At 44.2% G+C, this 135,049-nt stretch overlaps 4 protein-coding genes across 8 annotated transcripts in view; 1 reads left to right on the forward strand and 3 right to left on the reverse strand.

The window, feature by feature from the left end:
* Nucleotides 1-12,030, reverse strand: part of nexmifb (neurite extension and migration factor b) — a 103,882-nt gene extending 91,852 nt beyond the window's left edge. For all 4 annotated transcript variants that reach the window (XM_052073104.1, XM_052073095.1, XM_052073120.1 and 1 more), the window contains exon 1: nucleotides 10,911-12,030. The gene's annotated coding sequence lies outside the window, so the exon portion shown is untranslated. The remainder of the gene's footprint in view (nucleotides 1-10,910) is intronic.
* Nucleotides 12,031-31,693: 19,663 nt separating this feature from the next.
* abcb7 (ATP-binding cassette, sub-family B (MDR/TAP), member 7) lies at nucleotides 31,694-59,708 on the reverse strand. Its single transcript, XM_052074168.1, has 16 exons — nucleotides 59,529-59,708; nucleotides 53,744-53,827; nucleotides 53,581-53,658; nucleotides 51,948-52,067; nucleotides 44,783-44,915; nucleotides 42,753-43,021; nucleotides 42,030-42,118; nucleotides 41,814-41,901; nucleotides 39,898-40,072; nucleotides 38,864-39,021; nucleotides 37,146-37,309; nucleotides 36,881-37,010; nucleotides 36,367-36,538; nucleotides 35,408-35,511; nucleotides 34,816-34,923; nucleotides 31,694-32,406 (listed from the first exon to the last, which is right to left on the reverse strand). Exons 1-16 carry the CDS (start codon nucleotides 59,676-59,678, stop codon nucleotides 32,188-32,190), a joined length of 2,241 nt encoding a protein of 746 aa, XP_051930128.1. The 5' UTR covers nucleotides 59,679-59,708; the 3' UTR covers nucleotides 31,694-32,187.
* A 29-nt stretch (nucleotides 59,709-59,737) lies between these two features.
* On the forward strand, nucleotides 59,738-70,043 carry uprt (uracil phosphoribosyltransferase (FUR1) homolog (S. cerevisiae)). Its single transcript, XM_052076252.1, has 8 exons — nucleotides 59,738-59,945; nucleotides 60,019-60,276; nucleotides 64,195-64,237; nucleotides 64,319-64,388; nucleotides 64,509-64,571; nucleotides 66,492-66,653; nucleotides 67,204-67,302; nucleotides 69,174-70,043. Exons 2-8 carry the CDS (start codon nucleotides 60,044-60,046, stop codon nucleotides 69,278-69,280), a joined length of 777 nt encoding a protein of 258 aa, XP_051932212.1. The 5' UTR covers nucleotides 59,738-59,945; nucleotides 60,019-60,043; the 3' UTR covers nucleotides 69,281-70,043.
* On the reverse strand, nucleotides 69,452-76,204 carry zdhhc15b (zinc finger DHHC-type palmitoyltransferase 15b). 2 transcript variants are annotated; one of them, XM_052075811.1, is made up of 11 exons: nucleotides 76,043-76,204; nucleotides 75,665-75,691; nucleotides 75,488-75,582; nucleotides 75,285-75,405; nucleotides 74,985-75,054; nucleotides 74,342-74,374; nucleotides 74,142-74,262; nucleotides 73,934-74,066; nucleotides 73,733-73,859; nucleotides 73,546-73,661; nucleotides 69,452-71,582 (listed from the first exon to the last, which is right to left on the reverse strand). In XM_052075811.1, the coding sequence occupies exons 1-11, from the start codon at nucleotides 76,158-76,160 to the stop codon at nucleotides 71,539-71,541; spliced, it is 1,005 nt and encodes a 334-aa protein (XP_051931771.1). In that variant the 5' UTR covers nucleotides 76,161-76,204; the 3' UTR covers nucleotides 69,452-71,538. The 2 variants fall into 2 exon arrangements, with proteins under 2 accessions (XP_051931771.1, XP_051931776.1); XM_052075816.1 differs by lacking the exon at nucleotides 76,043-76,204 and having other exon boundaries at nucleotides 75,488-75,523; nucleotides 75,665-75,949.
* Between the last annotated feature and the right edge of the window lie 58,845 nt (nucleotides 76,205-135,049).

A 135,049-nucleotide genomic window follows, 5' to 3' on the forward strand; every position in this document is an offset into this window, starting at 1 on the left:
ACTCCCTAATCCACACAACCAGGATCTACAGCAGCGACATCGGGATGTCATTCGGGCTTGAGAAATGTAGTCGGATGGTGACTAAGAGAGGAAAGGTAGTCCGCACTGAAGGGGTCTCACTCCCTGAAGGAACAATAGCAGACATTGAGGCCAGCTACAAGTACCTTGGTATACCACAAGCCAATGGCAACCTCGAACTGGCAACAAGGAAAGCGGCTACGGCCAAATACCTCCAGCGAGTGAGGCAAGTCCTAAGAAGCCAGCTCAATGGCAAGAATAAGACCCGGGCAATAAACAGCTATGCCCTGCCAGTGATCAGATACCCTGCAGGAATAATAAGGTGGCCAAAGGAAGAGATTCAGACCACAGACGTTATGACCCGAAAGCTCCTAACCACGCATGGAGGGTTCCATCCCAAATCCAGCACCCTGAGACTGTACGCAAGCCGAAAGGAAGGAGGCCGGGGACGAGTGAGTGTGAGAGCCACTGTCCAGGATGAAACATCCAAGCTCCATGAATACATCAAGGAGAAGGCTCCAACGGATGACGTACTCAGAGAATGTCTCAGACAATGGGGAACAGAAGATGAGGCGCTGGAAGAGGGACCATCATGGGAGGACAAGCCCCTACACGGGATGTACCACCGGACCATAACTGAAGTGGCATATCTCAAGAAGTCCTATCAGTGGCTAGAGAGGGCTGGCCTGAAGGACAGCACAGAGGCACTCATCCTGGCTGCTCAGGAGCAGGCCTTGAGCACCAGAGCCATCGAGGCCCAGATATACCACACCAGACAAGACCCAAGGTGTAGGTTGTGCAAAGAGGCACCTGAGACGATCCAACACATAACTGCAGGCTGTAAGATGCTGGCAGGGAAAGCCTACATGGAACGCCATAACCAGGTGGCTGGCATAGTCTACCGAAACATCTGTGCGGAGTATGGACTGGAAACCCCAAGGTCGAAATGGGAAACACCTCCGAAGGTGGTGGAGAATGACAGAGCGAAGATCCTGTGGGACTTCCAGATCCAGACTGACAAGATGGTAATGGCGAACCAACCAGATATCGTGATCATAGATAAAGGGCAGAGGAAAGCCGTTGTAGTGGATGTAGCGGTCCCAAGTGATGGAAACATCAGGAAGAAGGAACATGAGAAACTCGAGAAATACCAAGGGCTCAGAGAGGAGCTGGAGAGAGCCTGGAAGGTAAAGGTGACAGTCGTGCCTGTGGTGGTCGGAGCACTCGGGGCAGTGACCCCCAAACTAGATGAGTGGTTGCAACAGATCCCAGGAACAACATCGGACATCTCAGTCCAGAAATGTGCAGTGCTGGGAACAGCAAGGATACTGCGCAGAACCCTCAAGCTTCGTGGCCTCTGGTAGAGGACCCGAGCTGAATGAGGGACGGACACCACCCGAGGGGTGAGATGAGGATTTTATTTTATATATATATATATATATATATATATATATATATATATATATATATATATATATATATATATGTGAAGAGTGGTGGTCTACTGGAACCATTTCCACTGAAGTACGGACGTTGTTCATCCATCCGTTCATTTTCTGAACCACTTTATCCTCACAAAGGTCGCGAGCGTGCTGGAGCCGATCCCAGCTGTCTACGGACAGTATGCGGGGTGCAAGATGAACTGGTTGCCAGCCAATCGCAGGGCACACGGAGACGATCAACCATCCGCGCTCATACTCACACCCAGGGACAATAAATATAGTATTCATTTAACCGACCGTGCAGGTTTATGTAAGTACCCAAAGCAAACCCATGAAGGCACGGTGACAACATGCAAAAGGTAAATGGACTGTCACTTCTGATAGCGCTTCTATACCTTTGGAATTCAAAGCACTTCACATCTCGCATGCAAACTCAACACAGGAATGCCAGAGCCCGGAATCAAACCCACGATGTTTACACTGTGAGTCGGACATGCAAATCACTTTTTGGGACATTGTCTTAAACATAAATAGTCAAGTCAAGTCAAGTCAACAGTATTTATAGAGCACTTTCAAACAGCCATCGCTGCATACAAAGTGCTGTAAATGGAGCGATTTAACATATACAATAAACAGTAAGACGAATCAGTAATAAGTAATAAGTAATAAGGCAGTAGAAAGCACCAAGCAGTAAAATCAAGAGCAAATCTAAGTCATGCTGAGTCAAACAAAAACAGAATACAAGGATTTTTAAATCATGTTGAACATACACAACAAAGACAAGATATTTAATGACGAATTCTAAGTGAATGATTATTCGCTGTCATTATTATAAAAAATATGTCTCAAAATTATTTTTTAAAATGATATATATTAAAAATAATACAAATTATAAAATTATAATTTATAATTACAATTATAAAATAATCAAAATAAATGGGAATTTCTCCATTGTGAGACAAATAAAGCTTTTCTTATCTTAAAAACGAAGTTGATGAGTGTGAACATGAAAAAAAGTGTCTTTGTAGTGTATTCAATTAGAATTGAGATGAAACATGATTTGCAAATCATGTTATTCTGTTTTTGTTGACGTCTGTTTTACACAATGACCAAGGAATACCTTCCTTGGAATTGGGTTTGTATTATATTGGAGTACAAACTGTCGAGCAACAAATGTCACTGAAAGATAAAGTACTTTGGGTTGCACAAGATTAACATGTGTTGAACTGATACCATTGGTTTGTTTTTGAGAAAAAAATTACATTGATTTACTGCATTTTAATGTGGAACCGCTGCACGTCCATGTGTTCCAATTAAGTAAAATCAAAGGATCTTTTGTTTCAGTTGACACAAACAGTACAACAATAGTCACGGACATACATTCTTTATCCACTGTGAAGAATGACGAATAATACTGCAGCTCATTGAGGAGTTTTGATCTGTTGCTATATCCCACTGGTTCTTAACCTGGGTTCGATAGAACACTAGGGGTTCAGTGTATCGGTCTCAGGGGTTCGACAGAGCTTCTGCCATGGAGGTTAAGACACACCCGACTCAACATGTCAATTAGTTATGACATGCCCACTTGGCCATCACTGGCTCCAGATGATCACGACATCATTGCTGCGGGAACTTTAGTTCACTCAGTAGTCACCGTGTGACTGTCATGGTAGTACGTCATTTAATTAAAAAAAAACTAGACTTAGTGTGTTTTTTTAATGTCTTGAACTTGTAAAAAAAAAAAAAAAAAAATTTTTTTTCACTAATGAAGGGTTCGGCGAACGTGCATATGGTTGGTCGGTACCTCTAACAAGGTTAAGAACCACTGCTATATCCATTGTTGTTTTTGGTGGGGAGGCTGGAACACATGAATGGTATTTCCACTGACTGACAGAGCAAATTAAACTTGCATCTCAGGGCACCAATGTTGCTGCGAGTATATTGGGAATCAGAAAATGGATACTTATGCTCAATTCAACATAACTCACTGTGGCAATCCCAGACAAACACGCAGCTGTACATACTAGATGTCACTGTGCACACATCAGACTCTCATCCAGAATGCATGTGGAATGAGAAATCCTAATTATTATTTCCATTGTGTCACGCTCCTGTGACAAGGACCACTTGCTGGCAATGATTATAATTATTAGCCTTAGCAGAATAGTTGTCTTGCTGTCGTGTCATCAGCGGCAACATCCCACAGATCGGATCAAATCCATCTTGAAAATCCACGCTTGCCCTTCAGTTTTGGTTATTCCAGGACATTTCTCATTTAATTCAGATAATGTTTTGCCTCTGCCGTTGTATGGGAGATGCAAAGGGAAAGCACTATTGGCCAGACTGGCTGCATGTAACGGGCGGGCTCTTACAGGCTTTTTTTCCCCATGTTTTTCTTTGACAACAACTATGAAGAAAAAGCTTTTCACATCAATTATCCCAATTGTTTGTTTCGAGCATGAGTGGCGCTGCAGTCTTTCCTAAATGAAAACAGCAGCATGGCTAAACGAATTACAGCAAATCTTTGAATGCTGCATCGCAATAAATATTAATCAAGGTTCATCTGGCGTATGATCCGGTCTGCATTTTTGAATGCAGATTCACAACATTCTTTGGAGAAGCAAACAAGGCTGTCTGGAAATGCTGGTTATTACGTACAGCAGCTTTTTTTCTGAGGCATTGGTGCCTTGTTAAGTGGTGAACAGACAAAACAACATTTCGAAAAAAAAAATAAAATAAAAGAGAACGAGCAAAGGAGTTTCTCTCCCATTAGAATCACTACCGTCTATCGCACCAGTTTGTTTGTTCCTGACGCACGACCGCCCCCACCCCTCCCCAACCAGCCTTTATTTCTATTCCTCGTGTCTCTGTACTCTCTCGGTCCATCTTTTCCTCTCATCTTCCCACCATCCCGCCATTCCTGTGCAGCTCCTATTTATTCCTCTCTCCTGGTGCATGCACCTCTGATTTCCTCCTCATCAACCCCTCGCCCTCCTCCCCTTCTAGCCGCCAAATTAAAGATAAGGCTAATGAAGATGGCATATTATTCCGCTATCCCCGCAGTATACATGTCCGGCATATAACACCTCCGGCTTCAACAGGAGGAATTTTAAATAAACAAACAAACAAACAAATACATAAATAAATAAATAAAGAACAAGCTCAAATTAGACAAGGGGCGATGAATCTATTAGTATTATATGAGGGGAAAAAACAGGGCTGTTATTGCCACTGTGTGTGCCATTACAAAGAGAACAATACAAGGGAGCACACTGCGAAACCAATTAAAATCCAGCCCCGTCACATAGCTTCCTCCCTCCCGAGTCATGTTGCGAATATGATGCTTTCACACCATTCACGTTGGTGCACCTGTGTCCGCCGCATTAAAATCTTCGATCCTGCAGGATCCCTCTCAAATTTCCCAGGATCACATCTCACTGTCTGCTTCAAGAGTCGCAGGAGGGGTGTGGGGGGGTGGGGGGGGGGGCGTGCCCAGCATTGGGCGGTGGAGGGAGAGGGTTCACATAATCTTAATAAAATTAATCTGCAATATGAGGGTCTGACGTGGAAGCAGAAAATGAGGTATGAACGTCAAGTCTGCGTGCGCTTGGTCCCAGTGGCCACCAGCCCACATACTGAGCTCAAGTAGGCGATGCGGAAAGTGGTTTAGACTCCGCATTAATTGGACTTGTGTGCGTTGATGTCAGAAATCCGAATGCATTACTTGGACTAGCCGTGCTCAAGTAATTCATCAACAAAAACATGACACGCAACTTTTGTCACGCTCTTTTTCTGACATCAAAGGGCCTCTATGTTGAGGAGCAGGAGGGCCACCTCTGTGTATGCGTATTTTTCACACTCTAAACCTTCATCTCATTAACTCTGTTGATCTGTTTTCTTGTGTTATGTGGGTTTTCATTTGTGGATCATAACTTTCCTAATGGGATTAATAAAGTATTGTACACAAAACAAATAACTAAATAGAGTGGGGCTGGGTAATTTGTCCAAATGTGCGATTTATATTTTCGGGCTTGAAATCGAAGAACTATGATGAATATTCCGAACGCTGTTGTGAGTGTGCGTGTGTATGCACCGTTTTACTTGTTACATGTATGTTATTCTGCCTTCCCTTAGTATGCTTTAAGCATGCTAATATCACTCCAGTTGGAGTCGAATATAAAACTAAACACACAACAAAAATAAATAAACCCGGCGCCAATGCTCGCAGTCAATGGGAAATCCTATTCATGGGTTCTTAGAAAATACACTGCAAGAGAGTATAAGTCCGTGATCCTTTACATGACCATTGAATGAATAGTTAATGTAACTATCAACAATACTGCTTTGGGGTAGCATCTAATACAATTGAGAATTTAAAATGCACTGGTGTTGGAGCAACTTTGCACGTTTCACTACATTTCAGTGCACACAAAAAAAACTGTTAATTATTATGATGTATTATTTTTTTATTAACAGGTTAAAAAATATCTTCCATCCATCCATTTTTTAATCTGCTTATCCTCACAAGGCTCGCAGGCATGCTGGAACCTATACCAGCTGTCTTTGAGCAGTAGGCAGTGGGCATGTGAAATATCAACAGTTGCCATCGGTTCGCTTTTTAATAAACAACCCGACAACAAATAGGACACATTCAAACCACAGTTGCTCACGCTCACACAGCCAGTCATCCGTCCATAAGAAGAGTGCAGTTGCTTAAATTTAACTTGTAGATAGCCTCGGAGTCACGGGTGAGTCACGGGTGTCCCGGAGCCGAACCCAGCTGTCTTCGGGCAGGAGGTGGGGTACACCCTGAACTGGTTGCCAGCCAATCTCAGGGCACACACAGACATACAACAACCATTCACACTCACAATCACACCATGGGACAATTTAGGGTGTTAACCTTTTGGAATGTGGGAGGAAACTGGAGTACCCTGAGAAAACCCACGCAGGCGCGGGTAGAACAACAAACTCCACACAGAGTGGCTGGGGCCGAAATCGAACGCGTGACCTCGGTACTTTTAAACTCACGTGGTAGCCAGTCGACCACCGTGCCGCCAATCACAGCAACATAAATGGATAAATTGGACACACCCTGTCATTGTGAGCACTTGTCTTAGAAACGCACATCTAAGTTTACGACCACACTGAAAACGAAAATCAAAACATCACAAAATGCTCAGAGAAGTTGATCCTGTCAAACAGATGGCCGAAAATATGCCTTTTGAACCTAACGGAGATGAGTCAGTCAGCCAAACCAATCAGTTTGCAATGTTTAGAATGTGTAATGCCTCTCACACATCTCACTTGTTAACATCTGTAATCGTTTCACAAGTGCGAGATAGGGACATGCAACAGGCCGTAACGTTTGGTGTGTCCGCCTCGTCTCTCAAATTTGAAAAAAAAAAAGAAGCCACAGAAAGAAGCAAAACAAGCACTCATAGGTAATCCACTGATGTTTTCTGCAACTGTTATCTGAACAACCTCAGGGAAATTGCATTTCATACATTTTCGTAGAGATATAAATTGAAAAAAAATTCTGATTGGGCGTTTCAGACCTACAGTGTAAATCCAACCTTTGTCAGAATACAAAAAAAAAAAAAAAAGCATGATATACTGTGTGGTGATAAGCATGCCTGCCTCACAATTTTGCCTTTGGGTTGTGAATCTCATCTTTGTAATGCTCTCTTTGGATGAATGATGGAATGCCCAGCGAGACCTAGCGTCAAATCAAATGTGAAATCCAGGGGCCGGGGGGTTTTCGCGCTGAACGTACCTCAATACTGTATAAATAAAAATATATAATGAAGCTGTTCTTTTTTTTAATTGTGGGCTTTATGATTTGAAAATGGAATTCTACTACTTTGAGTCATCAAAAGAATTTGCTGATTTTTTAAAGACCCATTTTGCAACGTTGCCCCCTTTTAGATCGCTTTTGTTTCATTTAACTGTCCCACTTATCTCCACACATATTTTCCAAGTTGAAAAGTGCATGCGCAGGGATGTATGTTTTGGTGCCCGCCATTAGAGTGAATGTATTTCCACAACTGGAGGGGCGGGGATAGAGATGACTGCAAAAAAAAAAAAAAAAAAAAAAAAAAGAGCTCAACAGCGCCTCGGTCCCCCGAGGACACGCTGCAGCTCTCACTGTGCTTGCGGCTATGAAAAGCAATCAGGGCTCGGCCCGCTCTCCTGTTCTTACCTCCGCCTTTAATTACAGAAAACGCAGAGAAAGACGAGAGCTGCTGGGCCGCAGCGCGACGTGTCACAACCCAAACGCAGCGGGACTGTGCATACATCGTTCCTGACCGAAACCGCCCCGATGGGATCAAGGCGCTTCTAGAGCAGAGATATCAGAACAGGAAATAAATGATTCTAGACATAAAGCTCAGCGGGACGCCTTAGAGGCAAGACAAAAGATGATTTGTCGTTTATACCATGTCCTACTCTGTAACACCTTGCAAGACCTTATTCCTGGATTTGGATTTATGGTGATAAGGATGTGTGAGGTGCAAAATATCAATAAGAGGCATGATCCCTCACTTGAGAAGAATGCCTGGCAGCGTTGATGGGGTTTAGTTGCTTCTCTATGGACTGACTAGTGCTAGCGGAAGCTCGTGCAGGCGCCCGAGGCTGGAAGGCAGGAGGAGCCACCGAGCCCCCATCAGCCCGGGGAAGATAGGAGAGATACTATGTACACAAGCTGCTGCTTTTATGGCTACAACATAACGCTTGAGCGGCATTTTAAAACACATTCCGGGCAAAGCTGCTGGCAGAAAGATGGGGCTGAATTGTGTCACTGGGCTAAAACTTCATACACATCAATTTAAAGTGAAACAAAAAAAAGAATCTAAGTAACAGGTCACAACCAGAGCAAAGTAAAAGACACGAATCCAAATTCTTCTGGGGGTGCTGTCACACAAGCCCATTTTTGATCCATTTTAATGAAAAACTACTTGGTGCAGTCTCTTTGCTCAGGTGTCAGCGCCATAATCCACACGTGACGAAGAAAAAAAATTGTCCCCGAAGCGCCATAATAATGGCTGGAACTACAGCAAGTGTGTAAACAGATGACACTACTGCTTTTACACTGCGTCGTACTGACTTGGACTTGGCTCAGTTCTACTCGGTTAAATTGCAGGCAACTGAGTGCGAGAAATAGCACAGGATAGCCCCGGGTTGAACAAGGGAAAAGCATCGATAGCAATTAAGAGCCATGGTGAGCCAACGAGTGACTGTTCAGTGGAGGGAAATGTCATCAGGTGGCACAAGGTCTGATGAAACCAAAGTTGAACTTTTTTGTTGTAATTCTAAAAGATATGGTTGACGCAAAAACAACATTCCTCTGGAAGCAAAGAACACCGTGCCAACAGTGCAAAACTGCGTTTATTAGAAATTCCGAAATGCGTGCGGGGGTTCATCAGAGGCACTGAAAATGGTGGCCATTGTGTGCTAACTCTCATTTTAAATGTGTTTAATTGTGACCACAGTTACATCCCTGCGTGCAAATGTCTGCAACATCATGATTTCTGTTGATTATTATTTTCTTCCGAGGGACACGTGGCCGACTGTTTAACACGCCCCCCACGCAGGTCCGCGGTTTAATTCTAGCCTTCCCGTGTGGAGTTTGCATGATTTCCCTATGCCTGCGTGGGTTTTCTCCGGGTGCTCCGGTTTCCTAACACATTCCAAAAATATGCTGGGTAGGAGAATCGGGCACTCTATCTTGTCCTCTGGTGTGATTGTGAGTGTTGATGGTTGTTTGTCTGTGTGTGCCCTCAAGTTATCATGAATATGTAACATTACTACGGCATGTGCTAATTTACATAAGAAATGTGGTTGCATTGCCCCAGCTTTTAAGGGCATGTCTTCTTAACACTTTGGTCCCCACCTGAGGTCATTATGCACACTAAAGCACAGTTTTTGTGGCTAGATTGCTGTGAATTTTGAACAGCAAGTTGTTTGACTTATATCTTGAAAGCTAGGGTTCCATATAAGGGACAAACGTGTAAACTCTTATTTCTTGTGAAATGCAGGAAACCAATTTTCGTAACAGCAAATCTTAAAACACTGAGCTGAATTGGCCATGTTAAAACGTTATCCAAGTTTGTTGCCTTGAAATGTTTTGTTCATCTAATATTTGTTAACCCAATGCGGTGGGTATAAATAACCCAGCATTGGCTCGCACCCTTTGGGAACCTGTGCCGGGTCCTAAGTTGGGTTACCTTTGACCCAACAATTTTAACAGGATTTTTACTGCCACTGTTTCACCTGCGACTATACCAAACCTACTTCCTGTTTACATTGGTTTTGACCAATAAGAAAAGACAACATGTGGATTGTTGTGACGGATTTCGGTTCAGCTAGTTTCCACATCGAGGATCGTCCGACAAGGCCAGGCAAAGCAGCCCCCGCAACAATCCCACGCCTGCAAGCACACGACACATAGCCCGGGGCCCAACAGCACACACGGTGCCGTCACACATGATAATGACACCCACATCAATGTGTCAACTCAATTTAACCCTCTTATAGGCTCTCTTTGACTCAATCAATCCACGGCCTTCCATCTGGTTTTCACTGCTGTCTTCACGTTTCGAGGAGGAGGACCCCAAAAGGCACTGATAAACATTTTACCACCAGCGCCTAACTGGAGCTGCACTCCAGCAGCTTCAACTGGACGTAACACTTGAGGCAGAAATGTGTTCCCAGTACCTGTCCAGAATGTGGCGCATTCACATCACAACCACAACATCAACACTTTCGGTCTCTTTAAAAACCCCAAACGTCTCGGAAAGCATCGCCACGTTGCTCTTTGCGGCACGGCCGACCGGGCACGGGACGCCCGGTAAACATGCGTCCGGAGCCGACAGTGAAGGCATTCACACGGCGCACGGGCACTTAAAAGAAGAACATACACAATGAGGATTTATGTTTGGTATCCTTTAGCGAGAGGGTGGGGCCTCTCTTCGGGAAGGTGTGTTAACCCACATTGGGGGTTCAATATCTCATTCATGAATCATTCATTACTGGGGACTATTTGTGTCTTGCTCATTTAGAGAGTATATTGGATGGGGGGTGGGGGCGGGGGTGAGGGGGGAATTGACTGGGTGCAAAATTAAAATGACGGCTACCCAAATCGACAGGACTGGGATTCCAAAAAAGGTGATATGAGTAATATGAGTGGGTATTTTTCTATATGTTGTTTGCAGGAAAGAGGTCACGGATTGATACATGTGAGCAGGCTATACGACAGCTGTCCCAAGAAGGCTGCTACTACACCGCATGCTGCCTTGGAATAAAATAAAATGTCTGATGGGGTGGCGGGGGTGGGGGGTGAAGGCATGGATGGCCTTTCAATCGGTGGGTAAATCAAGCACCCCAATTCAAAAACACATCACGCCCACGTTAATAGCGACGGTGATGATAAAATAACGTTTGACTGCCTACCTCCGGAGCGTCTGCGCCCCCAAAAACTGCGTCTTTCCCCACGCGTCGCAATCGGATCCTCCGCAAGAGCTTCGGGCGGAATGTGAGAAGGTGCGTCTTCTTTCCTCACAAATGCAAACACGTCCCCCCTGCATGTCCCCCACCCAGCAGCCCCGGTCAGCCAGCCTGCTTTGCTTGGTCCACCAGCAGCAGCAGCAGCAGCAGCAGCAGCCCGGGCCTCCGCTTAGCAGGTGGACGCGCCTCTCAGTGATGGAGACGCGGCGACTCTCCGCTGTCGCGCCGCTCCATGTTACGCCGAGATTCGTATTCCAGGAAGAGGCGCTCACAAGGCGGCTCGGCGCGTCCCAGCTCCAGCCCGCCTCTTTTTCACCAAGCGTTTAGGAGATGCTTGATGTTGCCATTGTCACGGTTCTTTCCCCCCCTCTCCCTTCTTTTCTTTCTTTTTTTTTTTTTTTTTTTGCAGCTGGACCTCTCCCCCTCCTTGCAGTCTGCTCACCCCTCCTCTTCCTCTGCGAGCCTTCTGGATCCGACCTATGAGCGCGCACGGGCGGCCGACGCGGGACCACGCACCGCCCGACGGAGGCGAGGAGCAAATCAGGTGTAGTCCACTCCGGGAAGAACTGTATCATAACAGGGCGACTGCAAGCGCATGAATAGTCATGAATAATGAATAGGCTGCTAGTGTGTGCTGCCACGGCTGCACGTCGCGATGGGCCCGCTCGTGACACTTCTATAGCCTCTCTGTAGCTCTCTGGGAAAAGCTGTTCCTTATTTGAGCTTCCACATAACCCGTCCATTCAAATGAGATCCGAAACGAGAGATGAATGAAAAATCACTTCAAAGGGGGAAGCCAGCTCAAATATTTGCTCTACGATAGTATGTTCTCTGCGGCCACACTTGTCAAACCACTCTATTCTGGTTTAATACAGAATTGCATTTGTGGAGTATGAATTCAGCAGCAAAATCCACCAGTTTCTATCCATCTCAGTTGTCAACTTGCTGTCGAAGGAAAATGACATCACAATGCCAAAGGGCTCAACTTGCTTATGTCACATGACCAAACTCAGAAATACGACTGAGCCGTGATTGGTCATTACCAGAGCCCTTAGACCCTATGATGTCATGTTCAATCGATAGCAAGGGGCAGACCTCACAGTGCAGAGATTGTGGGTTCGATTCCAGCTCCGGCCTTACTGTGTGGAGTGTGCATGTTTTTCTCCTGGTACTCCGGTTTCCTCCCACATTCCAAAAACATGCATGGCAGACTGATTGAACATGCTAAATTGTCCCTAGGTGTGAGTGTGAGTGCGCATGGTTGTTCGTCTCTATGTACCCTGCGATTGGCTGGCAACCGGTTCAGGGTGTCCCCCGCCTACTGCCTGAAGACAGCTGGGATAGACTCCAGCAACCCCCACGACCCTTGTGAGGATGAAGTAGTTTAGACAATGGATGGATGGATAGCAAGTAGCAAAATGGCCATCCTGGAGACGGCTAAAAGCGGGTGGTGTTTGCTGCTCAATTCCTATTCCACAAATGCAATAGTAATCAGAATGACGTGTTTAAGGCTGATGGTGGTGCATAGAACATATTATTGTGAATATTTTTTTTTTACTTGACCTCCACCACAAGTTCTTCAATAGTAATTTTTGACATTCTATGTTTTACAGCGTTTTAACAAGCTAAAACACTGTAAAAACCATACAGTACTAAATTGAAATGTAACATTTTAACAACAAAAATACAGTCACCTTTTGCTTGAAAAATAGTTTGATCCACCTCACCTCTCCCACCTCTGTTTTGGAGCGGAGCAAGCTGTCTGCGTTACCTTCCCATCTAGAAGAGTGAAAGTACATTGCTATAACTGGAATATCTAACACATTTCTGAACTTTTACTCAATACCAACACATTCTTATCATTATAGGCCAGTGGTTCTGAACCTTTTTAGAGGTACCGAACCCAACAAGTTAATATGCACATTCATGAGTAAAAAATAAATATATACTGTCAATACAGTATATATTATATATATAAATTAAAAATTCCTCGTCTCACCCCCCCTCGGGTGGTGTCCGTCCCTCATTCAGCTCGTGTCCTCTACCAGAGGCCAGGAAGCTTGAGGGTTCTGCGCAGTATCATTGCTGTTCCCAGCACTGCACATTTCTGGACTGAGATGTCCGATGTTGTTCCTGGGATCTGTTGCAACCACTCATCTAGTTTGGGGGTCACTGCCCCGAGTGCTCCGACCATCACAGGCACGACTGTCACCTTTACCTTCCAGGCTCTCTCCAGCTCCTCTCTGAGCCCTTGGTATTTCTCGAGTTTCTCGTGTTCCTTCTTTCTGATGTTTCCATCACTTGGGACCGCGACATCCACTACAACGGCTTTCCTCTGCTCTTTATCTATGATCACGATATCTGGTTGGTTCGCCATTACCATCTTGTTATTCTGGATCTGGAAGTCCCACAGTATCTTCATTCTCCACCACCTTGGGAGGTGTTTCCCATTTCGACCTTGGGGGGCTTGTCCTCCCATGATGGTCCCTCTTCCAGCGACTCATCTTCTGTTCCCCATTGTCTGAGACATTCTCTGAGTACGTCATCCGTTGGAGCCTTCTCCTTGATGTATTCATGGAGCTTGGATGTTTCATTCTGGACAACGGCTCTCACACTCATTAGTCCCCGGCATCCTTCCTTTCGGCTTGCGTACAGTCTCAGGGTGCTGGATTTGGGATGGAACCCTCCATGCATGGTTAGGAGCTTTCGGGTCTTAACGTCCGTGGTCTGAATCTCTTCCTTTGGCCACCTTATTATTCCTGCAGGGTATCTGATCACTGGCAGGGCATAGCTGTTTATTGCCCGGGTCTTATTCTTGCCATTGAGCTGGCTTCTTAGGACTTGCCTCACTCGCTGGAGGTATTTGGCCGTAGCCACTTTCCTTGTTGCCAGTTCGAGGTTGCCATTGGCTTGTGGTATACCGAGGTACTTGTAGCTGTCCTCAATGTCTGCTATTGTTCCTTCAGGGAGTGAGACCCCTTCAGTGCGGACTACCTTTCCTCGCTTAGTCACATCCGACTGCATTTCTCAAGCCCGAATGACATCCTGATGTCGCTGCTGTAGATCCTGGTTGTGTGGATCAGGGAGTCTATGTCCCTTTCGCTCTTAGCATACAGCTTTATGTCATCCATGTAGAGGAGGTGACTGATCGTAGCTCCATTTCTGAGGCGGTATCCATAGCCTGTCTTGGTGATTACTTGGCTTAGGGGGTTCAGTCCTATGCAGAACAGCAGTGGGGATAGTGCATCACCTTGGTATATGCCACATTTGATGGACACTTGGGTAAGTGGCTACCTCGCTCAGCATTTCATTCATTGGGGCTGGTCTCCCAATCTCATCATCTGCATTCATTGGGGCTTGCCTCCCAATCTCTGGTCTGACCTCCGCCTCTTATCTGGCAGCCTGGGGCCCTTCACCATGGAACCTGTGTTGTACCTCATCAATCTCAAGTTGTGACAGCAGTTGCCGTTTGTGGATATTGGAACACTGAGTTACTAGTTGTTTTGTGGTCAATCGTGACTGTGGGTTTCGAACCACCGTATCCCATATGCCAAACCGATGCCTTACCAACTGAGCTATCCAGCCGCTATAAATATATATATATATAATTTCTTTGACAAATTCTAGATTCCAAAAAAATGCATTTATTAAAAACAGTAAAAAGTAAATAAAATTTTAAGAGATAAGTATACTTTTTTTGTACGGCGTACTATCACAATAGTCACCCACTGATCGATGCACAGCTCCCAAATAATAGCCAAAGAAATGAAGTGATTTTTTTTTCTGCTACCCCCTGATGATCTGGTTTGCAGCGGGATTTAAACCGAGATCCAAACACTTGTCCTTAAAGATGAGCAAAACTGACCACCCTATTTATTCATTCATTCATTCATTCATTCATCTTCCGAGCCGCTTGATCCTCACTAGGGTCGCGGGGGTGCTGGAGCCTATCCCAGTTGTCTTCGGGCAGTAGGCGGGGGACACCCTGAATCGGTTGCCAGCCAATCGCAGGGCACACAGAAACGAACAACCATTCGCAATCACACTCACACCTAGGGATAATTTAGAGTGTTCAACCAGCCTGCCAGGCATGTTTTTGGAATGTGGGAGGAAACCGGAGCACCCGGAGAAAACCCACGCAGGCCCGGGGAGAACATGCAAACTCCACATAGGGAGGCCGGAGCTGGAATCGAACCCGGCACCTCAGCACTGTGAAGCCGACGTGCCAACCACTGGACTACCGGGCCGCCACCCTATTAGAAAATAGTTTGATGTTGTTGAGAATGATGTTATTGCAAAATTGCCAATGCAGATCTCTAACTGGCTTGCTTCTGCCTACTGTGTCATGTCGTGGATGGATTGATGGATGGATGGATCGCTATAACTATATACTGTAGATAGCTAGCTCAATAGCTCGCTAGCCAGACAGACAGACAGACAGACAGACAGACAGACAGACAGACAGACAGACAGACAGACAGATAGATAGATAGATAGATAGATAGATAGATAGATAGATAGATAGATAGATAGATAGATAGATAGATACCAAATTATTGCAACTAATATCAAGTTTTCAGACCTGTAACTAACTGCCTGAAACTGTAATGGCCTGCAATGATACACTTGGATATTTTCAGCTCTTTGACAAACATTTAATCAAATATAAGTGCACGCCATGATGCTTCTCTTAATTGAATTTGTCTTCTCTCTTTGCATGCATGCTGGCAAATACAAATTTATTTTTCTCCGACACAAACACGCCTTTCAAATTACTTTAGAAATAGAAAAGGCAATATTGCTTGCTTCACACTTTTTAACTGCAAGGAGGGGAAAAAAACATACTTGCCACAGTACAGTAAATCCATAGTAACCACAATCCCAAAATACAATTTGTTGCAGTCTTCATCACAGAAGTATCAGACAAGTGTCGAACTTAATTTAAAGGTTGCCACTCTAATTTGCATGTATAATAATACAGAAATCCCTCAATTACCTTTTCACACTGAGATTTAAGTGACGTTGTGTAATTGTAAATATATACTGATGTGCCTCATTAATGTCAAGGTTTTAATAATGAAACATCCATGACAACAAAAGTTTTATTCTATTTTCTTTAAAGTAAGCATATGCTCTGATATGAATGATAATAAATAATCCTTGCCGCATGTTGTTAAAACAGACAATCAAATGTTTTCCCAAGCATTTGTATCTTGCTGAAAATATGAAGCGCAGTTAAAGAGTCAATGCAAACTTGACATTGGCATCAGTTTATCAACTATTATAAATGTGCACCGCGTCAGCTGGACAAAAATCCAGATTCCTGGAGTGAAAATAATGATACATTGTCTGTATTTCTGAGCAACAACATCACTAACAAGCTGTCCTATTGCAACGCCCACACAGCTGTCTCACAACTCACCTTAAAAGCCCCAAATTCTTTTTACACCAATGCCAGGTTTCACACGTTGTTCCACCTTAATTGTTCCATACAACATTGCAGTACTGCCAAATGACACTAATATCACTTTTGGTTTTTTATCCAGAAATGATCAAAAAAGTAGTTAGCTCATTGCCACCATTGTACAGAGCTTGGCTCAGGTTCAGTCTACGTCACCGATGGGAATATATGGCCCGCGGGCCGGATCCGGCCCATTGGTCTTTTTAATCCGTCCCAACGAAGGTTGGTACAGTACACAATTAAAGTTTGATGTAAATGATTGCATTCTTTTCATTTGGACTTGTAATGACAGGCATTTCAACGCCAGGTGGCACAGTTATTTGAAGTTGCAGAGCACAGGGAGGGAGGGGGAGACGATATGGAAGGCCGCAGTAGCGCTAACTCAAGTAACTCCCGCTCAATACGACTGAATAGGTGTCTCTGCGCCGCTATTTTCTATCATTGGGTCCAAAACGGCGACATGCAAGTGACTCTTTATTACAGTGAATTGCACACATTTTTACGTCCTGTCGATCATGACATCAGACCAAAGGGGAACAGTAATGCCGCGGAAGAGAAAGTCAAGTGTATCTGATTAACAAAGCGGGTTACAAAGCGCAAAACATTCAGGAGACGCTTGGAGTCAAGTCAAGTCAAGTCAAGAGTATTTATAGAGCACTTTCAAACAGCCATCGCTGCATAGCCATCGCTGCAAATCTACAAGAATTTGAAAAATGAGGAAGCGATTCTTGCTCAGTCCTATTTTGGCCGTTTCCATGCTCAGAGTGAATTGCTTGCGGCTTGACGGACAGTCGAGTAAATAAACGTTTCCTGGAATGGTTTGACTGTTCTCGTGCTAAAAACTTTCTGCAAACTGGACCGCTAATAAGAGATCAACCGAGTTCCATAGCGCTATGGGCATCGAAGACTTCGAAGCGTCCCGTGGCTGGGTTCAAAAGTTCGTTGCACGACATCAGCTGAGCAACGCTGTCTTGTGTGGTGATCATGGGGAGGTCAAGTTCGAAACAGTGAGTGAGTGAAAAGAAAGCCACCTCGTCTCATTTTGTAGCAAATCGTCCTAACTTTGTTATATTTTGTCATATACCCGAACTGTCTGCTGCAGTTTTTGGGCAGTATATTGTTGCACTTTGTTGCTTGTGTTGTCACACATGTATGTTGCTAACATGCTTGGATGTTCATACAGGACATACAGTATACCACAGTTGTTTCACTGTTTTCATTAAAAAAAAGTATGGTAATACTTTAATGCTTTTGTTTTGTTGATGTTTGGTATGGACCATCAACATACACATTTTTTAATATGTACCGTATCTTGTGCTGACCACCTGTCAAATTTAGAAATCAATGTGGCCCCCCGAGCCAAAAAGTTTGCCCACCCCTGGTCTACGTCATGGTGGTTAGTTTTATGCAATGGGGACTTTGTATTCGGGTCAGGAGAAGTCCCCATTTTCTTTTTCAGTTAGCTATGCTGCATGTAAGGCAGAACAGTGATCCAGTTGCTAAATTAGTGGTCTTAAACAAACATCTCACAATCCTTGCAGTGTGGTTGTAGAGTAATTTCTCTGAGTGTATCTGTCCACTGGTACACCTACTTTGTCAACCGGCATCATTAACAGACAAGTTGCGGTGGTTACCTGATGGCATTTTTATCTCATTGGCCCATGTGCTGTTATAAAGTCTGCCTGGCAACAATTGGCCATGCGTTTGTTTGTATGTGAGGAGGAAAATTAATTGGGGTCATTTTGTTGCTGTCCCTGTGCCTTTACCGCAGGAAACCACACCTACGCGCAATATGTGAAAACCTGCATGATCGAGATGCCACGTAAGAATCTGTTTTTGAATAGTTTTACCCCTCCGACCCAATTTAGACACACTCAAACATCTTTAAGAATTAGCTCTCACTTTCCCATGTTGCATCAGGCATTCAAGTTAATTTGTCACTCCCAGTTGGTTTACTAGGACAAAAGAGAATTGAATATTGTATATATAAACACTATCATCTTCAACAAAACGATTTAATTTAGTTTTATGAAATCTGCCTATCTTAGCGGTAATGCTAATATACAAAGTATAATGGGAAACAAGTAAACGGAAATGTGTTGTCAGCTTGTACTTTTGATGGCATCCAGCCTACCGAAGAGGATAAATGAGTGGAGAGGCATAAAAACAAAATGATAACATGTGAGGACCCTCCATTGCATGCAGGAGCGCTCACTGAATACGAGCTGAAATTCTTGCGGCGAGATGTTGACAATACATTACAATACAATACAATACAATACATGCTGATTTATATAGCGCTTTCACAACAGCGGCAGCTGTAACAAAGCGCTTTACAAAACAGTTAACATAAAGTTTAAAATAATAAACACAACACATAACATAAAACACGGACAGCCGTGCAGTCCTAACCACTTTTCCGTCACACGCTTTGTTGTTTGAAGCAGTTTGAGATGAAAGAGGAGAGAATCAAAGTGTCCTTTAACCAGTGGATCAGAGACGTCATACTCAAAATGTGCACACGTCCGCTACAAGCTAAGTTTCAAAGTCAACAAGAAGCTGTAGCATCCATTGACGAAAAAAGAGATTGGTTCACTTGTCCTGTCCCATGGAAATCCATTTCAATTCCAAGCGGCGACTCACGGTTCCAAATACGCATCGGCGCTCTTCGCCAACGCTCCTCTCTCCTCATCCTCAACTTCAGCGGCCATCCATCCAGCCGCACCAACGCCAACTGTACAACAGCGCTGACATAGCCACTGAACAAATCGGGGTTGTGAAAAATGCTGCCCATTACTGGCGCAAAAAACACAAGCGCCCCAGGTCTGTCCAGCACCAACAGTCAATGGCGCCGACATTCCTCCCAATCAAAATCTGTGCTGGTACAGGCGTGCTGCCGAGAAGGCGCAACCACCAAGCACAGATACTGCTCCTTTGACGAATGTCGTGGCCAAAAAGCGCTGAAAACAGTCCAGATCAGGTCCACACAATGAAACAACAAACAACATGTGACAAAACAAAAGACAAAAACAGCAAAAAAGAACAAAAAAGCAAGGCTCTTGAAGAGCACTTGCAAAAAGTTATTTCCGATTAAAGCATGCTTGGGCCTAAATTGAATTTGACACACAGTTGTAACGGTAATGATGTCATCCAGGCATAAACCCTGGAGCTGCTCTCTAGACTGTGAATAATGGCGCAACTCCCGTGGGAAATAACACAGCAACCACTTGTAATGTGCCGATTTTAGTGGGACTCAACAGCCAGCCGAGCGACACGCGACGTGAAAGGTGGGGCAAAGGACTCAGCTACAGTATTTTACTTTTCATGTCCCTCACCGACTCTTTGTTTATTTATTTATTTTTGGTATTTTTATGCAATCCACACAGTTTGCAAACAACCTTTCATAATGATGAACATACACACACAGCTCTGGACAATTTAGCCTTCACTGAACTTAATATGCATCTTTTAGTACGTGTGGTCGGCGACACTCGCCTATTTAAGGCTGCGTTGATGACTCACTCATCAAGTTGTTTGATAGTCATGGCGAGACACTCTCACTAGAGTACAACACTTAACCAGTTCTGCCATATCACATTTGCCATACTGTGGCTGTTTTCCCAGCCTGCTGCCTCTGACCACAATTTCTGCCTTCACATATTGGTTTGCTGGTCGCCGTGAGCTGTAGGGAATTCTCCTTCAAAGACAACTGAGCATGAGTTCCCCGTCCTGCTTGCTGTGAATTGTGGATAAGGACAACGAAGAAGTGTGAGCATCCCTGAGAGGCTATGTGTAAATTACAGATTATTACATGACTTTGGCCCAAGACAAATTCCCAATTTTCAAAGTCTCACCAACTCGACAGTGAAGTAATCTGCTCTGCATGCCGGCTTTGTAGTGACCTGCCACGGTTGATATTAATTGAAGTCATTGTTAATATCATCCCAACTATTGCGGTGGTTTGGTGTGCTGCACTTGGGTCCAACACTACACTTGTATCATTTACTTCTGTATAAGGTCTGGGATTGGCTGAAGACCAGTTCAACGTGTATCCTGCTTCTTGACCAACGTTTTAGGCTACAGTTCATCCGTGACCTGAGGAAGATAAGTGGTATAAAAAGGGATGCATGTTTTTTTTGTTGTTGTTGGTTACAGTATAGGGGTGTTTACTCGGCACACATTTGCTCCGCTGCTACACCAATGTATTTTGTTGCATTGTTGTATTTTACACCGGAGCAAATTTTGTGAAACGGTCACACGTACAAAGCCGCTGAGCGTGTTAGCATCGGCGCAGCATCGGTGCAGCTCCACTTGCGGTCACACAGCAGTTTCTGCAGTGGAGCAAAACGACAGAAAACAAAGAGCTGTCGTGTTGGTTCTTTTTAAAACCTATACACAACTCAAGCAACTGCTGTCCAGGCACGTCCTTCTTCTTCTCGGTCTCCATGCATTCTGCTCGAGAGTGACCGCCCCCGAAAAGGTAAATCAACGATGACTTCACTGACACTCAGAAAAGCAAACATGTAATGCGCCAAAATAAATCATATGGGGGTGCGGGGGGTTGTGAACACACAACAAAGGAACAAACTACACAAACAACTCCGAGATAGTCCAGTCTCCTACAAAAGGAAATATGACCTTTGGGGACTATCCCCCCCGTTCTAGTTGAGATGGTATAACCCAAGAGGTGCTTGCTACTGTTACCAGCCATGTCTTGTGTTGTTATTAAACAAACACATGACGGAAGTCCAACAGAGCACAAAAGAAACGCATTCTCGCCGTATGTAATCAACTCTTCTCATGCGTAGCGAGGCTTCCATCGCAAACGAGCATTTGCTCCGGACAAATTTGCTCAGGTGTAAGCTGTTTTCCGGGGCTACCCCGGAGCAAATTTGCATGTGTGACCGCTCCACTGGCGCCGGCGTAGCACCGGAGCAAATGTTACCGTGTGAACACCCCTTATATGTCATGGTTCTGTTTTTCGGTCTGGCCAGCAGTTGGCATGAGCGGTCTTCGGAGTGCACACCTGCTGCCAATCTGTAATTACGAGACCCTGTATTTAAGGTCTCCTCTACTGTGCACCTGTGTTGGAATATTGTTTATTGCATTACTGTTTCCCTGCTCATAGACGAGTTTGCGTCGTGATTTGCTTTTTGAACTCTCGTTACCAATGGTTTTTTAAGTATGGATTTAGTCTTGTGACTTGTCTTTCGCTTGCGTGTATTTGATACATTGTTTTTTGTTTTTTGTCTTCGCGGTCCTTATTTTCCTCCCTTGCCTTTTGTGCAAGCGCTTTTTGTTATTTGTTTTAGTGCCCTCTGGTCCTCGTATTGACCAGCACTTGCTGTTTAACTTTTTGCCGACGCAATTTTTGTATTAAAACATATTTTTGCTACGGAGACCTTGTTTACGTCTACAGTTTGGGATCCAAACTTAATTCGGCTTGTCCGAAACGTAACAGAATACTCCGACCAATATGGATCCAGAAGACGTGAATAAGATCATGGCCGCATAGAACCAGCCAGGGGCAACTAGTGGGCCAGCAGAGACAAGAGCTCGCGGAGCTCCGAGAGGCAGTCACCATACTGGCTCAGTGACTTGATGTCTTGAGTTCCCGGATGGAACAATCAAGCAACCGAGCAACGCCATCCTCGGGAGCAACTCAGGCTATTCCTGCACCATTACCCCCACTTTTGGCACGGGAACCTCTTGAACCAGCCAGGGGCAACTAGTGGGCCAGCAGAGACAAGAGCTCGCGGAGCTCCGGGAGGCAGTCACCATACTGGCTCAGCGACTTGATGTCTTGAGTTCCCGGATGGAACAATCAAGCAACCGAGCAACGCCATCCTCGGGAGCAACTCAGGCTATTCCCGCACCATTACCCCCACTTTTGGCACGGGAACCTAATTTTACTCATCCCGCACGATATGGTGGCGAACCAGGGCTCTGTAGCCAATTTCTGAAGCAATGCTCACTCATATTTGACCAGCAGCCTTTAGCCTATGAGAATTATTCTACCAAGGTGGCATTCGTTATGAGCCTATTGACTGAAAGTTAGCAATGCTAAACCCGTGCTTCGGTCTTCCTTCCCGGATTTTGTCGCTGAGTTTCGTCATGTGTTCCACCATCCTGTTATGGGAAGAGAGACCGAAGGACGGCTATTGGCTATTCGACAAGGGAAACAATCCGTTGCCGAATACTCAATTTCTTTTAGGACCTTGGCCGCCCAGAGTGGTTACGGTGACCGCGCTCTTTGTGGATTGTTTTGGCCCAGATTAAATATTTCCTTGAAGGATGAACTGGCAACCCGTGATGACAGCACCGCTTTAGAGGACCTTATTAGCCTGGCCCTCGTTTTGGACAATCGTTTGTGGGAACGCGAGCGGGAACGTGCAGATGTACGGGAGGACACCCGTTCCTAGCCCCGTCGTGCGGGTGGTCGGCCGACTTCCCGTGAGTCCTGGCGACCATCCAGACCAGAGCCGCCCTCCGGTACCCGGACCACCAATACCGATGAGGAGGCCATGCAGCTGGGAGGCGGACGTGTGGGACTGGAGGAGAGATGGCGCCGGATTCGGGAACAGGCCTGCTTCTACTGCGGCCAACAAGGACATCGAGTGGCCGACTGTCCCGTGACCATGACCCTCCTTGCGACGCGCTCCGACAAATGTGAGTTTACATCCAGCACCGTCTCACTGGAACCGAGCAGGGAGAAGTCCATTTGGGGACTTCAGAAGAGACTGGAACTAGACGGTACTGTTTACGATCCTTCACGGGCTCTTCCTTTTCGGGGCGGATGATTGCTTTTTTTGACCCTATGTTGGCAAACGAACTGGGTTGTCAGGTGGAGGAGTTAAAGGACATTAAAAGGGTTTACGATTTGGATGTACGACTCTTGGCGGGGGTGAAAAGGATCACCTGCCCACTAAAGTTAAGGGTTTCAATCAACCACATTGAATACAGGAGGTTTTACCTAATGAGATCCCGTTCCGTACCGTTAGTTTTGGGGTTGCCGTGGTTAAAGACCCATAATCCCGTCATCTCCTGGGAACATCCCCCTATCGAGAATTGGAGTCCGTTTTGTTATGCTCACTGTTTGCAGTCGGCAGCCAACAACCAAAGGCCAGCACGTAACAACCACCGGAAGCGATATATTTGGATAATGTCCCGAATGCATACCATGATCTGTGTCAAGTGTTTAGCAAGGACCGCGATCAGTCCTTGCCGCCGAACCGACCGTATGATTGTGCTATCGAATTAATGAACAACGCCCCTCTTCCAAGTTCGCGTCTTTATCAAGTTTCTCACGCGGAACGAGAAGCGTTAAGAGAGTATATTGACAGTTCACTCGCAGCCGGCCTTATCAGGCCCTCTCGATCCCCTTTGGGGGCGTTTTTTTTTTTTTTATAGAAAAGAAAGACAAGTCGTTGCACCCTTGTGTCGACTATCGGGGTTTGAATGAGATAACCATCAAGAATAAATATCCCCACCCATTTTTGGACCCGGTGTTCGCCCCTCTCCAATCTGCCACTATTTTCTCCAAATTAGATCTGCGTAGTGCTTACCATCTGGTCCGTGTTCGGGAGGGGGATGAATGGAAGACGGCATTCAAGACCCCTTTGGGATATTTTGAATACTTGGTATGCCATTCGGGTTAACCAACGCGCCGGCCGTATTCCAGAGTCTCATTAATGATGTGTTGAGAGATTTTTTGAATGTATATTGTTTTGTCTATTTGGATGACATTTTGATCTTTTCACGTACTCTTCATGAGCACCAACACCACGTCCGACTTGTGCTACAACGACTGTTGGAAAACCGGCTATTCGTCAAGGCTGAGAAATGCGAGTTTCATGTCAAGTCCATTTCATTCCTGGGTTTTGTGATTGAGAAGGGGCAGCTGAGAGCTGACTCTACCAAGGTTAAAGCGGTGGTGGAGTGGCCTACGCCTACCACTAGGAAACAGTTGCAAAGTTTATTGGGTTTTGCCAATTTGTACCGCCGGTTTATCCAGATTATAGCCAGAGAGTCCTACCTCTGATCCGGTTGACCTCAGTCAAGGTTCCATTTAGATGGGACACCGACAATGCATTTTTGGGACTGAAGAAGTCCTTCACTAACCCACTGGTTTTGCAACATCCTAACCCATCTTTTCCTTTTGTTGCAGAGGTGGACGCTTCGGATTCAGGCGTGTGGGTGGTACTGTCGCAGAGATCCCCAGTTGACCAGAGACTCTACCCTTGCGCCTTTTTCTCATGTCGTCTCAGTCCAGCCGAAGCCAACTATGACATGGGGAATCGGGAACTGCTAGCTGTCGTTATGGCTCTGCAGGAATGGCAACACTGGCTCGAAGGGACTGAGGAGCCGTTTACTGTGTACACCGACCACAAGAATCACGCAGACATTCGATCGGCCAAAAGACTCAACTCACGTCTTCCGTCTTCATGGGATCCCAGTGGACATTGTGTCTTACCGGGGCCCTCAGTTCGTCTCCCGAGTGTGGAAACGGTTCTGTCGGGATTGGGGGGGCCACTGCGAGCTTTTCTTCTGGATACCACCTGCAGACCAACGGACAAACTAAACGTGCTAATCAGGACTTGGAAGCAGCGCTGCGCTGCATGTGTCTCCATCGCCCCTCATCTTGGTCGACTCACCTGCCGTGGGTGGAATACGCCCACAACACCCTCGTCTCGTCTGCCACCGGTCGGTCTCCGTTTATGTCGGCCTATGGTTATCAGCCTCCTCTGTTTCCTTCCCAGGAGGGTCAGGTGGAGCTCCCGTCCATACAGCTCCACCTGAAATGGACTCATCGTGTGTGGAGAGAGACCAGGGCTGCGCTGTCGCGCACGGCCGCGATGAACCGGCAGATTGTGGACCGTCGCCCTGCGCCTAGCTATCAGGTGGGGCAGAAGGTGTGGCTGTCACCGAAGGATCTGCGACTGGTTGGGACATCACGTAAGTTGGGGCCTCGCTTCTCAGGACCATTCGAGGTGGAGTCCATCAACAGCCCCATCTCCGTCAGGCTCCAGCTACCACCCTCCATGAAGGTTCACCCCGTCTTCCACATTTCTCTGCTCAAGCCTGTGACCGCCAGCCCCCTGGCTCCTCCACCCACATCGCCTCCTCCTCCGCGGATTGTTGACGGCGACCCGGTGTACACGGTGTGGGAAATCTTGGACTCTCGGCGCAGGGGGAAGGGGTTCCAGTACATGGTCGACTGGGAGGGCTACGGCCCAGAGGATCGGCAGTGGGTCCCCCGCTCCTGGATCTTGGACCCGTACCTTCTCCGCGCTTTCCATGCTGCGCACCCATCGAAGCCGGGTGGTCCGCCAGGAGGCGCCCGTTGAGGCGGGTGAGTGGGGGGGGGGGGGGGGGCGGGGGGGAGGGTTACTGTCATGGTTCTGTTTTTCGGTCTGGCCGGCAGGTGGCATGAGCGGTCTTCGGGGTGCACACCTGCTGCCAATCTGTAATGGTGAGACCCTGTATTTATGGGCTCTTCTGCTGTGCACCTGTGTCGGAGTATTGTTTATTGCATTGCTGTTTCCCTGCTCATAGACTAGTTTGCTATAGACCCTGTCGTGTTTCGCTTTTTGAACTCTTGGTACCAATGGTTTTGTAAGTATGGATTTTGTTTTGTGATTTGGCTTTCGCTTGCGTGTATTTGATACATTGTTTTTTGTTTGTCTTCGCGGTCCTTATTTTCCTCCCTTGCCTTTTGTACAAGCACTTTTTGTTATTCGTTTTTGTGCCCTCTGGTCCTTGTTTTGACCAGCGCTTTATGTTACCTCTTTGTCGGTGCGATTTTTGTATTAAAACATATTTTTGCTACGGAGACCTTGTTTACGTCTACACTTTGGGATCCAAACTTAATTCGGCTTGTCCAAAACGTAACATTATGATTGTTTCAGCTCTCAACTCTTGGCAACACACCATTATTAACATTTCTGCTTTAGAGTATCACATCTTCTTGAGATGGGATTGATCGCACATTCCCAAAGAAATAAAACTTGAGACAATAACATTTAGCGTTTATGTGGTGTCGTAGAACTTCATCACACATTTCTCAAGCTATCACCGTAGCAATCGTGGCTTATGCCGGTTTGCAGTGCTAATGGCAGCTCATTACTGCTTGTGTTGCTCGTTTGCTGAAGCTAGCTATTCATTCTCTGTAACTATCACACGGATGACTTTTCATAACTATGTCATTGTGAATGTTTGAGAATCGCATTGATACACACATGTTCGATCGGGGCATGGCTTTGGTCACGAGACTCAGGAGCAGAGATTTGTGAAAATACTCAAATCTTGCTTACAATTTTACCGCTTACGAACTTCCTGTGTCTGCGAGATTACGGTCCAATCATTTATGTTTGATTCAGTGAGCAAATGGGTTTGTTTATACAAAGGCGTATTCTAAGCAACCTCACAAAAGAAAAAAATTTCAGGGTCTCATTAATACACAAAGAATAATATGCAAACTATTTCTTGGGTTAGTCCAAATGGATAGAGTTGAAAGTTTGGTGAATAACTACCACATGCCAATAAGACTGCATCGAGCTGGTCAAATTATGTTTTGAGCTGAAATAATGGGAAGCGATAAAGTAAGCCCCTTTAGAGAACCTAAAGGTGTCAAAATGACCTCAACAAAAGGGATGGGTTTCTGACTGACCGTCTCTTGATCAGTGTAAAAAGAACTGTGCTTGCCGCAGTAGAATCATTGTCATACAAGATCATACAAGCACCATCCCACACTATTAAAAAAAACAAAAAAACAAAAAACTAATCACCACTGGATCTTTGGCTGCTACGGGGTGTAAAAGGGAGAAAAAAATGAATGACCTCTATCCGTGACCTCTTTGCAATTGAAAACCTGTAGAACATATTGTCATGATCAATAATGGTAGACAGCAGTCTAGGGCACCATTTGGACATTTTCATTTTTCATTGGGATGTACTCGTTTTTGCTGCGAGCGGTATCAACATGGTTTGGCTGTGTTGAGGTGCAGTATTTTGAGGGGGAAATACATTTACAGTTTTCCAAGCTGTGCAATATTTTATGTTACAGCAAAGTGGCATTTTTCACTGATGTCCAATGGAAAGACAGATTCATATACTGTATTTACAAATATGTGACGGACGTGTCACCTAATGTCAGATATTGTACCTCCAAAACAGCAACCAATGGTGACATCCTAAAATCAAATATAGGTACAAACTATCCGTGGGCCTTTTGACTGTTATGTGTAGCTTCAAATACCGTTTGAGGTAATTGATATTAAAACAAATCTTACATAAGCAGTTTGATCAAAATTGTTATTTAGTGTACTGTATATAGGTGGCACGGTGGTCAACTGGTTAGCATGTGCGCCTCATACTACAGAGGTCATGGATTCAATTCCGAGCTCCGGCATGTGTTGAGTTTGGATATTTTCCCAGTGCTTGCATGGGTTTTCACTGGGTACTTTGGTTTCATCCCAAACTCCAAGAACGTGCATGACAGATTTATGGAACACTAAACTGTCCCTCGATGTGAGTGTGAGCTGGCAGTCAGTTCAGGCTGTACCCCGCCTACTCCAGCGTGCCCGCGACCCTCGTGAGGATAAGCGGCTCAGATAAAGTATGGATGGATAGATTTAGTGTATACATTTATTGACATTAGATTACAGAATCATTTGAAACGGCTTATTTAGTGACCTTCGAAAAATCATCCTCATGTGCGCATCAGTGTGTGAATATTCATTCTCATTCTGACCAGGAGCATTGATATCATGCACAGGGATTACGCACATAAATTTACACTCCCACACAAAACGGTGGAAATAACTACATCTTCTGCGAGGCAGTGATGCATATTTATCACGGCTGAGACGCCCTTGGCCACATAGGCCTACGAGTTGCACCGAATAGGGATGGGTGTGAGCTGGCTGTCTGATGCAGAGGATCGCCTCCCACTTTCAGACGAAGAAGAGCGCGGGGGACTTGAGTCACAGACGGTGAAAGGGGTTGTGAATGTTTACCACCTCTAAACAGAGGTTGTTGTTTTTTTTTGGTTTGCTTTGTTTTTTTCGGAATTGGGGAATTGGGGTGTACTTGTGTTTATTATTTTACCTTATGTTAACTGTTTTGTAAAGCGCTTTGTTACAGCTGCCGCTGTTGTGAAAGCGCTATATAAATCAGCATGTATTGTATTGTATTGTATTGTACATCGTAAATCCATCTGCAAATGATCACAATAGTGGAATGATTATTGGAGTCATTTGTAAAATGTACCAAAGGTGAGGATAAGCGGTTACGAAAATGGATGGATGGATGGATGGATGGAGATGCAGGCTCCTCTAGTGGTATGGAAAACAGTAACTGCCCAAGTACAGTTTAGTTGTATTTAACTTTTAACAGTGACGTGCAATTCAGGGCTATTGAGGCACTGACATTAGAGTCAGATTTTAACATTTATGAGCCAAAGAGAGGAGCGTATTTGCAATTAAAATGAGCAGCAAAAAACATTTTGTTGGAAAAGGTTTGAGAAATGTTTGTGTTGTGTTGAGCAAAACAATGGATTTTAGTATTCAGCTATCCCAAAATATTCAGTTCCGTTTTGAAAAGGATTTTAAAAGGTGAAACATCAAAAAAAAGTATCATTTTATGCCCAATTAAAAATATAAGCCCGAAATGAGGATAGTTCGCTCGGTGTCTGTAGAAGAGCAACACCAACAGTGTACTTCCACAATATTATGTGTAATACATTTGAATTGAACCCTTTCCAGACTTTTTAAATTTTTTATTGTTAAGTGTGCACAGTGTTACAGTGGCTTACAATAACAAATATATTGTACTTATTAGGAATATAAACTGCCTGCTACTATGCTGTCATGTTTGCCATGATGTGGCACTCGGAGAATTACTTTTTCGATCGGACTTTGTGCAAACAACCCCCCCCCCCCCCCCCCCACACACACACAAAAACCCACTTGGAAAGAAGAGGAGATCATCTCTTCTGCAGAGCACAAATCTCACCTTCAGCAGAACGTCACGTGTGTATGAGGGTCTGACGCTCCTGCTGTGGTCCACATCTCAGATGTTATGAAAGGCTTTAGCGTAGTTTAGAGTAGAGACCACTGCATGCTAAACAGAGCTGGCTCCCTCATTACCTCGTGACCAAAAGGAGACAAACATCTCACACTAAGAAATAAGGGCCGTGAAAAACAAAACAAAACAAAACAAAAAAACGAATCTTTTGCAACACTGTTTCCAACAAAACTAGAATGCGAGTGCCACACTGACAAGCTCGCTAAACGTCAACGCTTCAGTGCGTGACGTCCTTGAGCAAATCAAATACAAAGCTGAGAAGATCACAGTGAATGATGCTCACTGAATAATTAGCGAGTCACCTTTAAGGGGCAGCCACTGTTGGGAGTCGCTAATGAAGTGTCTCATAATCTCTTCCTGGGTTGTATTAGAAGGACACCATTACCATCAACTCAGGAGCCTGGACATATAACGCTTGAAAGGAGAGCCATCCAGACAGTAATCATGCACTTGGATTTGCTTTTAAGAGACTTTATCAAAGTCGACTTTCATCCGTCATAAAGTGGCGGAAGGCTCGACACGCTCAGGCTGACATTTTACTTGTGCGTTACATTTTATTACTTTCAATTATTAAAGATCCACTGACTTGGCATCTGTCAGGATTACAGCAGCATTACCTTGTGTCAAAGCAATCAAACACTTTAACAAGTATCGCTGACTTGTTAGATCACACATTCACTTCTTTTCTTAGTGCTTAAGAAATATGACAGTGGAAAAGGTGAACAAGAAAAATGTCAAAAGTAGATAGTGATACCAGATAGTGTATGAAAGTAGTGTTAGCATCAATAAAAGGCATCATGCATGCAACTAGTGTAGGCTACACGTTTGAGCCGTGGGAATATATCCGCTAAGAGCCTCCAGCGGCCGGAAAACATGCTACCAGGTCATGGAGATTTTACACGGCGAGACAACGAGGCACTCTAAAGCAGCTACGCTAATGTGAGGCCGTTGTCCATACGCTAGCTGTCACATTAAATTTTGAAGAATGGTTTTAGATCACTCTTCCAATTTCTGCCAGTGACATGCGCACACTCACGGCCTACGAGGTGCTCTGAAACGGCTACACCTGCAAATTAACCAATTGGAAGATGTAGGCATAGTTATCCAACTCCTGATGCAAACGAAGGCGCCCCAGTTTTATAGTAGGGGAAGGGGACTGTTGGCAGACTTCATACTATGTCACTCGGAACTGCTTTAGCCACGCCCTCCACAAAAAAAAAAGGAAAACTGAAAAGGTGAAAAACAGTTTAACGCTGCATCTCCACAGCTGAGTAGCACTTTCAACTATTTTTTAATTAGGTGTTTATATTGGAAGAAAAATGAAAAAATAAACCCCACTACTGTGTCAGTCGCAAATTGCAAAATAAAAAAAAATATATAACTTATTTACAGAAAACATGCCTTTTTTTCATCAGTAGTGTCGTCAGACTACACAAGAAATCAGACAAGATCTGTGTATCCAAGACAATCATTTCATTTTATTAATAGAAGCAATACCAGCAGGGATACAAGCAAAGCAGCCCTCTGAAAATGAGGACATACATGTCAGTTTTTAAATACTGTATTAATATTGGCAGAAAACCTTCAATGCTCTCTCAACAATACGTTCAATTAGCTACTGTTAAAATGACAAAGGCGACTGTCGTCACAATAACTGCTTATGTCAAGGCTCGACGATATTACTGCAAGATGTTCCCAGAGGAGCCCTCGCGACATGGCTCACACTGTGGTGAAAATCATTCATCATTTATTCGCTGCTTCTCACCGTTGCTGCAGTGTTATTTTTACATCGATGCATCACTGACATTCTGCTAATTAACTCGGGAGATAGTTTTGTGTGCATGTGACTCCAAACATTCACTGATAGCCGATGCATTGATGGGGACAATCTCAACAATTTAATATTTCACTCTGTCTGGGACATTTGAAGTGGAAATATGCATCAATACTGAACCATGGGGAAAAGTCTGAATTAGCAGCAAAGAAAAAAAAAATATATATATATATATATTTTTTTTTTGGGGGAAATTGGATATATATATATATATATATATATATATATATATATATATATATATATATATATATATATATATATATATATATATATATATATATATATATATATATATATATATATGACCAGATAATCATACTTATTTTAAAAAAACAATCTAGCTAATTTAATCTAAAAAAAAATTAAAATCTTTCAGACGTAGCTATATAAAGTGTGTCGTATAAAGGCATATGTACATCATCGCGCGTAATCTGCTCTGTTTCCAGTGTGAAGAAAGATGTCAATAAAGCCCAAAGGATGCAAAGCAAAGCCAGGGAAGTGCCGGTGACCATGTTGCCTAGCAGATGTCTAGCGTGCACGTATGTGATATACAAGATCTCTTTACTCTTGGCTTTCAGCTGAGGAAAGTGACATATAGAATCTCTGGACGCCATCCAGTGTCTGTTTAGCTCCTCCTCAACTTGGCCGGCGAGAGCCGTTATTCAGATGATGAGAAGGACAAGCCGGAGGAAAAGGAATGGTGCCTGGCTAGGATGCATAATGGGGCCACATCCCTCCCACCATCCACTTTCCCTTCCTCAAATACCACACAGACTGGGGACTCCAGCTTGGGCCATGTGCGTGGGGATGGTGATGAGACTTGGAGATGGCAGCTTCTCTCAGCAGGAGCAGTTCCCACAGCCCTTCACACTGTTGAGGATCTCCTCCTGCAGTTTCTTCCTCTCCTCCTCCTTCTGGGAAAGGCGCTCGGTCGCCGGCTGGCTGAAGCTCTTGTTGCTGTTCAGCATTTTGCTGTTCTGGGTGTTCCACAGGTCGGCGTACATGCTGCCCGCGGTGCTGAGCAGCGTTTCATGGTTGCCGCGCTCTTTCACCTTACCCTGTCTCGCCAGGAAAAAAAAAAGTTTGCCCAGATCAAAATGCTTTTAAAAAGACACATTGTATAGGAAAAGTAGCTTCGTGAGTACAATTTTAACCAATACTTTTAACCATGACCACCAATACTGATCACACTCTGCCAGGCCCCCCGTACGATCCCTCACACCTCCTGAACAACTGTTGCATTTCTTGCACAAAAACCCAGACTCAGAATCACACACACACACGCCTCCCACGCAGTCCAACACAAAATGCAGGCGCCCCTTTCCCCCTCCAGTTCCCATGAGCATGCAGAGGTGTGGGCATGATTTTCAGTGAGCCCAAGATGAGCATGCTACCGCTGGCGTGCTTTTAATGAGCACCGCGGGCGGTACTCTGGTGGCGACACCTGCAAACTCCATGGCGACATCACACACAAAACATGCCGCCTCGCCACGACCCTCTGATCCCCGCCATCTGACTCTGGAAACACGGAAGCACACATGCTCACTGGGAGCCCTTCAAAAGAGCCTCTTATTTCCTCAGCATTGGGAGCGCTGATGGAAAATGTCACTTGACTGCTGACATGTCTCACACCGATGCTCTTTTAAGACCGCAAGTGACTCCAAGGACGGCCTTGACATATCGCAGTATTTCTCCCTCTTCTCTCCTATTTCGGTAACACACCATTGACCGCATCAGAAAGAGTCATTGTTTGTGTTTACAGTAAACCCTCATGTATCGCACGGGATACATTCCATAGTCACACAATGAAAATCCAGGATCGAGCGAGACCATTTTAAAAATACCCCACTCGCATTTTAAACTTAAATTACACTTTTATGGCATTCTGAGCACCTGCTCACACTCTGGCTGTCAAAGAAACGGGTGACAAGTAACATCACTTTTGGTAACAAAAAAGATTTCTGCAAAAACAGTCGTCCAAATCAGAGGCAATGCTTGCTCATTTTTTTGGGAACATTTGTAACTTCAAGTGGCACAAAAGAGAATTAGACATTGCATATTTAAACAACCAAACCATATTATTTAATTTAATAGCGTTATGCTGCTTCAATGTTAACATTCGCTTCCAAGGGAAATTTGCATTGATGTTGTGATCATTCTAAATGATAATTACAAACATTCCAAGAGCTGCTATTTTGACACAACTGTGACGCAACACATACAAAGGGAAAATGCAATAATACTCAGAGACACGTATTTCCTCTGCTCGGTATGAACAATGAATTGTCATTGTTCATACCGACTGGAGATGAGTTGGGGACCTTCTCTACCTCTTCTCGTTGCTCTTAAGCTGCATCTCTTGCAGTCTACAGTAACTGCCCGGCATGTTACAGAAAAATGTGGTACAAAACTGAAAGCACGCCACTCTAAATTCAGACTGGCCTCTATATTGTACTTTGAAAATCAATAAAAAAGGTTTTTATAAAAATCTGTGATATAGCAAATAAATGTGCTTAATTTTATATTTGGCTCAATCAGTCTCACAAAAAAGGTCTGAGCTCAACATGGCCCGACGACGACAGCCAATTGTGGCAGAGGTCTTTGGGACTATCACCATGCCTTAGAACCCCCCCCCCCCCGCCCCCACCCCCCGTGAGAAAAATATATTCTGTGATTTCTGGAGTATCGCAAACATGTTTACATCATGTTGCAAAATCCAAGCTGAAGCCTGTGTTTTGCACGAACAAAATGTTGACACACAAATTTAAATATAACATCTCTCAGTGGAATACAATTATAAGTGTCTGAAATAAACTGTTAAATTCTCAAAACTGAAAGTGATAATAAACAAAAGGTCAGTTGAGTGCAGATCGTCATGAAAAATGTGCTAATTGGACTGGCCAATAACTCGATTTTCTTTGGGAACGTCTCCAATGTTAATCGCTGAAAAAGTCAAGACACTCGGCTTTGTGCTAAGGTCAAGGCCCTGTCCAATAGGAAATGATTGCTCTGGCGCCATCTTGTCGCAACTTGGTGTCAACAAACTAAGTTGACATGAAGGAGGAGAAGCTTCATTTATTTAGGTAACAGGTGGTAAATGCCAGTGTCCCAGGGGTGGGGGGGACGTTATCCTGCATGTATTACTGTAGATGTTTCCCTCCTCCAACACACCTGATTCTAATGATCACCTCATCAGCAAGCTCGGCAGGAGCCTGATAACGATCCAGATCATTTGATGAGGGGAAACAACTAAACCATGCAGAATGGCACCCTACGAGGACCGGAGTTTCACGGCTGAGAGTTAGGCCATAGATGTATGTTGTCGTCATCTTATGGCATCTACAGGCGATTAGAAACCTTTTGGGGAAAGCGTCAATGACTCAGGGCCCCGCAAATACTTTTACATGACAAACTGTTTCCTAATGTGAAAAGGAAAGGAAATTATGTGTAAAATGAAGACTACGTACCTCGCTAAGCACAATGATCTCGTCGGCGTCCACAATGGTGGAAAGCCTGTGAGCGATGAACACTGAGGTCCTGTCTTTCACCATCTCCTTCATTGCGCTCAGGATGTTCTAAAAGAAAAAACGGCATCATTTTTTTTTCTTTCAAGGGTTCCATTAGATATTAAACGTTGCAATGATGGCGTACTTGAAACACAACAATAACCAACACATGACTAACAAGGTACATATGCAATTCCCTCACAAATACAACTCATATGCTTCTGACTCCAAAGTTTATATACGATAATTCAGAAACACATTCACATCGACAGGAAATTCGAATCAACATGAGCGACAATGCTGCGCTTTCCTCTCGAAAGCAGAAATGGCGTGCTGAAATGTCTCATTAAATGTAACATTTACAAAGACTGAGGGGGTTTTAAGCTGAGCTGGAGCTTAAGGAGGAAGAAACAACGGCAGGTGGCAAGGGGGAATATGTGCAGTGGTGTGTGAATGAGGGGAGGGTGGGTGTCACAGTGATGCCGAATTATCGTGTGCACCTTTGGCAGGTGACTGAGTGGGTGTTTGTTCCGTTAAATATGTATGCCTGCACCTCTTCTGTGATGGAGTCCAGAGATGATGTGGCCTCGTCATACAGGAGAATGGGCGGATTCTTCAGTATTGCACGGGCGATAGCGACACGCTGCTTCTCCCCGCCTGAAACGAAACAATGGACGTCATGAAACAAAGCAAACAGACCTCAGCGGGTCGGTATGAAATGATGAATGAAAGCCCCCTCCCCCCCCACCCCAGCCTCATCGGGTAATCACCTCAAGCAGAGAGAAAATGCACCGTAGCAACAATTCTGCATGACAGTTACAACAGGACTTTTATTTAATTGCAAAGTAAAATCAGCAGGAGACTTTGGCTTTGCGTCTGACCCAGCCTTTGGTACATACAAGCTGTGTGTGGCCTTTTAAATGCAGGCAGCTTTAAGAGACATTATAAAACGGTGCCAGCGGTGGGGAATATCGGAAGGAACTTTGAAACCCAGACTGCCACCAGCTTAAAGATAACTTGACAAACTATCTTCAGTGTAACAATTCTTGACACATGGAAATGGAATGACGATCAAATATGGAACATGAGGAGTTTAGTTCGACACAGGGGCACGTGATGGCCTTGAAGACAGAACTCTCAAGTTTCTCCAGACCAAATTCAAGAATGCCTTTATGGACTTTGCTTGGTGCGCTGGGACACGGTCTTATTTGTCAAACTTCCCACAAAAAAAAAACCTGAACTGTACACAATGTCTTGGTATTCATATTCAAAGGGAGCAATTAGGTCCAAACCAAGCCACGATTGATGAACCTTTTGAAGAATTGTGCCTTTCTCAATGGGAGAGTCATGCTTGGCTCCTCTCTGTGCCTCACTGGGTACCGTTTCAAAAAAAAAGAAAAGGAAATTTGAAATGATGAAAACGCAAAGTAAGGAAAATTAAAATGATGAAAACGCAAAGTACAGAGTACTTAGTTTATATATTAACACACAAGTCATTAAATTGCAGCGAACCTGACAGCTTTAGGCCTCTCTCCCCGACCTGAGTGTCATAGCCATGCGGCATCCTGAGGATGGCATCGTGGATGCCTGCAAGACGAGCCACTTGGTAAACATCCTCCGGTGTGGCGTTGATGTTCCCGTACTGCAGGTTGTAGAAGATGGTGTTGTGGAACAGAACAGCATCCTGACAACAGAGAGGAGGGGGGAGAGGGGGGAAAGCAAGCTTCAGAGAGAATATCGTTATTGCTGCAGTGATGGGAACAGAGTGCTGTAGATACAAAGACAAAGGTAGGAGGCAGAAAGAGTAGTATGCGAATGGAAAAAAAAAACAACGTCCCATCTGTTCAGATTATCGTGTGAGCAATTTGCAGGGAAAGCTAGATGGAATTTAACTCATTTAAACTGCTGTTGTTGAATATTAACACACACACTAAAGAAATAAAACTGCCTTTCACTACTGAGCGTAAAACTTAAGTGCATTGGATGTGGCTAAATCATGTTGTCTTTCTCGCATTGCATCGCAGACCTGCGGTACGACCCCTAAAGCCTTCCTCAAGCTCTCAAGGCTGACGTCTCTGATGTTTTGCCCACCGATGTATATGTTCCCCTGCTGGGGCTCATAGAAGCGGAACAGCAGCCGCACTACTGTGCTTTTCCTGAAAGCAGAGATGGGGCCAAGCATCAGCAGCAGCATTCTTCCACTCCAGTGATGACAGCGGGTGGAGACTGTCAGCAAGTGCAATTGTGAGACGTGGCTAAAGGATTGAGCACCTGGATTGCTGGAGACTTACCCGGAGCCGCTGCCACCGACTATGGCCACCTTCTTGCCGGCAGGTACCTCGAAGGTCACCCCATTCAGGACCTTCTGGCCTTCCAGGTATTCAAAATATACATCCTCAAAGCGAATCGTGGACTCTTGTGGCGTGAGGCTTAAAGGTGGCGCGAGATCCTTCTCCTGGAGGCAAACCACAAAGTTGACTAAAGGGGTGAAATGAAAAAAGATAAAAAGACACAAAGCCGGGCATATTAGAAAAATAAACTTGATGCAAGGCTACTCCTTATAAAGCTGGATAATGGCGGAGAAGAACGAAAATCAGAAGACGATTTAAGTGGTGCTGAATAACGAAAGACTGATTTTTCATCTTCACGGGGCCTGACTGATCAATACACACGAAAAGCTACGGTACACAACGGGCTGAGCTCTCAGCGTAGCGCTGAGGTAAGGCCGAGGTCGGTAACCAATAAAGCGTTGTCCCGGCGCACAGACTGAAAGCCTCTTCTGCACAAACTAAGAGCAAGATAATCACCCAAAAGCCTGGCCACTCATCATGGCATCTTTTAAGTTGAAACGCTTTCCCAAAAGTCAGGCCTGTTGGTAGCTAGATTGTCAATACAACATGAAGGGCAGCTCAATCCCGCTCTGCAAATGAATACAAACAACTCGCAGTCCATTAGAACAGACAGTTTAGAACTTCATCCCACCCACATGCAGAAAAGGCACAACAATTTATTTGGCGGAGTAGTTAAAGGGGTGGGCTGGATGATGCTAAGTACATAATGCAAATGTTGAAAAGAATGCATAATGTGTTCAGTCAATAGCGGCCTGCTGGGCTGTGCCATCCTCCGGGAATCACAAATGGGAGCAGGACTGATGAGTGAACAAAATAAGAAACCTTATTACTGTTGCAATTACAGGCCTGGCACCTCAATAGCGCTCAGAGTGCCAGAGAGCGCGCGCGCACACATATTTGCACTTATGGACTCTTCTAGCACAAGACGGGCTGTCGGGACGTTTCATAAAAATAACTGACTGCCACTTTGACAGGAAAAACAAAGGGAATGTCTGTTCGAATCAAATCTGCATCGACAGTGTTTCAAATAGTAAACATCCGACTCCGTGTTTTAAGTGCACCCGAGTTCCTGAAAGGCAAGAAGGAAAAAGAGTCTGCTGGCTCCTTCCAGCTTTTCTGAGTGAGATCTGAGAGGAAGTATTTCTGGAGAACTTTCAAAACCATTGCCCAAGTTTACCCGGCAACTTTCAACTGTGCTTACTTGTGTATTGGACAAAAGGTTTGTCAGACAAAAGCATCCTTTTATCGACCACATTAAAAGGAGAAGAAACGATTAATGCAGCTAGTAATAATTTACGATTCTCCTTACAATTACATCACAGCAGTAGATAACTGCTCAAAGAGGCAATATTAAAAACAGCAACTTTACAAATTGAGATGGCACAGTGGTTCGCACATTCATCTCACATTTCTAAGCTTAAGATATCAAATCCAGGCTCTGGCCTTGCTGGGTGCAGTTTGCATGATTTTGAAAGGGGTTTTTTTTCTTTTTCATCACATATCTCCAGGCTTTTACATAATGTTAGGTTTCATTGCATTCAAGCAGGAGACCTTGTCAGAATTAAAAAAAAAAAAGTCAAAAAAGGAACACACAAAAGGCTCTTGTGAATGGACTCTGCTCGGTGAAGAAATTAATGTCAAGCTGCCGCTGAAGTTACCTTGATCTTGGTGTCAATACTGAGCAGCGTGAAAAGCGTGTTCATGTCTATAAGAGCCTGTCGTGTCTCTCTGTACACCGTGCCCAGGAAGTTTAGAGGGAGGGACAGCTGGAAGAGCAGGCCGTTCACCATCACCAAGTCACCCACTGTCATTGTACCTACACATCAAATGCAGCATCGCAAAAACATATCATGGATGCACACAACGCTAATCTTCTGGTCACAATTAACATCATAAACACACGACTTTTTTGTTGTTGTTTTTTTACCTTTAACAAAAGCGTAGAAACGATTTGGTTTCATATCATACTTGTTGCATTTGGACCCTGTCTTTTAGAATGTAATGTGGATAATAGTACAGTCAAACCCCGGTTTTCGAAGGTCTCTGTTCTCGACCAAATCGGTTTTCAACCAAAAATTACGATTTGTTTTATGCCTCGGATGACGACGGAGTTTCGGTTCTCGAAGCAAAACTGAGCATCCGACGCATCCGCCCGGTGCCCCAGGTCAGCGGACCAGACGCCACTAGAGGTACTGACGACTAAGCAGATGCTCAGAGGGGATCAAGCGGTTTCCATTGCCAATCCCTCTCTTTGGAATGACCTCCTCAAGCCTCCCTCTTTTTTCCCCCATTCTTAAAACTCATTTTGATTCTATGAGGTTGACTTAGCACGAGACTCAGTATTGTTTTCGGGTTTTGTGATGTTTAGTGTTTTTAAGTATTGTTTTGACTGTCTGGTGCCTTGGTGTGCAGCAAAATGTTTGTTTTGAAGTGTGCTGTTGATAAAGTTGGGATGAGTTGATTAAATGCTGGCGCAAATCAGCCTCCGTGTCAGGAACTTTTAACGAATGTCCAAAGAGAGGATTTAAATTTATTATCTACTTAAATTTGATAATTTAGCTCGTCACATTGGACCGTCACTCTTTCTTCTCTCTAGAAGGTGAGTGAAGTAGTTTATCTGAAATGCAGATGTTACATATACGGTACACAATGTAAGCAGACATATGGTGATAGTCGTCGTGGCGTGACCCACCTGCCGCAATGCCCTTGCTTGCCAGCAACATGATTCCGGTTAGGCCGACACTGAAGATGGCGCTCTGGCCAAAGTTGAGCATTGCTAGCGTGGACGTGGTTTTCAACGAGGACGATTCGTAGCTTTTCAGGAACCCATCGTACTTTTGAGCTTCATACTTCTCATTGTTGAAGTACTGGGGTGAGAAACACAAAGAGATGTGACTGGGAGAAAGTCCAGTGCTTTATGATGAAAAGAACGTGTACAGCGACAGACAATGAAATGTGGTTGGGGTTGGAGGTGTAGGAACCATTTCGGGGACTCCGCTTAGGTTTTAGGTCTGGGTCTCGGTGGGCCTGGCCTCTGAAACACTTCGTGTCTTTATCGTCATATCCTTAGCATTGAAATGAAAGTCGGTACAGTAACAGAAAAAAATGATAGACAGTTATAGATTAAGCTTTTGCAAAGCCAAACATTCATCAATCATTTGCATTTTGAGGAAGAACTACTGCATACAACTGTTTCTGTCAAACTCTGGATATACATCTGTGGATGGCATTTTAGCGCCTCCCAACAAAGAACCTCTTAAGTGCTGAGTCACAAGAGCAGCACTCATTTTGATTAAGACGTACAGCTATCACTTCAGGGAAAATCCTCGTGAATCTGCTACAAGCACATTGCTTAAATGCAGCAACCATAACAAGCTCCCTCCTCCACTCCATCGCCAATTACCCACAAACTGACAAACATTGCATTTGTTTCGTCGTGCAATTGTTTTTCTGCTCAGGAAAAGTGGGCGATTCTTGCTTCTTTCGCAACCGACCGCGTAGCTACAGACATGCCATACATTGGAATACAGGCAAAGGCAGGGGAACAGTGTGTGTGTGTGTGTGTGTGGGGGGGGGGGTAGAGAGAGGAAAATGTAGCACATGAAGAACAAATACAGGCAGCGCAAGGAAGACACCATGTTCAGGTTCTCATCGAGCCCTTTGTGAAAAGTGGAACGGATTTCTGAGTGGGCGGAGATCTAATTACATATGCACTCACAGCTCAGTGATGCTAAATTCAGCCACATTGACACAGATGATACCAAAAAAAAAAAAACAGAACAAAATGTAAAAAGAAAATAGAATGTAAAATAACAGCAAATGAAAATACCATAGGTGCCAAAATATATCCGGAGCAATGAACAGAAATCCTTTGAAGGATGCTGGGGAAGTGATCCGTTAGTGTGTGTGTGTGAAAATACAAATATAACAACAATGTAGAGAATAAGGCTTAGAATGGAGCAAGGTGCATCCACACAGAAAACAAAGTCTGAAGAAATTGCGACATTTCGCATCAAAATACTTTGCATTAATGTGTTTTTAAAAAGTCTAGAAATACACTATTTTATTTATTCATATATTTTATCGGGTCATAATAATTTTAATAGCTAGGCATTTTGTGGAGCGTTAAAACGTTAAAACCACATAGACCACAGTGCCGAAAGTGCTATAATGAACTGTGTAAAGGTTCACACGAACTTAACAGCATTCTAGTAATCATTTCTAAGTGTGATGATTACATTATTGATATCATTCATTTATTTACCCTACATTTAGGTTCACCTGCCAATCTGTAGTTGATTATCCTTCCTCTCTTAGAACAACACAAGTCACGTGCACTGGTGCACACACACGGAAGAGTAAAGTCCTTGAATAATAGGACAAAAATAATGTGCATTACAGCACTTGGCCTGTAATATACTGTATGTGTATAAGATAAAAGAAAGACAGAGGAGAAAGCGTGTGAAACTGATTCTACCAAGGAAACGGAAGGAAATGGTTCCTGACTCAAGTGAGCAAAAACAAAAAAAATGAAAGGAGGGGTGTAATGAGGACAAACTGAAAATAGGGTTGCGCTGTGGGAAGGTGTGTGTGTTTATGTGATCTCACCTTAACAGTCTCATAGTTGAGGAGAGAGTCGATAGCTGCATTGCCTGCTTCGTTGTCTGCTTTGTTCATTTCTACGCGGAAACGAGTCCTGTGCACCGAAACACATGGGAGTCCTTGCCTTTTTATCTGATGTTTGGTTACAGTAGCGAGTCCATAAATTCAGCATACAACATTTTATAAATCGGCACATTGAAGTATGGACATGCTAAAGGTTACCTCCACTGCGTCATGAGAATGGTAAAAAGGGCGTATGTGGATAAGGTACCCAAAGCCACGGCCGTGAATTGTCCGCCACACTTGTAGAACTGCACAGGACAAAAGCAGGTCGATTAAAAAACATTGTTCATCATTCGCAACTTAACAGCCCCATGAAACAAAGTCAAGCGAGCACATCAGGCCACCATGCTCCAGTGCTTGCGTCAAAAGCGAGTTTGTGGCCACTTCACTATGAAATAGGGTGTTACAAATGAAGGGAAAAAGACAAGAACTAATCATGCTAATGCTTTAGCTATGTGGGCAATGAAGTCTGTCCTCATTACATCCAATCTGACATTATGGTGCAGGGTGGAATAATAAGGTAAAGCTATAGAGGAGCAGGTATTTTAGTGCCAGTGTCTGTGTGTGTGTGGTTGGGGGGAGGGGGGGCAGGCATTCACTACAGGAGGACATTAAGCTGCAACAAAGCGTCACAATTTTACATCGATGCTAATGGGCTCAGGGTTGCCCACCCAAAGAAAACTGGGATTCATCTAATGAAAATGAGACATCTTGGAATTAATATCCTGACATGCTGCTGCGAAGTGTGCCTCGGCGATGAAAGGTGCTAGGTATTGGGATAATAACAGGTCCACACAAAGAATGAACACCGTGAGCCGCTTTTGCAGAGTATTTGATATAGGTTATCAAACACGGTGAGAAAGATCTCACAACGGATCTTACCAGGATGGCACTCACAAGTCCCATTTCAAAGACGGTGGGACCAAGATTGAAGATGAGGGCGCTAAGGACAAATGAGATGCCTCTGGTGCCACGGTCGATGGCCTTGGATAGTGCTCCCGTCTGGCGGCTGAGATGAAACCCCAGATCCAGATTGTGCAAGTGGAGGAAGACGTTCTTGGCGATGCGTCGGATAGAGCTCTGGGCCACTTTGCCGAACACCATGTTCCGAAGCTCGTTGAAGAGGGCTGCACAGGCCCGTGACAAACCATCTGGCACAGGGCAGGACACAGCCAATTACACACCCTGACGCTGTTGAGCGGGGAGGTTCAAAATGAAACAGAGCTGGGCTTTGGAAAAATAACGGATGCTCGTCATCATCTCAGAGCTATGGTTAAGGGATACACTTTAGTCAGCAAGTGATTTTTTTTGCTGCAGCAAAATAGAGAAGGGTGAGTATATGTCAGCCTCTTGACAGCAGGATACATCTGGCGTGGTATTTTTGTCATTTCTGGCCGTTTTCAATCAATTGTTAGAATAAAGCAGCGATACGGAGGCTAATGTCAATCATACCAATACAGCAACACATGGTAGTCGATAGTGCGGTGATGGCAATGCGGACTATCCTCAACAGAGTAGACCTTTGAGCTGTGGACGCAGGATGACTGGTATCAGACGGTTTACAGTACCTCTCCCCGGATTTGCTAATTGAAAGGGGCCATAGCTAAGTCGACTAGGTCTGCTATCTGGCTGCTGGTAATTACTTGTATTTAAAAAAATTATAAGGTATGAGCACAATTGCACCACTGTCTGAGAACGAGAAGAACTGAGCATTCTGTTTGAGTAACTACAGGATCATCATTCATTCCAGCACAGTTACAACCGACGGCGACTAGGATCAATTACTGTACAAATGTATCTTAGTCCGAGGTTGAATGATACCTGGAGTTCTTGAGGCGATTTCTCTGCGAATACCTACCTTGTCTTATGGGACCAAAGTAGGGTGGTAATTGCTCGGTCTGCCGATCTTCGTGCGGCAGTAATGCGGCGTTAAATAGGAATGCTCATCAAATGAAAAATGTGTCCACATCTGACAAGGTAGGATGAGCACTGGGCTACCATTTCAGCCAAATTACACACCCCGCCACAGACATGTGGCCCGGAGCATTGCAGAAAGGGTGCAAAGAATACAATTCCATTCTGAAAGAGCATCCTGTACATTCTATCTTGTCAGCCGATTTCATCCTGTCTGGAGACCTGGCCGTGCGCTCCAATTCTTCACCAAGCGCTACAGAGAAAGATCTAAGTGGGCTCATTAAAATAAGTGGCTACAGGGCAAAGTGTATCCAAGATGAGCTCACTCAAACATAGAGAGACTTGGAGTAGGTGACAAGTCACCATTTGTCTTATGTATTTATGCTTTTCATTAGCACCTCACCCAAAAATATATATACTGTATGTTTTTTATAAAATATAAATACATTTAAAATATATAATATTTTAAATTTATATTATACACACACACACATACATATACTGTACACACACACACACACACACACACACACACACACACACGCACGCACACACACACACTACTCTGATTAGAAATGAACTTCCTTCTAGAGCTCCACCACACCTCTGACAGGGGCTATTCGGGCAACAACAAATGAGGAGAACAAAGAGAAAACATTAAAAGAAAAAAAACAACAACACATACATGGCCTCCATCAGCACCTCAGCATAAGACAAATAAAAACATGTCTGCTTTGGAAAAATATGGTCCCCCTGTTCACCTTGAAAGGAAATGGCTACCACATCTGAAAGTTGTCAGCATACGTGTGGATTAAAAAGCAGTGAACTCAAATATATAACACAGCCCGTAATGTAAATAAAAGGAGGATAAGGCAAGGGTTGTGCAACTGCATTGATGCGAGTGTGTCGAGAAAGGTCAGCCTGGAGATACTAGGCACTCCTATCGTCTCCTCTGATCAGCACGGCACCTGCTCGGGCAACAAAAGTCTGGAACTCACAGCCAATCAGCATGGCCGTTGCCATGGTAGCCACAGTGCTTGCCGCATCGTTCAGGTTCAGCATGTGTCCCGACATCTGGTTAAGCTCGTCCACTGCATACTTAAACATGAAGGGCACTGTCACATTGGTGATCTGGGAGAGCAGAGAGGAAGGAGAGGTGAAGAGTCTCATTAAGCCCATCACAGTACAAAAATAAATGAATACATAATAATAATAATAATTCGGTGGTGCTAAGTAGTATTTTATTGATTTATTTACAACAATAAACCCCTTGAGATGTATCAATTCATTTCCAATGAGTTCCCGTCACCTGTGACAAACATCAGAGTACCGTATTTTCTGCACTAAAAGACAAACTGGATTATGAGGCGCACCTTCAATGAATGGCTATTTTGTAAAAAGAAATTCAGACATTGGACGCTTCATACTATAAGGCACAATCTACAATGACTCCACTAGATGGTGTTATGCTCCTTCCATTCAACTCGAGAGGCATCAGTTCAACTTGAGAGGCATTCATGACCGCCTCTGAAAAACGTAAATTAACTATTACTGTAATTAAATGAAATTACGAAAATTGAAAATAATGCATCAAAACAGAAAATCAAGCAAGGAATTCACAAAATAAATTATGGAGGGGGGCGGGGGGGGGAATAGAATTTAGTTTGTGATTACCTTGCTTGATTTTCTGTTTTGATGCATTATTTTCAATTTTTGTTGATTTTCTTCATGGTTTCATTGAAGTAATAATTAATTTACGGTTTTCGGAGGCGGCCATGAATGCCTCCCGAGTGGAACGGAAGAAGGCACGGAGACGGACAAAGACGTACAGTATTTTTATTTGTTGAGACTGTGAAAACCATTAATAAAGTCCAGAGGTGGGCAAACTACGGCCCGCGGGCCGGATCCGGCCCTTGGTCTTTTTAATCCGGCCCGCCGAAGATTGGTGCACAATTAAGGTTTGATTGCATTCATTTCATTTGAACTTGTACCGACATGTATTTCAACACCAGGTGGCGCAGTTACTTCAAGTTGCAGAGCACAGGGAAGGAGGGGAAGACGAAGAAAGAGGGAGAGAGTAATAACCATGGAAGGGAAAGCGATATGTATCTGATTAAACGAAGCGGGTAACAAAGTACGAAACATTCAGGAGACGCCTGGAGTCGGAAAGACTCAAATCTACGAGACTTTGAATAACAACGAAGCGATTCTTACTCAGTCCGATTCTGGCAATTTCCATGCTCAGAGTGAATTGCTTGTGGCTCGAGAAAATGAACATTTCCTAGAATGGTTTGATTGTTATGTTAAAAACTTTCCGCAAACTGAACCGCTAATATGAGTCGGAGAGCAGTCAAATGTGTAGAGCGTGAACAACAGGGGGCTCAGTACACATCCTTGAGGAGAACCGGTGCTGAGTGTGATGGTGGAGGAGAATGTTACATTATCACTGGCATACAAAGACATTGTGCTATTTTCTATTTCTAACTTTTGGCCCGGCCCTCCACATTATTTTCTGCTTCTCATTTGGCCCCCCCCCCCCGGGAAAATAATTGCCCACCCCTGATAAAGTCTGTGTTTTAAAAAAAATAAAACCACAGCTCTCCTTTTTTCAACAAATAGAGGTGAGTCATTGTCCGTCTCTGTGCCTTCTCTTCCGTGCAACTCAAGAGACGTTCATGACCGCCTCCGAAAAACGCATTGACATTTCCTTGATCATAGCGCCACGACGACTATGATCAGATGTCAGTAGTAGTTATTTATTCCTTTTTTGTGTATTCACAAATGATGAAATCACAATATAAATTCTGTACGGGTGGCTACAGAATTTATTTTGTGACAGCTTTGCTTGCTTTTCAGTTTTGATGTATTATTTAAAATTTTCATAGTTACATTGATGTAATCATTAGTTTCGGAGGTGGTCTTGAACGCCTCTCGAGTCGAACGGAAGAAAGCACGGAGACAAACAAAGACGTATCTGTATTTGTTGAGACTGTTTTAAAAATTTAACACCACAGCTCTCCTTTTTTCGGAGCTGCAACAAAAACTTATTAAAAAGCAGTGACACAGTTCACTGAACCAACAGCAAGTAATAACAGTGGAAGCATGTCTCCAGGAAGGAGCCATCTTCAAGTTGATGTATTACCGTAATGACCATACAAAAGACGCCCCGGATTGTAAGGCGCTCGGTGAGTTTTTAACTCTCAGGGCAGGTGTTGCAAATTTGTAACAACCAAGTACCTTTACCTGTTACAAGAACTTGAGAGCCCGAGAGGGTTAAGAAAATTGAAGAAAATACGGTAAATGCCAAAAAGAACAAAAAGCAAGACAAGGGGCACCACAGTACCGCGACAAAATGCCAATCATGCGCAGTCGGTTTTTTTCCTCCAATGATTCAATCGATTGGGAGACTTTTTGAGCAGAATAATGCTGCTGGAAGGTAGAGCTCAACTTCCTAAGGATGATCATTCTACTCAATTGACAGAATTTTGGTTGAACGATTAATCAATTATTGTGCCGATTCCTATAACAAGCTCCACGGAGGAGGTTTTAAAGGCTGTTTTGACACACTGGAAACAGCCCCCCCTAACATGCACATGGAGGCTTTACACACAGTCTATGAATGCCTGCGAATGCTCCCTCACCATCTCCACTGGTGCTCCTGCGTTCGCTGGTATTTCCGGCTAATGGAATTAAATTGGGTATTAGGGCTAATTAAAAGCATAGGGACAGCCGTGTGAGCCAACCTAAGCACTTTGTGACACATTAGGGCAGCCGGAGAACAATGAGGAACACAGCATTTTCCTTTCTGCCTTGTTTCTTTGATTTTCTCTCATACAATGCTGCATGATACACCAGTAATTGAATATCAGTAGCTGCCCGGTAGTCCAGTGGTTAGCACGTCGGCTTCACAGTGCAGAGGTACCGGGTTCGATTCCAGCTCCGGCCTCCCTGTGTGGAGTTTGCATGTTCTCCCCGGGCCTGCGTGGGTTTTCTCCGGGTGCTCCGGTTTCTTCCCACATTCCAAAAACATGCGTGGCAGGCTGATTGGACGTTCTAAATTGTCCCGAGGTGTGAGTGTGAGCGTGAGCGTGAATGGTTGTTCGTTTCTGTGTGCCCTGCGATTGGCTGGCAACCGATTCAGGGTGTCCCCCGCCTACTGCCCGAAGACAGCTGGGATAGGCTCCAGCACCCCCCGCGACCCTAGTGAGGATCAAGCAGTTCGGAAAATTGATGGATGGATGGATAAAGAAAATAAACTACAAGCATTTATCCATAAATAGACACATTTATCCACACAGCCTACATGCAAATCAGGGATGTGCTGGGAACAAAATTCAGCCCAGGAATAGTTGTCGAAGCAGCCGTCACTTGCCGAAAAACAATTTGCGATCGGGGTCATGGTTGGGGGCGTTAACGGACCTCCAGTCACGTGCCAAAAAATAATAGACGACAAGGAGTCGGTGGTAGTGATTATTTTTGCCTGCCGTGATACCCAGGACTAGCCCAGAAATATACCGGCCGTTTGGGAAAAATTAACATATTTTTCAGAAATTTTCCGATGGCCATGAAAAAGAAAAAAATGCATACCACTAGCTACCATGACCAGAAACTATTATCGCAGGGCTTATAAACACTCCCTCATCGAATGTCTAACTCATTATGAGGTTGCAAAATGTAGGTACTGTGTTGAACCATGTGGGCAGGTTATATAGGAGTTTCAGTACGTTCCAACAGCAATGCAGACATTTGTGGTCATGATAGATATTCTCAACATGTACAAAATTAGAGAAGCAACAGTGATGGGATCACTACAACAAGGAAAAAATTATGGTGAAGATGCTTTCAGAAAAAAAATCTGGCATCAAAAATCTCTTGCATAGTCTGGTAGTTGTACAGCAAGTTGCACAAGTGACAATGAATCCAAACTGAACCACAAAATTGTCAAAGTAGCAATGACTGCCACCTTTGAATCACATTTAACACGTTTCCACACAAAATGTTTCTCAGAAAATAAAATGGTAATGACAAAAATAAAACCATACCTTAACATGTTAGCATTTTTGTGCGCACACAAATAATGCAGGTGGTCTCTGCGAGCATGCGGGTGTGTCAGGTAGAGCTTTAGCTACAGCTTTGTATTTTTAACTGTGAATCTTTTATTAACCTTTTACTGTAACAATGCACTGTGGTAGGAGAGTTTAGAGCTCAGCAGCACTATTAACTTTCACCAGTGCAGGGTTTTATATCAAGAAATTGTTTAGTCTGATCACAACATTTCACCCGACACACATATTGCAAGTTAAGTCGAGTCTAGAAGGTGGATGACCTTTGGAGTTTCAAAATAAATGAAGTGTGATACGTGCAATACATGAACTGTGAAGACTGGAGTTATTATAGCTACCACAAAGCCAAAGAGGCGTGCAAACCTACTGTAGCTCTTGCAGAGCCAAGGACTTCATCCAGCAAATTCATTTTACGTTCACTAAAATTCGCATTTTACAATGAACAAAGCACAAGGCCAAAACATGTAGCATGAATAAAGAGAGCTGTGACCCAAAAGCAGGGACGTGGTTGTACGTTCGCTGTTAGACGAAAAAGAAATAAAATGGACAACAAAACCCGAGAAACTGTCAGAAAATGGAATACTTCCATTCGTATGAAACAAAACAAATCCAACCAGAAAGAGAAAGACTCAGACAATCACAAGCTCCAGGATGACTGAGATGGTCTGAAGTTAACCGAGCACACTTTCACAATAGGAAGATGCCAGGGTAAAATAAACGATAGGCAAGACGTGGAAAGTCATTGTAATTAATTTAAACAAATGAAAGAGAGGAAGAAAAGATTTAAATGGAAAACAAAAATCAACAACTGGCCTCAGGAGCTGTGTCAACTCATGAAAGTAAGTTTTGTGATCAACGAGCAGCAAACAGTTTGTCAGACGACCCGAAACACAGAATCGAAAACACCGAAAACTGTAAGGAAGTGGAATGCCGAGGCTGCTCTGCTGGATGTTGAGTCCCGGCTGCGCACAACAGATCAAGTGGTTATGGCACAGCAAGCTTGGGGCTGTTCCCAACACCTCGACACAGGGTGTGCAGAGAGGCAGATTCATGGGGGGGGGGGGGGGGGGGGGGTGCAGCTGAGGACGGAAGATCAAGCAGAGTGGCTTGCTTGAGGCAAGATTTGGACACGGTGGGAGCAACCAACGGACCGAAAGAAAAGGCCCCTGGACGGACCGCCACATCGTATCACTTGCCAAATTCAGGCAGTACTGTATATGATAGCTTGCCTTGCCCCGCGATCATCTTCACCTTGGGAGAAGTGGAGACCCCTAACTGGTCGCTGTGCTCAGCAAGAGCTCTTGGAACACATCCCGAGCTACTGCCCAAAAGCTCTCAGTCAGGGCCGGGGTGCTGAATCCAATTGCATAAGCCATCAGACCGCATATCAGTATCTGCAGCCGGGAGCGAAACACCACCGGTGCAAGAGCTTTTGTCAAGGCTTGAGTGCAGCCAAGGCCAGGACACAAGACTACGGCAGCAGGGATGCTGTCAACAGCCCGGCCGGCACTGCCAGCTCTTTGTAGTCCTGGAGAAACAGCAAAGATTCCCACAGCACATCATAAGCTCCACCTTGAGGCCAGATACACTTTGCATCTCTTAGGCCACTAAGAACAACATCAGAATCAGAATCATCTTTATTGGCCAAGTATGTAGAACACACAAGGAATTTGTCTCCAGTATAACACGCTGCACTAGTATCATCGTAAACAACAAAATCATTGAACCATTTTAGAGTAACCAGTAGTTTTGTAGTACCATTTTGTGGTGCAAGAAGAGTGACTATGTCAGTGACTGTTTAAGGAGTTAATGGCTAGAGGGAAGAAGCTGTTTAAGTGTCTACTGGATTTGGTGCGCATTGATCTGTAGCGTCTGCCTGAGGGGAGTGGCTGAAAAAGGTGGTGGGCAGGGTGCGGGGGATCCAGGAGGATTTTCCGTGCCCTTGTCTTGATTCTTGCAGTGTGCAAGTCCTCAAGAGTGGGTAGGGCGGTGCCAACGATTTTTTCTGCCATCCTAACTGTCCGTTGAAGTCGGATTTTGTCCTTTTTTGTGGCGGCCCCAAACCAAACCGTGATTGAAGAACACAGGATTGATTCGATGACTGCCGTGTAGAACTGTCGTAGCACCTCCTCTGGCAGGCCATGCTTCCTCAGCAGCCTCAGGAAGTACATGCGCTGCCGGGCCCTTTTCAGGATGGAGATGGTGTTGACTTCCCACTTCATGTCCTGGGAGACTGTGATTCCCAGGAACTTGAAGGTCTCGACGGTTGACACAGGGCAGTTGGATAGTGTGAGGGGCAACTGAGGAGAAGAATGTTTCCTGAAGTCCACGATCATCTCTACAGTCTTGAGCGTGTTCAGCCCGAGGTTGTGTCGGCCGCACCAGAGCTCCAGCTGCTCCACTTGTTGGCGGTACGCAGACTCGTCGCCGTCTTTGATGAGACCGATGACCGTGGTGTCGTCTGCGAAATTTATGAGTTTGACAGCTGGATCTGTTGAGGTGCAATCGTTTGTGTAGAGAGAAGAGCAGTGGCGAGAGGACACATCCCTGTGGGGCTCCAGTGCTGGTGGTGCGTATTGATGATGTTGTTGCTCCCAGTCTAACCTGTTGTGTCCGTCCCGTCAGGAAGCTGAGGATCCACTGGCAGATCGTAGGGGACACACCGAGGTGGAGTAGTTTGGGGGTGAGGAGTTTCGGGATGATGGTGTTGAACGCAGAGCTGAAATCCACAAACAGAATCCTTGCGTAGGTCTCTGTGCTGTCGAGGTGCTTGAGGATGTAGTGCAGACCTATGTTGACTGCGTCTTCCACAGACCTGTTTGCCCGGTAGCTCATCACGGAGGTGTCGGCCCCATGCGAAAATGGCATGGGGGAGGCTCATGAAATTTTGATTTCAATGCATGTTTATATTGAAAACTAGAGTTGAATCATCATAAACAGATTGTAAGGAATCTTGAATATGAACCAAGAAATTAGATTTGAGATCCTGCCCTTGAAACATGAAACTGACGTTAAAAGGGGTAAACAAATGCGAAAAGTTAAACCGCTGCATATGATAATATGATGTCTAGCATAGAAACGGAATCGTCTTGGTTTGTACCTTGGCTGTGGCTAGCAGGCCCAGCGAGAGGACAACACGGGCCCGTAGGTCAGGTCTGTCCTTCGGCCACACATAAGACAGCATGGCAGACAGGATAGTAGTTGTGTTCACCTCTTTCAGCTGAGAGAACAAGACAATTTTCTCATTTTGTTTGAAAACAAACTGCTTCCTCTTCATACAACATAATTTTGTTTTAACTCAAATTGGCATGTCTTAAACCACTTCTACGTTTCATAAGTTTTATTACACGGTGGTTAACGTTTCCTTTTACGCATGAGATGGTTAAAAATGCTAACTCCTACATACAGTGGCTATTTTAGACTCTTTCAAATGGAATCTAAAATGTCTACAGGGCCCCTGGGGGTTCGGAAAGAATCATCAAGGAGAGCTGAAGATTCAGCCTGACACTGCAAGTCCCTTGAGACACCTGGGATGTCATCCCATCTGATATTGGGGCACCCACACTGTTGCCACCATGTCTATTTACAAACACTCCAGCGCACACCTGCCACAGGGACTCTCTGCGGGCCAAAGTTGATGCACTAATTCCTCTAATCCATTCAATATGGAGGCTCCGCATTACAGCCAGGCTTTAGGGCAGCAAATTACGCGACCTTGTTCTCAACATCTGCCTTTCATCAAATTCAATTGAGTAATATGTGACATTACAAAGAGGGCGTTAACCTTTACTGCAATTGCAAAGGTTTCTATGACACAAATGGAGCTCGGCTAATATCAATTCAGTGTTTTTAATCTGGAGAAGTATTTTTAGTGTGTAGAAATAAAAACACAATCAATGGTTTGGCAGTATGACGACACGATTATAAAAGAGACACTCGAATTAACAAATCTTTTTTAAATATAGGCGGCCCGGTGGTCCAGTGGTTAGCGCGCTGACCTCACATTGCAGAGGTCGTGGGTTCGATTCCAGCACCGGGATTCCTGTGTGGAGTTTGCATGTTCTCCCCTGGCCTGCGTGGGTTTTCTCTGGGTACTCTGCTTTCTTTTTAACACACAAGCCGTCATTCAGCCGATTTATTGCTTTGACTTGCGCATGCAAACTCAATTCATCTTACTTCACAACAAGCAGCAGTTTTGCAGACAGTGAAGAATTCATCAAAAAGAAGCTTCAAGCTGTTTACTCCCACTGTCAAAGTAAACAAATAGAATTACTCGATATGTATTTAAGGCAGATCGCTGTCTTCAGAAAGATCCAGCTTGATGTCTACATACGGTTGAACACGCAGTTGACATGCTAATGGATTTGGATCGACAGTTTTAGAATCCTGTTAGGTGAACTTCCGAAAAAGGGTGATTCATCACTCACTAGTAGAACTACTTGCAAATATTTCTTGACCCTGACAAACAACTATGGGCTAAAAAATACATCGGTGTTTGTGCCAATCTGTGCATTTTTTGTGATATTTCATGAAAACATGTATTTAATTATTTTTCTTAATTCTCAACATTTTAGTGGAGATATCTACCTGTATAACTTGGGCACTACCGTGTACATTATATGAAAATTTGTGTTTTTGGTAGCGCAGCCGTAAAAGAGTTTAAGACATGCCATGTGTCCCGTCAGTCCCACTGTGAATTGCTTGCAGAAACACTGAAACGCAAAAGCTCTCACCACATTTTTGGGGTCTGCAATGAGACGTCCTCCAGCGTTCCCGTGCCAGCATGTTCGTTTATCTGTCACCTGCAACTGCTGTGGGAGGTTTGCCATTAAAGTGTCCATGAATCTCATATATTCACAGCACTTTGATCTAGAAGTACTTCTCATGTCTACTTACGTTTGCTGCCTCCAAAATCCGTCTACTGCTTTCAGTTGTATTTGTTTTCCAAGTTCTTGTTCGCAAGCGCGGCAGGGCACTCAGCTGAAACACAAGATATAAAAGCACTGATCAGAATCTTGTATAACACCTCTCGACTGTGTGAGCTCAATTTATTTCATTCTGTTGAGAGTTTACTGTAAGCCATGTCACTAATCAATAGTGTCTTCAAATTTGAATATGCAAAACGTACATAAGGTAGTTTATTATAAGGTAGTATATGTGTTATATTCATATTAAAATTCACAATGCATTCACTGTATCCATATGTATTTGTTTTTATATTACATATTTTTGACAATATTGTGATCATAACCATTTTGGTCACCATGTTCTTGATGAAGTTTTCATACGATTCATGAACCAATTGTGTTTACTGAGCCCTCTAGATGGCCCCCTCTGTACAAATTAGTGGTGAATATATGGACACTACCTATATATTGTAGAAATGATCTTAATCAAATCTCATCAATAGAGTGGTTTGGCCTTTTCTGTATCGCCCACAATCCATTGCCAGCGGACATTCTGAAAGGCTAGCCCCGCTAACAAAGCGTTTTTGCCATTCATCATGCGTATTTGCCATTCGTCCTCCCAAAAATAATTACAAACGCCGATCCAAAGGAAAAGTGATCCATAGCGAGAGCTAAGCTGTGGCTATGGTTGCAAGCCACAAACATCGCCGTCGTTTTTTTTTTTTACTTTGGAGAGAGCTTCACATAAATGCAGACGTACTGTTATTTCCTGTGTCTTCGTTAATAGTTACCATACATGAGGATAAGTATACTATATATATATATATATATATATATATTTGGAGCACTTGGTAGCTCCTTCAGCCAGAGACTGTTACACCCGCGCTGCAAGAAGGAGAGATACCGACGCTCGTTCCAACCGACTGCTGTCAGGCTGATGAATAAAAAATAACAATCATAATAATAATAATAATTAAATGATGTGAAGGAAAATTTGTTTGTTGTTTTTTTTTTTCTCTTTCTCCTTTCTTCTTTCTACATACATTCTTGCTGCTGGAGGCTGTAAATTTCCCCAGTGTGGAACGAATAAAGGATATCTTATCATATATATATATATATATATATATATATATATATAAAATCCTCATCTCACCCCTCGGGTGGTGTCCGTCCCTCATTCAGCTCGGGTCCTCTACCAGAGGCCAGGAAGCTTGAGGGTTCTGCGCAGTATCCTTGCTGTTCCCAGCACTGCAAATTTCTGGACTGAGATGTCTGATGTTGTTCCCGGGATCTGTTGCAACCACTCATCTAGTTTGGGGGTCACTGCCCCGAGTGCTCCGACCACCACAGGCACGACTGTCGCCTTTACCTTCCAGGCTCTCTCCAGCTCCTCTGTGAGCCCTTGGTATTTCTCGAGTTTCTCATGTTCCTCTTCCTGATGTTTCCATCACTTGGGACCGCTACATCCACTACAACGGCTTTCCTCTGCCCTTTATCTATGATCACAATATCTGGTTGGTTCGCCATTACCATCTTGTCAGTCTCGATCTGGAAGTCCCACAGGATCTTCGCTCTGTCATTCTCCACCACCTTCGGAGGTGTTTCCCATTTTGACCTTGGGGTTTCCAGTCCATACTCCGCACAGATGTTTCGGTAGACTATGCCAGCCACCTGGTTATGGCGTTCCATGTAGGCTTTCCCTGCCAGCATCTTACACCCTGCAGTTATGTGTTGGATCGTCTCAGGTGCCTCTTTGCACAACCTACACCTTGGGTCTTGTCTGGTGTGGTATATCTGGGCCTCGATGGCTCTGGTGCTCAAGGCCTGCTCCTGAGCAGCCAGGATGAGTGCTTCTGTGCTGTCCTTCAGGCCAGCCCTCTCTAGCCACTGATAAGACTTCTTGAGATCAGCCACTTCAGTTATGGTCCGGTGGTACATCCCGTGTAGGAGCTTGTCCTCCCATGATGGTCCCTCTTCCAGCGCCTCATCTTCTGTTCCCCATTGTCAGACATTCTCTGAGTACGTCATCCGATGGAGCCTTCTCCTTGATGTATTCATGGAGCTTGGATGTTTCATCCTGGACAGTGGCTCTCACACTCACTAGTCCCCGGCCTCCTTCCTTTCGGCTTGCGTACAGTCTCAGGGTGCTGGATTTGAGATGGAACCCTCCATGCATGGTTATGAGCTTTCGGGTCTTAACGTCCGTGGTCTGAATCTCTTCCTTTGGCCACCTTATTATTCCTGCAGGGTATCTGATCACTGGCAGGGCATAGCGGTTTATTGCCCGGGTCTTATTCTTGCCATTGAGCTGGCTTCTTAGGACTTGCCTCACTCGCTGGAGGTATTTGGCCGTAGCCGCTTTCCTTGTTGCCAGTTCGAGGTTGCCATTGGCTTGTGGTATACCGAGGTACTTGTACCTGTCCTCAATGTCTGCTATTGTTCCTTCAGGGAGTGAGACCCCTTCAGTGCGGACGACCTTTCCTCTCTTAGTCACCATCCGACTACATTTCTCAAGCCCGAATGACATCCCGATGTCGCTGCTGTAGATCCTGGTTGTGTGGATCAGGGAATCTATGTCCCTTTCGCTCTTAGCATACAGCTTTATGTCATCCATGTAGAGGAGGTGACTGATTGTAGCTCCATTTCTGAGGCGGTGTCCATAGCCTGTCTTGGTGATTACTTGGCTTATGGGGTTCAGTCCTATGCAGAACAGCAGTGGGGAGAGTGCATCACCTTGGTATATGCCACATTTGATGGACACTTGGGTAAGTGGCTTGCTTCAAGTGTGGTTTTCCACATCCTCATTGAGTTCGCAACGAAGCCTCTAAGGGTCCTGTTCACCTTATACAACTCCAAGCATTCAGTGATCCATGTATGCGGCATCGAGTCACAGGCTTTCTTGTAATCAATCCAAGCTGTGCACAGGTTGGTACGTCGGGACCTGCAGTCTTGTGCGACTGTTCTGTCAACCAGGAGCTGATGTTTGGCTCCTCTGGTATCTCTACCAATGCCCTTCTGTGCTTCGTTCATGTATTGATCCATGTGTCCACTTATCTTAGCCGCAATTATGCCTGACATGAGCTTCCATGTTGTGGAGAGACAGGTTATTGGCAGATAGTTGGATCGTTCATGATCAGGATCGTTCGCCCTTCGGTTAGCCATTCTGGGTGAGTCCCATCCCTCAGCAGCTGGTTCATTTGTACTGCTAGGCGCTCATGGAGTGCTGTGAGTTTCTTTAGACGGTAAGTGTGGACCATGTCCGGACCTGGTGCTGTCCAGTTCTTCATATCTGAGACTCTTTCCTGTATGTCTGCCACTGTTATGGTAACTGGGTTCTGTTCAGGGAGGTTGCTGTGCTCCTCTCTCAGGGTCACCAGCCATTGTGCACTGCTGTTATGTGCAACCTCCTTCTCCCATATGCCTTTCCAGTACCTTTCAGTTTCCAGTCTTGGTGGGTCAGCTCTATTGTCACTGAGCGTACACTTTCGCAGGTTGTGTTGCGAACAGCCTGTTTATTCGTCTGGCCTCATTCTCTTTCGTGTACCGCTTGGAGCCTTTGTTTTGCAGTTTCGAGTGCTTCGGGTATGGTCATCTGGATGTACCTCTCGGTTATCGGCCTTTTCATCACACCTCTCTGGGCCTCCGTCAATTGACTCACATCTTTCCGGGCCGCCTTGATCTTAGCCTCCAACCGGTTTTTCCATGGGGGGTAACGTATCTCATGGCTTCCAAGGTTGCTCTTATGGCCCAGAGTCTCCAGGATCACTGATGCTGAAGCGTATATCAGCTCATTGGTTTCTGTGATCGTTACGGTAGGGATCGCCCTCAGTGCTGCATTCACACTTTCTATGAGACTTTCAGATGGTACTTCACATAGCCGTTGTAATCGGTTTCTAGGTTGCCCAGCTTTCATTCTCACCATGATCTTAGCTTTCAGGTCAGTTGGTGCCTCGCTCAGCATTTCATTCATTGGAGCTGGCCTCCCAATCTCTTGTATGACCTCCTCCTCTGATCTGGCAGCCTGGAGCCCTTCACCATGGAACCTGCGTTGTACCTCATCAATCTCAAGTTGTGACAGCAGTTGCCGTTTGTGGATGTTGGAACACTGAGCTACTAGTTGTTTCGTGGTCAACCGTGACTGTGAGTTTCGAAGTAACCATTTAGCCCACATTCTCTGCATGTAACCCCTCTGACTAGGGTTGCTTGAGTAGTAGCATTCCAACAGAGCCATGTTATCGCATCTCGCCCATCTCCGCTTTGTTCCAATAGCCCATTTTTCATCAAGGTGCTCTGGTTCCCCAGCACCTGACGCAGACCTTGTTTGGCCGGGCGACGTCTGAGCCGGCATGTCATTTGTTTTATTGTCTCTCATCATTGTATGAGGTAGGCATTAGCGTGAAGCCATCCCACACTGGATGGTGTTATGTGCTCATTTTTGCCCCAAGCGGGATTCGAACCACCGTCTCCCGTATGCAAACCGATGCCTTACCAACTGAGATATCCAGCCGCTAATATATATATATATATATATATATATATTTACAAAAACGACTATTGTCTGATAAAAAAGTAACATATTACAATTAACAAGAAGACAAATGTCCGAGCGCTACCGATCACCATGTTTGTCTCCAATTTAAAATCCTACTTCAGTTTTTCACCTTTCACAGGGGGTTCTGGTCTCCATTAACTGTGAAAATCAAGGGATTACTGTGCTTACTTTTGTGTCAGCAATCCAATCATGCTGTTGAAAGTTTAAAAGTATCCAAATCTACAGTCAAAGTTCACTAAAAACCTCTCATCGCGTAAACTAATTGAGATAGTCACACCTAACAACGTGCCGGCGTTTGCGATGAAAAGGCGAAGCAGCCTACAGCTATGGTCAAACAAATGAGATTGTGGGATATGTTACTATTTTTGGGGACAAAGGTCAACCCCTTTATATAAGTGTGTTTTAATACATAAAATGAAAATTATGCACAAGCAAACCGAAAAGTCACTTGCTGTGGCGACCCCTGATGTGATAAGCATAAAGTCACAACAACAGCCCTGTTTAAACAGGTAATTGCAAAATATTGTTGTTCAGTTTAGGCATAATTTTTCAATATCGTGCTGCCCTGGTTATCTCAATTGACTCGAGTCTCAAGCATCATTTCGAAACTCAGTGTCATATCAAAACTGAAACAGAACGCAATCAACTTTCACTTTTGAAATGTCGGAATCTTTTTATATCTTGTACTTTTCATTCCTCCGACCGTGGAGCAACGCTGTTCACTGACAATGACATCAGCGGAAAATAAATGTCAATGCACCCACCACCGGGTGGGACAAACACGCTTATCTAACATTTACTGACTTCTGTGGGACTCTCAAACACGTGATGCAAGACGCCTGCCAAGTCGATATGATTTCCCTAACTGAAGAAACGAACAGTATTGCTTCACGACCTGTGACCATTGCGTTGTCACATAAAAATCACGTCCAACATTGAGTTGCAGCTGTCCATGGTGTAGACAGCGCAAGATACAACTTGTGAACATCTTGGTACTGGAGATCGAAGTTAGCACCAAGCTAGCGGACATGATACAAACTCACGTGGGATTTGCGTGAAAGCAGCCGCATAACAGCCATACGGCATTCCGAAAATCAGACCTTGTGAGTTTGGTTCACGAGTTACAACGGAAGACATTTGTAAACTTGTGCCCAGATCTGTCCTTGTGTGGTACCTGTCAACCCCAAAAGCACCTTGCCCTCTGTAACTGCTCTCAACTTACCAGGTAAGGACTTTGGCGCGTGTACTTCGTCCCGTTCTCGCTTTGACTTTTATTCCAAGTGTGATATGAGCTAGTTTTTCGAAGAATACTTGCCAGTTTTTGCCTGTGCAAGTGTAAGCCGCATTTCAGCGACACCAACAGTGGCGCCATGTTGCAAGTGTGAGAGAAGGCGGGACGTAGGCGCGCCGCTACGTCATTTCCGTTTAGGTCATCGCCTGTCACTAGTGTCAAAGCTAGCAAGCGGACGCTGTTGCCACACACCGCTATTATAACCTTAAAATAGGACTAATTAGACTTTTTAAACGACGTGGTTTAGAGTTCAAACGGTCTTGACCGTGACGATTATATTGTCGCCGGATGCGACAGCTGGATTAATTTGGGAATTTCTTTTCTCGAAAACTCGAGTCTCGGCTCAAGGTAAAACACGTTGTCTGGCCGCTTTGCTCTTTGTTGAACAGCTAATTTCGACCAACTTTGATTCTTTTGTCAGAGAACCAGTGTCCCTCTCACTCAGGATGCCATGCCACAATCAGCAAATGAGCACTGTAAACACCGGCCAGGACCACCCAATGAAGCAAGTGCGCTTTGCCACTAACAGCAGCGGCAATGTGACCGCTGTGTTGGCCACTCACGAGGCAGGTGATGCCAGTAGCAGACAGCCCGTAAACCAGGACTCACTTGGACCCCAACTCAAACTGCTTCCTCTCAATGACCAGATACGAGAATTACAGACTATTATTAGAGACAAGTGAGTCAATACTTTTGTTATTATTCTATCAATCCCACGTTCTCCACCGCCATTTAAAAAAAAAATATTGTTCAGCCTGACATTACACGACATAATCGAAATCAAATTGGGCCGTTTGTAATAATCGGCAGCAAATTTAAAAAAAACAAAATGTAATCTTTTCTCTCTCTTGCATAGAAATGACCATTCAAGGATGGTACAAAATTGCTGAACAAAAAAAACATAATTAAGTGCAAGAACTAATTTTGTACTTTTTTTCACAAAAAAATCAACATTTCAATATTTCCTGCACATTGTTCCAAATCCCACCCAAAATTATTTGGCCTACTCGTGTTGTAGTATAGGGGATGGAGTCGTATAGGGGATTATACAACCCAGTGTAAATGGGACTAAGTCATGTCTGCCATCTAATGGTAATTAATGATATTACAACTTACGCCTGACCCCAGAAATAATGGGCAGGGTTTTTTTACTCTCTTTGAAACCTTTATTCGACTCTTTCAAATAAATAAATAAATGCATTTGAATCATAAATTATACCACAAGCATTGTATATCGATACAAGAACACTTCAGTTTTTCAGACGGCTACATTTTCCTGTAATTATGTTTTATAATCAAAGGTGGTAAGCATGAAAACTGAATGACATTGGCTTCAGATTTTCAAACTGTTTTTTATTTTATTTAGTTTTTTATCCAGTATTCTTTTGTTTTTAATGCCATATGGTAAGCATGAAAAGGATGTACAGCGGTAAAATACAGCCCGTTCATTGGTGCTTCTGGTGATTGTCATGGTGTGGAGAGGATACTGATGGAGAAGATACTGGTCTGCCAATCCTGACTTTGGCTTTTACTACTGTGCTTATCATTGCTGGGTCCTGTGCTTCAGGTCTCTTTGGGCCCATAATTGATCAATCAAGGGGCTACTCAAGTGTGGTCGAGGCCCACAGCCGGCCTGTCGCCCATCTCTGTTCAAATAGTATAACAAGTCATTTCAGTTATGTAGTATCGCAGTCTGAACACATAGGAGGAATATTGAAAAGCAATAAATGCAGCCGCCGCCATCACCAAACGAATGTCGATCATCATTGTTTTTGCAGAGCGTAATTTAAAGTTACGTTAAAGTCTTGCCATACATGTCCTTAAAGTATCTAGAAACTATGAAGTTGTGCATGTCTTCCGTTCATTCATTCATCTTCCGAGCCGCTTGATCCTCACTAGGGTCGCGGGGGTGCTGGAGCCTATCCCAGCTGTCTTCGGGCAGTAGGCGGGGGACACCCTGAATCGGTTGCCAGCCAATCGCAGGGCACACAGAAACGAACAACCATTCACACTCACACTCACACCTAGGGACAATTTAGAGTGTTCAATCAGCCTGCCACGCATGTTTTTGGAATGTGGGAGGAAACCGGAGCACCCGGAGAAAACCCACGCAAGCCCGCGGAGAACATGCAAACTCCACACAGGGAGGCCGGAGCTGGAATCGAACCCGGTACCTCTGCACTGTGAAGCCGACGTGCTAACCACTGGACTACCGGGCCGCCTGTTGTGCATGTCATGAAATGTTTTTTTTTATAGGATAGTGGTAACATTTTTAATGAGGGATTTCAAACAGTCCAGAGAAATGTGTGTGTGAAACACCACATATACACAAGTTATAGCAGTCTTGGAGGAATCTTGAAACAGTGAAGCGTAAAACATCATATGATCGGTATGCGTAATGATTGTCAAACAAAGGTCAGAGGGTGCCTTTTGGCCAGCAAAAAAACGAAACTAAAAAAACAGTGCCTACAATGCAGCAAATAAAAATACACTTCTCAAGTATAAATAGTCAATTTATTAGTATCAGACAGAATATTAATAGATAGTGCTGTAGTTTAAAAGTTGACGTAGACAACATTTAGGAGGATATTACTGGTTATGCCGGACGGAGCATACATGGAAAATGAACGGCATGTAACAGTTACTGTGTCATCTTCTGTACTAAAGTAATTACCATGATTTGTCAAATATACCTGGAAACAGCCACATTTTTAAAAAATATTTTCTATCATTTGTTATCATCCCTTTGACAATAAAATGTTAGGAAAACTGTTCTCTGGTATATCCTAATATCAATATACCATCCCACAAGCCTCTTTGATGTTTGTCACCTGGGGTCCAAAAGTAGAAGTTTCTTTTATCGGGTGGCATTTCAGTCTTTTTGAAGTTCTCAAAGGGCACTGCAAAATTTGAGAAGAAAAGGTCGAGACCACACAAATGTTTGCTATCTATCATAAGCAGTTGTAAGATGGGTTGGAGGTTATAACAGTTACTGGGCCTGAGGTCTTATTGGCTTTTAGGAATTACATGGCAAATCGGAAACAATACTGGGCTGTATCCAGCAGGGTTTCCCACCCTCAATGGACGTGTCCAGACAGCTTCAAAATACTGTAACATTTACATCTTGTGACAGTGTGTAAAAGGACATTGTTGATGTTTCAATGTTCATTATTTCAAAAATCCCACGGTAAAATTTCTATCACATCCACGTAAATCTATTTACTGTATATCATTGTAGATGAAGTAACTTCTAATTTTATTACATAGGGCGCGCCACCCCAATAGGAGACCGCCATGTTTCGATGCCATCTTTCTGCCACAGATACTCGGAGATAAATTAAGCGAACAGACTTCCTCAACATCATGACTACAGCACGTACAACAAATGCAATTTGTCACCTGAGGGAATACTAGAAGTTGTTTGTGATGACATTTTGTTTGCAACCGCAATGACAAAATTGGTGGTAGGTTTGCGAAGTGTGGTCCCTCTGAGGCACTGTAGTATGCATGCTTCAAAATGCACCGCACTTCGAGCTTAGGTCATTGCATTCTATTAAATTACGATTAGATGAAACTAAATCGTACACACTGTATCTTAAAAAAACAAAACAAAACAAAAATTGTTACTTTAATGTCCTTTCAAATTGTTGAGTAATGCCAGGCACTATTGCTCCCGATATTGGCAAATGTATTATATATGTATGACTATTAGACTGGACTGGTCTACAAACACGGACACCCCGATTAGGAAAAGGACAGAGCCGACTCTTCCTACTCAGGAAACTGAGGTCTTTTGGGGTTCAGGGGTCACTCCTTAAGACGTTCTATAACTCGGTGGTGGCCTCGGCCATCCATTATGGCATTGTCTGCTGGTCAGGCAGCATCTCAGCCCGGGACAGAAAGAGACTGGAGCGACTGGTCAGGAAGGCCAGTTCTGTCCTGGGTTGCTCCCTTGACACTCTGGAGGAGGTGGGCAACAGAAGGATGCTAACTAAGCTAAAAGCTATGATGGCCAGTCCCTCCCACCCCCTCCAGCCCGCCCTGACAGCACTTGGTAGCTCCTTCTGCCAGAGACTGTTACACCCGCGCTGCAAGAAGGAGAGATACCGACGCTCGTTCCTACCGACTGCTGTCAGGCTGATGAATAAAAAATAACAATCATAATAATAATAATAATAATTAAATGATGTGAAGGAAAATTGTAAATAGTACTGCGATTTATCCATTTTGTGTTCATATTGCATTTAATTGAAAGATGTTTGTTGTTTTTTTCTCTTTCTTCTTTCTACATACATTCTTGCTGCTGGAGGCTGTAAATTTCCCCAGTGTGGGACGAATAAAGGATATCTTATCTTATTAACCATCCTTTTATGTGTGTGATAAGTTGCACTCCTTTTTATTCAGTCGGTTGGAAAATGTACAGACCTAATTTCACTAATCCACTCCAGCAATTAAATTTGAATTTCTACATTGACTTTCCCATAACATCTGATCATTAATGTACGCTGAAATGTCTGTAACACTAATTAATTACTAGAAGTCACTGTATATTGAGAGGGAAAATCTAGTTTGGACATTTTGTTTTCCTGTGTTGTAGGACTACCAGCAGAGGGGATTTTGTGTTTTGTGCCGACCGACTGGTAGGATCGTACAGTACCATGATACCAACCGTGTGTTTATGCATTTTCAACATTTAATTGACTTATGTTGTTGTTCAACAGATTAGACTTGTAGTGGAAGAAGGCCTGAATCAACTGCCTTACTCAGAGTGTACAGTGACTACACCAACAGGTGGGAATCAGAATGAGAAAAGCTGCCGCATCCATCCCATTTTAACAGAGGACCTGACTTGGTTTGTTCCACACTGCTGCAGAACATTCATAACTAACTTGTGTCGTATCGGGTCTTCAGGATATAAATATGAAGGAGTCAAGTTTGAGAGAGGTAACTGCGGCGTCAGCATTATGAGGAGTGGTGAGTCAGACGACATCTGCAGTGCATCAAGTGAACAGACTCAACTACTGAACATAGAACTGCAAGCAGTAGAAGTAACAGTGGGAAAAATACTTGAATTTCAGCAAAAAAGGTTCTGGGATAATCTTCCTCTGAAATCCAACAAAATGTGGAGTTCAAAAGTTGTTTTTGAGACACTAGCAATTCTAGTGAGTCCTCATGTCCACCTCAGTAAAGAGCTTGCCACTGAAAATTCATCGTCCCTTCTTCGATCAGGCATGTCTATCGACAATAAATGTGCAACTATCAATGGCATCTGATTCCCAGGAAAGAGGGTGAAGCCAAGTAAGTATCAAAATAATGACATAGCCTCCTCGGTGCCATATTGGCCTGTTTTGAGCAATCACGTGACCACTACAACGTAGCGTGTGCTGAAACATTCAAACATGGTGGCCTATAATTTTTGGCTTATTTCTTGGCCTATTTTCCAATGAAAATGTAATATGGTATAATCAAGCATTGCCATACAATGATAAGGACCATGTGAAGTTTTGTATTCTTCCTTCAAGAAAGCAAGATAAACATTTACAATGACATCGGCTGGCACATGCTGCCGACCAGCTTCCAAAAGGTGCAGTCTCGTCACGAAAAGCTGAACATCGCTGAATCTCTGAAAAACTTGATTGTCACCGAAACCTATGTGCACATCTCTAATCATGCCCACTTCACATGATACATTTGAAAATATAGATCAAGATATATAAATCTTAGAATGATCGTTTTCATGTTTTTCTTTTATTGTATGGACTTCGCTAAGTCGTTTCTGCTTCATAGGTGCTCCGAGAGCAAAAACATAAATGTCACCTAACGTTTGAAAAATTACGACCAAACGTCACCAAAATCTGTGTACACCTATACCAAGCCTATTTCATACTCTGAAAATATTATAATAATCATCCAATTTTAAAATATTCGTTTTACTCGGAATGTGCATTTGGATTAAAAATTTAATGTCAAATGATAATTATCTCTTATGCTTAAAAAAAAATCACTTAAATGTACACAAACTGTAATTGATCACCACCAATATTTATGTGCACATGTATATATGCATGCCAACTTCATTCATTCATTTTCCGAACCGCTTTAGCCTCACTCGTTTCGCGGGGGATGCTGGAGCCTATCCCAGCTGTATTCGGGCAGTAGGCAGACACCCTGAATCGGTTGCCAGCCAATCGCAGGGCACACAGAGACAAACAAACATCCACGCCCACACTCACACCTAGGAACAATTGAGAACATTCAATCAGCCTGCCATGCATGTTTTTGGAATGTGGGAGGAAACCGGAGTACCCGGAGAAAACCCACGCAGGGCCGGGGAGAACATGCAAACTCCACACAGGGAGGCCGGAGCTGGAATCGAACTCGGTACCTCTGCACTGTGAAGTCCACGTGCTAACCACTGGACTACCGGGCCGCCTTAACTTCATATACCAAAAATATTTGAACAATTGCCGCCATATTTTGGATTTTATAGATGTCAATAAGCCTTCCTAGGCTGAAGACCTCATTCAAAAAGAAAGGAATTCGTTGCCTTTTCACGGGCAAGAATTAAGTGTTTAAGTTATAGCAATACTTGGCGACGCCATACGGCATTTCAGTAGCAAAACAGACCAAGAGAACAAGTCCAAAAGGAACAGATGCCACGTTTGAATGTTTCAGCATCCACTACGTCATCGGTAATCACATGCCTACGTAAAACTGGCCAAGACACCGCTGCGCAACTTATGTGATTATTGTGATTATTATCGGTCTAAACTGTTTTTCAGGGAATCGAATGCTGTTGATATTTGCACCATTGTTGTTTATACACCCGGCCTAATCAAATGATGGACAATGAATTTTCGGTGGCCTGTTGTGTTGCGTGTGTCTTTGGCACAGGTGAGGCCATGGAGCAAGGTCTGCGGGACTGCTGCCGTTCCATTCGCATCGGCAAAATACTCATCCAAAGTGACGAGGAGACCCAGAAAGCCAAGGTCTACTATGCCAAGTTCCCACCCGATATTTACAGAAGAAAAGTGCTGCTCATGTACCCCATTCTCAGTGAGTCTGAACAGGCGCAAGCATGTTGTTCTATGCTGGACTTCGATTTCCCAACACCAGCACATATATGAAACATGCATTTTCACGTATGTTTTTTTTTTTTCTTTTTTGAGAAATCTCAGTCACATCAACCTTTACCGGCCAAATCCTCATTTCCACACCATTCAGGCACACTCACCCTGGTCTGATAATTATCGCTCTCACAAAGGAAATTATACACTGCCTCAGCAATGGCCACCAAGCTCCAGAACAGCATAATGAAGGCCAGACAAAAAAAAATGTATTTTCCCTTTCGCATTTCCCTGTACATAAGGGGGAACAAAAATCCCTGACAGGTCAGAGGTTTTCTTAAATGGCAGAATATTTAAAAGCATGTTAAGTGCGGAGGTCACAACGGGGGACCTTTTTGAGATGATAACATAAGCAATTACACACCAGGAGACCTTTTCATATTTTTTTATGATTTAATAATCCAAATCATTCTAAAGATGTCAAGGCCGTTTTTGCAGTGTGACGTGTGTCATACACGATACGTTGTGTGTGTCGTCAGGTACTGGGAACACGGTGATTGAAGCAGTGAAGGTGCTGATCGAGCACGGGGTCCTGGCCAAACACATTATCCTCCTCAGCCTCTTCTCCACACCTCACGGTACATCAGCACAGCTGCATGATCTAATTTTCCATTTGCTTTTGTTTACCCAACAAATCAGTCTCCAATCTCCCCCCGCCTTTTTCCTCCTGATATTGCTGTTATTCGACTGGTAACTGCATTGCTGCGCATGGCTGCAGCTGGTGATTTCCGATCCGCTTTAGCCTCACGAGGGTCGCGGGGAGTGCTGGAGCCTATCCCAGCTGATTTTGGGCAGTAGGCGGGGGACACCAATTGCCAGCCAATTGCAGGGCACATAGAGACGAACAACCATCCATGCTCACACTTAGGGACAATTTAGAATGTTCAAAAACCCTGCCATGAATGTTTTTGGAATGTGAGAGGAAACCGGAGTACCCAGAGAAAACCTACGCCGGCCCGGGGAGAACATGCAAACCTCATACAGGGAGGCTGGAGCCAGAATGGAACTGCGAGGCTGACGAGCTAACCACCGGGACATACACACAGACACACACACGCAGACACACACACACACACGCACAGGATATAAAAGCAGAGAACTCAATTTTCGAAGTGTTTCTCCATCGGGTTAGATCTCATTCATTTAATCAAATTGCAAATGTTTTAGACCAGGGGTGCCCAAACTTTTTGGATCGAAGATCTACTTTTCGATTAACTAACCTCCCGGGATCTACCCTTATCGGCACGCGCACGCGCGCACGCACGCACGCACGCCATGATGAGAAACAGCCTGAAACGGAGGCATGCGACGCACTTTTGCAGCCTGTTAACTATGGTAGCTCACACGTACCATTTTAAAGTGCTTCCCTGGGCCCTCTTAAATTCCTATTCTTTGCTCGTGCCCTCTGTGAATTGTACATGAAAAGCTCTGATCACAAGCTGCAATTGCAAACTGCTGAGCGCTAACAACTTCCGGTGACGTAATCACGCGCCACGGTAAATTTAAGATTTACCTGCTTTATTTTATTTTTTAAAATTTTTTTAGTGAAAATGAGACTGATAAGATGATTAGTGTGCAGTGTATATTAACACAAAAATTATATTACTAACATGTACAAAGACACACAAATGTTTTTTTTTCTTCTCGACACTCCTCGGATCTACTTGGGACCTGTCTTAGATCTACCGGTAGACCAGGATCTACCTAATGGGCTCCCCTGTTTTAGACAATACATGTCACGGCACATCTTTGCAAAAGGTCAAGAACAGTTAGCCTACTGTGTACACGGTACAGATATTTCAATGGATCTCTGCCACAGTGACAAAACACCTAAAGATAAAGCAAAATGGCTGATGCATTTTGTCACCACGTATTATTTATATAAAAAATTAATTTAGTTTTGAATATAAATGTTTGGGAGTGATATGAGCCTTTGCAAGTGAGCTTTTGATGTTGTGCTGCCTTCTTTTGTCAAATGACCTTAAGAACATTGACAAAGTATTTTTTGTTTCTAGAAATGGTGCAGACCATTGGAGAAAACATGGCAACTAAAGGACCAGATTCAAATAAAATATTGCTTAAAATAAGGTCCTAGCCCCCTCTGCAGTCAATGGAATTAAAAGTCAGAGGCCACCATGAGGGGGCCAGTGAAATGTAAAAGCCCAAAAAGAGCAGTCGTGTCTTTCTTTGAACATTTTGCTTTAAACGTTGTCAGACAGTATCTGAAATCAAGTCTGCATTACTTTGAGAGTGAGAAAAAGAGAATTCCCCATTTCAATGGTGCTGCCAAGTGATAACATGTGCTCATTCAGAATTTCATTCTGACAATTTCAAATTGGACAATACAAGAATATGGAGGTGGGGGCTGCCAGCCAGCATCCTGGCTAAATAGTGGATCACAATGAAAGTGAATGAAATGTCAAGATGTGTTCTTTGTTTTCTATTTTAGGGGCCAAATCTATAATCCAGGAATTCCCAGACATCACCATATTGGCAACAGAAGTTCATCCAGTGGCGCCAACACATTTTGGACAAAGGTATTTTGGCACAGATTAAATCCAGGACACAGGGAGCAACATGGGCTTGTAATTGTTTTCAGTATGTTTTTGTTGCTTGTTTTAAAAAAGAAGAAAATCTCCTTGTGCCAAATACTCTTTCTGCGAAAATGAAACTATTTATTCTATTGATTTCTTTTTTCTATTTGTCATATGAATACAAACAATACTAAGCCGTATCGAGATCATTTTACTTTGCATGTTACAAGTGGTGATTTAATAAAGGATTTATATTTGTTACCAAAAGACCACCAAATGGAAAATAACGATATTTACAGACAAACATAAATGACACAATCACACACAATAATCCAAAGACCAGTTTGCACGAGCATTTGAAAATACTGTCTTGTGGCTGGTGAAAAAGATATTTTTTACTGTTAGAGATCCAGGTGTCTGATACATATGATATGTGTCACTGGCATATACCTGTATATTTTTAATACATATTCAATGTGTCACACAATGAAGCAAAATATGCAGACACTGCCCGCAGCAGCTATGTCTCGCTAGTTAATTTTAGCAATAAATAAACATCCGCATTTTCTGAAGGTTTTTACATGCACATACATTGAAAACATAACAACATAAATGGAAAATTACGAATGACAGGGGAGTATTGTCAGACATGAGTGTTACTTGATTGGTCCAACAAAGTAGAATTATCCTGTCATGAAGTCATGTGGTGGTGAAGTGAAAATGAAGTAAAAACACATCTAGTTGCATTTAGGCTTTGGGTCATTGTCAATAAACTGTCGTCAGAAGCTGTGTTTTGTCTCAAAACATTCACATAATATATGTAAAAATCCTCAGGAACATGGATACAAAACAATACAAATCACATATTGAGAGACCTGCTCTCCATCCACTTTTGGATGACCTACTTAAGAACCTTTGTGCTCTCTTCTAATAAAACACTTGTGCCAATTAAGGATTTTAAATCTCACGGATAAGACATCTCTTCATTGCTGGAATGCAACTTCAATTCTGACCTTTTTAGTGCCTGTCATGTTTTTTTTTTTCCCAAACCAGCACACGACAAGACAGCGTGCAAGGTGACGACAGTACTTTGAGAGTAAGCTATTTATACAGATGCTTGTGGGAAGGTGGCGCTCGACCAGATGATGACCGTCTGATCGGGGTTGAAGAATTGTTCCTTCGGCGTAACAATGAGAATAGAATGTGGAACTACCTCACTTTGAGCGCTTTTTAGCTGTACAATTATTCTTTTCAAATTAGTGCAGCTTACTTGAGTCACTGAACCCGAAACACTGGAGCACACTACCGAAGATACACCAAATTTGCACTTGCTGCAAGGCTGACCAGCTGACTTTGGACGAAAGGCAAGACGAGATGTTTGACAACCATTCACGCACATGGCTAACATCTATGCTTTTAGAATATGGTTAGTCTGAGTACCTGGAGACAACTCATGTATGCACGCGGAAAACAAACTCCATGAAGGAATGCCAAAGCGAACAGAGAACCTGCGAACTGTGAGGCAGACGTGCCAACCAACTGTGCTGCCCTGAGGTGTGCATTTGTTAATGAACTCACATCACAGCCAGGCATCTGCTCATGCAGACGCCACCAGAGTGAGGATAGGATTTTTTATGCGACAAAATATAATTATTATATGTATTTATAAAACTTGGGGGATAATTTTTATTCCGGTTTCTCTATTTTCTGACCAACCACAACCAACATGCAAGGTAATGATTAAAAACTATAATGGAGATTTGTTCCTGAATTGTTGTATGCCATCCTGTAGTTACAAGCGGGCTGCTGGATACATTCATTTGTAAAATGGATTCCCACAACATAAATACAGTATGCGTAAGGCGGAAGTTAAATGTGGTGTGTGTTAAATGACAAGACTGAACTTCGACAGAGTGAATCCATCTTCTTCCTTTCATAACTTTGCTGCTGTGAATTGGGATTTTTTTCCATTGAGAGACTAATAAAGGTTTTCTTATAAGTGAGCATGAGGTAACATTGAATGGTGCAAACGGAAGAGACTGGAGCAACGCTTTTGCTACACCTTCAACTGATCACAGGGAATTTCAATTAATAGTTGTGCGGCAACAGGATGAACCCGAATGTCCATCCCCTTCTTCACGTTGTCTTTTAAAGAGGAAAAAACATCCAAATGCAGTATGGTCCATGTCAGAGTTGTTGGCGAACATCCACGTTTAGAATGCACGTTCCCTCCTCCTCCTCCTCCTCCTCCTCTTTAAGCTCAGCACCAGTGTCCATTGTCTAGTCCTCCATTTCTATGGTAACAGAAGGGTCTTGATCCTCAACTGAAATTGGAGGGGGGAGAAAATATAAATGACCGTTCCATTTTAAAGAGTTTACACATTGTTGGTGATGTAGCCGATGGCCACCAGAGGGCAGTATCGGGTAAAGTACGGCCCATCATGTCCAAAGATATTTCAGTCAGGTTGCCACTCAGAAGCCATTACATTACAATGCCACATGACCGTGGCCTCTATAGTCATTTGGACATTGTCTGTATTCATTTTAATGTTGAATGGGAAGGCGGAGTGTTTTGGAAACCTTGATGACACCAGAGACTGATCATAATGCTCCGGAGGAAATAACATCGCCACTGAGTGTGCAATGAGGTCATCATGTTTGGAAACAGCACCTGTCTCCATTCATTTTAGATGTCTCAGGCTGCTCTCTGTTGTGAGATGTGTTGACAGAGGTTTATTGAAAGGTCAAATTCTTTTGAAGTGTCACGTTGAGGAAAACATATTGTGAAATGAGGAAGTACTGCACAAAAACCCTGGGTTTCCAGTTTTACCAGTGGACAGACGATCTTAAAAGGCAGTGGGAGGTTAAATCAGAAGCAAATCATCCTTAAGATACCAGCAACATATTTAATTTCAGTTGGGCTGATGTTAAATTAGAACTACTTTTTCGGCTATCTGGTGTCTGAGACTTCAGTTAATATGAAATGTTTACTAACTCAACCACATAACGCTCTAACTTTAACTCAGTGGTGCCCCATGTAAATGGCATTGGTCAGTTCAGAGGTCACGGACAAAACAATGTGGTGTGTTGTTTGCTTTGACAAGACAAGAGGATCTGCTGATAATGTGGATTCATCAGCAAAGATGTGGTCATGTGGTGCATTCCAGACCACATTCAATTGAGATTTAGGTTCAGCAATTGTCTACATTTGTCGACGGCATTCTTTGTGAATTTTTTTCCCCATCCTAAAATGTTACATTATGAGAAGCTGGATTTTGTTGGCTCATGTGAAAACTCAACACAAAAGCCAAACAATTGAAAATGACAGTTCATTATGTATGTAATGATCTACGAGGATTTGCATACAGCTCTGAAAAATAATGAGGACAAAAACAACATTAGACCTTTTTTTGTAGTATTTTGACTACTTTGGAATGTGATTTGAATCAGATGAACTTTAAATCCTTCAATTGTACATTATTACAAAAGAAGCAAGCAAGATATTGTCCCTTGAAGTATAGTCCACACGATATCTTCAGTGTTATGGTTGCCAGATTTCAAACTTGAAAGCCTTTGTATGGTCACTTAAAATCACATTTAAGAAGCCTGACCATTGCCAAAAAAAACCAAACAAACAAAAATGGCCGATGGCCATTCATCTGATTATGGGCGATTTAGTATAAAACACTCATTGCAAAGTGAACTGCGTGAGCCTTTATCACATTCTGAGACTCATCACATGTGTTGTACCACATCACTTCTTTCCAAGCCATAAAAAAATGCAGTGCCAGTCAAAGAAGATGGAAAAAATGGTGATATGTCGAAAAGCAGGGCTTGCTTCCATTTTCTTGGATAGAACTGGCGCGGTGCATACTTCGTTTCCTACATTTTTGCCACAAGCTTTGCTATTACATCGACAGGTGAATATGAAATGATTGGCCAAAGCTTTTTGAAAATTCTTAAGGAAAATAAAAATTTGATGAAACAAATTTAAGACAAACTTTTTGTTCATTTTCTTTTGTCATTAGGACTGGAAACTAAATGACTTCTTCAAATTATAAGAGACGCTTTATTGACAATGAACATCTGCTGCTAGAATTGAACTCATTCAATTCCCATGATGTATAAAGACGTCTTGAAAACCCGTTATGGCTCGCTACCCATGACGTATTTATATGTCATTAACTTTTTTTGTGGCATTAAAACAGGTGGGATTGAGGGGTTTGCTCCAGTAAAAATGGGTGAGATTGAATGAGTTAAGAAAGCCCCAATATTCAAGTGACTCACCCCAGCTTCCTTCTTCAGACGCGTCATCTGACTCCTCCCACATCTCCTTGTTTGCCAGTAAGGGGTTCTGACACTCACTCCGATTCTTTAAAGGAAAGTAGTGTCCATTACCTTGACTGAAAAGAAAATGGCACAAAAAGACACATTACAACAGGCCATGACACCATAATGTCAAGATCAAATTAACCTTGTGAAAACAGGGATGAACCAGAGTCTTCTGTCTTTTCCGAATACTTGCTGCAGATTTTTGCGTATTCCAACATTGAAACCGTGTCTGTCTGGCCCGTTGACAAAAACTGGAGCTGAAAAGGCCTCTGGGAAAGGTGAAATGGAGTCAAAATATGCCACACACACGCTTGCCAATTTTTAAATTCATTTTGTGACATACCTAAAGTGGATCTGTTTTTCGCCACCAACCAACAGTGGTAACTGAAGAGGAACATGAGACTGACAAAAAACATGAGTGCCACAAACATGAGAAAGAGGACATGGAACTTTGCCGGACCATTTGGCAAATCCCCCTGGGAGAGAATGTTACAGGAGAATAAATGGTGGTGTCAAACTTACTGCTCGTTACACCTTAGAAGAACACTTACCACCCAGAATTTAATGAAATACTGAAAGACTGTGACTGCGATATATATGCAGTACAGCATTGAATAGTAGAGGAAAAGTAGGAAAAACTTGTAGTTTGAAAAGCCAACACAGTTGTTCACCCTAAAGGAAAATCAGATTAGAATGTCAAGTGGACACTCAAATGTTGACTAAAGGGACTGGGCGAGAAAAAAAAGCTTACCAAGGACAGTGGTGGTCCATTTTCAAAACACACCTAGAAAAAAAAAAGAATGTTCTAAATAATTTACAATTCTTCAGGCACTTATTTTGGTTAAATAGACAAAAACCCCAATCAATCATCATGTGTTAAAAAAAAAGAAAAATGTGAAAAATGGAAGAGAGGAATTTGCTTTGACACACTCCCAAATGGGAATTCACCCCAACCTGAATTGTGTATCGTAGACCAGTGTTTCCCAAGCTTTTTTGAGCTATGGCACCTATTTACATGAGAAAAATCTCAGGGCACCCGACTAAATGCTTTGAAAGCGCTATATAAATCAGGGTGTATTGTATTGTATAAAAAAAAAAAAAAATACCGAAAAGCATGATCTCCTCTCATTTTACTCACAAACTGACCGTGGAATCCGGGCCTGTTTATTTGAACATTAAGCTGATATACTTGAATTCCGTTTCATGAATGGCAACAAGTGGATACACAGGTTTATTGTACTGTCTACAATGTACAATATTTGTTAAAATACATGAAAAAAATAAACCTTTCTGGACAAATTCTGGACGTATTCGATAGTTTCCCACAGCACTCCTGTTCGTCTCTCACGGTACACTCTATGTTGGCACTTATTGGGGAGCAAAGCGTGACTTACATTTCACAGACCGAGCAGTGATGACAGCGGTCAGGCTTCAGCACCTGGCAGCGGTCGCAGAACCTGATACCTGGAAACAAGAAGAGGAAGGCCAGTTCAGTGCAGGACATTTGAGCCGAGCGTCCCATTCGCTTAACTGCCTGCTCAGCCATCAGCACTAATGAAAGTCTGCACTTTGCATTGCGTTGCTAATACCATTTGTTTTTGGAACACCTCCGGCATTCCCGAAGACTGACTGTTGTCACTAATCCACCTGCATGTGAGGTATAGCATCTCATTAAAGTATAAGTGAAAGTTTACCTCCAGACTGAGCTCGAGTGTAGATGGGTAGCTTCTTGGCAATCTCAACCAGGATTTGTTTCTGTGCATCCGGACTCTCCACCATCTCGTACCTTTGCTTGTCTGAGTAAGAGAGCTGAAACTAAAAAACAAACACATCAAATTATTATGAAGTTGAAATAGTACAATTGTAGATCTACAGTTACATGTGATTTTGAGGACACCTTCTTGCATGGGGATGCAGCAGGGGTGAAGATGGACTTCCAGTAGGTCCAGGAAAACATCCCAAAGGAAACATGGAATACGAGTAAATAAGCCACTGCAGAGACAAATAACAAGATGTTCACATTCATATACCGATCATTGTTTTCTACATTTTAGACCCTCGATCAAGGACTCACCCTTTTCCAATGTGTTTGACAGGGTGACTGCAGAAACAAGAGTAAAATATACTTAGCGAAATTAGCACATTTAAACATGCGCCCAGTTCGTACACAAAAGGGCCATTGACTGGCTAACAACACTCGCCGGAATGATAAGATAAAGCAATAAGCATAACAATATGAATAGACCGACATCTCGGTGAAAACAAAATGACCTTTACGCTTTATATTGATTATTGAAAATTTAAAACCCAAAACGCTTCCGCATAGTTTGCTAGTTCCTGCTCTGTTATTTGAATCTGTCAATTGAGCTGTGCGGCAAACTGCGGTACATGTCTACGGTTTGGGATGGGGGAAATGATTGTTCAGGAAAACGACCACGTTTCCGATACTCACACAGACATAGCTGAAACACGTAAGCGTAATACGACCACAGCATCACGGAGGCAATAATAAGCACAGGTATCCACGAGAAAACCCTTTGACAGCATCTCAACCCTCTGGAGAGCGCCATACTCAATCGAAACGCGGCTCTCCTCTGTGCTCGATTAAGCTTCCTGCCTGACTGGGATTTCTGCAGCAGCGTGAACAGAGATCGATTCAGCACACTTTGTCACCGATTTAACCCCCCCCCCCCCCCCCGCAAAAAAAGGTACTCGTCTTGTGAGCGACCTGGGAAAAAAGAAAACATGCATGCTACTGTTACGCTGTCTATATTTTTCGAATTTATAGAGTAACACAGGTATGAATATGCTATAAAATGATGTCAATGTTAATTATAAAAAATATTACCAGATTTTACCAGCGTAATCGTTTTCACTGTAACGCTTACTCATATCGCCAATAGATTATGACACCAACGAATTTCACTCGAAATCCACAAATATTCAGTAAGCATGCGCTAAAAGCGTGTTTTGTACATGTACAGTAGTATAACATGCAGTCACTGAGCCACATACAATAACCAGTTGACAAGGGGATATATTCAACCAGTTATCAATTGGCGTGATCATTTACAACAACTCAATGCCACCCCGCCCCCCCCCCCCCCCACACACACACACGACACACACACACCACACACATTTTGAAAGTCACCAGTAGAGAACGCTAAGAGACTGTTTTAAACTAAAGTCGTGTTCGAGTTGGTTGGTTCATTCTGAGCAACTTTACAAACATAGTGAAACAGTAGTTTAATTTAGGGTTTGGCCGGGTTGTACGAGTAATTATCCTGGCTACCTCACAGTTCTGAGGTTCACGGTTTGAATCTTGCCCCTGGTCTTTCCAGTATGTAGTTTACATGTGATTCCCATGTTACATGCCTCTACCCAAATTCCCAAAATATACATGTTAGTTTAATTGAAGATTGCCTGAAGGTGGGAATGTATGTTACTCTGAATGTGCCCAACAAATGGCTGGACACCAGTCCACGGTCTTTCATCCAAAATCACTTGGGATAACTTTAGACACTAATAAAGAAAAGCACAATTAAAAAAAATGGATGGATGGAAATTGGGGTTAAATAAAATTCGACATCAAGGTATGCAGTAAAATTATATTTACTTGTAGGTATATTAGGAATTACCTTAATTCATTCATTCATCTTCCCAACCGCTTGATCCTCACTAGGGTCGCGGGGGGTGGAGCCTATCCCAGGTGTCTCCGGGCAGTAGGCGGGGGACACCCTGAATCGGTTGCCAGCCAATCGCAGGGCACACAGAGACGAACAACCATTCGCACTCACACTCACACCTAGGGACAATTTAGAGTGTTCAATCAGCCTTAATGTGGGAGGAAACCGGAGCACCCGGAGAAAACCCACGCAGGCCCGGGGAGAACATGCAAACTCCACACAGGGAGGCCGGAGCTGGAATCGAACCCGCTACCTCTGCACTGTGAAGCCGACGTGCTAACCACTGGTCTACCGGGCCGCCCGAATTACCTTAAATCATGTGAAAATATTGTTGGTTAAATAGGTGTGAGGATTATAATTTCATAATTTCTCTCCATTTTCTCAAGGCAATTTAGAATATTTCCTTTTCCGTTTTTCTGAAGATTTGTGGATTGATAGTCTGATATGGTTGCAACAATCTCCTATAATACTCTATCTTTTCATCATAAACTCTTCCTCCGATGTATTTGACACATTCTAGTTCCACCTGCTCGCCTGTTGTACAGAGTCTAACCCCCCCACTCCCAACCTCAACCCCCATTCTGTAATGAAAGAGACTTCGGGGATTGAGAGGGGTGTGAGGTGATCTGCGCCCCGGCATCAAACTGCTGGCCCGACTGTGACATTTTGCCACTTTTAACATATCATCTGTCACTAGCTGTTGAAGTAACAACATCCTCCACCCTTTTCTGGCCGACTGCCTTGCTCTCACTTCAAGCGACAATGTCGGCTGCCGGGTGGTGACAGCTCCTCTCTGGTTCATCCACACAGTCGAGGCATCCATCCGTCGACACGTCAACAAAACCCCCTCCAGGTCAAAGTCATTGTGTCGAGCAAAACAGTAACGGCCTTTTAATCAAAACATATGCCCCGGAGTTAAAATAAAACATCATTGCAGCAGGTTGAGGCAGACTCCTTAACTCAGAGGTGTGTGAGTGGAGCGTGATGGAGGTGCATTCCATGCCACCTTGGTGGGTGTCTACATAAACAGACAGTTAAGGGCTAAATGAGAGCCTGTTTGGGCAGAGTTCATGCATGTCTGTGTGGAAAGAGCAAAAAAAAAAGATACTGTGGTTTACCTCATACCACCATGCGGGCTCATTACTGACAAAAAAGACACAATGGCAGCACCTCAAGTGTTTGGACTTGAGCAACAGCTCATCATCCTCATCCTCATCATCGCCTCAACCCCCTGGTAGAGATACCAGAGGAGCCAAACATCAGCTCCTGGTTGACAGAACAGTCGCACAAGACTGCAGGTCCTGACATACCAACCTGTGCACAGCCTGGATTGATTACAAGAAAGCCTATGACTCGATGCCACATACATGGATCACTGAATGCTTGGAGTTGTATAAGGTAAACTCGGGTCCTCTACCAGAGGCCAGGAAGCTTGAGGGTCCTGCGCAGTATCCTTGCTGTTCCCAGCACTGCACATTTCTGGACTGAGATGTCCGATGTTGTTCCCGGGATCTGTTGCAACCACTCATCTAGTTTGGGGGTCACTGCCCCGAGTGCTCCGACCACCACAGGCACGACTGTTACCTTTACCTTCCAGGCTCTCTCCAGTTCCTCTCTGAGCCCTTGGTATTTCTCGAGTTTCTCATGTTCCTTCTTCCTGATGTTTCCATCACTTGGGACCGCTACATTCACTACAACGGCTTTCCTCTGCCCTTTATCTATGATCACGATATCTGGTTGGTTCGCCATTACCATCTTGTCAGTCTGGATCTGGAAGTCCCACAGGATCTTCACTCTGTCATTCTCCACCACCTTCGGAGGTGTTTCCCATTTTGACCTTGGGGTTTCCAGTCCATACTCCGCACAGATGTTTCGGTAGACTATGCCAGCCACCTGGTTATGGCGTTCCATGTAGGCTTTCCCTGCCAGCATCTTACACCCTGCAGTTATGTGTTGGATCGTCTCAGGTGCCTCTTTGCACAACCTACACCTTGGGTCTTGTCTGGTGTGGTATATCTGGGCCTCGGTGGCTCTGGTGCTCAAGGCCTGCTCCTGAGCAGCCAGGATGAGTGCCTCTGTGCTGTCCTTCAGGCCAGCCCTCTCTAGCCACTGATAGGACTTCTTGAGATCAGGTCCGGTGGTACATCCCGTGTAGGGGCTTGTCCTCCCATGATGGTCCCTCTTCCAGCGCCTCATCTTCTGTTCCCCATTGTCTGAGACATTCTCTGAGTACGTCATCCGATGGAGCCTTCTCCTTGATGTATTCATGGAGCTTGGATGTTTCATCATGGACAGTGGCTCTCACACTCACTAGTCCCCGGCTTCCTTCCTTTCGGCTTGCGTACAGTGTCAGGGTGCTGGGTTTGGGATGGAACCCTCCATGCATGGTTAGGAGCTTTCGGGTCTTAACGTTCGTGGTCTGAATCTCTTCCTTTGGCCACCTTATTATTCCTGCAGGGTATCTGATCACTGGCAGGGCATAGTTGTTTATTGCCCGTCTCATATATACCGGTATATATATATATGTGTGTGTGTGTGTGTGTGTGTTTGTGTGTGTGTGTGTGTGTGTGTGTGTGTGCGTGCGTGTGTGTGTGTATGTGTGCTACGAAAACAAAGGCCAAAGAAGTGTCGTACTTCCAAGAAAAGGAAGGCCAAACATGAGTGGACCTTAAGTGGTTTAGTGCATTTGAAGACTGTGGCTTTGTGTTTTGTACTGCCACAAGATGCAGCCCTCAATTTGATAGGATTTCCATTCCATTCTCAGCGTGCTTCAGTGTCTGGACAAGGAATTCACCATGTCTGCATTTGTTTGAAGTGAATATGAAGCACATATTGGAAAGTCTGTATTCATATTGACATTGGTGCATATCCAGGCCATCAAAGTGCCCCAGGTTGCCCACATTACCTCATTCTGACAAAAGGTAAGCGTGTGAACATCAGACATGAGTGCAGCAGTAATTAGAGGGTCAAAATGTTGCAAGACAAAAATTTGCTGTGACTTCAAAGAATGTCATTTGCTATGTAACTTAACACGACACAGAAAAACACATAGCGGTCATGCCCCTTCCACTTTTATGAGACCGTTGATGAAAATGAGGTGGCGTCTTGTCGAACTTAGAATATGAATCACGTTGCCTTTTAACGGACATACACGTAGAGAACATAGTCATGTAGTGAACAGTTGGCATGACAACAGACAGTACTGCACTTATTGGAGCGAGAAAAGGACGAGGATTTTTTGCACGTATTCACAGTTAACAGCAGAGCAAACAATGACAGGGTGGAGGAGGAATTGCAGACACCCCACCCCGCATGTGTGAAATTAAATCTGCTCAAGGGTGGAGACCTGTGTGTCTTCACCAATCACAATAATATACAGGGCCATGCCACACGGAGTACACTAATTACACTGTCTATTGAAGACATTTCATAATATAAAGTCACGCACTCACTTTGACAGCTTATGGTATCACCATGAAAATATGCATGGATACCTATTTTATTTGAGTGACGTGTCATGGGTCACAACATCTGGAAATGTGCACAATCGAAAGTTTTTACTTGGGACATTGATTGGACATGCTCATGCTCAACGCAGGATTGATATCACACAAATCCCTGATCTCGATAGATGAAATAATCCAGTTGAAAATTTTGGATTATTTAATGCACAGCATTTTATTGAGAGTAAAATAAAACATACGAAGCAAAAAGGAAAAATTAGACCATTGGACATTCCTCATCTGTTGTGTAGTAGTGTGCATGGCCTCCATTAGTCTGTTTGTACTATTCTGAAACGAGATATAATGTGGTACTGCTTGTACAGTTGGCAGTAAGTAATCCTACCTCTTCACCAGTGGCAAAATATGCTATAATAATGCTATAATAATTTACCGGTAGCTAAACTAACACGTTCATCTAGGCAGGATAATTATTCTTGAAATCATTTTTTTAAAACTTCAGTCGAGAAAGGTCATCTTGCTGACAAAAAATGTTTATGGAATTAAGACATTAAATCCTCGTTGAAGTGAATCGAAAGTCATTGCTATTGTCGTGGTCCACAAAGATCTTTGTGCAATCCAGTCTAAAGTTAGCTGGTATTGGCTCCAGCCACAAGCCTGATTTTGAATAGGATACGCAGTGTAGAAAACGTATGGATCGACTGAAACTAAACTTCTTGAATCTATTGATCCACATTCTTACCAAAGAGTCTCTTCAGTGTGTCTTGGGTCTCCTCCTCCTCTGGGTTCTTCTCCGGGTGGGATGTGCATGAAACAGCTCACCAGGGAGACACCAGATGCCCAACCCACCGCAACAGACTGGCAGCTCTGAAGTGGAGCAGTGGCTCTACACTGAGCCTCTCCCAAATGATCAAGCCCTTCTTACGCTATCTCAAAGGGAGAGCGCAGTGTTTCTTCCACAGAATGACTGGTCCAAAGGGTATCCAGGCCCTATATACTCGGAACTTCTTTCAGCCAATCTTCTTCTCCCGGCCGGCCAAGCTTGTTACCATCGGGGAAGGTGCAACGTAAATTCCCTGGAAAATCGCCAGCAGACTGGTGCTAAATCAACATGTCAATCAAAGTGTCTATCTTGTGAACAAGAGTCCAAAATACTTGAACTCCTCCACCTGGACAACGAGAAAGAGCGAGAGCCAACATTTTCGGACAAAAAGGACCACGGTCTCAGATTTGGACGTGATGATTCACATCCCGGCCACTTCACACTCAGCTGCAAATTGAAGATCATAGCCTGATAAGGTGAGCAGAACCGCCATCTGCAAAAAGCAAACACGGACCCTTTACATTAACCAGATGCACTGAAAAATTCCATCCATTAAGGTTTCAAACAAAATCTAGGAAAAAGAGCAGCCTTGACCAAGTCCAACCCTCACTGGTCACTATGACAACGCCAACCAAACTGACACTTGGTTGTACAGGCACGGATTGAGCCGTATCGGGAGTTCCAGATCATTGTGCCATAGTCCCAACCCCCTTCTAAATAAAGAGAGACGACCTACCTTCCTTTCCAATCCAGAGACCGTGACCCCAATGTCCAGACGATATTACATCGTCCGCTTAGCGACAAAAAAGGGTTGAAAAAGCCTGTACGTTTTTGCTTTGTTTTTCTTTCCCTTCTAAAAAGCAAAATTCAGATTAACCATTTTCCAAATTCTGCACGGAAAGGTTCTGGCGTACTCCTTGCAGATGACATTGGGATGTTTCCATCGCTTCAATTTAATCCACAGGGGCAAAAAGTCAGACTGTGTGAGTGGAATAAATAGAAAAGAGACAGACCGATGTGGGAGGGAGGTGTTACAGTGGGGTGAATACAATGACCTGGGACAAGATGCATTCATCCAAAATCCCATCTGATGCCATGTGATATATGACCCCGGGGTTACCAAAACAAACAGGCAGGAGCAAAACCAGGGATTTGGGGTCTTGGGGGGGGGGGGGGGGGGTAGCACTTTGTCCTCCACCAGTTCCGAAAGATAAAATGAAACTATTATTTTCTTGACTCCCTACCCATTAATGGCTCTGAGGCTAATTTTACGCTGTGTTGCCGGTGATCTCGTTTTAGGCCACTCTGTACAAAATGGGATGGTCATGACAATTCCGCAGGGTGGACGAGACAAACGCGATAGGCCGTGAACATCACGGAAGCCTGGCAAGATTATTTAATCGTCAAAACATTTGCCACCACAGTCATGGTGTGGATGAAACCTTGTCAGTCATATGGAAACACGGAGCTGAACTTCCAGTACGTGATTGGACGTAGCAGAACTTCTAGGTACTTCATTATGAGTGACTCGCTGCCTACAACTTCCCCTAAAGCAAAGCCATGTGTTTAATAATTGCTGCATTATTGTTTGTAATGCTTCATGTTAAATGTCTTAAAGAGAGAGAGACATACACACACACGCACACACACACACAAAATGTGTACGTGTGTGTGTGTGAGAATAAAAAAGCTCTTTGGCATGTCGCGGTACAAGAGATGGATTTGTGACTTCACTGTTAAGGGGAAACTAAGATACTGTCAAACATTTATTGAGAGGCAGTAAAACGTGGCCCTCGTGCTGATGTCGAGTGTCTAGCTGGACCAGGCAGTGGAGCTTCTTCTGACTCGGCTGGGGCAACAAACATACGGCAAAGTTGCTGGTGTCCTTGTTTTATCCATAGAAAGTCTTGACACAACGTGACAAACGCGAGAGTATGGCAGGGCAGGTGGGAATTCACTGGTAAAATGCCGGCTGAAATGGAGGGGATGGCGGCCTATTCTTAAAAAAAAATGGAACCTAAGATTATCTTTTGTCGTTTGGCCTTGTACCGTTAATTCAAAAGCCACTGAGGCTGACCTCTCGATACGACTTAGATTGTAAACTGCCCGGTGTCACCTTTTAGTCTGCCGTGGGAAAATAACTTGTCGAAAAATAAAGGCTCCCTTTGAAGAGAGAACAGAGTTTAATTTAATATCATTTGAAATAATGACATCATTTAGAACCCATTTAAGTTTTGTCATCGTGTGCAGTGACACATTTGTGTATTTATGTGCGTGGAATGTTTCTCATCAGAACCGGCTTTTATCAGTAGTGGAAAAGTGAGTTCCATTGAAGGTCTTTCCACTGATGTCTTTTCAAAGTTCCATCTTTCCACTGGCAGTGTCATGTGAAGCCTGGCAGCTGATTTGCTCTCCCTTGCGCGGGATCCAGTGTTACAGTCGCACTGCTGTCAGGAACCCCTCGCCAGACCGACAGCTGCTTGGAAAAAGATTCTCGTGGCTTCAAAGAGAATTTGCGAGTCCCCGCGTGACAGTAAAAACCTCCTCCAATGGACCATCGCTCCAAATGTTCACGCACACACACGCACACCTCCAGTGACCCCTGGGCCTTGCGAGGCTACAATAAATCTGACAAGTGGAGTTGCTTCATTAGCACCGATGTAAGCGCAAGTGTCTGTTAATGTACGGGAATCATTAACAGACTCAGAAACCAAAGGTTTTTCTTGGATTGTCATATAAGATGAACATAATGAGCAACTGCTGCTTCTGGTGTAGCGTTACATGCCCCGCAGTCCTTCTCGGCTCCATCTGTAAGGGATGAGCTACCTGCTTTTGTGTAAAAACCCCAAAAAATAAAACCCAGGGCAATAACGTGCACGTAGAACAATCACCCTGCGCAGGAATCCGGATGCTCCACGAGGCAAAGATGAACGTTGTTTGCACATGTGTTTCCGTATCCATAACGATAAATTCAACCTGTCCGCATGTCATCAAGGTGGCTGCTAATGGAGTCGTCTGGCGGTGATGATGTCATCGCATCTGTCCAAGAGAGAGCCCGGGCATTAAACGTGCGCACTTTCAGGAGAGCTCTGTGTTGCGTTAAGGATTATGGGGGAATTAAAGTGCCAGTGTCACCTCCAAAGAGCTCCTCCATCTTCTCAAATCACATAAAGAAGTTGAATCTATGCATTTGGGCAGCAACAAGTGCTTTGTGACATTGCATTTTCCATATTCATAGGCCAAGAAAAATACAGTAAAACCAGCAGTGCTAAATCAAAGTCTGGCCTGGAGAGAGAGCTGCAGAAATGGAGAAATTGAATTCATTCTGCTCCCACGTATGGTCCGCCGTTCCCGATTCACGTTGTTCCCTCCCTCTGGCACACAGCACGTTGTCTCAGCACAGCAGGGCTCGAGCCTGCAACATTTATCCTGCGCCACCACCATCCTCAAGCCTCTTCACGGAACAAGTTGTCTCTTTGAGGCAGGCAGTTTGTTTTATTTTTTTGTTTTCGTTGGAGATTGGGTGGCGATGGCACAAGCGTATCGGTGCGTGTTGTGACAGTGCCATGTTCACAGCATCTTTCAGGTTCATGACAATCGCCTACCACCTCCGTTCTCCGTGCGGATTGCAGTTAGAACAGAGTCCATCGTGAACTTGGATTCAAATCTCGCGTAATTATCTCTGAATGCAAAGTGAATGTTACTTCTCTACTTCTGGGTTGAAATTTGCAAACTGGCTAGACACAGCTACTAATTTCCATTGTGTCTAAGACATAAGGTATGTGCTTTCTTGTGCCAAATGCCTTAAACCAAGAACAAAGGTCAGGACGCCAAATTGCCCATAGGTGTGAGTCTGAATGCTTGTCTGTCTCCAAGCCGGAAACGGAACTGATTCCGTTGCGCGTTTGCATGTCTTAATGGAGCTTATCCTCGTTGCTGAATAGCATGCAACAATAACATCGCTGTCTTTCCAGCAGAGACTTTTGCAATATGATAATTGTCACAATTGGAAGGGATGAAATAACGCTCGCTAACGTTCACGGGACACTCGGCTTCCGTGCTTGTGTGACGTGGAATTTTAGGGGACGGGGAGTGATGAGTGAAGATGCAGTTTGATCACTGACTTTGAATACGTAAATACAACCTGGTTCAACTCAAGCACAGCTAAGATAAAGAAGACCTGGCATGGTGATGCTCAGAACACAACAAAACCCCAAAAATAAAAAAAGAGGAAAAAAACTTTAAAAAGGATGACATATTTGTGGGAGACCATCAACATTATATTTGAAGGTCAAGCTGATTAAAAACGGATTTGATGTCTGTGGGCAGAATTGGCAAAGACGGGAAGTGACAGACTGAGTGGAAAGAAAGAAGTACCAGAATGTAAGATTCGGGGAACTGTATGTCCAATTTCACAAAGTTACGAGTGATGAGCCAATGAGGGGGTATTGACAACGGCACTAGAAATAAATCACCACAAATCGTACGGAGGTGAAGGGAGAGTTAAGATTGAAAGTTTCTTGGCAGAAGAAGTTGATCGCTTGGAAACGGTCGTTCCATTTCTATGATAGACATGATTGTGTTGAGAGCAAACTCTGTCCTTGCCTTCACCTGGATTGACCCTCTTTTAGGCAACAAGTACATCTAAGTCCTAATTCTCCATCTCATCAAGAGTGTGGTTAAAATCCTCAGATGTGTTCTGGGACTTGTTTGTACTTTGGTTAGCTCGCTGTCGCAGCATGCATGGAGTGACATCATCAGGACTTAGCGGGACGATGGCCATATTCAATTTGGAATTCTTAAAGATCCCTTTTGTCCCTTGCCATCCAATAATCCATTCCTTTTTATTTTTAGGTGACTTACCTGTTAATTATCATGGGGAAGCTGGAGTCTAACCCCGCTTGAGGCACTTTTCTTCTTCAGAGAAGCTTCTGTACAGGTTTTCAGTCTGTTGGGAGGAAGCCAGAGTACCTGCGGAGAGCAACGGCGCCAGCCATTCATCACTCCACGACCGATCTCAACTTCCAAAATCTGTTCTCGCAAGTTTGCAAGACCATTCTTGCAAAATCGGTCTTGAGAAACACCCCGTATGACAGCACCTGTCCGGAATCTGATTGTCTGCTAATGATGCAAACACCTCTCCGTAGTTCAGACAATGAAGCTCAGATTGAGTTTGCCGAGTCCCTATGAGTTCCGCACATGGAGCCACCTACGCCGGCGATAGGAGATGCGCTGGTGTCTCGATGTCTGACAACCGGTGAAGTCCGCAATGCGCTCCGCCGTGAACTCCGTTGTCTGGTCACGGTGAGGACAGCTGAGGTCAGAGCGGCGGCCAGATAATCCCCAACTCTGCGCAACGCTCACGCTTGCGTCTAATAGAAAACAGACATAATAGCAGATTCCTGCCTGTGATTAATGATATTGATTCAGTTGTCCAAGTTTGGGTTTTTATCCTTCTGAAATGTTTCATAGGCGCTGCCATGAACAATTAGTCTGATTACTCTGCATTGGCGTCAAACAGAGCACGCTTGCTAGGTCCTGGACTCAGTGTTCAACAAAGTGGGAAAACAAACCTGATGTTTCATCAGCATAGCTCAAGGAAGATGTTAACTCCATATGTGTGAACGTGTACTTGGATGAACGGTTACAAATATTAACACCCCTCACAAAGAGCCAAGTGGACAGGCGGAGTCATTGCATCGCGTTTGACAAAGTGCCCCGCACCACTTTGAAACAGCTGGAGATTAAAATGGAAATCTTGTCATTTCACGAGTGCGCCCATAAGAAAATGTCATTCACAAACCCAATGTCATTCTAGCTCTGCAAGCTAAGGTGATAGAATCCCTCAGCTTCTCAACCAGAAAAATCGGGACCGGTGGACCTTCATTATGGTTGCTGTCTCTTCTTGTGTCATATTGTTTAGAGCCCCTTATATATAAATATAGAAACAGCGTGAAAGAGAACAATACAGTACCCATAATTGGCAAGTGCATAATTATCCTCCCCCAAGTTCAGAATTTTGTGGAATCACCTTTTTGGGGCAATCACTGCTGCGAGTCATTTTTGATACGTTTCTGAGAGTTTGCATCGTCTTCCCACTATCATTTTTGGCCATCCCCCAAGGGGGGAAAACCGCACGCTCCGGCTCCCTCAAGTTTGTTGGTCGTTGAGAGACCGGTGCAGGTTTTGCTCAAGAATATCATTGTATTTAATGCCAGTGATCGTTCCCTCGACCCCGATCAGTGTTCCAGTTACTGCTTTTGAAAGACATTCCCGCAGCCTGATGCTGCCACCGCCGTGTTTCACTGTGGGGATGATGGGCTTAATCATCACGAGATGTGCTGGGTGTGCAACGGACCCGCTGGTCTTAGCTATGGAAATCTGCAGCTCCGCCACAGTTGTCTCTCATCTCTGTGCTGCCTCTCTGGTTAATGCCGTCCTTGTCTGGGCCATGAATTTTGGCGGGGTGGGAGTGAGGGTGGAGGTTCTCTTTGCAGGTTTGGTGTGGTGCCACGCTCTTTCCATTTGATTGATGGATTTGACGGTCCTCCTAAGGATCATCAAAGATTTGAATTTTTACTGTTAACCCAACCCTGACTTGTCGTTCCCAACAACTTTGTCCCTGAATTGTTTGGGGTGTTTCTATGGTAAGAAATGGCTGCTCACGTTGCAGTCTCACAAGCTGCATTTGTATGATGTATGCAGGGCAATTTGGATATAAATGATAAGGTATAGTGGAACAGTGGTTAGCACCGTTAGGATATCTGGGTTTGAACCTCTGTTGGAGCATTTCTGGAGTTCACGTTTTCCCCAGACTGCCAGAAATGGAATCGGCCCTTGTTACCACCGGACCCCGAAGAGGAGGACGAGCGATATAGAAAATGGAGTCCAAGAGGTTGGACTTGAATTGTTCTGGTTTTAATTTAAAGAATGTGTTTGTTTTGATCTTCAATAACACACTGGTGTTGACTCAAGTCTCGTAAAATGAAGCCTTGAGCAAACATTGTTAAGCAAGAAAATAGCAAACTGACAAATTAATCCAGCGCTAAATAAACACGATCATTGAGAATGCATGAAGCAATACCAAAATTTTACACATCCTATTCACACGATGCGGTCTCCCTGGTCAGTGATCTGGTCTTACAAACCCAGTAGGCGGTGTAACTGTGCTTCGATGATTCGATCCGCAACAAGATCTTCACGGGTTACCAGAAAGAGGATGATCGAATCAAAATGGGATTCGTGCGGCGCGTCGTCATTGCGTCAGCGCAGCAGCTGCCCCCGTACAAGCATCCCGAGCCGCACCGCCAAGTGTTCGTTGCGCTCCATCAGCCCAAACGTATGAATGAGACTTTATCGATTCGGTCATGTCATTCCCGTCCGCTGTATCTCCGCAGGGTGCCCCGCCCTAACTCGATCCAGATGAGCTCCATCATGTCATACTTGGAGGGAAACCAGTTTTACATGACAGGAGTGGGTGGGAATTTCTAGACTTCTGATAAAAGTGGGGAGCGTTGGAAAAACATTTCTAAGGGGACACTGTGTTAAAGAAAAAGCACAAGGCCTTTTCCACAGCTGTTTTGCACATTGGCCCGAGTCAAGCAGCACGGCTGCTAATGGAGTGATAGGCAGAATGGAGACCTGCTCCACTGAGAGCCATTTTATGCTACTCGGGGTGTTGAAGAAGTGCATTCGCCGGACCGCACGCACGCCGTTTGCAGTTCATTTCTCACACAAACGCAGACTCCGTCGAAGCTCATAAAGTCACCGCTGACACGATGCCGCTCGCAGTGCCGAACGACATGAATTCTCCATTCGGCTCCTCCGAGCAGTTCAAATGCTTGGACCGGTCACGCATTTTCAGAGTTTTTTTTCTCAGAAAACGACAGTCGACAGTTGACTGCGTCCAAAGACGACAACGATGAGAACATGAAAACAGAACAAACGCTGCTAAAGCAATTAGCTGAGAGACAATAAAATGCTGTATATAGCTGACGGGAACCACTAAAACCCTGCGCCAAGGAGGTTATGTTCTCATTTGTTTGTTATCTTTCCAAAGCGCAAACGAGGCAAGACGTGTTACTTCTTGCCTTGTCAACAACTGATTTTCAATCTACAACTCGAATAAACACGCACAGGAACACGTGACACATGAGCAACCCATCCATCTATTTTCTCTCACGCGTGCCCTGGTTTGGGTCAAGGGGAGCTGGGGCCTATCCCAGATGCACCCTGGACTACACCCTGGAGAGGTCGGCAGGAGTCAATCATATGACAAATGGAGACGGACAAAAATTCACACGGTCACTCAGTGAGAACTGGACTTACTGCACACTGCTTGCACACAAGTTAAGCGTGTAAACCGATGTGCCTTCGCTTTCTTGATTTCGAATCATTTCTGTAAAACCCACTTCAACCAAGTTTGACAAATCTCAAGTCTCAAGACCATTTTTACAGATGTATGCTGAATATTCATGGCTGGTATACAATTCTCACTTTTGGGGCTGCTGAAGGTGAATCAATTCCGACGTGCGGACCTTTTCACCCTCGTGTCACGCAATCTTCTCGGTGGCAAAATCTCAAGCGTGACAAGCAAACCAAGCCTTACGTTTGACCAACGCAGGGCGATTGAGAAAAGAGGCTATATGATGATTTTACCCGTTTTCATTGATGCTGTCGTTCAAAAGTGCTTTCTGTTGAAAAGATGTAACGCAGGGCGAATTACTTAGCCCATTCGCCTCACAGTGCCGAGGTGCGGGGTTCGATTCCGTCCCCGCCCAAAACTGAAATAGTTTTGCCTGAAATTGAATCTATCTCAAACATCTGAAACAAATATACCCATATGACACTCCAGGATGCAAATCCTACTACGCCTGAATTTTTTGGTGACACATATCACCAAACCCAAAAATGAAATGTATTTTGCAACGTAACACTTCTTCAGTCCCGGTCCAGCCGGACCTTGCATAGCAGTTCCAACTGTTCACTCTTTCCCACAATTGAAGCTCGTAGCAAGAAAGAAAGGTCATTACATAAAGATTTGCTTCAAAGTTCATTTAGATGTAGACGCTTCACATGCATCGCTTGCCTCACTCGCACATGAGAGTCATGAGGAATGTTTCTGCTGCTTTCTGCGCGCCGCAGGAATTAATGTTTCCTTTCCCCACAGCCAAGCCTTATTTCAGTGCATGCACCAGTGATTGCTCTGCATTCACACTCATCGACGCTCAGGGCCAAAGGCAGACCTAACGCATGACCAAAACACAATCGGCGATGTCAATTTTTTTTTTTTTTTATGTGAGCACTTTGAGATGATGTCACTATGCAGCAAAGGTGGTAGTGAGATGGAAAGCTCGACCGACATCAAACAAAGGGACCTGGTACTGGCCCCCGGAGGCCCACACCGCTTTTGACTGCGGCACGTTTGCCAGTTTCAGTGCTCTATGAATCGCGGCCCGACCTCTCTTAATTTGCTCAAAGGCTATTACTGCAAAAATCATTTTCACCTGCTAAACTTAATGGAATCCATGTAACCTCACACACTTTAAAGAGAACTCTCAAATACATCCTTGAATGGAGACGTAGTGTGCATTTTTTTCACAACCTTAACAGCTCCCAGGTGTCATATCCCAAGGATTAAGACTTCTACACGCTTTTACATTTCCTTGCCATTGTAAGATTGACTTGTTTCAGGAGTGGATCCGTCTCGTGCAGCGAGCCAGTTGCTAGGCTGGCGCTTGGCCAATTGCAAGGGAGGCTTTCATTAAAATGACAATCATCGGGCCTAATGCCGTGGGCACAATACCATATATAAATGCATATTAGTGTGTATCTTTACAATTAGAGACAATTCAACACGTGTCTCAACACATGGGATGCAAAACAATTCAAGGACAGTATATTTTGAAGTAAAACAATTAGATTCAGTTGTATCGAGCGGGGTTACAATTTGATTTGATAAGATGCATCTTAACTTGAAAGAAAGAATGACAATTTAAAGACTGCCATGCCGACAACCCGACGTCGGGTTTTTCACCTTGCTCATGACTCACGTACTCACTAAGTTTGTTCTTATTGTTGTACAGTAGTCGTTTAAGTTCTTAGTCATAGTGTTGTTTGTTTTGTATTTTTCTTGTAATTGGATTTCATGGCCCTTTTGACAAACTATTTATATTGTTTGGTCATTCCTTGCATTGTGCAAGCGCTTTTCCTTATTCATGCCTTTCCTGGCTCTGTGTTATCAACAATCTCATTTGTACTTTGTCGGCATTGCCCCTTTTGGAAATAAAACTGTTTTTGTCAAAAGAAATGTTATCTTGGTTTACATTTTTGGGAATCTACTCCTGTCCAGATTATTCCGGCACGTAACAAGAAACAAAATATGAAGGAATTTACCAGTAGGCTACTGTAATTATGTCATTTCCTTCAAAGATGTATCCCTGCAATAAAAACTGATGCAAAACGATTCGGTGCATTGTACTCAAGTTTTCAGTCAAAATCAATTTTCCAATTAAAATACTTTTTGTTACAGCCCCCCCCCCCCTTCCCCACACAGACACACACGCACACACTTGCATTTTTGCAGATTTAAAAAATATACAGTATATTTTTATATGATGATAATCTTTGGGGTATTATATTATGCTAATTTGGGGGGTATTGTTTTTTTTTCCCCCCAATTGTGCTACTGTTTTCCACAGAAAGCATAGATTGAACGTAAATCAGCATCTTTTGAAATATTTGGTGGATTTTCACTTTATGTTTATTTTCACTTTATTCTACACACACGCACAATATTTTAAGAGGGTAATATGCTGATGACTGATGAAATCATTTTAAATTACCCTCTGGGAAGTGATGAAGGAGGATTTCTTGACTTTACAACACTTTTGAGAACCCTAAACGTCAATTGCTATTCTGAACAACAAACAGATTGTGACAGTCATGTAAAAGAAGATTTTGGAATTGTCAGTTCATAAAAAGCTCAACCTGGCTTCCTGGCCAAAAGGAAAATAACATCAAGTCAAGTTGGAGGAGTGACTTCCATCGAAACCACGACTCCAGTCGTTTATACCTCGTTCTGCAATGAAGCTCACTTTGTGTGTTTTGGCCAAAGCGTCTCTGCAGTCCATACTGACCAGTAAACAGGTCAAAAGCTGAGTGGAAAGTCAAGGTAGGCGACCCGCGTGTGCAATTGAACAACATTAGAATGAGTGAGACAAATGAAAAAATAAATAAAAAGGGTCATGGGCGTGATAAGGTGCGGCTTCGCTTTGTGCCTTTTTAGATGGCTTTGTCTTCTTGTACATTCTGTAATACATGTTATGACTGAGGCTAATCAAATATTTTGCTGCCCAATATGTTGCAGAAACAATTGGTGTGCTATGGCAGGGCCACAAATCATGAAACACGATATAATATAATTCACTGAATACTGATACGCTCAATAGACAACATTTTATATAAGGTCATCTTGACTCTATTTGCGTCCTTGGTTTTTTAGTCAGTTTCTGTACTCATTCTTGAAAGGAGATGTATACAGTATGTAGATGTTTCTATTCAGGCTCAATCCGCAGGTAGCTCCAACTTGCAGTTCAACTTCAGATATAAAGAACCCGTGGAGATTTTTTCTTTTTTTTTTCAACGTTATCAGTGAGAAGTGTCTCTATTGTTTCCTCATCCTGCTCCACCCCTTGTTTTGGTTTTCTCTTACTCATACTTGATTTCTATGGTGATGTCGTACTTTTCCGCAATAAAGGAAGCCGAGGGATTAGGAGACATGTTTGGGTTTCTCATAAATAGGGAAGAAAATACAAGTGCTGGGTGAATGGCATCAGCAGATGTGTGACAGGAGCTCAAACTCTAATTGGAGGCATTTGATGCCTTTCACTTGTACAAGAAAGAATTGCAGGCAAACAAAAACAGACAACGTTCTGGAATTCCCTTTACTTTGGAGTCAGCCGGTCCTGCATTAAGCGCTTTCAGCTGATCCAGAATGCCGCTGCCCGCCTCTTGACTGGTACTCGTAAGAGGGAGCTCATCACTCCTACTCTGGCATCCCTTCACTGGCTCCCCATTCATTTTAGAGTTATTTTCAAGATCCTCTTATTTGTTTTCAAATCTCTAAATGACCTCGCGCCACCTTACCTCTCTGAGCTCATCCGCCCCTACACACCTGCTAGGCGCCTCGGGTCTGAGGACCAGACATTCTTAGAAGTATCAAGAACTAAACTGAGGCTCAGGGGGGATCGAGCCTTTTCCGTTGCTGGTCCCCCTCTCTGGAATGGCCTCCCACTGAACATTCGGCAAGCCTCCTCGCTGCCCATCTTTAAAGCCCTCCTCAAAACTCACTTGTATTCTTTGGCGTTCGACTCAGCATGACTTAGATTTGTTCTTGATTTTACTGCTTGGTGCTTTCTACCGCCTTTTTTACCGATTCGTCTTACTGTTTATTGGGTATGTTAAATTGCTCCATGTACAGCACTTTGTATGCAGCGATGGCTGTTCGAAAGTGCTCTATAAATACAATTGAATTGAATTGGAAAGTGGTCCCAGATCTGCCTCTATCTTTAGCTCATGACGATTTAATTGGACATTGGCGCTGTGTTAGTCCGTGCACTGTCTTTATCAAAATGTGATTTACCAACGAATAACATAGCTATGGCTACCAAAGAATATTTTAATTCTGGACTTACTGTACATCTGATCTGATGCTAGATCTGCTCAGGTCTCATCATGACATTATTTTGATTTGCTGTTGTGGTTATTTTTTCTTTTTAGTGATTTTTCATTTGCTCTTGTGGATAGTATTTTGTTTTAGTAATTTTTAATTTGCTGTTGTGATTTTTTGGGCTGATTTGTAATTTGCTATTGTGAATCTTTTTTGCTGTTGTGATTATTTTTGGGGTTTTTTTTACTGTCATGGATATCTTTTTGGGTTTGTTTTTTTTTTTGGTGGGGGGGTTGCTCTTTTGGATGTTTGTGGGGGTTTTATCATTTGCTGTTGTGTTTAGTTTGTTGCTTTTGTATTTTAAAATATTTGGTCTTGTTTAATTATTTGTTTTTGTGTTTTGCACTTCAGGGCCACCATAAAACGATGTTGCTAGAAACAGACACAATACCGCAGATGGAGAAACCCCTGGATTCACAACACATCAACACCTACAGGCTGCCTACACAGACAGACATGGGGAAGCCAAAGTGGAGGCCCAACACAAACAAGCTGATTTATTTGGAGGAAGACTCATTTTTGTGGGCATGTTTAGCTGTGTGTGTGTGTGTGCGCGCACGTGTGTGCACGGGCTCATATGCTCTTATTCAAACGTGGTGTAATGAAGGAGATGGAATTCGTCAAGTGGTTACATTGAGAGGAAATACCGACCACTGCGGTGGTGTAATCCAGGCTGTTTTAACGTGAGTGTCATTACTAAATCATGTGCGTGTGTGTGTGTGTGTTTCTTAGAAAGCGCTTGTGTGTTTTAAAGTCGAAACCATCCATGGTTGTTCTCCACCACACTGGCCTGACCGCGGTAACCACAGGCGAGCCACAGTTAAGCCACTAAAGCCAATTAAAACGTTATGATGTGAAGTTCCCTTATTTATTTATTTATTCTCATATCCAGGCAGAGAGTTAGCTTGAAAAATGAAGGTTCCCCTGTGACCTGGAAGAGAGAACCAAAGCGCTACATTTTTGGCCGCACACAGCAGTGACGGGTATCACGCTAAAGCCTAGCTACTCCTGAGTCTTATCCGAACAGTGACTTTGCAAAAGTACAGGTGATTGAGAGCTTAACCCACAGAAATGGCTGACATTGGCCCTCATCGGTACTGTTTTAGACACTGCAACAACAGCATGTCAGAAATCCTCTGCATAGGGTCTCTTACGAGAGATTATTTGTTTGTGGCTCATGGAGGGCCCCAAGAGGTGGCGATAAGGGACACGACAATGGCACATCGGGATTCAGAAATCTACAATAGAGGGGCCCATGAAGGAGATGTCAGCAGTTCTGTTTTATCATTCAGAAATTGTTTGGGAGGTTTTTTGTGTGTGTGTTGTTTACGTGGCCCACCGATTCATCTAACAGCCAATTTAAATCGGCCAATTTCAGCTCAACGTTGATCCACAGTCGGGTTGTGGAGTCTCCCAAGCGTTTCCTGGGTTGTCCCAGGGGCCTCCTGCCGGTGTGATATGGAGGGTGTCGAGCTGGTCCGCAGTCGCATGGCCTGGACGAAAGCCACACAGCTTCTCCTGAGATTTGTCCTCCGAACACAGGGGTGGGCAATTATTTTTTGCATAGGGCCACATGAGAACCAGAAAATATTATGGAGGGCCGGAACAAAAGGGTGAACTAAATTCGACATAATATTAATTGGATTTCTTTATTTAAAAAGCAGTATTTTGCCTTTTTTGGCACGTTTTTCAGACTTTAAGAGCATATTATTCTGTCGTATCGAACGGGATTTGCTTGACTTGGCGCTACTGTGGGCTTCCGTATCGTCTCCCCCTTCCTCCCTATGCTCTGCAACTTCAAGTAACTGTGCCACCTGCCGTTGAAATGCCTGTCATTACAAGTCCAAATGAAATGAATGCAGTCATTGACATCGAACCTTAATTGTGTACCAACCTTCGGCAGGCCGGATTAAAAAGATCAACAGGCCGGATTCGGCCCGCGGGCCGTAGTTTGCCCACCTCCGTCCTAACAGGCCCTCCTCTCCGGCATGCATGAATAGACCTTACCAGGGAGACTGAGGAGTGTGATTGCTCTGTAGTTGGTGGTCCAATCCCCGGCTACAGAAACTAGTTCTTGGGACATGAATCGGTTATTTGCAGTTTATTTTGCCAAATATCGGAATGGGCATCAGAATTAAAAAAAATCCCACTGGCCAGGCCCTATTTTTTACATGTATTTGAAATGTCCTCTCAGTGTTGGTTGTTAAATATTCCATGACATCATAATCATCATAATTCATTTCCCCCCTGTTTCTTCACAGCATAGTTCAATTTGAGTGTATGGCATTGTTTATATATATATATATTGTTTATATATGACATCTGTGCAGTTTGTTGTTTCTTGCCAATAGGTAATAAAAGGTGAAAGGCAAAAGGGTGAATCAGATTTTGCATGTTGCTGTGATGTAAATTACTCTGATTAGTACCAGCCCATTTTTGTTTACCACGTGCCCAATCCACTCAGAAAAAAAAATGGCTTAACGCCTCCGTACCTACTAAAACCTTGCAACACCTGCCAATCTTGGAGGAGTTGATGAATGAATGGTTCTAAACTTATTGTCAGAAGTCGAAAAATGTGCGTACTAGCACCCCCACAACCTTTGTGAGGGTAAGCGGATTAGAAAATGGATGGGTGGATGAATACGAGACTAGAAAAGTACGGGCAAAAGTCTGGCGACCGTTTGTGACCTTGATCGACCCTGACAAATCCTGACCAGAAAGCCGCCTTCGAAAACACTCGCATTATTCACCGCTCCGTGAGATAGGGGACACAATTTGTGGTTGTGTGTGATCATCGCCTGGTAAATTATCGATATGGCTGCCAACGACCAGTTGGAATACTGTTTTCCATATTCAATCACAGGAAGATGGCAATCCAATTGGGTACAATATTATCTGCATGTAGAATTTTGAGCCTTTTTTTAAAATCTCCTTTCATTAAAAAAAAAAAAAAAGTGTGACGTAAACGGCCCTTTTATCGTAGCGGCGAGAAATCAGCCAGGTCCGCCTGCAATGATAGCCATATCGGATGTGACCAATGTGTGCAGCGTGCTCGACATCTTGCCTGGTACTGTGAGTCACCTGCGTCGTCACACTATAGGAAAGCCTGCCAGTACCTGTATAGGACGGTATCGCCTCCCTTATGAAAACATCCTGCAAGTCCAGCTGAATACACACTCACGCTGAAGCCCTCGGCATGGCGCACTGGACGATGAGGCAAGCATTCCGCATAACACACTTCTTCGGGCCTCGCACACATGCCGGCCAACACACCCCGCAATTCCTCACCCCCACCACGCACCCCCCGCTCCCCAAGGGAACCACAAGCATGCTTTTCCCAGGCTGTACCTCATATTGTGTGTCGCAGGTGTTTAAGTGCAGAAACAGCAGCAGGGCTTTGGAAACAATCCCACTGCCAGTCTCAGGCGTGAGTGAACACGCTCGATATTGCCTTGACAACATGTTTATTTTTTTGGCTGTTATGCCTCCACACAATGACCCACCTCCTCCCTTCCCCACAACCACTACCAACAACAACAATCAGACTGCTGCTGCGGTGTGAGTCCACGCACAACATCAACACTCCGCACATGACAAGGCATCACCTGAAGTGATACTCAAGACCTGATGTCATCCACCTGGATTCACTCTGTGGCACCCACTCTGCTTTGTGCGCCACTGTGCATGTGTGTGTGTGTGTGTGTGTGTGTGTGTGTGTGTGTGTGTGTGTGTATGTGTGTGTGGAGAGAAACTGAAAAATGAATTCTTTTTACTGTTTATCATGCACTACTGTATTTGTGTATACTCTATGGATGTCTAAAAATAGGTATGCATGTTTTCACACAAGGGTTTCTGCAGGTATCAGGAAATCTAAATGAATAATTTTGAATTCTGTTTCTAATGTTACTTAAAACAAATTTAAAGTCCACACCCATTATCCATGTCCTTATCCTCACAAGGGTCCCGGGTCGTCCTGGAGGCCATCCCAGCTGTCCTTGGGCAGTAGGCGGGGTCCACCCTGAACTGCTTGCCGCTCACAATCACAACTAGGGACAATTTAGAGTGTTCCATTAACCTGCCATGCATGTGGTGGGAATGTAGGAGGAAACCGGAGTACCCGGAGAAAACCCACGCAGTCATGGGGAGAACATGAAAACTCCACACAGGAAGGCCTGAGCTGGATTCGAACCCTGCATCTCTGCACTGTTGATCACTGTACTGCTGGCAAGTTAATTACACATTTTATATCTGTTCTAAATGTACAGTAAAAAAAAAATAAAAATAAATCCATACCTGTGTTAATTCATATAAAGGTGGACACTTTTTTTGTTCACTAATACAGTCATTTTATTGTAATTCATTTGAAGTTAAAAAGATCTACTATCCAGTAGTTAAAAGGAGTCATAGATTTGTATGGAGGTAATTTTTCTACCACGTGGAGGCATTAGCATTTTATGTTGGATGTTGGTAAATGGTAAATGCATTTACTATATGCCGCACTTGATCTACACCACAGGCATGTACATAATTCAAACAGGAAGCGGCTCGTGGACTCCAGGACGTTTTGGCCATTGCAAATTACAACTGTATTTACCAGCCAGACAAAATTAACAGAGATAACAGGAACTAGATCTAGATCAGGGGTTCTTAACCTGGATTCGATCGAACCCCAGGGGTTCGGTGAGTCGATCTCAGGGGTTCGACGGAGCCTCTGCCATCGAGGGTAAGACACACTCGACTCAACATCCATCCATCCATCCATCTTCTACCGCTTATCCGGGGCCGGGTCGCGGGGGCAACAGCTTTAGCAGGGAAGCCCAGACTTCCCTCTCCCTAGCTACTTCTTCCAGCTCTCCCCGGGGGATCCCGAGGCGTTCCCAGGCCAGCTGGGTGACATAGTCTCTCCAGCGTGTCCTGGGTCTTCCTCGGGGTCTCCTCCCGGTGGGACATGCCCGGAACACCTCACCAGGGAGGCGTTCAGGAGGCATCCGAATCAGATGCCCAAGCCACCTCATCTGGCTCCTCTCGATGTGGAGGAGAAGCGGCTCGACTCGCAGCCCCTCCCGGATGACCGAGCTTCTCACCTTATCTCTAAGGGAGAGCCCGGACACCCTGCGGAGAAAACTCATTTCGGCCGCTTGTATCCGGGATCTCGTTCTTTCGGTCACGACCCATAGCTCGTGACCATAGATGAGGGTTGGAACGTAGATCGACCGGTAAATTGAGAGCTTCGCCCTTTGGCTCAGCTCCTTCTTCACCACGACAGACCGATACAACGTCCGCATCACAGCAGACGCTGCACCGATCTGCCTGTCGATCTCTCGCTCCCTCCTGCCCTCACTCGTGAACAAGACCCCAAGATACTTAAACTCCTCCACTTGGGGCAAGATCTCCCCCCCGACCCAGAGGGGGCACTCCACCGTTTTCCGACTGAGGACCATGGTTTCAGATTTGGAGGTGCTGATTTTCATCCCAACCGCTTCACACTCGGCTGCGAAACGCTCCAGTGAGAGTTGGAGAGCCCTGTTTGAAGGAGCCAACAGCACCACATCATCTGCAAAAAGCAGGGATGCAATACTGAGGCCACCAAAACGGACCCCCTCAACGCTTCGGCTGCGCCTAGAGATTCTGTCCATGAAGGTTATGAACAGAATCGGTGACAAAGGACAGCCTTGGCGGAGTCCTACCCTCACTGGAAACGATTCCGACTTACTGCCGGCAATGCGAACCAAACTCTGACATCGGTGGTATAGTGACCGAACAGCCCGTATCAGGGGGTTCGGTACTCCATACCCACGAAGCACCCCCCACAGAACTCCCCGAGGGACACGGTCAAACGCCTTCTCCAAGTCCACAAAACACATGTAGACTGGTTGGGCGAATTCCCACATACCTTCGAGAACCCTGCTAAGGGTGTAGAGCTGGTCCACTGTTCCACGGCCGGGACGAAAACCACACTGCTCCTCCTCAATCTGAGGCTCGACTTCCTGATGGACCCTCCTCTCCAGCACCCCTGAATAGACCTTACCAGGGAGGCTGAGGAGTGTGATCCCTCTGTAGTTGGAACACACCCTCCGGTCCCCATTTTTGGTCTGCCAATCCAGAGGCACTCTCCCCGTTGACCACGCGATGTTGCAGAGGCGTGTCAACCAGGACAGCCCCACAACATCCAGAACCTTGAGGAACTCCGGGCGGATCTCATCCACCCCTGGGGCCTTGCCACCGAGGAGCTTTTTAACCACATCGGTGACTTCAACCACAGAGATAGAAGAGCCCACCTCAGAGTCCCCAGGCTCTGCTTCCTCCAAGGAAGGCATGTTGGTGGAGTTGAGGAGGTCTTCGAAGTACTCTGCCCACCGGTTCACAACGTCCCGAGTCGAAGTCAGCAGCACCCCATCCCCACTGTACACAGTGTTCGTGGTGCACTGCTTCCCCCTCCTGAGACGTCGGATGGTGGACCAGAATTTCCTCGAAGCCGTCCGGAAGTCGGCTTCCATGGCCTCACCGAACTCTTCCCATGCTCGGGTTTTTGCCTCGGCGACCACCGAAGCCGCGGTCCGCTTGGCCAGTCGATACCCGTCAGCTGCCTCTGGGGTCCCACAGGCCATAAAGGCTCGATAGGACTCCTTCTTCAGCTTGACGGCATCCCTTACTGCTGGTGTCCACCAGCGAGTACGAGGGTTGCCGCCACGACAGGCACCAACCACCTTACGGCCACAACTCAGATTGGCCGCCTCAACAATAGAGGCACGGAACATGGTCCACTCGGGCTCAATGTCCCCCGCCTCCCCCGGAACATGGGAAAAGCTCTGTCGGAGGTGGGAGTTGAAACTCCTTCTGACAGGGGATTCCGCCAGACGCTCCCAACAAACCCTCACAATACGTTTGGGTCTGCCAGGACGGACCGGCATCTTCCCCCACCATCGGAGCCTACTCACCACCAGGTGGTGATCAGTTGACAGCTCCGCCCCTCTCTTCACCCGAGTGTCCAGAACATGCGGCCGCAAATCCGATGACACGACCACAAGGTCGATCATCGAACTACGGCCTAGGGTGTCCTGGTGCCAAGTGCACATGTGGACACCCTTATCTTTGAACAAGGTGTTCGTTATGGACAGTCCGTGACGAGCACAGAAGTCCAATAACAAAACACCACTCGAGTTCTGATCGGGGGGGCCGTTCCTCCCAATCACGCCCCTCCAGGTCTCACTGTCATTGCCCACGTGAGCATTGAAGTCCCCCAGTAGAACAAGGGAGTCCCCAGCAGGAGTACTCTCCAGCACACCCTCCAAGGACTCCAAAAAGGGTGGGTATGCTGAGCTGCTGTTTGGTGCATATGCACAAACAACAGTCAGGACCCGTCCCCCCACCCGCAGGCGGAGGGATGCAACCCTCTCGTCCACCGGTGTGAACCCCAATGTACAGGCACTGAGCCGGGGGGCAATAAGTATGCCCACACCTGCTCTGCGCCTCTCACCGTGAGCAACTCCAGAGTGAAAGAGAGTCCGACCCCTCTCGAGAGGACTGGTACCAGAACCTAGGCTGTGTGTGGAGGCAAGTCCGACTATATCCAGCCGGAACTTCTCTGCCTCACACACCAGTTCGGGCTCCTTCCCTGCCAGAGAGGTGACATTCCATGTCCCAAGAGCTAGCTTCTGCAGCCGAGGATCGGACCGCCAGGGTCCCCGCCTTTGGCTGCCGCCCAGCTCGCATTGCACCCGACCCCTTTGACCCCTCCCACGGGTGGTGAGACCATGAGAAGGGGGGCCCACGTTGCCTCTTCGGGCTGAGCCCGGCCGGGCCCCATGGGTGTAGGCCCGGCCACCAGGCGCTCGCCAACGAGCCCCACCTCCAGGCCTGGCTCCAGAGGGGGGCCCCGGTGACCCGCGTCCGGTCAAGGGAAACTGAGGACCATCGATTTTATTTTTCATAAGGGGCTTTGTGACCCGTGCTTTGTCTGGTCCCTCACCTAGGACCTGTTTGTCATGGGTGACCCTGCCAGGGGCATAAAGCCCCAGACAACTTAGCTCCTAGGATCATTGGGACACACAAACCCCTCCACCACGGTAAGGTGACGGCTCACGGAGAGGTCGACTCAACATGTCAATTAGTTATGACACGCCCGCTTGGCCATCAATGGCTGCAGATGATCACATGACACTGCTTGTCCAATCAGTGCTGTGGGAAATTTAGTTTGCTTAATAGTGAACTTGTGACTGTCGTGATAGTACGTCATAAATTAAAAAAAAAAAGTATACTTAAGTCATGTCATGAAGGGTTCGGTGAATGTGCGTATTAACTGGTTGGGTTTGGTACCTCAAAAAAGTTAAGAATCACTGATCTAAATAAATATAAATATCTAATAATAAAGATCTAAATAAATAAAAATAAAGCTTTCAATCTAAAGAGCAAGTGACTTGGATTCACTTCAAGTTGGGCTGCACAATATATGGAAAGAATATCGTTGTCACGATAATTACCCATACATTATGCATATCGCAAATATCTGCAATATGATTCATATTCATATAATTAAATGCTGAATTTGACCAGGCCAGGACAACCTTAAATGTGCATCCTCATCCAATAGGTGAACACTATCGACGGGCATTATAACTAAGAATACATGGAGCTTGCTTATTTTGCTGCATGCTGTATTAAACGCACATATTACGCTGCCTTCACTCCAAGAGACAATATGAGCAAACACTCAGCTCGAGGCTGTCAAAGGGTCTCTGAGTGACCATGCAGACCCCTTTTGGAGCTTGAAAATTTCACAGCAATAAAGCCCATTGTGCAAAGTTTGAAGGTGTTTTTTGCAGAGCCTCTGGTGTTACTGTTGATGGGCTTTCACCACATTTTCAAATGTTCTTCACTGAAATATGCATTCGCCCCATTTTCCTTAGCACTCCTCTTTGCATTTTCAAAACCGTGTGAGTTTGTTCCCAAAACGTAACATTCCAAGCATCCACCGTTTTAACTAAGAGCAGCGGCCACCGACCAAGCAGCCATTATTAAATGTTTTTCATCAAAATAAAGCATGAAAAAAAAGTATTTAAAATTTCGATGCCTCTGGGCTTATTTATTTAATGCTTTTTAGTTTACGTTCTTGATTTACGGTCTTAATTTTCACAAAATCCATTTCATGCCTCAATGCTTTTTATTGGCCCACTGAAACCCTGTCACAGCAGGTTCACAGAGTGTGTTTGCATTCATCTATGCACTTTCCTGAGTGTGTGTGTGTGTATACTGCAACAGGAGGGATTATAACTGAATGTGCCTTATCGACTAATTGCGCACTCACAGGCGTGCACACACACACACACACACACACACACACACACACACACACACACACACACACACACACGATGACTGCTTCAGGGCAACTTCACCCTTGAGGAATGTTTTTTCTGTCTTACCCATCATCACAGGGGGATGTGTGTCAGTGTTCATGGGGTTTTGTGAGATGAAGCACGTACAATACCTGCGAGAAGGGAGATGATGTTATCACCTCAAGTCCTTGCAGGTTGAGAGGTTAAAGTAAACATGTACTGTACTGTACTGTATGAGGAACAGGTTCATAACAACCGGAAGCGCAAAAGGCTTTCGTCTTCCATTAAAAATATACAAGTTGGATGTTATCCTCATATAAGCAGCGAAATTCATTCATTCATTACAAAGCGAAAATGACCTTGCAAACCTAACTTCCAGTCAATGTACAACACGATTCTCATAATTCAATGGGCATTTTTTCTCATCCTCCCACCATTAGGAGTGGAAAGAGGGACTTGAAATGGCACGTACCACACCGCTCTGCGCTTTGGAACAAAGTTGCACGTTGTGGCCCTCCCTGCCACCTGCCATCATGTGTTCACAGCGCTCCTGGATGAAGGAATATTTGAGTCTTAGAAGCACGTGTGCAGCACCAAATAATCAAAGTGACAAGTATGATTCAAACAAAGAAAGCTTGTGCGAGGATAAAGACACCGCTGATGAAAACCGTTTGGCATTCGAGGAAAAAGTCGGAACAAATCCTGATGGATCGTAAAAGTGTCTAAAGGAGGAGGTGCTTTGGGAGGAATTTAAAAAGGAATCAAGTCGTCCAAATACAGCTGACACAAGCCAGGAAATACCACAAGATGTGTGAGAGGCGCATCTGCTCTGCTGGTATACAACAAGTGGATTTTCATGAGAACTTTTAATCCTTAAAAATAAACAGTGGTGTCCCTGCTTTTGGGCCAGGCATACTGTAGTGAATATCAATGGTGTACGCACCCCTGTTCAAATAGCTTTGGTGACATAAAATGAGACCGAGATGAATTTCAAAACTTCTTCCACCTTTCTTGTGAGATGAAATCAAAATAAACAACTGTAATAAACATGTTTGGACAACTCCTCGGATCCTCTTCTAACGGGATTCTATTTATTCTCTGTAGAAGTATTTTTTTGTTAATCATGGCGACTGAATCTGATAGATAGAATCGATAGATAGGCAGAGACACACACGCACGCACGCACGCACACGCACACACACACACACACACACACACACACACATTCTGACACATAATTACACCAAAGAGGGGCAACCAAATTTGCAAAAATGAAAAGAAAATTATAAAAGTTCTGTAGTTGTGGTTATGTTTGTAGTCTGCAATGTAACAGTAGTGTGTCAGTTGCGTACTCGTAGTATTATTTAGTAGTAGTAGTAACTGTATCTATGATGACAAAATTAATTTTGAATTGTAAATTGAAGTAAATGGAAATGGTGGCTATTGCAGTACAAAACAATTGTCCAGATCATGTTAAAATGGGATTTGGTGACAAAAACACCTGCAAAACTTACTAAAGCAGGGCAAGAAAAATGCCATTTTCAGATCGAGATTTTCTGCCAAAATGAAATGCTTAAATGAACAAATCCATTCAGCAAGAAACATGAGTACATATGTAATTTGCTTGGTAAAATGATGCGGTGGGTCAGGGAACAGGGACAAAGTATATCCACCCCAAGTAAGGCATCCAGGCCATCTTATATCACAAAATGTCTGTGATCTACAGCAGTTGAAAAGTAGGATTTTTTTCTTTAACTTGAGAAAACAAACGGTGGCATTCTTTCCAGTGGAGTCGACTTTACTGTATGTGCAGTCACATAGTTGTTTTCCCGTTTGCCGTTTTTCCCCTTGCGCCATCCCAATCAATTCCTCATGGAATTACTGCATGATTCCATGGAAAGTGCCGAACATGAGCAGGTGTTTCAAGCTGGGGAGCTGATTGCCAGACGCGGTGGCCTGTAAGCACTAATGCGAAACGACAGGGCCTCTGGAGCGAGGCGAGGCGAAAGAAAGAAGAAAGACTCCTTCTGCTTTCCAGCGCCGTTCTATGACTTATCAGGTTAATCAAAGGTTACACGCAAATCACACAGCATCCCCTGCCTGCTCACTTGTTCGTTAATACTCTGCCTGATGAGTGGGGATGATTAATCATGTTTCCCTGACACTTAAATATACTCTATAACAGAAATATATATATATATATATATATATATATATATATATATATATATATATATATATATATATATATATATAAATTCCGCATCTCACCCCTCGGGTGGTGTCCGTCCCTCATTCAGCTCGGGTCCTCTACCAGAGGCCAGGAAGCTTGAGGGTTCTGCGCAGTATCCTAGCTGTTTCCAGCACTGCACATTTCTGGACTGAGATGTCCGATGTTGTTCCCGGGATCTGTTGCAACCACTCATCTAGTTTGGGGGTCACTGCCCCGAGTGCTCCGACCACCACAGGCACGACTGTCACCTTTACCTTCCAGGCTCTGTCCAGCTCCTCTCTGAGCCCTTGGTATTTCTCGAGTTTCTCATGTTCCTTCTTCCTGATGTTTCCATCACTTGGGACCGCTACATCCACTACAACGGCTTTCCTCTGCCCTTTATCTATGATCACGATATCTGGTTGGTTCGCCATTACCATCTTGTCAGTCTGGATCTGGAAGTCCCACAGGATCTTCGCTCTGTCATTCTCCACCACCTTCGGAGGTGTTTCCCATTTTGACCTTGGGGTTTCCAGTCCATACTCCGCACAGATGTTTCGGTAGACTATGCCAGCCACCTGGTTATGGCGTTCCATGTAGGCTTTCACTGCCAGCATCTTACACCTTGGGTCTTGTCTGGTGTGGTATATCTGGGCCTCGATGGCTCTGGTGCCTCTGTGCTGTCTTTCAGGCCAGCCCTCTCTAGCCACTGATAGGACTTCTTGAGATCAGGTCCGGTGGTACATCCCGTGTAGGGGCTTGTCATCCCATGATGGTCCCTCTTCCAGCGCCTCATCTTCTGTTCCCCATTGTCTGAGACATTCTCTGAGTACGTCATCCGTTGGAGCCTTCTCCTTGATGTATTCATGGAGCTTGGATGTTTCATCCTGGACAGTGGCTCTCACACTCACTAGTCCCCGGCCTCCTTCCTTTCGGCTTGCGTACAGTCTCAGGGTGCTGGATTTGGGATGGAACCCTCCATGCATGGTTAGGAGCTTTCGGGTCTTAACGTCCGTGGTCTGAATCTCTTCCTTTGGCCACCTTATTATTCCTGCAGGGTATCTGATCACTGGCAGGGCATAGCTGTTTATTGCCCGGGTCTTATTCTTGCCATTGAGCTGGCTTCTTAGGACTTGCCTCACTCGCTGGAGGTATTTGGCCGTAGCCGCTTTCCTTGTTGCCAGTTCGAGGTTGCCATTGGCTTGTGGTATACCGAGGTACTTGTCGCTGTCCTCAATGTCTGCTATTGTTCCCTCAGGGAGTGAGACCCCTTCAGTGCGGACTACCTTTCCTCTCTTTGTACCATCCGACTACATTTCTCAACCCCGAATGACATCCCGATGTCGCTGCTGTAGATCCTGGTTGTGTGGATCAGGGAGTCTATGTCCCTTTCACTCTTAGCATACAGCTTTATGTCATCCAGGTAGAGGTGGTGACTGATTGTAGCTCCATTTCTGAGGCGGTATCCATGGCCTGTCTTGGTGATTACTTGGCTTAGGGGGTTCAGTCCTATGCAGAACAGCAGTGGGGAGAGTGCATCACCTTGGTATATGCCACATTTGATGGACACTTGGGTAAGTGGCTTGCCATTGGCTTCAAGTGTGGTTTTCCACATCCTCATCGAGTTCGCAACGAAGGCTCTTAGGGTCCTGTTCACCTTATACAACTCCAAGCATTCAGTGATCCATGTATGTGGCATCGAGTCATAGGCTTTCGTGTAATCAATCCAAGCTGTGCACAGGTTGGTACGTCGGGACCTGCAGTCTTGTGCGACTGTTCTGTCAACCAGGAGCTGATGTTTGGCTCCTCTGGTATCTCTACCAATGCCCTTCTGTGCTTCGTTCATGTATTGATCCATGTGTCCACTTATCTTAGCCGCAATGATGCCTGACATGAGCTTCCATGTTGTGGAGAGACAGGTTATTGGCCGATAGTTGGATGGGACCGCACCCTTTGAGGGATCCTTTATGATCAGGATCGTTCGCCCTTCGGTTAGTCATCCTGGGTGAGTCCCATCCCTCAGCAGCTGGTTCATTTGTGCTGCTAGGCGCTCATGGAGTGCTGTGAGTTTCTTGAGCCAGGAGGTGCGGACCATGTCTGGGCCTGGTGCTGTCCAATTCTTCATATCTGAGACTCTTTGCTGTATGTCTGCCACTGTTATGGTAACTGGGTCCTGTTCAGGGAGGTTGCTGTGCTCCTCTCTCAGGGTCACCAGCCATTGTGCACTGCTGTTATGTGCAACCTCCTTCTCCCATATGCCTTTCCAGTACCTCCTAGTTTCCAGTCTTGGTGGGTCAGCTCTGTTATTAGGACCCTGCCACTGAGCGTACACTTTCGCAGGTTGCGTTGCGAACAGCCTGTTTATTCGTCTGGCCTCATTCTCTTTCGTGTACCGCTTTAGGCGGCTGGTCAAGGCTTGGAGCCTTTGTTTGGCAGTTTCGAGTGCTTCAGGTATGGTCATCTGGATGTACTTCTCGGGTATCGGCCTTTTCATCACACCTCTCTGGGCCTCCGTCAATTGACTCACATCTTTCCGGGCCGCCTTGATCTTAGCCTCCAACCGTCTTTTCCATGGTGGGTAACGTATCTCATGACTTCCATGGTTGCTCTTATAGCCAAGCATCTCAAGGATCACTGATGCTGAAGCGTATATCAGCTCATTGGTTTCTGTGATCGTTACGGTAGGGATCGCCCTCAGTGCTGCATTCACACTTTCCATGAGACTTTCAGGTCGTACTTCACCTAGCCGTTGTAATCGGTTTATAGGTTGGCCAGCTTTCATTCTCGCCATGATCTTAGCTTTCAGGTCAGTTGCTGCCTCGCTCAGCATTTCATTTATTGGGGCTGGCCTGCAGGGTATATATATATATATATATATATATATATATATATATATATATATATATATATATATATATATATATATAATTAACTCAAATAAACTAAAAAATTAATCGTGATTACACACACATTTTTTAGCGTTTCTGAATTTCCTTTTACATCTTTTGTCCTATTTTTCCCCCATTTTAATGCTCTCATCAACATGGAATTATGAATCAGTTTTCTATGTGCCAAATGCAAATATTTACTGAAATAACAATTTCGATTTTCAATTTTACATGAACATTTTTCACTTGGTGCAGTTATTCACACATAATCTCTCACACAATATTACTGTCCATCAATAATGGTGAAAAAAATATTTTGTCACACAACAGCTGCTTTAACAGCTTTTTTTATTAAATCAAAATAGAGCAATAGAACATTGTAAAGTGCACATCTAAGATACACTAGTACTCAGCCTATAGTGGATTTAAACCATGGTTGCATACTTCATTTTTCTCAAGTTTCCTTTCAACACAGCAGTCTGTTTCTGTATGTTTGTTGAACGAGACACCGGCCACCAGTCTTCATTATGTGCCGCTGTATTGGAAACTGCCGGCCGTACAAACAAACACACGCACTTCCCCCGTGCTGCAGGTGCCGCGTTAATCTCGCGAGAAAAATGTTAATCCCGTTAAAATCCATTTAAATTAATGCCAATAAAAACGCACTAAACTGACGGCTCTAATATATATATATATATATATATATATAAAAGCATTCAATTTTCCCAAAAGCTGACGGTGCACCTTAAAATCCGACACGCCTTATATATATATATATATATATATATGTATATATATATATATATATAGCATTTTCTATGTTCTGTAAAGTGCTTTGGTACAACTGCAGCAGTTGTGAAAGCTCTATATAAATAAAGCTGTATTGTATTCCCTTTAGCGTTACTCTATCTAGTGCAGGGGTGCCCAAACTTTTTGGACCGAAGATCTACTTTTCAATCAACCAACCTCCCGGGATCTACCCTTACCGGCACGCGCGCACGCGCATACACACGCACAAACACGCACACATGAACGCCATGGTGAGAAACAGCCTGAAACTGAGGCATGCGATGCACCTTTGCAACCTGTTAACTATCGCAGCTCACACGTACAGTTTTAAAGTGCTTCCCTGGGCCCTCCGAGATTCCTATTTTTTGCCCGTGCCCTCGGTGAATTGTACACGAAGCAAACTCTGAATGAGAATAATGACGATAAAAAATAGAACGCTACAGCTCTGATTACAAGCTACAATTGCAGAGTGCAGAGCGCAAACAACTTCCGGTGACCAACTCACGCGCCACCGTAAATTCAAGATTTACTTGCTTTATTTCAATATTTATTTATTTATTTGTTTTTTGGGGGTGAAAATGAGACTGATAGGATGATTAGGGTGCAGCATACATAACCACAAAAAATATATATTACTAACATGTACAAAAACACACAAATGGTTGGGGGTTTTTTTGTTCTCCTCGGATCTACTTGGGACCTGTCATAGATCTACCGGTAGATCAGGATCTACCTAATGGGCACCCCTGATCTAGTGGATGCATAACGCAACTACAGCCACTACTGTCGCTTCTATTCCATGCTCCTTATAATGCGGCGCTCCCTATATATGAAAACAGTTTTAAAATAGACAATTTATTGAAAGTACGCCTTATACTCCAAAGCACCTTAGAGTGCGGAAAATACAGTATTTAGTTTTGAACAATGTTAAATGTCCATTTATGGCACACATTTATATTTCTTTCTTTTTTATCTGTTGCGCAACAAGTAAGAGTAAAGTATATATAAATGTGACAGATGCAGTTGGAGTCGAGAACTCTGGAAAACACCCCATAAATCCAATCAGAAATATGTTCACAGGCAGACAAAATGTCATCAGCCTGACTATCGACCAATTTTTCAATCAAAAGCAGAAAGCAGTAAGAATCTCACTCACATCTGTTTCTGGTGACACCAGCGCAAGAGTCACCAGAGAGAACCGAGATTCAAAGGTGCTTCCAATTAAAGTGCTACACATAACCCGTTATTTATTGGAGGCCTGTCCCTTGTGTTCGAATCACACCAATAGTGAATGGTGGTATCATGAAAGCAAATCTGGATGACCGGACAGGACAAGTGAATGGTGGCCATGGCAGTTTGGGTGGAGAACAGTGAGAAGGTCACATCTGTTCATCTCATGATGATGCGGTCGGACCACGTCTTCTTCGCTCATACGCAGCAGCAAAGGTCCTGGAACGACGTTTTTAATTCAGCCCCACCATGGGCCATATTGCGCCACACAACAGTCTGCTGAAAGATGACACAACCATTGCAGTTCTTGTCACCATTGAATTTTCCATTGGAGAGGAGATGCATGCAAGTGAAATCTTAGGGGCCAGGTGCATCCGCACAGAAACATTGCGTCTCTGGTTGACAACAGACAGGCTGGTTATTGCGACTGCAATGAAGACATTGCGCATCAATGTGGGCATTTCCACAGCCTGGGGCCATGCGCGTGACGACCACAACTAAAGCAGCGGAAAATGCTGGTGTGTTTTTCAATGTGCTGACAAAAATGAAAAGCTGTTTGAGGATTGATTCAGTGTCAAAGTTAAGGTCCATATACTTGTACACTTGTTGTCTTTACCAGTAAGACATTTTAGCACACTGGAGCTAAGCAAAAGTCACTCGAGAATATTTGTATTAACAGATAGCAGGTAGCCATGGCCTCGTACATGTTTCCATAGTTAAGAATCATCAATAAGATCACTAAAACTAGCAGTACAAGCTTCTCATCTGAGTCTCGGGTTTCTTACGTGAATTGTGCATGGCAACACTTGTCCACAATTTATTCTGTAATATGTAGACACTAACAACATGTGTGGGGGTCGCCATCTCTGAACCATGTGACCGGAGGAGGCTTTTTAATTGGCCACCTGAATTTCTGCCCAAGTCGGTCAAGTAGTGGGCACACGGTGAGACTGATAACGTTTTAGCTATTAATCTCAAGGAATGATCCATGGATTTAATGCACGAGCATCTTTGTTGTGTCTGATCCAGAAAAAAAACTCGAGTGCTTTCGTGATCTTTTCTAAACTTTTGAGTACACATGTTACAATACTTTGAGCAAAGCTTACTGTTACCCTACAGTAACAATCATCTCAAATGGATACTCCTCAACATGTCTGACTGAGTAACGACATCTGCAGCAACTTTCTCTGAGCATGGAAGACATGTGGAAGTCCCTGTGCTCAACATAAACAACGTAAAAAAAAACATTGCATCTCCTATTTTTCTTGAAATGGCTGTTCTCGTCGCCAACCTTTCTCTTCAAAGGAGTTTTTGAATAAGACATGACTAATGTACCGGTACCTGAGCTTTGGCAGCTCATAACTGATAAAGAAAAAAAATAACCAAACAAAGGGAAAAAAAGACAAGGCTGCACTAACAATTGGTTCCGTTCATTCATTTATTCAGACACATTTTAAAACAAGCCATTTACTCACAAATTGTCACACTGTCTGAAAGGGAAAATAGGCAGAAGCAATATCTTCTAATGCCTAGCCCCGGTCGGTACATATATCGAAACTTCAAGTACCCCTGATGTTGAGAAAAAAAAACATTTAAGATTATGTCAGCATTGTCCACATGATAAAATAATCATCATTAATCCATCCATTATGCAAATATGCAGTGTTGCTGCTTTCAATGTCCACACTCAACATGCGCATGTGAAATATTCCTCTTATACATAGTTTTGAAATACTGTATGCATGTACAGTCTTTTAGTTCCTGGTCCATTTTATTTCATACGCCAACATCAAGAAAAGACCTACTAAACCGCTTTCAGTTTTTTAAACATACAAGTATCACAACCTCAAAAGTTAGGAATCCAATTCCTTTTTTTGAAACAGGTTCATATTAGCCATGATGTTAAACTAGCCCGGGGATGCGTCACGGGTCAAAGGACATATATGGATATATTTCGGCTAGAATACGGTCAGCCGTCGGCCGGTGCTCTCGCGAGCCTTGCTTTTTTGTTTTTTTGTGTTTGTTTTGTCACTTTGTCTTTGTTGTTGCGTCGTGTGGACCGGATGTGGATTATTTTTCGGCTACGACATTCATCAAGGAGGAGACTCGGTGCTTGGTGGTTGCACCTTCTCGGCGGCATGGGTATACCACAGAGGCGATTGCCCTCAGACTGTAAGGGAAGCTCAGTTTCCCCTAAAATGTGAAAAAATAAGTGATCAAATATAGGTGTGCACATACATGTCATTGACTAAATATGCGCTACAATGCGCTCAACTTTTATTCCAAATCAGCTTCTTATTACTGGTTACGACGCGACTATCTTCTCATTCATTCCCCCAGCTTCACCGTGCTTTAAACTGTGTGGACGCTGAGCGTCGACTGTGCGGACGCTGGGCGTCGAGAGAGTTCAGTGTAGGTTGTCCCAATGCATTGAAACGAGACGAGTCATTGGAGAAATGCTGGTTTTGTCCCACCCATTGGACATTCGGCGTCTCTGGGAGTCTATGGACAGTGGGTGTGTATCGGCTGGCCCGGACGCTCAGCTTTTCTGCATGATGATTGGATGATCTGTCTGAGGCTGAATCTGTTTTATTTTGACAGCGAAATGAGCCAATCACCGATCTTTTGGTGCAGGCAACCGTGGGAACATCTTTCAATTCTCATTATGTTTTAAATTGAACTGCCATTTCACTGTCATTGCTGGAAAACCCAAGGGGCCCTCGTGTTTTTTTTTTTTTTTTTGCGCGCCTGTAATGGGCAGCATTTTACACAGCCCCGCTTTGTTCAGCGGAGACATCGGTGCTGTTGGACGGTCTGCGGCTCGATGGATGCGAGGCTTGAGGAGCCGACGATGAGAAGAAAGGAGCGTCAGCGCAGAGCACCAATGCGGATGTGGAACTGGGAGTAGTTGCGGCTTGGAGTTGAAGCGGATTACGTGGGACAGGAGATGTGAGCCAATCTTTTTTCGTCAATGGACGCTAGAGCTTCGTGTTTGCTTTCAAAACTTAGCTTGTAGCAGACGTGTGCACCTTTTCAACATGACGTCTCTGATCCACTGGTGAAAGGACACTTTGATCCTCTCCTGTTTCATCGATAACTGCTTCAGACAACAACGTGTATGCAGGAACAGTGATTAAGATTGCACGACTGTCTGTGTCTTTTGTGTTGTGTTGTGTTATTTTGTTATTTTGACTTCAAAATGGCGCCGTGAGAGTGGCTGCCTTTCCAGCAGCTCCTATATTTTGTTATTCTACTTCTTCCTTTCATAACTTTACTGCTGTGAATTGGGAACTTCTCCATTGCCAGACTAATAAAGGTATCTTGTCTTGTCTTGTCTTGTCTTGTCTTGTCTTGTGTTGTCTTGTCTTGTCTTATCTTACACTTTGCTAATCAGTGAGCAACTGGTGAGAGTGATTCCGAGTTAACCCACCGAGAGTTTGTTGGAAGTTAAACAGGCACAAAAAGTTCCATCAAGTTATTATGGTGAGCGCCCGGCAGCAGAGTCTCTGGTGGGCTTGCGGCGAGGAGCTTTCGCGTGCTCGCCGTTACATTACAGTAACCTTTCGGTGGGGACGTGAGATGATGTCCGTGAGAGCGGAAAGGAATGTTGTTCAGAAAATGACGTCGGTGAAAAAAAGATTGAAATTTCAGAGGAATTTTGTCTTTTTTTTCTGAACGAACGGCAGCGAAGAGACACAAGTAGATGAGATGGCTCTCTCGAACACGTACACACTTCAACATGAACGAGGAAACAAAATCATTAGGAACAGCCCTCGGCCCTCCTCACTTCTCTTCAAATGACTTAAATGGTGTTGTCTTTTTCCATTAAAACCACTCCGACTGTCAAGTTACACCCATTTGTTGCGCTGCACGTGTAACACATGTTGACGGCCGCTTTCATCTGCTGCACTATGAGGATGCATTACTAACTTGCGTTACAAGATTAGAGGCAGCACGTTCTCACGATAGTCAAAAGGCACATGTCACATTTTTTTTAGGTTTGCCTGGTGGATTTTTGAGGATTGTTTCATGTCATTAAAGTGGTTATACAGGAAGTGTTCGGTTTATATCGATTTTGAAGTTTGAGGTTAAAGGTTCCGAACATTGTGCAATGGACTAGCAACGGCGTAGTTTATCATTTCATGCAGTGGAACATCACCATTGGCAGGGTAGAGGTACAGAGCCTGCCCGTGATGAGCGAAAACCTGCCTGTAATTGACATCCACCGAAATGCAATGTTGTGGAAGAAGGGGGAAATTAATTTATTTAACAAACCTTGAAGAATTCTTCAAAAATCGCTGATAAACAGTCGATACACGTTTTCTAATGGGGTAAATACGAAAAATGTCTCCCCCCCCACAAACAAACTTGAAAGAAATCAAAAAATAATAATAAAACATCAAATATGCGGATCCACGGGTGCCAAACCGAGTATGGTCTTAACCGGTAATTACTTGTCCTACATTCTCTGCCGTAGCAAAAGAAGACTCTCCATAACACTAAACATTTTTAAAAAGTGAGTAAAAAATATGGAAAAATTACTGTAGTTCCATTGGAAGAAAATGCTGCTTTCAGTTTAGCATATCTTGAAATGTCAAACATTTTCATTGATGAAAAAGATGTGTGGTCCAAATATGAGGAGCAGGTGGCTGCATACTCAATTTGAAAACTTCCCAATTCTAATCCTTACACCACACTGAAGTTCAAGTTTTGATGGGTGATCTTCTCAAAAGGGGAAGTGCTCACTAACCCACAGATTGGCAAACAATATTTGAGTAGGATGGCCTGTTTCTGTGCAGAAAAAAAAAAATCCCAAAGCATTCTGACATCTTTGAATGAAAACATGAAAAATGGGAGCAAAACAAAAAGTGTTCCTGTTATCTTCAACACAATACGTCTGGTAACTCTTTTACTTTGCTCACATATTTCCTCTTCTAATCCCTACATGTATACTCAGACAAGGAAATGAAAACTTGTGTGTGATTCCATAAATCCTTTTGGCACACTAACAAAGCCTCCACTCACCACGCTTGATACCAGAGCGTGGCAGCGCCTCATCGAATTACAGTCCGCAGCCAGATTGAACTAGAGAGATTTAGGTAACCCTTCTTTGCTCAATCACTTCAAAGTGTCCATTTAATAGTCCTCATGCCAACAACGATGTCGAAGATTAAACAACTGAGAAATCTGACGTAACGGTCAAGGTTTTGTTTTTGTGGTGTTGGAGGCCCAAAGTCTAGAACCCAAATGTAGGGAAACACGATAAGGGGTGGAGCAGGTGCCTTCTCCAAAAAAAATAAAAAAAAAATAAGGGTTTTATCAAACAAAAGTCAAACAAGAAACATGGGCAAATGGAAAAAAACAAGGCAAGAAAACAGCACGACAGGAAACGTGACTTGCAAGAACGATCTAGCACAGGCTGAACGAAACCGAGGAACTGAAAACAAGCAATTTGATGAGACAATGAGGCACACCTGGACAAAACACGATGAGCTGGAAGGAGATGATTGGCTGACACAAGGAACAGTTGGTCCAAAAACCTAACGAGTTGACATCACATGAAACAAAACTAAATGTAATCAAAAACAAAGTGGACACGAACACAGAACGTGGCCGTAACCAAGCCAATGGTCGCTCTCTTTTTTTTTTCCTCTTTACATTACGTGCAGGATCTTGCTCGTGAACTTTACACTTCTCCGCGGATCAAAGTAGTCGATCGAGCAAGCTCAACTCAGCTTTTAACAATTGTGTTTCTCTGTTTTCTATTTGCTCCAATGAGCACTCGAGTGCAGCTGAAGTGTCTGGCCTTCATGAGGCGTCAACGCCCATTTGCTGCACCCCAAAGTGGAAACACAATGAAGCGATGGTGTCCAAAGACAAATCAATGAAATTACAGTATGTGTCAGTTCTCATTTAAAGGACAGAGAGTCTCATCGCGGCACGGAATCGCGCCATGAAATCAACACTGATGAGCAGAGAGTGTTTGCGACACGCTAACTTTCTTAATGATCACACACACAGCTGTAGTTTGCTTTTTAAATAATAAATAAATAAAAACACCACTGCTTGCTGCAGTAATTGTTTTGTGGTTACATAAATCTTGAGCAAAGAAAATAAGTGTTTAATGACTTAAGATGAGAATGTGTTTTGGTGGGTTGCATTAACGCTTAGGACAGTATTTTTTTTTTCTCCAGCGCTTTTTTTTTTCATTTCCAATGGAAATGTACTAAGTAAGAGCGAGACTGTTTGAAAAAACAAGTCTGGATTTTAAGCTTTCTAGTTGCCACTGCAATACTGATCACCTTTAAGTTACTGGACAGATTTGATTTGATATGGTCCTTGAAAAGGTGCAATACAGAGAGAGAGAGAGACAGAGAGAGAGAGAGACAGATAGTGTAAGTGTGTGTGTGTGTGTACGTGTGTGTGTGTGTGTGCAAGTGTGTGTGTGCGCGTGTGTGTGCGTGTGTGTGTGAGAATAAAAAAGCTCTTTGGCATGTCGCGGTACAAGAGATGGATTTGTGACTTCACTGTTAAGGGGAAACTAAGATCCTGTCAAACATTTATTGAGAGGCAGTAAAACGTGGCCCTGGTGCTGATGTCGATTGTCGAGCTGGACCAGGCAGTGGAGCTTCTTTTGACTGGGCTGGGGCAATAAACGTACGGCAAAGTTGCTGCCGTCCATGTTTCATCCATCGAAAGTCTTGACACGACGTGACAGATGCGAGGGACGCTGTTAGAGTACGGCAGGGCAGGTGGGAATTGACTGGAATCCGTGGTAAAATGGTGGCTGGAACAGATGGGATGGGGGCCGATTTTTAGTTATTCATTTAAAAGCCACTCAGGCTGTATATATAGAATGTATCGTCAGATTCAAAGACCATTTTAATAGTCTTAATAGTTCATAGTTCCCCTGTGATGAAAAAACAAAATCCTCAAAACCGATTTGGCTCTACGGGCATCTTTCCGATAATCTCCTCCTAGAACAAAGCCACAGGCACCACACTCCAGCAGTGTTGATTTGCGAGACCTCGCGGCAGTAACTTCAGCAGTGTATTTAGATCCCAGATGTTATGCCAAAGGCATTCATTATCGATACAGTTTGTTTAATATGCTATTTCAAGTTGGCTTTGCAAAGTGCAAAAAATTGCTTTCAGTTTCTCCAACCAGCATCAAGTGACCAAAAAGTCCGTTTTTGCCCATGTTGACTGCACACGTGAGCAAAGTTTTATGTCAACCTCCACATGAAGTAAAAAAAAAAAAAAAAACGATGTTTACACAACATGCATGTTATGTTATATTCTTATAGAATATTAATATGATACAATATACAGTAAGTTCTGTGCATGTTTGGAATAAAATATGATTCGATACGTCTGCGTACAACGGGTGTACGTGGGGGTACGGTACATTTTCAAGTGAAGCGATACGGTTTGTACTCGCATCTTCTAAATAACAACTTTTATGATTGGCGTCGTTTTCCGTTACACCCAGCAGAATTCTGTCAAGAAAGAAAGACAGCCTGATCTGCTGGATCCCGCATGGTAATTAGCGGAGACGCCGCCAAAGGATTGTTGAATGGCGTTTCTGTTACAGTTGGCCATTTCCTTCTGTTCAAAGCCGTTTTTGACACAGCGTGGTTTCAGCGCTACGCTTACTTTATCATGTGCAACCCGAGCGAGTGAAAACAAGATGGCATGAATGCGAACACCTCCGTGGATCGAGTCCTCCTATGGAGGCTGAACAACAGGTGTCTTTGTGCGCATGAGGCTGCGGCAGGCTGCAGAGAGCAGCCGCTTGCTTTGGATTTCACCCTTTGAAAGTGATACGGCCGAGCTGCTTTTCTCAGGCCCGGCCTCAAATCTGCCGTTGACGGACAGACCACCCAACTCCGAGCTCCGATTGGCGCGCGGCGCAGCACAGGCCGCCTCCTGTCACGCTCCTCCGGGAAGGAAATGGATGGAGTACCCTGTCAGGGTCGCTCTCGCAAGAAATGAATGGCTAGATTTAGCAAACAAGAGCATCAGAGTGGAAGCGACGGCTGACATACGTGCGACACCTAAACGCTCTTGATATAAGCCCCCCGTGGTGGCTGATGGGGCAGGGGGGGAAATCCCAAAGAAAAGACCTCTGCACTATGGTGCCAAAATTGAGAACGTTTCTTTTGCTCTCTGTGCCGCTCTTACGATGCAACTCGATGTGACTTTTATTCCAGCGTTCACGATACGGATTCCCCCCGGTGCTGTAGGATGCCATTGGCGTTGGTCATTGGGCCGAGGTTCGCCTCGTCGCTTCCCGCCGCACTGAAAGTGTGTGCTCTGACCTAGACAAAAGATTCACACACCCTTTTGCTCCTTTCCAGAACGAGTCCTCGCCCTCAAATATACGAAAACAAGTCTGGAGGTGAAAGAAGGGACACTAACCAGACTTCATGTCATTCTCACGTGACACGAAGGAACTCCTTTCATAAAAGCGCTGCTCATATGAGTTTCGCTGAGCAAACACGAGCGGAGCAAATGTATATTTGTACCTTTTTCATCGCCCTAACAGTTGCAGGGATGTTCCCGGGATACTAAAGCGGCACGGCCCGCCAGTGGCCCTACAAAACGCAGTGGATTTCCCCCACAAGCTGTGGGTAGCGGTGGATTTTGAGCAGTTTGAGTTGCTTTTACCCAAGGTTGCACTCGTTCACACCAACGGATTGGGTCGGGATTTGGTCAGGTTGAAGAGCCGAAGCCGGTCACCATTTGGGCTCACTACTGACTGTGGACAAGGGGTTTGGTGTTCAGATCCCTGTCAGTGCCAATGGTCACATCCACATTGATCCCTAGCTGCGTGAAAATAGCTTTTTTATTTCGTTTTTACTCCATGTTTCGTTTTTCATGAGTTTACAGAAAGTTTTATCTTTTCAAAATGCCTCATTGTAGTTGAGTTTGTTTTTTATTTTATGGGTTTTAATCGTTTAGATAATATCTATTGTTGAGTGTTTGTCAGTTTCTCAGTTGCAAGATAGCTAACAGAAAAGAGAGAAGAACATTAAAAAAGTCATCTACAATTTTCAAATGACTGTTCTTCCAGACAGGTAGACAGTAAACAAACGGCAAAATGAATACATTTCCAATGAACGCCAAAAGCTCACGCGTTGCTGTATATTCATTGACAAAGACAACAATGCGGCACGTTTTCGCAAAAACTTTTTTTTTTCAATTCGAGTTGATGTGATTTTGTGCGTTTGCGACTCTTTATGCCGTATGTCGATTCCCAAATAGGTGCATTGCATCAGGAAGGCACTGTTCCAAACATCTCATGCGAGTGACTCGCTGTAGTGACCCTCTGACAGGAGAAATGTTGCTTCTTCTCTTAAAAGAGTCGTAAATAAAAGTAGGATTATTTTTAACTACAGCTACAGTGAGAACCAAGTAACCGATTTCTTGGTAGCTTTAATTCATCAGTTATGTTGGGTTTTTAATTTCTTGTTGGATAAAGATCCTGCCCCAACATGCCATGTCAAATCCTCAACTCAATGCACTGGGTCTAAATAACCCAGCATCGGTTGTTCCCTTTTAGACCCAGCGCTGTGTTGGCCGTTTCACCCAATTTGAGTTTGTTATAACCCAGCAAGCAGTTTTAAGAGTGTACAATTTCTGTTTGGCGGGCGAATTGGGGGCGGCGGTTCAAGTACGACGCAAGTCTAAATTCCAAACACATGTTGCCCCCTTGTTGGATGAGATGTGAGATGCTGATCGTTTCTTTCATGGTTTACAAGGGAGCCCGTCCTCAATGAAGCCGAAGCCCTCTGCGTCTCTCCGATCGATAAAGGCTCAAATTGCTCGGGCAACAAACGACGAGCAAGAAGCTCTCACAAATGCGCTTCAATGCAGTCGAGGCTTATAGATATCTTGAAGATGTAGCACCTCTCCGCATAAATCCAAACACATATTTGAAGTGAAATTAGGCCCGAGATGAATTTTTCTCTCTGCATTTTTGTCAAAACACTTACTTCATGCGCCACTATGCTCATTACTCAAAGACATCTGGCTGACAGGTGCCCGCTCCGTTACACGCTGACTAATTTCATTCCGGCAAAGAGGAGCGAATGGAGACGGGAGCCCAGGAGAACGTCCTCTATCTTCTATCTGCCATGACATCAGGGCTCGGAGAGCTCGGGCGACGTCGCTCGGTTTTGCCGCGCAGAGCGCTGTCAGTTCGCTCTCAAAAGGCTGATTACTCCATTTCCAAAGACTTGATCTCTGTAAACAATCTCTGTTTTCATTATCTTTTAAACTGATTAGACAGACCTATGAATATAAGTTTCCAGCGCCGGACAGAGAAAGACGTCTGCCATATTGATGCCAGCTGTGCTGCTGCGTGACCTTACAAGAGAAATAAAGCTGTGATACAAACATAGGAGATGATGGTGTGCGTGTGTATGTTTGTGTGTGTGTGGAGGTGAGGTGGGGATTGGCACGTGACTGAGGAATGCTAGAAAATATGACACACATTAGACAGAAAGACACTCTGTGGAAAATTACAGGCATGTTAAAACAAAGACCCTTGACGTCACTCGCTGGCACGTCATACACAAGCAAACGCGTGAGCAATTGAGATTCGCTACAAGAGTCGCATTCAAAAAAGAAGAATCAGGTCGAAATCGATTGATGCCGTGAACAGTCAACAATAAGTGAACACTGCATCACCATAAGAGTGGTTTCTCATATTTTTGTTACTGAGCACACGAAAAATTGTCGGGTTGTTTTCCAAACCGACTCGCTGGGTTGCTGTGGAATTTGAACGGATTGGCTTACTTTTACCCAAGGTTGGGTTCAATATTTTTGACAGAGTGAGTTGAAGGTGGTCGCCATTTTGGACAGCTGCTTAACATATCTTGGTGGCTGAGTCTGGACACAAGAATATCTGTTTGGGAGTATTGTGAGATTGTCTTCACATATGTGTCCCCTCCCTTGAATGTTCATTGGTGGAGGGGTCATAACATTGCAACACCTTTGGCCCAAGTCGACCCATTCATCCATTTGCCAATCTGCTTTATTCTCACACGGTCACGGGTCACGGGCGGTGCCGGGGTTGATCCCAGCTGTCTTCGGGCAGTAGGCCGGGGACACCCTGAACTGTGTGCCGGCCAATCGCAAGGCACGCATCGACGAACAACCGTTCCCACCCACATTCATACTTTGGGTCAATTGAAAGTCTTCCATTAACCTGCCGTGCGATAATTTGGGAATTGGGAAGGAAACCGGAGTACCCAGAGAAAACCCACGCAAGCACAGGGAGTACATGCAGACTCCACAAAGGAAGGCCGGAGCTGGAATCGAACCCTGCCCCTACGCACTGTGAGGCGAACGTGCCAACCAGTCGTCCACTATGCCGCCCTGGCCCGAAGTCATGCGAAGGGAAAAAAGCTGGTCATGCAGCTCACTGCGAATCATGTCTTACGAGGGTCTACTGTGTTGTGTCTGGCTGTTAATAATCCACTCGAGGCCGTTCATGCTTGAATCAATAACAAGTAAACTACCTCATATGTACGCGTTACATTTGGTACTTATTTTTGGACTTGCTATTCACGGCTATTAACTGTGCTAAAAGGTTACTTGAAACATAACCGTTAGTTTGAGGTCTGAGGATACGCCAACAATGATGGTTTGGTGGGGGACCTTGGTTTTCAAGTCATAGTTCACTTCACACCGGCAATATGCAAAATATAAAACTGCTGATCCGGCGGTCGCTTGACACCATCTTTCTGTGTGACTACACGATAGACACTTCAGCACAACATTCAAGAGAGGTCTGCTTCAAATGAAAGTACAAGCTCGTCTCTATGTGTCCTTTGTGCCGCTTGTAATTAAAGTATTGTTTTGTTGTTGTTTTTTTTAAACTTGTTCCCCCTCTCGCTGGACAAAGTGAACTAACATTCACCATCTGTTTGCAAAAACGTCCAATATGTTTTTGGCCCTCAGTCTGTTCCATCAGGATGTGATGAACAGGCTGCACCTGTTTCGACCTCCGCTCTGCTTTCTGCCAGGGAAGAGATTGTCTCAACCTCACAACTATTTGCCCTTACAACACGTTGAGGACTTCACGTAGCAACAGTGGCTTTCTTTTCCATTTTCTCCCGACGATGCAATTCATCAACAATGAAGCCATGAGCTCCATTGATGATTGTGCGCTCCCCGATTGCCAAAACACCCTTCGAGTCAATTAAAATGTCCCCGGGAGAGGACCTGCTTCATGTCCGTGAGCATAGGAAAGACATGCTTTCCGTTAATCCTATTTGGTAAACAAAGTGTAAGTATCCTCCAAAGTGCGCCTCAACTCTTGACAACAAATGACCTCCATCACGTGGCGGGCCTGACTGCGATTAGCGGTGACATCCGAGGAACAAACATCTTTGATTGCATGAACGGAGACAGAACTCTTCAAATTTGATGACGGAATGTTTCAAGACAAACAATAGGATGAACTTCCCACTTTAATGAAAGAATGAATCTTCATTTTCCGTCGCGTGAGCTTGCATGAGGCAATGTGAGATGTTGGTTGGGAAAACTTCAGCGCCCTCTACTGACTTGACTCCATTTTCTTCATCTGACACATAATATTTCATCCCGCTGACAATTACTGGACCTGCTTTTGTAATCTGGGACGGTGGTTCTCAAACCTGGGGTTCCCGGAAGTCCAGCTTCGACGAAATTGGCAATAAATTGAGTGCATGCCGGTACTTTATACATTTGAACCCTGTACTGTGTTTCACACTGCCTTCTGCTAGGTTCCTTTCATAAGAAAATGGTTCCGCTTTCTGTGGGAATCAAACCCGCTAGTTGCGTTTTTTTTTCTTTTAAATAGCCGCAAGAGCAACCGTGTCAGTAAGTTGGAAACGCTTATTGTGCTTTTGAAAACGACCTCTTCTATATTCGCACCCACGTTGATAGTAATCAGCTTGTAACGATGGGTAATTATTGAACTGAATACAAAGAAAGGTGTGCTGGACATCGGGAATTTCGGGAGAGCGGACAGTACGTTTCATCGAGCTCCCCGACAGTTGACAAATTCTTCCAGTGCTGAATTTTGGTCCCAGTAAGTCCCTGTTTTAATTCTACTGATTTTTAATTAAGGTTATCTCTGTTTGCACTCCACAAAAGGATTTCTCAAAGAGAAGCTTCCGCAGTTTGACAAAAGTTTGGTGCTCTTCCCATTCATGCGCCAGCCTTTTAGGTACCTCGCGTCTTCCAAAGGGGTACCGAAAAATGGTATGGTGCATGCTGGCTGATTGTTTCGATTTGACGGGTTTTGGCAGTGGTAATATTGCTCGATGGAAATTTGACTTCAAGGCAGCGCAAAACCAACATCAGCTCACATGACGAGTGAGAAAGCAGATTCCAGAATTGTCCACGTCTCCAGAGCACAGACAAAAGTGCGGCAGATAAGAATATCAGCGATGCAGTCGGCTTTTCTAAGACGGAAAAATACCGTAACTAAAAATAAATTGTGAGGTATCGGTTTGCGTCAGCGCAAAGATATTCTGGGAGCCAGACCGCCTGGCCTTTTTCATCCCCCTGCAAGCGAACCTGCATTCAGCTGTCTTGTCAGCTAAACAAATTAGTGGCCGTGATTGATCAAAGTTTATACATGAGCGGGTATTTGATTTCAAACGGAGAGGGGAGAGCGGGGGCATGCAAATACGCGCGGATGTGCCGTGCCGTAAAATAAGCGTGAGGAGAGGGAGCGAGCGAGCGAGCGGGAAAAGAGAGCGAGCAGCTGGATTGCCATGTTAATAGCTGTGCAGATAGGTAGGCCTGGGCTGCGTGCCAAGGCCTCTACAAAGGCCCCCTAACATCTGTTTAAGGCTGGATCCTTGCACTGGGTTGTAGCGAACATAATAGTCTTGCTCCAAGGGCCTGTTCCCTCATCAGACAGGATCATGATCACGCATACACACTCTCCAAACTAACCCTTAATGTCACACCGCTCGAGGTTAAAGTGAAGAAACACACGTGGAGATGCTATTGCTGTTCTCGAAAGAAGTGTCAATCAACCTTTTTGGACGGCCACATCCAACAACACAATTAGAGAGGTCTTTTTTTTTTTTTTTTTTTTTTTTTACAATCACACATGACAATGTCACGATTGGAATCACAATTTGACTCATTGGAATTGTCATTCAATATAATTTAACTGGGACTAGTCAAAACAACAGATAGAAATATCTGTAATTCAGTTTTGTCTAGTCAAAACTAAATGACAGATATCGACAATGTCGTTTCTCTCAGGTCAAACGATGTCACTTTCCCCCATCCACGTATCTGGGTTTCCCACAACAGACAATTGAATGGCAGAGATCCGCCAGTGAATGATGGATGTCTAACTCCAGTTATTCATAACTCCAGTTTAAGATACAGTAGCTGTCATACAGATTATGATATTTCGTATCGCCGTCTCTCCTGTCACAGATATCAAAAATGCAATGTTCCCTTGTGTGCGGATAGCCGTATATATATTGAATTGTTGTTATGGTTAACAAGATCCTAAGTGTTCATTAAAATTACATCTTTATGACATCTTTATACTGTATTGGAATAAACAAAGAGTACATGTACGTTTGTGTGTGTGTGTGTGTGTGTGTGTGTGTGTGTGTGTGTGTGTGTGTGTGTGTGTTTGTGTTTACATCTGAGATCTAATTTGCTACAGTGAAAATCCCCCCATTGTAAAAAATTTCAACTGCAAACATGATTTCGTTGTAGAGTTTCACTGTACATTCAAAATGTTAACATTTTGTGCACCAACCACCAGCTCGTGTTAGCCTTTCCGCGTGAGGACTCACAAATATACAGTTAAATGGGAAATATAATATTGGCAATGATGTGTAATGATAGATGATGACTTACAAAACAACCAATACTGTAGATTTGCATACAGGGTTGTCAGGCCAAATCCTTTGGCCCTCTTCCGATGTGGAGCTAATGTGAACGATGCTAACATTAAGGACCACTGCCGTCTCTTTTGCTAGTCAAATTTTGGGAAAAATAGTTGCAAGAAAGGTCAGAAAAGCCGTTAAATAAAGCCAAAATGTCGCCAAATTGGCAACACCAATCAGATAAGTCGTAGCTCTCGCTTGCTACCTCGCTTGTACCAATGGCTACTCGCGTGCACAAAATAAAAGCACAACTTTCAGAGTAAAAAGACAGCATAGTGTACAGTTTATTTTTTCATGATCATGAGGGCCAGTCAGTGACTACAAACAGTGTAGTGATCCTTCTGTTTACAGTAAAGGAATCATGTTTCTTTCCCCAAAGTAATAAATTTAACATATCATCTCACAATATACACTAATAAGGATGCCCCACAGATGGACACAAAGAATAAACCTACACCCATCAATTTCTGTAGGCCTAAAAAGCAGGATTACACCCGACAAATATCAATACTTTTCAACATTGCACTGAAATACTTCCTGTTGTTGCTCTCCTGCTGACAAATTTATCCTGTCTCAAACTAAACAATTGAGTCAAAGTGGAATTACAATTTTTATTGGCGTGAGGCCAAAATACATTTGTTTACTGTACAAAACAAATACTCGCAACTACTCAAACCTTGCGAGGTGAGTGCAGGAAAACACAGGAAATGAATGAATTTGCACTAGCTTTACATTGGGTGGGCAGGCCGTGAAATATGAAACCATTACGTACATTTGTGTGCATCTGTCCATCTCCTCTTCCCTCACAATCCAGCCACCCGCCCGAACCCCTCCACCCCCTCTACCCGCCTCGACGCACACGGCGCCCTTGAACAAGGCCGAGGGACCACCTGCATGAAAGTGGAGACCCTCTCTGTTATGTCTCTGCTCGGGAATGAAATAACACGAAATCCAGCTCTGCAAATAACTCACAGCGAAGATCATTTTCCACATGCTAGTTGACAAAAGGTAAAATAAGAACAGATGATAGCGGCCCTCCTCTCTGGGAGCGTGTGCCTCTTCTCTGCAACTTGACTTGCGCTGCTTTCGGTGACCGGGACGTGCTGGGCTGTGCCCCCCCGCCGGGCACTCAACCGTGCTCGCCGACCGACATCAAGTCCCACCATCTTTTGGTGCCCTCACGTGACAGAGGTTAAGAGGGCTTCACAAGAAACTGGTCCCAAATCAGATGTGATCAGACAAGTGACTTACCATAAGCAGCAGGAGGGCATCTTCTTGAACCTGTAGAAGAGTTTCGGGGCCACATGCATGAAAGCATAGTTCAATCTGTCTATCTACCTATCCAGCCTTCACTTCTCTCCACTGCTTATCGTGTTCAGGGTCGCGGGAACCTGGAGCTTGTTCAGGCTGACTGCGGGTGAAAGGTCAGTCAATCACAGGGCACCTATTGGCACACACACAATCATTCACCCTCAGATTCCCACCGTCATCGACTGGGAGCTGAAGCCACGCCTACTGCACAGATGTCATGCAAATGAACATCTACACCAGGGTGTCAAACTCATTTTTGTCGCAGGCCACTTTGGATTTACGTCTTCCTCCGGAGGGCCATTACGACACTGAAACGGATAAATGTTAATTCATCACGTCGTATTATTACTTGTACACAACAAATCAAATTGATGGATTACTAGTTTTGAAATCATTCAACCGTTTGTTCAATTATGGTCCGAATGTAAACACGGTAAAAAAAATACATTGCGGAATCTCAACGTTATATATTACACATGACAATTTGACATGTCAGTCCAGATTTGAGCAAGTATCATGGAAGTTGACACACGTGAACAGAAAATGATGTGGCGGGCCTTGAGTTTGACACCTGTGATCTACACCATTATGAAACGATTTTAAAACATTATACAAGGAACATACGTGCCAGGCCCACCTACAATTGTTCAAAATAAACACATTTAAATGTCTAAAAACACACTTGATGAAGTACTGTATTTCTGAATGCATGTTCAAGAATACGTCCGAATTGACTTCCCCTTTCATGAATTCATTGACAGGGAATGATTTTCAAATTATTTGACATATTATTTTCATTCATTTACCGGTAATTGGTTTGAGACCTTGTTGAATTTAAAATTGTCCAAATCCTCAGAATTCAACAGTATATCTTCGAAGATTTCTGTACTCCTCCATGAAAGCAGACTGATGATATTGGTTTTGGATCCAAAAAATGACATTTACAAACACCTGCGTTTACTCTGGAAAACAACAATCAATATTTTGGCAAATGTTCCGACATGCTTAGGACCCTCGGGGAGTTCTGTGGGGGGTGCTTCGTGGGTATGGGGTACCGAATAACCTGATACGGGCTGTTCGGTCACTATACCACCGATGTCAGAGTTTGGTTCGCATTGCCGGCAGTAAGTCGGAATCGTTTCCAGTGGAGGTAGGACTCCGCCAAGGCTGCCCTTTGTCGCCGATTCTGTTCATAACCTTTATGGACAGAATTTCTAGGCGCAGCCGAAGCGTTGAGGGGGTCCGTTTTGGGGGCCTCAGTATTTCATCCCTGCTTTTTGCAGATGATGTGGTGCTGTTGGCTCCTTCAAACAGGGCTCTCCAACTCTCACTGGAGCGTTTCGCAGCCGAGTGTGAAGCGGTTGGGATGAAAATCAGCACCTCCAAATCTGAAACCATGGTCCTCAGTCGGAAAAGGGTGGAGTGCCCACTCCGGGTCGGGGAGGAGATCTTACCCCAAGTGGAGGAGTTCAAGTATCTTGGGGTCTTGTTCACGAGTGGGGGTAGGAGGGAGCGGGAGATCGACAGGCGGATCGGTGCAGCGTCTGCTGTGATGCGGACGTTGTATCGGTCTGTCGTGGTGAAGAATGAGCTGAGCCAAAAGGCGAAGCTCTCAATTTACCGGTCGATCTACGTCCCAACCCTCACCTATGGTCACGAGCTATGGGTCGTGACCGAAAGAACGAGATCCCGGATACAAGCGGCTGAAATGAGTTTTCTTCGCAGGGCGTCCGGGCTCTCCCTTAGAGATAAGGTTAGAAGCTCGGTCATCCGGGAGGGGCTCAGAGTCGAGCCGCTTCTCCTCCACATCGAGAGGAGCCAGATGAGGTGGCTTGGGCATCTGATTCGGATGCCTCCAGAGCGCCTCCCCGGTGAGGTGTTCCGGTCATGTCCCACCGGGAGGAGACCCAGAGGAAGACCCAGGACACGCTGGAGAGACTATGTCACCCAGCTGGCCTGGGAACGCCTCGGGATCCGCCGGGGAGAGCTGGAAGAAGTAGCTAGGGAGAGGGAAGTCTGGGCTTCCCTGCTAAAGCTGTTGCCCCCGCGACCCGGCCCCGGATAAGCGGTAGATGATGGATGGATGGATGGATGGATGCTTAGGACCAAACTGAACTTATGTCCTGTTTTTTTTTTCATAAAGGGATGAACATTCCAAAATATTTTTGTTGGATTCAGCGATTAATTGACAAAATAATCGACAGATTAATTGAGCATTACAATAATCGTTGTTTGTCCACAACTTGTATTGATTTTCTTGTTTTGAAGTGTTTTATTGTAGAAAACAGTTATGACTTCCAGCTTTGGTGGGCCACTGCTCTAAAGCAAATTCCAAAAAATAAAATAAAATGCCATCAGACATTACAAAAAGAAAAAAATCTAAAAACCTATTACATAACCAAGCATTCCTTTTTGTTTTATTTTATGAGTTTGACTAATGAGATGCATGGTAGTATTTACAAAGGACCGGAGCAGCTTTTGGAACAGCAAGCTGTTTCTCTTGACTCTGTGGTCTCGGCTGCACCGCACAGACTTCAAAGAAATACGGTATCACGAGAACATCAAGAACGTGAACAAGCAGCTTTACCAAAATGTCAAAACAGTCCTCCAGCGAGGCTCCGTAATTGAATCCAACATGTATCTATATGTAAAACATATCCGCTTTATTTGGCTAAGCGGACCTTTGCTAACCTCTCGGAAGAGGACACGAATCCAAACGAATAGGTGAGGAGGCACTTGTTAGCCTCCAATCCGGGCTGGCAAGAGCATTTTCAGTTGTGACTCTGTGTGTGCGTGCGTGTGCGTGTATGTGCTCCCGGGAGAGCGACTTCAAAGCTGCAGACGCGCACTTGAGGTCATTATCTTCATTTCTATATCCTCGGCAGGTCCGCGGCATATGGGAACATTTTAAGTCCGTGCAAGTGTGTGCGTGTGTGTGTGTGTGTGTGTGTGTGTGTGTGTGTGTGTGTGTGTGTGTGTGTGTGTGTGTGTGTGTGTGTGTGTGAGTGTGTGTGTGCGCAGCCATAAATCGAGCTTGTCAACTATAAAACACAGCTGACCAGCAACAGATGTAGCTCTAATAACTAAAAAGAGGGAATCGAAAGGTATCACCTCTGATGTTTTTGTTTGTTTGTTTTTAACACTTAAGTTGATTTGACCTTTGGGGAAAAGTTTCCAAGAAAAAGGTGTGTTTCTTTTATCTTTTTATTTCAGAAGACAAGTTCAGTCAAAGAAAAGGAACTTTTTGTATTATTAGCTTGTCTTTTTTTGGAGGGCGAGGGGGCAAAGAGGCAGAGGGCGGGGAAGATTTGTTTATTGCCACACTGCACAGCACTTACTTTCATATCTTCTGTCAGTCGAAAAAGTCCAAATGAATCGAATCAAATAGCCATATGAATGGATTGGCTGATTTTTTTTGTTTTGGTTTTTGGTTTTTGTGCCTGGACTTGAGAACAACGAATGCATTTGAGTGAGCTTCAGTTTCTCCACATCTCCAGTGTAGTGTAAAATTGAATAATTAAGGTGGAACCTTTCAGCTCAAACAAAACAAATTGGTTAATAAGACATTTTTAAGGACATACATTGCTTGGGTTCACAAACTCTGCCACTTGTGCATTCTCTTCCACGGCGTAAACATCACTCGCTTTGCGCATCACGCGTTTCAGATACATTGTATTGTTTTTTTCTCGAAATGAGTCCCCGGTTGAGCTCCCAAGGAAATAGAAGTAAATTTGCCATGAAGAACACCTGCACTATGTAAAAACCCCAATCATGTCAATGCTGTGGCATTGACATGATTGGAGTTTTTTCTCCCCAAAATAGTAAGACAACTTACGACACATTACACATGAGTCTCTCTCAGTCCCTCCTCCTCTCTTCTCTTTCATATCTCTGACCCGACTGAGACAAAACTTCTTTTCAGGCTCCTGTGTAGCGAGCGCCCCGATGTCCGCTCGCACAAAGCCGCACTTGACCTGACTCCTCGCCAACCCCTCGGCCAATTCATCGAGCGGAGGCCCCCGGGCATCCGTCACCCTCGCCAGCTTTCATTGCCTGCATGGTGCTGAAAGCCACTCTCCCCACGCTGACTTCAATGAAGGCCTGACACACCCGCAAGATTTATAGTCACACATAAGTATCAGCTAAGCAGGCCTGCATGCTTTGGAGGGTGCCAAGTCATAGTCTCTCAGCGGGATTTTCAAATGCTTTCCACAGAAAAATGGAAGGAAGACGGGGGTCGACTTCACCTTCTTTTGATGAAACCTGGTCAAAACCAGTTGAATTTGCTCTCGATCACATTACGTGTCAAAGTGAAATCCCGGGGTCCAGATCCAGCCTTCAGCATAACTTCTTTTTGGGTTAGGTTAGAAATGATTCCTTTGTCCACAGTGAAGCCAACAACGACTAGTGCAGGGCATTTGTTCATGTTGTTTATTTTGTTTCTTTTTCTGACGGTTTTTGTAAGATTTGGTGGCGCCTGACTAAAAAAAGAGTAACGTCACATTCCTTGCACTGAGGACTGGGGGTGAAGAACTCTTCTGCAGTACACGACAGGGAACACAGAAGGTCTGCATTTGAAAATTTGATGACGCAAAATCATAAATAAAGGATTTCAATGTAAAACACAGTTGTTCACGATCCCCATATTTTTTTGTTTTGTTTCTTGTGTTATGGTCAAAGCCCTATCTCATTTAGAGGTATTGCTTTGGTGCCATCTTGTGGCATCTTGGTGATTAGGAACTATGTTGAAGTAAGGCGAGGAGATTCATTTCGGGAGCCTATAGACCTGTCCTATATGAAATTAGTAGTTTGCTGCCATCTTATGGTACCTATTGCCATTTGTAAACATTTTCGGGAAGGTCTCACTTATTCAAAGGGGACACTACGTTTTATTAAAAAATAAAACAAAACAATAAATTCTCCATAGTGCCCCCGACTGGATCAGAGGAGAAGCTGCACTACCTGTCAGTAACGCGTCATGCATAAATACTGATAATCGAGCAGAATTCGCACATTTTCACATGTTTTTCTCTACTCATCAAAGTCAGCAACGACCCAATTATTAGAAGTCACTTAAAGATGATCCTGTCATGTGGGATGTGTTAAAATTGATTTTTTTCCCCCCTCCTAGATCTGCTGGGGATCGCAATTGTAAACGTAAACCTGTTTAATAGTTATGATCACCTTCATGTGTGTTGAGAATACAAAAAAAAATAGAACCCAGACCTAAATCCAATTTAAAATCAGGGGATTGTTGATTTTCTTCCTATGTAGTGTACACTGCGAGTTATTTGAACAGACAACTCGGTTGGATGTCATGCTGCTGCTTGTGTTGATGAGGGGCCAGAGTTGGGGCGGCTTTTCTAAGAGACAGCTTGAGGGTGGTCTAATGTACGTAACATGTCTCTGACTTGAATTGTGCTATTGATGTCTTCATGCAACTCACACCAGCCACCCCACTGTCACTGATATCTCAAGAACAGTGATCTAATTAAAACACTCCCGCTGTTTGTTTTCACTTCACACAAGCAAAGTCTTTGCAAAACAGCTGTGTTTTCATTTTTTCTCCCCCCCCCCCCCTTTTTTTAGGTCATGCTTCCACATGTGCTGACTTGTTTCCCCACTGTGTGCAGAAGTAATACAAAGTCCAGACTTATCGTTTATTCCTCATTTCTATACGCTCTCTCGACATACAATACAAATACAGGTAATTGGGCTTCAACTCAAATTTGAAATTATTCTGGTATTGAATATATACTGAATATATATTAGCATATGTGAGACACAATCTGATCAAAACCTTAGTTAAGCCTAAAATGGAAGCCAACGCAAGAGCTGCATTATGTCATATCAGCAAAGAAAGGTGATTATAAAAATGCAAAAACACAAAACGAAACACTATATACTCCTTGAAATGAAAAACAAAATGTTACCATACAACTGCACTGTTAAATGTGTTCTGTCTTTTTTGATCAGTGGCCCATGTTTATGTCAATATTTTTGGTATCGTAGCCGAGTCCGGTGCAAAATATTGATTCTGAAAAGAAAGTCAGGCTTTCCCGCCAAATTTGGCTGTGCTTGTTTATGTTTTGCATTGTATGTAATAATTATGTCATAAAAAGAATACGATTAGGAACCAATCCAACAATCCAACCCCAAAGGAATCGCTGGCAATTTTCGAGGGTTAACATCTTGAATTCAAAAGTCCAGTTTTTCAGCAAGGGGCTTACAAGTGGCACTAGTGACCACCTAGCTTGCAAGCTAACAGGCTTCCTGGGCTTTTCTTGGTTTGGTACTGTTGACTTGACTTGACTTGACTTGGTGGCAGACACGTACACATCATCATCCTCTCACCTGGGTATTTAACCCTCGTAGTGCACCGATTGCGATAAATGTAAAATGATCTCTTTGAATCAAAGGCAAAGGCATTCAGAAAAACACGAGAGAGCTGAAACGTATGGAGGGGTTCTAAAATGGCCTAAATTTCATGACGTCACCGGCTGATAATTCTCAGGCATTGCAGCAATAATAAAAAAACGTTATGATACCTTAATTTTCACAATTTACATATTTTGCACCATAGAGACCCATTATAATTCATATTTTTGAATGCATCGTAAACCTAATGTGTAAACATGCATTTCACGCGATTTTTACGTCAATCGCTTTGTTTTCGCTTGGACAGACGTATGCATGCCACATTGTTGGGTTGAGGTCATTCCAATTGTGCAACTTTTAGGTGGCGCCAGAGGATCGCAAATGAGTTTGCCTTTTTGCAGGAGGCTTCAAACCAATGCATTTTACATGAACACGTCCGGTCGGGATTGTTAGTAGAGCTTGGTTGGGACCTCCAGACACATTTTTTTTTTCCTTTTGCAAAAAATAAAGAATAAAAAATCCAAAAAAACTAATAAAAACTATATATGTATGGATAGTACAGATGCCTCTGAACATTTTGAGTGTTTGAAAAAAAAAAGAATGTTTGTATAACACAAAATACATCATTAAAAAAATTGTAAAATGCGTAACTTAAGGCCTTTTTAATTTGGAGCACACAAGGGTTAAACAATAACACTGAGCTGCTTTGTATTTTGTGGCAACCTGAAAAGCTGCACTTTCATGGTGTAGGCATAGCTAAGCTAGCTAACTGCCCACTGTATTGGTACAAATGGGCCTCATTATAATAACAAAGTATCTTGCAATTGCGCCCTATAACCACGGATGCGAACTAAATCACAAATTTGTAAATAGTACTGCAGAGACGACCCAAACCGGACATCAAAGTGCAACACTAGGCGCCAGTTTAGCCAAGGCCCAAAAAATTGTGAAAACTGAAAAGGTGAAAATTTGTTGAATGCAATACAGTATTCCCACAATTAGGAAAGTCTAAAACACTTGACAGAAGTGTAAAAAAGCTTCGCTTTTCTGAATAACAGAGAACTATGATCAATCGCCACCAAAATGTATCAGAATATATCTACTTACTGTATCTCCACTTCAGTCTCTGAAAATATCAGAACAACTGCCCCAATATTTTGGTTTTCATGAACGTTAAGCCTTTTCCTCTCCATAAACAATCATTATAGAGAAAACTTGCCATGTAGTTTAACATCAGAAAACTGCAATCCTCCCCAAAATGAATGCGGCCACCTCTATTTATGCCCACTGCAACCTCTTAAATTATTAGAAAATAATGGCCAAGATTGGATTTCATGGACATCCAAAGATGCTCATTGTTCAGAAAACCTGTAACGTTGCTCACCGTCAAAAAACTGCAACCAATCTTCACCAAAAATCATGTGAAAAACTATTCTTACGCCCACTTCAACCAATGAACCAAGCACGATTTCACCAATATTTTGGGTTATACGGATGTTAAGTATTTTCATCATAAGAAAGGAGCGTTAGCGCGGAGCGCCGATGCGGATTTGGAACTGAGAGTCGCGGCTTGGAGTTGAAGCGGATTACGTGGGACAGGAGAAGTGAACTCATCTCTTTTCGTCAATGGACGCTACAGCTTCGTGTTTGCTTTCACAACTTAGCTTGTAGCAGACGTGTGCACATTTTCAGC

The sequence above is a fragment of the Hippocampus zosterae genome, chromosome 1 (assembly GCF_025434085.1).
Source record: "Hippocampus zosterae strain Florida chromosome 1, ASM2543408v3, whole genome shotgun sequence".
In the NCBI taxonomy this organism is placed as follows: Eukaryota; Metazoa; Chordata; class Actinopteri; order Syngnathiformes; family Syngnathidae; genus Hippocampus; species Hippocampus zosterae.

What these genes read in the sequence shown, in the direction of transcription:
- abcb7 (XM_052074168.1), bottom strand. Translation starts at nt 59,678, where the DNA reads ATGGCGCCACTGTTGGTGTCGCTGAAATGCGGCTTACACTTGCACAGG. An exon ending in GACTTGTGAGTGCCATCCTG is followed by an intron (nt 42,119 to 42,752) that starts GTAAGATCCGTT and finishes TGTCCTGTGCAG; the next exon opens with TTCTACAAGTGTGGCGGACA. An exon ending in TCAACTATGAGACTGTTAAG is followed by an intron (nt 40,073 to 41,813) that starts GTGAGATCACAT and finishes TTCTCACCCCAG; the next exon opens with TACTTCAACAATGAGAAGTA.
- uprt (XM_052076252.1), top strand. Translation starts at nt 60,044, where the DNA reads ATGCCATGCCACAATCAGCAAATGAGCACTGTAAACACCGGCCAGGAC. An exon ending in TACAGTGACTACACCAACAG is followed by an intron (nt 64,389 to 64,508) that starts GTGGGAATCAGA and finishes TCGGGTCTTCAG; the next exon opens with GATATAAATATGAAGGAGTC. An exon ending in GCTCATGTACCCCATTCTCA is followed by an intron (nt 66,654 to 67,203) that starts GTGAGTCTGAAC and finishes GTGTGTCGTCAG; the next exon opens with GTACTGGGAACACGGTGATT.
- zdhhc15b (XM_052075811.1), bottom strand. Translation starts at nt 76,160, where the DNA reads ATGGCGCTCTCCAGAGGGTTGAGATGCTGTCAAAGGGTTTTCTCGTGG. An exon ending in CGTGTTTCAGCTATGTCTGT is followed by an intron (nt 75,692 to 76,042) that starts GTGAGTATCGGA and finishes TTGTTTCTGCAG; the next exon opens with TCACCCTGTCAAACACATTG. An exon ending in CTGCATCCCCATGCAAGAAG is followed by an intron (nt 75,406 to 75,487) that starts GTGTCCTCAAAA and finishes TTTGTTTTTTAG; the next exon opens with TTTCAGCTCTCTTACTCAGA.